Below are 126,231 nucleotides of genomic sequence, written 5' to 3' on the forward strand. Positions count from 1 at the left end.
CCTGAAGTTAATTAATTAACACGTAATATCATGATTGTTCAATCTGTGCAAATATCTAAGTCCAAAAATGACACGCTGTGGTTTTAAAGGGGGCTAAGTGCGGGACAATTTTTTGGCCAGGAACGGTAACTTCCTTGAGTCTTCAATGGCTGCCAGGCAACCTGTCCTGGCCAGGAAATTGCCTGGCCCAAAACTCCCTGTAAACCAACAAATCTTCATCATCATCTTCATATTTAGATACTGATAAAAGAGTGGTAACAATCTTCTCTTATCTAAATCTCGGCAAGGAAGCAAGTAAGCGGATTTCCCAAAGTGCTGAACTTTAATTTTTTTCTGAACTTGATGACATTTTCAGGGGAAAAGTTCATTCAAGTAGTTTGACAAAAAAAAAAAAATCTTAGTAACTAGCTTTTTCTGGAGCGTATAACTGCATCTCATCTCACTGTCTTAAATCCCATGAGGACCAGTTTAAAATCTCCCCAAAAACGATTGTAGGTGGATCTAGACTTTGTTTTCCATGGTAATATTTATAAATCAGTAAATAAGGCTATATTTGAGTAATGGTCAGTTGAAAAACACACATAATGCAGATTTCTCATCATTTATTATATACAAAATGTGGAAATACAGTTTCAATAGTCAAAAAACCTACACATTTGGTCGTGTTACACTGATTAAAAAGGAAAATAAAAATACTTTCAGCTTGTTCTATTACAGAATAACACACAAAACACTAAACATGCTGTCCTTGATGAATAATGCAATCCTCTTTTTCCAATTAGTTACAGTTACGTCACCTTTAGTTGACCTGTGACTGGTGGTTCCCCTGAGCCAATCAGTGTGATGTTACAAATACCAAAACACAGGGACGAGATGCAGCATCATTCCATCGTCTTCGTCTATATTTGTTGGCTGTCATCTGTGTTTGATGTTAGTCATACAGTATATTTTGTTTATGTTTATTTTATTTGCACAAACATATAAAGCAAGCTACATACAACAGATAAAAAAAGAAGAAGCAATTTTATCATTTATTATGAAGAAGCCTAAAAGGCTATATGGATCATTTTCCTGATTGCAGACTTTTTGAAATAATGCCAAGGACACAGCACCCAATGATAATTCAAATGTGTTGTTGTTGTTGTAGTGGTGGTGCAGTGCACTAATAGCAAGATCTAGGTTCAACATCCACCTGCTCTGCCTGTGTCTGTGTGGGCCTAAATCACCCATAGGTGTGAAATACTATAGGCTAAGTACAATAGGCCTACTTGAGTAAATACCTAGTTACATTCCACCACTTCTTGTATGTATGAAACGTGTTATACAAATAATAATAATAATAACTATAATAAAAGACTAAAATAAAATGGCAGACAATCAATGACAAAAAAACAATTTAAAAACAGTTTGAAGTAATATATTAAGCAAGGAGCTACTAAAGAGAATAAGTTAAATAAAAATACACTTTATTACTTAATAAATTATTATTATAATACTTACAATACTTAGACTCGTTATCGGTCCTATTGTTTCTAAAAGCTTGAATCAGAAGAAAGAAATCAACTTCACTCCATTCCTAATGGTGTCCCTTTCGCTTTCACCTCTCATGCCAGAGTCACAGTTCAGTCTCATGTCCTCTCCCGGCTTCCGTAGGCATTCCTTCACTGTCAGTTTTGTGCGGTGACAGACGACCATCGGTGAGCCAACAATCCAGCTCCAAGTGTAAACTATGGAAGAGATTAATAACATTGAAGTCACTCCGTGCACAGAGTCCGACTATCTGAAACCGCTCAGGGTGCACTATAACCAGGTGAGTTATTTCTGTCTGATAACGCTTGATACAGGATGCAGGATGCTGTAGGCTAGCCCAACCCCCCATTCATTTTGCAGCTAGCATGCTAGCATAACATGAAGGCTAAACTGACCTTAAACACAGACGTTGACCGGAACAATTGCCGTTACTTTGACCACAATGACTAAACAACCGTGTTCGCTTTGTTTTCACGTACGGTGTGTTTCTATGTTTGACATGACCCGGAGACAGCTAAGAGACAGCTATAAGTAGCATGCTAACGGTAGCCTGCTGAAGAGGTTTTTAGACTGAGCATCACGTTAACGTTAGTGAAACGGAGGCACATGCTTTACATTAGTGTAAGGAGGTGGTGTTCACACAGTTTACCAGTGTTACGTGACAAGGAAACATGTTTTCCGTCTAATTAGCAGGTCAGGTGAGACTTGTTGATCCCAGCAGTCAAATTGAGTGGTGTTCTCTGTGGGTCAGAGGTCAGTTCAGGTTTACACTGAGAGAAATTGCCCATTTATATGTGGAACATTGAAGAGGCTTGCCTGTTCAAATCTTATGGGAATTTAAATAGTTAAAAATACTCTAAATGTCTGTTTGCCTACACGAAAAGTACAGGTCCAGGATATAACATTAAACACTGCAGGGAAATATGCACACAGCTAACATTGTCATTGTATTTAAAGGTGTAGATCGCTTTGTCCTTTAGTTATTGCCAAACAGTCAATCAATCAATTATTATTTGTCACATGAAATCGTATGAGGTACAATTCCAGTGAAATTAATCAGCTCCTTCAACTTGTGCATGATTCATCATTAAGCAGAATGTGGCCGTCAGATCGGCACACAGAAAAAAAGAGTCACCCAATTGAATGGCACCAGCACTCCAGGAACCAGCCAAGTCTCTGTGAAAGGACACCGCAGCTCCCGAAATCGCCCTTGAAAGTGTCGCAAGGCACAGAGGCCGTCTAGCTCACCGTCTGACGCTTGAACACAGGCTACCAGGATGTCCAGCAGAGAAATCACAGTCGATGTTCAATTCCTCCACGTTTGCCTCGGTTGCCCCTCTGATGTAGAGATGGAGATGGACGCAGAGATGGTCTTGCTTGTCCACGTAGTCTGGATCATGGCCATTAGTAGTAGTATTGTAGTAGTATTTTTATTTAGTGATTGATCACTTAAGTTTTGCTTGGTTTTTCCACACCATTATGCTGATGAAAGTGTGAAAGGGTAAAAAGATAGATTCCTAAAGTCATGGTATCAGACAGTTAGAAACAGGAGTGGGAGATAAGGATCTTTACCACACAGACACATTTTTGCCTGGGTGAATCCTTAAACTACTGCCCTTTTTAAACAAGTGGGTGGTGTGTTTGTCTCTATTTTGGCAAGACTTGTTGATTTCTTTAAGGTGGTATTATTTAGACATAGCTCAGTGCTGATACTTACCATGTTACAGATCCACATTAAATACAGTTTCTTTGTTATTATAAAATGTAGTGTTTTTGCTATTATTTACATTAATTTATTTACGGTGATTCAGTTTTTATTGCCACAGAAATCACTAGCCTTATGTTACCTTATATACTGTAAATATGATTCAAAGGAGGTAGAAAGAAATTTGGGGAAACAAGAGCACTGGATTTAGAATCTGTACCGGGAGGGAAATATTTTTCTTCACGTGTGTTTATGAAAGTGTAGCCTATGTATTGTATGACAAATGTACAGTATATTGCCTTACAGTATGTCAGCTAATTAGAAAATGAATCACTTTCTGATATCAAACATCTCCTCTTAAATGCTTTTGTTGTTCTTCTCTTGTATATATTCAGTAGATCTGTAGACCGACTTTGGCACATTCATACTAGCATACTGTTCTATAGGGCTTCATGGGTGCACGTGTAGTCGCTCTTCATCTGTCTATACATTTTTAGCTGCCTATCCAGGTCATGATGGCAAACAGGGCGGGCAGAGTGGATTGCCTGTGACCGAAATCTCGTTAACTGTACATTTTTATCTCAGAAGATCAAAAGCTGTCAAATTTCACATTAGCTGCCTATGTGGTTTGCGGTAAATGCGTACTAGAAATTGAAAAGCATGAGATTGTGATCCTGAAGCATGACTCTTAAAAAGTCAGTAGTTAGCATAGGTTCATCATTAAAAATATTAGATTTGTTTTTTATATACTCCACATGCTAAACGGGGAATGTGATGTGATGACTGTGTGTCCTGATCTCCAGCAAAGTGAGAAATGCTTCCTCATCCAAGCATAGGCTGCCGTCCAGAATGAATTTATTTTTAGGTTTCAAAATATTTGTGCAGTTTCTCTGTTCCTGCGTTACAGACTTGGCTTCTGTCAGGAAAGTGACAGTGGTGCAGAAGATGTATTATAGTAATACTCACTGCTAAAATGCATTTCTTTACTGTGGATGATAGGAAGATTACATTTAACCTGGCCATTGATAAAGTACAGTTCATTTCTATGGTACATGCAAGATAAAGGCTCTTTTGTTCACTGAGGGCTGGTAACAACGCTCAATGTCCAAAGTGGAAAATACTTTTTAAACACAAAGAAACGGCAACTCTCTGTAATTTGAAGGTGCTCTTTTGTAGTGTTCCTCTCAATTGAATTAGAAAACTCAAGTACCAATGCACCCATGTTAAGGGGAGCTCAGTGAGGAGTTTTTTTTTCTTCTTCTTCACTGTGGGGTTTACACCTGTGACAGCAGTGTGGGGGGGTTAAGCTTGTCAAGAGAATGGCGGAACGGCTAAGACAGCAGATGGACAACAAAAGAGATGTTGGTGGACTCCCTCTCCGTCCTGTCCTCCCTTTCATCCTCGTCATCTCTCCTGTGCAGCTCGGGAGGGGCTGGTCAGGGACTCCCCACAAAGGCCTTTCAGTCAGGCTGAGGGAGCATCTCTTCCCCAAACCTTTTATGTTCATCGGTACATCTGCAGCTTAGCCACTGGCCACTAAAACCTACAAACACACACACACACAGAAACACGCTCTATAACTAGATAATGTCATGTGTGAGAGGCTCTCTTCATCATTAGTTTTTACTGGTGTTTTGTCTCTTCTCCCTCGCCTCTCTACAAAGCAGGTAATTGTCCCTCGTTGACTCTGGGAAACCCCTCTTATCTCTGTCGCCTCGTGCTTACGTTGAATCACAGGCTGCTACTTGGAGCAGGATAATTACCTTCCATTTATTCATTATAATGATTTGAATTATTCATCTGGAATTATTTATCTTGTACAGCTTACAGCCAGTGGCCCCGGTACTCCTTCAATGAATATGAGATCCATTATGATCTTAAAACACACATTTTCTCCCATGAATAGTTAAAATATTTATTTATAGGCTCCAGCTTGAATCATGGTAGTAAAATGAGCCTAATTTGTATGAGTGTGTCTGTAAGTGGAGAGGGGATTGTCTGCATGTTTTAAAAACTTTGATTTAGGGTAGGGTGATAATTCAGTATGATAATGTATTACCTGTGTGTGGAAATCTCACAAAAAGAGTTGAAGAGTCTGAAGTAATAGTATAAGAGTAGAATTCCCTCCCAATCAGCCTTAAGGCTCTGACACACCAATCCGATAATCAATGAGTGACGACAGCGTGCTCTCTGTTTACTAGGTCTAGAGAGATGTTCCGTCATTTCCGGTTTTCATTTTTTGGGCGACAATACAGTTTAGCGCCCCCTGCCGCCTGGAGACGTATTACGTCTCGTGCACGTGCAGAACGTACACTAAAGTCGGCGTCGCTTCGGTGTGTTCCGAGGCACTTTTTTGAGAGACGGGAGCCGACTGCCTTTTCTGCCGATGGTCAGCCGTCGGGTTGGTGTGTCTTTTGGTTGGTGTGTTTAGTGCTAATTAACAAATGTTAGCATGCTAAAACTAAGATGGTGATCATGGTAAACATTATACACATCAGCGTGTTGGCATGATGAGCATTTAGCTGAAAGTATGTCTAAGTACAGCCTCACAGAGATGCTAGCGTGGCTATAGGCCATTAGCGTTGTTCCTTGACTACTGACTTGTAGGCTTGGAGTGATTGATCTATTATCTAAATTGTTGTTGACAAATCAACTGCTTCAGTACTATACCAGCCCTAACATTAAAGCACGCATAGATTTGAAATAATGATCTCGCACGAATGCTACTGACTGAATTAAAAACATTTAACCCCCTGTATCCATTGAAGGAGGGGTTCACACCTGGACGACAAGCTAGAGTGGGCTAGAAAAACACAAAGGCCCTCCACAAAAAGGGCCAAAACCGGCTCTACTTTCTGCGAAAGGCTCAGACCACCAGTCTGTGGTGGCCAGCGCCAACTTTTATGCTGCTGTGTGCTGGAGACGGAGCATGCGGGCGAGATACGCTAACAAGCTAGTTAGAAAGGCCATCTCAGTGATTGGAGGGGAAGTTGAGTTGGACTCTGGAGGCGGTGACGGCGAAGAGGATGTCCAAGTTGGTCAGCATTCTCCCAGTCCCACCCCCTGTACGAGATGCTGGTTGAGTAGAGGAGCCAAAGACTCATACCCCCAAGGTGTTCCACCGGGCGGCACAGGAGGTCATTTTTATTCCTAATAGTGGCCATCAAACTTTTTCACTCAACCCCACTATGTTGCAGGCTGCTGAGGCAAAGTGCAATTTTTGCACACCCAGTGCACATCCACTTTGCACATTGTATGCATTCACATGTTTAAAGGGAATACTTTATTTTTAAACTTTTTTACTTTTAAATAAACTTATATTAGGCCTAGTAGTTGTGTTTTGAGTATCTATCTATCTATCTATCTATCTATCTATCTATCTATCTATCTTGAGCAAACAGAGCAAATCAGAAATGGGCTGTGGTCAATTCCTCCAAGTAGTATGTCAGTCAGTTTGCATTGGCGGTACTAACATGTAAACAGACTTGATGTGATTTGAGGTCTACGTGCTTTCTGTGGATTTCACTCGAGGACACAGTCACATGGGTGTGTACTTGAGGAGTGTGTCCTTGACACTCTCTTTGGCACTCGTGGATAGAAACCACTTACCATGTTGTTTTATTGCTGCAGATCTGTCATTTCGTCGTTACTGGTCGATCAGTTTGGGCAGGTGCAGATGCTTTTTGTCATTGTCATTTTTAAACTCTGCTGATTATTAGTTCACTGGTTGTAATGTGTGTATGATAGCCCAGCTGCCTTTGTTCAGGGTGGTGAGAAGACAGAGAATGGAGCTAAAACCAGAAAAAAAACTGGAGAGCACATGTTGAGATTCAAAGAGTGCTATTGTATTTGAGGACAGTAGTTGATTTTTTTTTTTTCTTTCTGCTGCAGCTGCCAGCTTGATTGTGTGTGTGTGTGTGTGTGTGTGTGTGTGTGTGTGAGAGAGAGAGATGGTTATTAGACTTTAAGCACATAAAAGACCATACATCCCTCCCTACAATAGGCATTCACACAGGAGCATGTCATTTCTGATGCCCAAAGCCAGAGGGACCACATTAATTTCAAGGTCCTGTGTAGCCTGTTTTTTTTTTTTTTTTTTTTTTTTTTTTTTTTTTTTTTTTTTTTTTTTTTTTTTTTTTTCTCTCTCTCTCTCTCTCTCTGTGTGTGTCTCTCTCTTCTCCGTCTCCCCATGGGCTAATCTCTCTGTCGTAATCCTTGTCGGCCATGATTCTCCTTCTCCCCTGGGCCATTCAAGCCGCTCCCGCCCCCCTTCTCTCAGCAAGTGGCCCGAGTAATGAGGGGAACCCCACCATCTGTGAGTGGTGACAGGATACTAGAGTGTGTGTGTGTTTGTGTGTGTTAAGAGTAGTTTTACCTTGTACAGTATGTGGTTGCAGGAAAATAAATCCTCTTTTTCGTATTTGATCAGTGTAATCACTCATTTCCAAATTAATTGTGAAATTTGATATGATTACTGCAAACAAACTAGACCATAATCAAGGTGGTTGTTAGACTTTCTCTTAGTCTCTAACTGATATTACTGGTATTATTTTTCTCTTTTGCTTTTCTGAATAGATAGATGGATCAGTTCTAGGAAGTGATTTTTACATCATCAGCTTTTCACACCTTCAACCATCTGCTGTTAGCGCCCATTTACACTGGAAGGACGTCACACTCTTCCTGTTTGTGCTGTAAAGCAATATCACACTACTTCTACTCAAAGAGGGCCAAATTTGATCTTTTTCTCTTCGTTTTGGGTTTCTATTCCCACTAAGCTTGGGTTTTTTCACTCTTAAAAAAAATAAAGCTTTTGGAAAAGAGTGGATAAATCTGAAAGTGAGTGTCATGTATTTGTGTGGATAAGGAAAACCGCTGGCACAGACGGTGGAAGTAAAGTTAAGACCAAAAAAAACTTTCTGTTTCAGCTAAACACTCATTTTACATGTCAATATACAAAATCACATAGCAGGTTACAGCCAGTATTGGGTAGGAACACATTACTGTAATGCGATTACTATTTTCAGTTACATTACAGTTACTAACCCCTGCAACACTTTGTTACTTTGACAATTTGGGGGTCTTCCTCACTGTCTTACCAGATGGAGGGTTTACATTGGTTTGGCCTCTCTGCATTCAATTGACCAGTCTGAGATGTGTTATCTTGGGGCTGGAGATTTGGGGACTGGGGAGGTGGTCAGCCTTTGCTAAAATGGTTGAAATGCAACTCCCAGGAACTTCAGAGGTGTCTTACTTACTTACATGTTGTGTCTTCCTAGCCTTCCTAGCTTGTTAACAGATGCTGGTAATTCAGAATCACCTAGTTATGTTTAGAGTAGTCTTGCTTTGCCAGACCTTCCTCCACGCGGCACTGCGGAGGAGGGTATGGCTATTCCGCACAGCATTCTGGGATGGGAGAAAAACGTGCTCTGGTTTATTGGCATTTCTTTAAACCAATCACAATCGTTTTGGGACGGGAAAAGCCGGGGTTCCGCTGCAAAATAGCCTCGGGAAGGAACTTGTTTTGGTGGAACATGTGTACGTTCAAAAGATGTTTTAGTCGTACAACAGAAAACATAGAGATTGGACAGATAGTCTAGCTAGCTGTCTGGATTTAACCTGCAGAGATCTGAGAAAAGGTTAACCATAGTCCTTGACCGGAGTTTAAAATGCCAACACAAAGGAAGCCCAAGGCAATGGATATCTGGCCTAAATGAGTGAAATCCGGTGGGAAATTCCGTTGGCAACGGAGCAATCCCGGAAGTGGAACGTCGAGGATATAGACTATGTTTAGAGTAGCTTTATTGTGGGTTGACAGCCGTTGAAGTGCTGCTGCTGCGGAGCCATTGGAGCTAAATTAGCTTTTATGGTGAGTAAATACCTCCAAACCCCAGGCTGTCTACATCATTGATTGTAGTCAGGCAAGACTCAATAGGCTTTTAAATTAGTTATGGTAATTGTCATCGGGTGCTTACCAATTTTTGCAGATGATTGTCTCTACCGTTTCAGAACCACAAACTATATATTGGTATGTAATAATGAAACAATGAGGTAATGGCTTGCGATATAATTTCCCATCCTTCTCAAATAGGGGTGCGAAACACCAGGGGCGTCGGACTGGGGAGGGAAAGGGGACTGAGTACCCAGGGCCCTCATGTGAGGAAGCCCCAAAAAGATGCTAGAATGAATAGCTGTGGATGTGGGGAGGGGCCCATAGAAAATGCCTTTCTACAGGGCCCAGAATTTTGTGCTACGCCCCTGGTTGGCACCGTAATGTGACACCAAAATCCGCGTTGCTATTCTCTCCGGTAGATACAAGGCACTAGTGCCATATTAGCACCGGATTTTAACATGCGGCGTTAACGTGAACAGAAAATTGCGTTGCCTGTATGTTTTCACGGCAAACGCACGTGTGTGTAAAATGTTGTGTTGCGCACAAAGGTAGTGTTTAAACTTTACGGAGACAACCAAATAAAACATTGACTTCTTTTGAATTAAGATTTTCCAGTTTTGTAAGTTTTGATTTGTTTTTATATTTAAAACACACACACACACACACACACACACACACATACATACATATTGAACAGGTGGTTGCCAAAGGGGGCAACAGAGGCCATGAAATGGTTGCCAAATGAATCAATCTTGTTGCCAACAGCAACCGTAACTGTCAAGTAAGGTAAGTAAGGTTCTGTTTTTTGTGTGTGCTGTACTCTCCACAATGCTCATTTTAGTTGCTAAACATTTCTTAAATCAATTATTTAAAGAATGTCAACAAACAATGGAATGAAATGTCCCTTTTATTCACAAGACTACATTAATATTATTATATTTTCTCCAAATGTTATGTTCCCAAAGTATCCTAGTTATTCTTGCTTTAATGCAAAGTATAATGCAATATATAGTAAGTCTATGCTTTGCAGTAACATAATGTTGGATAATATAAACTTCAGTTTTATAGGACAGCCCTAGTGTACAGCTATGTTTAGAACCTACCTGAAAATACCCCACAATTTACCTGTAAAAGGTTCATTGACAGGAGAAATGCTCTGTCTCATACATTATTCAATAAGCATGCTTTACTAAGCAACAAGCCACAAGAAGTGCATCTCTGCCTCAGTCACGACAAGTGATTTATCACACACACACACACACACACACACACACCTATACAGACTAGTTTTGCTTTCACCAAGTAAAAAGTGAGAGGGGTGTGGCTGGCTTGGCCTTAAGGAGGAATGATGGCGTATAAGACACTGGCACACTTGTTGACCTGAAAGGTTTTTGTGAGAGTAATTTCACTAGTAGACAGTCTACAGCGAGGACTTTTGATTATGTCAGTGCCTTACTAATAGCGGACAGCTAGAGAAAACATACCTGGTATCACTGCTGCGATCTTTCTGGCTTAATATGCAAATTCCTGCAGTATGAGCCTGCTCTGTTACTTTATGGACAATTTAAACATTATGAATAGAATATTTCTTAATATAAAAGACAGAGACAAGCAGAAGATAGTCAGATTAGAAAGGCTGAAATCAGTGAATATTTGATATCTTTGCTTGATGAGTGACTTAAATGTTTATTAGTTTTCTGTCCGTCTGCTTATAGTTTCAGCACTATCTAAGCTTGTTGGGGTTACACATTGATATGCATATCAATGTGGCATACCAACTGTAAGTGGTGGTCAATCATTAAATCATTTTTAAAGATTCAGAAGGTTAGACTTTTGCAAAGGTTTTGGACTAATATGTTTTATTCAATATCAATATAGATCTGTCACAGTACGTTTTTGCTATACATTGATAAATATGTACGCTAGAAATGGTGACAAACATTTATTTTTTATAGACCAAAGTTAGTCGTTTGATGTTGGAGAGTATCTTCTCAGCTCTGTATTTAAATGTGCATACAGTAAAGCTTTATCATTGACCTGACATAATAGCTGTTGAAAGGTAATACAATTGCAATACCATAACGAAACCTACACAAACTTTGGCTTCATGCTCTCATTTCACACCACAACATGATAGTTAATGATGCATGCGCGGCATTATGCTAGCTTGGCTTCACATTGAGGCCCTGTGGCTGTGACCTGTTAGGTCACGCACTGCTCGTTTGACCGTTTGTTGAGATGATTTGAGGACTGAAAGGAGGAGTAGCCTACTTTTTATGGATGATATATAAAAGTAAATGTTTTTGTGGTTGTTGATAAATTAGGCAAAACTGCATTGTGGTGTGTTCTTTACTATTATGCTATTAGCTTTGTAAATAGAGTATTCATTCTGATATCCACTTGAAATGCCACTTAATTAACTGTATGGAGTGCAGGTTAGCCTGTTGTTGATGGAAGGCGCTGGTCATAGGTCTGTCTTGGCAGATGTGTCTGAAGTTAACACAAGGCAGTAGTCCTGAAATAAACACTGTATAAAACAGTCCTTCCAGAAAAATGCGGAGTTTTTTTGTGATTGTTGCGGGCAAAAATCCTTGATTATGCGGCACGTTTTCTTAAAAAATGCAATGGAATATGCCGGATAATTAATGCAACTTTATGCGAACTTTGCGGTTTGATGAAAAAGAGAAAAAAACACCCTGCTTCTTTTTTTTTTTTTTTTTTACTTTATTTCAAAAAATTGTTTACAGATATTCAGTCATCGCAATATGTAAATAAATAACATACAAAACTATACACAAAAATATAATATGGAAGTAAAAATAAAAGTAATAGACTAAATAGAGGAAAATAAAAGATACAAAAGAGACAGACTTTCAAAAATCATTAATAATATAGACAGCAGGAGCACTTAAAGAAATTTCAGATAATATCAGATATTAAGATAGCTTTCTTATTGGATACCAACTTAAGAGACTCAAAGTACATGTCAAATTCAACCTCCAACACCCTGCTTTTCAATGAAGTTTACGTTGCATAATTACGTCACTTCATAACGTTCCCATGGCAACAGGGGGAAATGGCTGCTGTTGTGTGAAGTAAACGCAACATTTTTCAACTTTCTGCTAAGATATGAGTTTTTTGCAACAAAAATGCGGGGATTATGAAATCATGCAAGCCCTGCATATTTTGCGCGGAAATCGGCAATTTATGCGGCGAAAGTGCGGCGTATTTGAAAAAATGCTTAAATGCCTTTTTTTAGAAATAATTTTTTCAACTTCGGGAAGTTTTGAAGTTATAGTGAGCTGTATTGTTGTATTTTAGTGGCAAATTATTGTACAGGTGTTAATGATATTTAAATGAGAATTCATCAGAGAATATTTAGAAATCTGTTGGTTGCATTTCCAAGCTGTGTGGGAGTTTATTCCCTTTTAGACAGAAATCCTAAAGTCACACATTGCAAGCACATTGCAGCTCTGAGTACATCAGCAGCACAGTGGCACATCCTAACTCAGACCTGTTGCTACAACAGTAGCTTTATTATGTCTGATTCTATCAGTGCAATTAGCTTGCCATTTCACCTCCTCCCATTTATTGGGTGGTACCAAAACTGCATCACAATATTCGCACACAAGAAGGCACATCGATTGCAAAGTTGAAAATGAACCTTTTTGTCCCAAAATCTACCAGCTACTCAATAGATAACCATTGAGGTTGTTTTTTTTGCTGGTGAGTGAAGCAAATCTAGCAGCCACTTGCATACAGTATTTTACAGCATTTGGCTGGTGCTAATTTACAGCCCTGATCTATTGTAGCTGAAATAAGCCTGTTCTAGTAAAGTTGTCATCCCTGCGTCTGAACGAGCTTGTGGGTGAAGAGGAGGTGTTACCTAAAATTTAATCAAGGCCATATTTCCTCAGGCATAGAAAATGTAGGCCAACTTTACCATATTTATACAGGGTGAAATGTGGAGTGAGTTTCGGTTTTATTCACACATCTTTGCTGATTCGATGTGAATGATAAAAACTAAAAGTCAAATTATATTGAATGGGTTAATGGTACTGCTTGCCTTGATGACTTTGCCTTTGCAAAACTGAACCGCCAATATTTTCTTTCAGTCCTTTGTTCAGACTGAGCCACAGCTGCAGGCTTATACATCAGTGGATGAGAACTATTTCTTGACTTCACACTAAAAGTGAAATGAAGTGGTGAATTCCATATAATTAGAATTTTCCTTATTACAGTTGTGCACCCTGAACTGCATTAAAATCCAAACGATGCCCAACCCTACTGCCTCGGCGGTTTGATTGTAATTTTGCTGCTGGAAATTTACTGAAGGAGTGTTCAGCTGCACATCCTGTTGATGTGATGTAACCAAAGGGCATATAAAACCCTACAACAACTTCTGTTACTAAAGTTTAAAACTACAGGACATGTTTTAGAAGTTAGTCATCAAGAATCTCTCCCCTCAACTAAATCCAGCAGTGTGGACTCACTGTGGATCCTTTTCTGACTGAGGATGTAGAAACGATCACTGTAGATTCTCATAAAAAACACCCACAGTAGTCCGCGGGGGTCAGTAAATATAAATCAACAAATATTAGGACATTAACAAGACAAGTAATACATAATAAGTCATTTTCTTCTTGGTTCTAATCCACAAGATGTTCCTGACATTTTGCTCCATGCTTCTAATTTCCAACTGACTAAAACAGCATGTTATTGCCAGTGTTTGCTGTAAGTTGTATATTTAATTTGGCAGCCACATCAAGTGTTTATTTGGAAGCACATCAAACATACTGTAGCTATTTTACATGCCAAGTGTGCTACTGTTTTAAATGTTATTCAGGTAATTATAAGAACGTGTATAACGTTTTGCTGAACTACTTGATGAAGTTCAACGACGTCATGAATGGTGCATGCTCAATGCTTTTTGATTTGCATCTGCAGATGTTTTGGTTGAATGTGGTTTGTGATATTACTTCAACATGCCCAAGCAAGCACCAGTTGTTGCTGATTGCCTCTACAGTAATCATTAAATAAACCAGCGGTGATTTGACATCCTGCCATACAAGTCATACAACAAAAGGAGTCTAAAGTTGTGTTACATTGAATACACACTGTGTACACACATTTGTATACACCTGGAACACCACAGTGTTTGAGGATTATTAAAATAGTGTTGCTTTTGGGCACCCAGATAGCTCAGTTGGTAGAGCAGGCGCCCATATATAGAGGTTTACTACTCGACGCAGCAGTCCCGGGTTCGACTCCAACCTGCGGCTCTTTGCTGCATGTCATTCCCCCCTCTCTCTCCCCTTTCATTTCTTCATCTGTCCTCTCAAAAATAAAGGCCGAAAATGCCCAAAACATGATCTCTAAAAAAAAAAAAAAAAAATAGTGTTGCTTTTGCATTTAATTGTATTAACTTATGCTGTCTATTTTGTCTTATTCCCTCACAGAATGGCACAAAGAAATCCTGGGACTTCATGCGAACCCATGATAGGTAAAATCACATTTTATTCTCTTCTGTTGGATGGAAGCTGTGCTCCTATCTACTCATATGCACGCACACACACACACACATTTGACATGTACTTTGAGTCTCTTAAGTTGGTATCCAATAAGAAAGCTATCTTAATATCTGATGTCTACTCAAGTGCTCCTGCTGTGTATATTATTAACGATTTTTGAAAGTGTCTCTTTTGTATCTTTTATTTCCCTCTGTTTAGACTATTACTTTTATGTTTACTTTAATATTATATTATTTGTATATATTTTTGTATCTTATTTGTTTACTTAGGGTGTTTTCTTCTTTTTTGCAAGTTCCCGCATTTTTTGCAAGTTCCCGCAATTTCATCGCATAAAATTGCATAAATATCCCGCATATTCCATCGCATTTTTTAAGAAAACATTCCGCATAATCAAGGATTTTTGCCCTCAACAATCACAAAAAAACGTGTTTTTCTGGAAGGACTGACATACATGCAAAAGAAGATGTTACAGCTTGCTGGTGAGCTGTCAAAATCACAAATAAAAAAAGCTTACTCAGAACGGGTTAGAAATATTGATCTAGAAGTAAGTAGTCTAAAACAGAGTAAAGTTTGGTTTGCGTAGCCAAGACTCTATTCTTTGCCTTTTTACTTTCAAGATATTTTTTCAATTTAACTGTTATACAAATTTCAAGAGAAATGGTTTCTCTTCAAACAAACAGATGGAAACAGACACAAAACATACAGTAATTATTTTTTTTTAATTGACTTTCTGGCGCACCATGACATAAATAAATGTAATGATAAAGTTATACGCTCATGTGTTTTGTGCACGGTAAAAAAAAAATAAGTTGTGTGAGTTTTTGCTTGTTTCCTTTTACCTGTAGCCATTATCAACACCTCTCAACCATGGTACTTACCTTTTAGCCTTGAGCATCTCTAAAAGATGCCAAATACTTTCAGACAGTCAGACCAAAACAGACCTTGTTTTTCGGGAACTGGCGCCCTGTTATTCTACTTGGCAATGGCTATAAATGTCTTGAGCTTCACAGGGGGCACTGTAAGAGAAATATCACACATTTGTGTCAAAGCCCCAGTTCCTACTCCCCGTTCTGCCCAGGGTACCATAATGCCCTGAGGTAAGTCTCAGGTCATTTAAGCCCTCTTTCCTCTACTCCTGACCCCAAAAGAGAGGTCCCTGTGAAAAATAGTTCCACTGAGACAAAAGCAGTAAACCTCAAACCTGTACTTCCTAAAGAAAATAGCCCAGGGGAACATCCAGCTTTACCCCAGGTGGAAATTCTGCCAAAGTGTTATTCCCCCATTTGCCTGTATTGAAAGGATTGTTGTGCATTTTTGTTTAAGTGCGCATAACATTTTCGTCTTAGCAGGAATCTTCTTGTCACATTTCAGGAGCACTAGCAAAAAATCACACAAGACTGATTTGTGTGTAACATACTGTAAAATATCTAAACAAAGATAGTCCTTTGCTTGTTCCTGAAATGCTTCCAGCGATCAGTTTGTTGTGAGCTGCTTCTTCGTAGGTTTTGAAACCCCCTGGTAGTTAAATTTCATTTCATGTCATTTGGCTGTAAGTTTCACAAACATTCACCTGCACCATGACTTGTGATTACTCATTAGTTAGTAATTTGTAAGTGACAGGATAGTTAAATGTGGGTCTCTACGCTTTGGTAGTTCTTGAAGATGTTGGTCTCTCAGTGGCCATTCAGATTTTTTACACCATCCATTCATTCTCCACCACTTATCTGGTTGTGGGACCACTGACAACATTGCATAAGCAAAGTGGCCCAGGTGTCCTTCTCCCCAACCATGTCCTCCAGCTTCTCCTTTGGGTTCCAAGGTTTTTGCAGGCCAGAATACTTTCAAAGGGAGGTGTCTAGAGCCATCCTAATCATATACCCAAACCACTGAATTTTCCTCCTTCCAACATGAAGGAGCAATGGTTGTACTCCAATCCTCCTTCCGGGCTAACGACTCACCTTTTAAGGACAGGGTGAGGAGTGTGAAGGAAACTTCTCTTATTTTGGACACTTTTATTCGCAATCTAATTTATTCATTAACTACACAGAGCTTATGGTCATTAGTGAAGCCCTGGAGGGTAGATTGGTATCGCTGCACCTTCAAAAATAAATGTCACCATGATAATCTAGTACAACCCGGTTTTGACCACAGATGGAACACCAATCCGCTCATTGATCTCGCACCACATCTTATCCTCATCATGAAATACGTTTAACCCAAGGGACTGGAAATGGGTAAATCCACCATTTTCTTTTTAATCCCCGTCCCAGTCCCGTGGCCTCCAACTGGGAGTTCCTGACCCTCAATTGCCCTAGTGTGCACTGGAGGTCACAGCCTGATGAGGCCGAACAGCACCATTGGCAAAAAGCAGAGATACAATATTCAAGTCTCCACCCACCAAGAACTTCCTTCACTAACTGCCACGAATGCAGAGCCTCCAAGATGTCTCCAAATCTACAAAAACACATGAAGGCTGGATGGGCAAACTCCCATTGCTTTGTTTTTTTGACACCTATGTGTTTATGGGAGTGTTTGCATACTGGTGCTTTTTATAACTGGAAGCAACATTTAATGACAGCCAGTATTTTTAGTCAGCAAGACATTTAAGAGGCCATGGGCATGTCCATTTGCATGTGTGAGCTCTTGCTGTAGTCCTGCTCATTTGTCTTTGTTCGTTTCCATGCCTTTCACTTTAAAGAGTTTTTATTATGTGTATGTTTGAGTATTCATCTATCTCTAGCCAGCTAATACATGTTGATAGTACACATTATTTTGTTTCACATCTGGGATTAATTTGGAAACAGAGTAACAGAATCCGTTTCATTTCCCACTGGTAGGCTTCAAAAAAGTTTTAAAGGAATCTCAAAGATGATTTAAAGGACAATTCCGGTGCATAATGAACCTAGGGGTTAATAACGTGTACCGATTTGACCGTTCTCTGGGATATGATTTCATGCTAATCGAATGTGACCAGTTTTATCGCAAACCGCTAATTAGCTTATAACGCTAGTTGTCGGGGCAAGGGTAAAGTAAAAAGAAATGGTTATTTCTATACAGACGTTGTTTTAAAAAGATAGTTTATAAAGATTGTACCGTTCACGTATACAGGCAGGCGCCATCTTGGGAAAATATATTAATTAATTAATAAACTGTCTGTACACTTAGAGTTCTCAATGCTTCGGTTTACATGTAGGGACCCTCATTATGCTACCGTGGAAGTGTGGTGCTATTTTGAGCCTTTTTAGTGGTATAAAAATAGCGATTTCTTTTTACTTTACCCTTGCCCCGACGACTAGCATTATAAGCTAATTAGCGGTTTGTGATAAAACTGGTCACATTCGATTAGCTTGAAAACAAATTCCAGAGAACGGTTGACTCGGTACACATGTGTTATTAACCCCTAGGTTCGTTTTGAGCCAGATTTGTCCTTTAAAGGAAATAAGATACGCATCTACCCACAATTAAGTGTGTTCTACAAGGGGTGTTCTAAAAAGAGATTTCTTAAAATATATTTTGCATGTAATTATGGGGTGTTATGAGTAGAGAAAATTGAAAAACAGACATTAAAAACTTCAAATCTAACTATGTTTTCATGTGGTGAATAAAAAAAATATCTCAATAAGCAAAAGTTTAAAGAACTAAAAGAAAAGAAAAGAGAATAGAGTTGTTGGTCATGCCCAATGCCATTGCCTCAGTTCTGGTATGAGAAAATTTATTATTTAGCGCCCAATTATTTCCTTGTACAACAAGGACCTGATGATAGTGTCTTAATACCATAAGCTTTGCAGCACAACCCTAGTCCTGCTCCTCTTGTGTCTGGCATAACCCAGTTTTCCCGCTGTCCAGCCAGAAGCCCCACAGAGAAAGCTTAACGGTGCATGAAAAGTCCTGAGCGTCCGTTTAGCCTGCTTCTTGGTTTAACCATTAGGGCATTTTTCTTCAGCGGGAAGCTGTAGAACAGCTGTAATGGTGTGGAACAGCACAACAAGAGCCAGGCGGGCCTCAGGGGACAGCTTCCATGCCTCAGGCCTGTGTGTCCCACTTTTAGCCCAAATCTACCACATTATCTCATCCATCATCCATACTTCTACTCTACGGTGGCGATATCACCCCCGCATCACTATCTTTTACAGCTGTAGGCTGTTCACAAATATCAGCACTGTTTTTTTTATTGTTCAGATGTTTGGTGTACCTGCTGAAGGGTTTTTGGGGAAAGAAGTACTGTAATTTATGAAGTGAATCCCATCTTGAAATTTGTTGGCTACTCTCTTTGACATGATCAACATAGGGAAGAAGTGATGGAGGAGGGACGTGGATGAACAAGTGACAGAGGTTTCTGTAGCTGGCTGAGCCCAGATATGAGGCCCTTAAAATGGCCCAGAGGCTTTTTAATCAGCAGCCGAGAAATAATTTGTTTTCTTCCTACACATCGAGAAGCTATTGATAGCTATTGATCTAGCATTGTTAGGCATTTTTTGCCCAAATGTACACTTGTGTTTACATAGGCTTCAATCTCCAAAAGCATGATTGTAGTCCCAGTCTGTGTGTTAATGATCACCAGAGCCTTACAATGCTTGACGCCCACGTCAGCTGACATTCTTACATATTGTTAATAAAAATAGACATTGGAGTTTAAATATCTGTATTGTAAGCAGATATTAAATCCGTATCAGTCCAGGCGCTGTAGCTACATGTAGAAACAAGTTGTAGCAATGTCCCATAATGTCCTCTCACCATGGGAAAGACAGGGCAGGGCTTCCTGCCGCCTCAGACACATCCGCTTTCCCAACACCGACCCCAGGCCTCAAGTCTCCACTGGCAGCGCTCACGCAGTCACCGCAGTGAACCACCTGTGTGTAGACAATTTACTGGGTGCCAGTGGTGAAGCATATCACACTGATCTTCCTTCTTATTTATCTCCACATCCTGCGTGTTGACAGTCATTGTTTAAATCTGGAATTATGTATTAATTAGTGTTCAGGTTTTCAGGGATTTTAGTTTCAGTATCATTTTTTGTTTCATCTTGTTTCAGCATTTAGTCAGTCACATTTTTTAGATTTTCATCACATAGTGTAATGCATAACTTTTACATACAATTTAGTTGACAAACGCCAAAGAGTTTAAGTGTTTAGGGCAACACCGCATCATTTGATGCACATGGCGCATACCGGACGTGCCATACATAAAGTTGTTGTCAAGCTAAGACATTTGTCGGCCCTCTGCTTTGCGTCAGGCCGTACAACGCCCCTTATCTGTGATATAGTCACAATTATATTGTGCAGCGTCGCTGGGAAATAGGATAGTGGTGTATCTTGATACAGGATGCGGATGGAGTATTGGTTAGCATTAAAACAACAGGCATGGGTGTTTTGACATGTGTTATACGGCCTTTTTTTTTTTCAATGACTGTTCCTTTTTTGTTAGAATTTAGCCCCTTGTTCATGCTTTAATTTCTGGTAGTTTAGTCAGACTTTTAAGCCTCTATTTTGAGCCCAAATTATGCTGTCCACATATGCGTTGCCACAAGTGTCAGTGTGATGTAAATTTACTGCCAATGTCTAGTGGCTCAGTTTTTGGATGATATCTGCCCTTTTAGTTACTGTCCAATATGAATTGTCCAATAGAAAGATAAACTGGACGGGACATGGTATTCTGATTTAGAGTTAATGGTTAGCATGTCCATTCATCTTAATCATTTAGTTCCTTAGCATTTTTGTTAAAGGGGCTTGTCCTTGTTGTTTTTAGTATTTTCTTACTTTGTCAGGTTGATCCTAAAAAAGATTCAGATTCACATGCCTAGAGTACTTGTGGCCCCACCATGCCAAAATGCTGGATGTTCCTCGGACACTGGTTTTGACCCCTACTCATATCTTTTTTGATAACTTGGGGTTTTTAAAAAGCTGATCCAGCCATGACCGGCTGCTCTCCTTAGCACACATTCTCCTATATGCCGGAAGACATTACCATGATGTATCATGTATGAAAAGGGATTTACTATCAGAAAAAGTTGTATGCTTTTACTTAAACTTGACCTTTTTTCTCTCTTTTTTTCCTTCAGTGTATCAGTGCTGATCTTCAACACCAGCTCACACTGTTTTGTCCTTGTCAAGCAGTTCCGCCCAGGTACGTTTTAACCGCACAAAGCAGGAGACTTGTTCTCTATATTCTAGTTAATTCATTTTCTATTTGTCCCCCAGCTAGATCTAGATTGTTGGATATCCTGTGGGCACTTTCACTAAAAAGGCAGTACATTACACTCCCTGTTTATTCTACTGGATCTTAGTAACAATACAGACTCATAAATAGACCGCAAGAGGCCCTGTTACAAAGCAGCCTAACCTCCTTTGTTAGACGTCGCCAGGGACTGTTCCACACCGCAGTGTGCTAAATTCAAGGAAGTCTGGGCATTGATATTTCTTTTTCCTCTCCTCTCTCATTGCTGCTCTAAAAAAAATCCTTTATCTAAAAGAAATCAGTTTGTCTCCAATCTAGAATGACGTTTGTTTTTTAACAGGGAGTGTACGATCTGTTGGTCAGCTTATTGGTATCGAACTATAAAGGCTTAGCCTCCGCTATAAAAAAACGCTGCTGGAAACCCTGATGTTGTACTGATTTGATATCTGGATAATTATATCTTAATATTTCATTGAATTGATATTTTGTGAAAAATAAGACTGGACGAGCTCAACTCACATAGACATTGTATCAAGTACCACAATTCTTTTTCACTGCTTATTTATGTTTTGGTTTGTGTTTACTAACCCTTATCTGGATTGGTTGTGGCTCCCTCCGTTGCGATTGTTGTGCTAGTTGTGGATGATTAACGGTGTAATGGTGTAATTAAACCCACCTGTGCGTGTAGTATTGTTTGTAATAGTCTGCGCACACGCTGAGGAAGGGCGCCGCCCATATCGTCCGTTTCGTGGCAATACAAATCTTAAATCGGAGTGCTGTCCTAGTAACTTTATCTATTGAATTGCTATTTCCAATTGAATCAGCTTTGTTAAGGTGTTAAAGCATTGTACCTGTACAGGGAAGCTTTCATTAATTAGCATGCACCCTGTGGGGCTGCAACTGTTATAACAATTGTTAATATGTCAATTACTTTTCCATTTAAAGGTCCCATATTGTAAAAAGTGAGATTCCCATGTCTTTTTTGACAATTAAGCAGGTTCGAGGTGCAAATATTAAAGGTGAAAATATATATTTTTTTAAATCCTCAGAGAAATGCACACATCCCGTTTTCAGAAACTGTGCCTTTAAACGAGCTGTCAGGACTTTTGTAACGTTGCGATGTCACAACTATACTAAATACAGGTAGAAAGTGCCGCTACAGCGCTGTTACAGTCATTCCCCGGCTACAATGACGGTGTAGAGACTCCGAAACCGCTGATGCAGAAGACCCGAAAATGCTTACCAATCAGAGCAGACTGGGTTTTTTCAGGAGGGGGGCTTAAAGAGACAGGCGCTAAAATGGAGCATTTCAGGCAGAGGGTGAACACAGGTATATTCAAACAGACAGTATGAGAAAAATAATGTTTTTTTAACATCGAAGCAGGTAAACATGTTCTAGTAGAAACACAAAATACAAGTATGAACCTGATAAATGAGCATAATAGGTAACCTTTAATTAATTAATCATAGTTTATAAAATGTAAGAAAATAGCGGAAAATGGCTATCACAATTTTCTACAGCCCAAGGTTCAACATCTTCAAATAGCTTTTTTTTATCTGACCAACACAAAAAACTGCAAATCCAGTTGAGGAGCTGGTACTAATTCAATGTAAATTTCTGTAAAATTGTATATGCCCTCATCCTTAATTTTTATTTTTTTTCAGTAAAATGTTTTTGAATGGTGTGGCAAAATTGGTTAGATAATCCAAAAAATGGCAAATAAATATGTGTGCAAAAATGTAATGACAATAATTTCAGGGATAACAATATTTTCTGTCTTTTCCACCACCAGCTGTATACATGTGTGAGTGGGAAAGGACCCAGCCGCCTACTAGTCTGCTGCGAAAAAAATTAGAGGAGGGGCTCCGATAAAGCCCCTGATTATCCGGAGGGCAGTGGTCGGGCCCCCAGTGGCAGCTGCTCAGTGGGCCTCAGTGAGCCTCACCTCTGGCCTCTGTGCGGCTGTAGGACAAACCCGACCTATCTCTGGAGGAGATCGCCCGGCAGGAGGTGCTGGAGGAGTGTGGCTACGATGTGCCTGCCTCTAAACTGAAGAGGATTACTTCTTACAGGTTAGCTGATTTGCAGTAGGGAAATATCTTAGATGAAGTTAAAGTTAAGAAATACTATTTAAGTAAGTAAATAAACTTGACAGAGGCCTTTTTAGGACAAGGATTTTCATTGTCTTTTGAATATCTGCTTCAGTCACTCCCACTGGATTTCTTGTCCCTTAACAATTAATATCCTGTTGTCCTATTTCTATCATTTTCATTTATATTTCTGAACCTCCTTGAGTTCACTCAGCAATAACCCACATTTGCAGATTTGTTTTCATTTTTTTCAATTCAATACCAGGTTGCAATCAAAATGCCTTTTAAAAGAGTGATAGTCCATTCCAAACCTTTTATGCATCAAACACTCACCCCAGCAGAGTAGAAAAGATCTTCACGGATGAGTTCCTAAAGTTAGCGGTTTTCATGGCGGTAAGGTTTTTTTTTTTTTTTACAGTCTACAGAAACTTATTAAACCACTTCTCCACTGTCAACCACTATACTCAGGATGTAGGCTGGTTCCAGACCTCCTCCTCCTCCTCCTCCTCCTCTCTATCACTACCCACTCAATCGTCAGGATTTTTGAAGCAATTCAGCTGGGTTTGGTGTTGTGCTTACCAAAGTGCAGAAGTGGGCTAAACAGTGAGCCAGGTAGGATAGAAGCAGTCTGGAGTTTATGAGTTCAATTTTGGGTGGAGTATCGCTTTAAATGTAGCTTTCTGAACGTCCACATAATATGATGCACCCAAAAGTAAAGCATTCCTTTTAAATAAATCCAGTTTGAAAAAAATTACTTTGGTGGAAATATATTAAGATTCAAAAAAAGTAACCTTAAGTTGGTGAATTTTAGAGGAAGTCTCATGATGATCAGAGATTGGACTAAAGAAGAAAAACTACATGTGCTGAGGTTGTGCAAGTGAGCTGGAAAGCAGCATTCATCTTTGTCAACATATTATTAGCTCACTATATCTTGACACAGAAGTTTCAAGTTCCAGGAGATGAACAGTCTCACATTAAACAGCAGCAGCTGGACACCTTTGACTGACAGCTCTTAAAACTGTGCGCTTGTTTTGACCTCTTCTCCGAACATTGTTGGTGTTGTTTTGTTTTGTTTTGTTAGTGTTTAGGTTGCTTCCATTAGATAAATAGATAGGTACTCAGGTTATTCAGGCCCGCTGGTTTTTTTGACGACGCATGGTGTGGCGAAGTTCTGTGCTAATAGTAGGCAGCCTGAGGTCAGTTTAGTTTAAATGGCAAAGAAGTTCCTGCAAAATCCTGGTGTTTATGTATGTTGCTTAGCATTCAAAGATCGAGTTTTACATTCTTTCATTTGTTGAGATTACAAATGAATAACAGAAAGCCTACATCTGTGGGGCTAGGAATTTAAAAAAACGTGGGTGTTAACCAGGCAGGTCTTAAGAAAGACACTATCAAGTTGGATTATGGGAACTGTAGGGTCCATGGTTTTAGGAGCTTGAGCCATAATAGGGACTATTATTATTTCTGTCTCTGCCACACAAATTTTGTAATGTAATTTTATAATTAAAGTCTCCTAATTTATGGAATTGACAACTTGAAACACTGATTCATTTGGATATTTGTTGAGAGAAAAAAAAAAAAAGATATCCCGAAAGTTTTGGCATTGGTAGTTTTGGTTATGTTATTGGACCCAGTGTTTAAAGTATTCAAACGATATCCAGCCCTGTGTAAAAACGTGAGGAATAATTGCAAACATACTGTACCTAGATACCAGTTTTATTATTTCTTTCCCTTATCTCTCCCCCCTCTACAGGTCAGGCGTAGGTGTAACAGGCGCCAAGCAGACCATGTTTTACGCCGAGGTGTCTGATGACAACTGTGTGAGCGCAGGTGGAGGTGAGCCAAAGGAGGGAGAGCTTATCGAGGTGGTCAAAGTCCCGCTGCACGAGGCCATGACGTTCGCCTACGACGAGCGTATACCCAAAACCATGGGCGTCATATTTAGTTTCATCTGGTTCCATAATAACATGTCTCCCAAGTACAAGATCTCCACCAATGTGTAACTAGTATTAACCAACCCTCTTTATACTGTTTATTCCAAATTAGATCAAACACAGGCCCAGCACATCCACACTTCCCCACATGGCCCTTCATCCTGTATTGCCTTTGTGCTTATTGGTACATGATGAAAGGTGGGCCCCTTGTCTTGTTGCCAACAGGTATCTTTAAGTTTTGTCCCGTTTACCTTTTTGAGTTTCATGTGGTCTTAATATTTTGTCCTAAAAACATATTTGCCATAGCTGGTTGTCACTGGCACATTTATCTCTTCTTGATGTTTTTTTTAAGTCTGTTAATCATTTCATTTACTGTGCCATCTGTTATAAATGGCTGCATATCACTGATTTCATTTGCCTGCCCTTGATTAAAGGAATACTCCACTGCCTTCAGTGTAGGCTCTTGAATGTTACCTGTATTTGAAAAAAGCTAAATAGTATTTTAAATACACCTGATACTGGCTAAGAAAAAGCCATTTACCATTCTGCTTTCAGTCAAATTCCAACTTGTTTCAAGCATTCCTACAACACCCAGCATTCATTGCAAACTTTGTGATGCTGACCAGCCACATGCCCGTGGTTAGCCTCGGTTTGCTAACATTTTAGCATGTTAATATTTGCATTGGAGTTGATGCAAATAGTTGCTTAACAAAGTGTGCCAGAGGAAGTCTGCATCGAAAATGACAATACACATCATATGAAAAATGGCTACCTTTTTGTACTGGTCATTACTTGAACCATTAAGATATAGATATGGTTAAAAAAATAAAAGAAAAGCAAAACGGTGGAGTATTCCTTTAATCCATGATCCAGTAATGCAAAAACTATGCTAGTCAATGGTGGGGCCTTGCAACGATTGAGGTGTTCGGTGTGTTTTAACCACCACTTGTTCAAGCACGCCTCAGTTAATTTCTCTAATCCACAGCCTTTAAGCAATACTTATCATAGTACCCCGTGCTAAACAATCACTCAGTGTCAATGGTAGAAAATCTTTACAAAGTCAAGCCAGTGGACATATTGGCAGGCTTTTTCTTCTACAGGTGAAGTGGAAAATGTGAGTTAGGTAGTTTCACACATCACTGAAAAAGCATTCAGCTACCCATCCCTGCACCCAAGGCCCTAATCTCGGTTATAAATTTGTCATTGTTCTCAAGCACAATCCTGCATTGAGTTACCGATATTTGGCCTGCAACATGTCAGCGGACGGTATTGATTTAGTTTTTTGAGTTTTGAAGGAATTCTTTTTACTCTCTTTTGCGTATATTTTTTCTGCGATTAAAAACTGGAAATACAGTAGAGAAGACACTGTATGAAGGCTAAATCCTCCATTTGTTTTATCATTTTTGTTACAATCAATTTCTAGAGAGTTCATTTTGAACATATTAATGCAAGCGTAGGAGCATATTTTAAAAGGATTTAAACCATCTAAAAGATTGCCTTTGGTCATAATTCATTTCGGGGGGGGGTTCTGTGTCGTAAATCTCGGATGGTCATTAACACGCAAACCTGATCTCACAAAGTGAATCTCAACAGCAGTTTGCCAAAATCTCAGGTCCAAATAGTCAAAGTTTTGGTCATATTCAGGGTGGATCTCTGGATGCGATGATGACCAGCATGTTATTATATTATTCTATTTCAAAATCACTTGCAGTTTAAAGGCAACACAGTTCTTACTATATGTTAGTATTTTTCTTCATTCAAAAAGGGCTGGTACTTCATTTATTAATCAATATGTAAAAAAGAAGAAATTCCCCCTTGTAGTTTTCCTTAAAAATATGCAAGTTTTGAAAAAAGACAATACTGTTTTTAGAAAATGACTGCTCACTTAAAACACACCTCATTATTTATACATGATTACAGTTAGATAATAAGAAAAGTACTCTTCTTGGTGCACCTGCAAAGTTTTGAAGTATGTGAGAAAAAAATATAGTGAGTAAAAATGTAATGGTCATTTAAAAAAAGGAAACAAAAAAAGACTTGCCAGAATAACTTTGTTGACTTCAAGATAAAATGAAAAGGTGCTGTACGCTAGAGTTATTTGTAAGAGTTCAAAGGTAATAGCACTTTGAACATATTGGAGGTGAAATCTTAAAAATGTTCTATTGAACAAAAACAAAACCTAGTCCCCAATAAAACAACTTCCTGTTGATGGATTTGTCTGAACTCTGGTGTAAAAATGAAGGAAATACTCCAGATGAATATGAGCACCAGTTCAGCATTTATTTAGTTCTTCAGGGTTTTTTAAGCCGGAGGAACAGCTGACAATCAAGTGAACATTTGTCTTCTTTTACCCATAACCCCTTGTGTTTTGGTCATTTCCATTGGTGTGTTAGGTGTATGTACTTGTCCCTACTAGATCTCACCGAGGTTCTCTTAGAAGAGGACTGAGCATCAGTTTCAGGCGCATCAACGCATTTATCTGCTGCTGCTTGATGTCGAAATGCATTTTTATCTGCACAAAACAATTTTTGAATCAACCAAACTAAATATGTTTAACACACCGGGTCGACTATTTAGCTCCCAGGTTGTGTAGGAATATATGCAGAACCGTTAAGCCATATTTATCGCCCCCCCCCCTACGTTGCTATCATTGAGCTTCTTTGCCCTTCAGCCCATCGAAGATCATTCCTTGATGTAGGATTCTATATGTTTGCTGGAACTGCTTAAATCATTTTGATTTTGTTTATTTTCTTTGCAAGAGGAAAGATGACTCTCATTTGCGTAATTGATTTACATTCTTTCAAATTAGCACCGAAACCTGATGTCCAAACACTAAATCAGATTCTCTGTGTTGTTGATGTCATTCGTAAATGTGGATGCAAAATTTCAAACGTATACAAACTACAGGATGTATCTACTTTATCAAGTTTAGAAAAAAATTTGAAGCACCTTTTGGAATCCCATGAAATGACCACTGGACAACTTATGTGTAGAGTTATGTGTAGAGTAAATTATAAAATGACACATTGTAACACTATAAAGGGGCTTTTAAACAATATTCCCTTAACTACTTTTTACATTATGATAACAATCCACCATAATATCTTTTTTTTAGCTTTCACTAAGTTAGATTGTTGGCACCTTATACTCATTAGGTCCCCTACCTTCCTTATTTCCTCAATCTTCTTCTTCCATGTGATCTTTTCTTTAGTCTTAAGTTGAATAAAGTCTAAGTGAAGTTTAATGGAGAACCTTAATAAAATATTCCCAATGGTGCTCACAGTTTTCCATCCTATCTAGTATGAGATGAACCCATCGTGGAAAACAATAAACATGGTCACTTTTTGTCTTGAAATGACTCATTAGAAACGTATCTGTCGCCCACATTTGAAATAGGTTAGCCATAATCATAATCAAAAAAATCCTCTTGTGTATTTAAAAAGAAATCTGTTTGCTGAAATGAGGCCAACTGCTTCTGATTTGGCTTGATGTAAAATGTGACAAAGCCATTTCAACTTTTAAGGCCAGTCTGTAACTTCATGTGCCTGTCAAATGTGGAGAACTGCCATGTGACTTCTCTTTTGGCTGAAATAGTTTTTTTTTCTTTTTGAGGAAAGTTATTGCAAAAACACAAAGGCTTTTCTTTGCCTTTTCCTTTGGCTTGTCACTGTGGGCGGCATCAACCAGAAAAACCAACCCCGGTACATATTTCTCTACACTTTCCCTCCAGCTGTTAACTGAAAGTCGAGTGCATTTAGTGAACATCACAGAGGACGTACAGCAGCCTTAATCACTGACAAAACAAAAGTGGCATCCACAAAAATAGATAGCAGCTGCAAGTGGGAGGGATCGATTCTAACGTCTAAAGATGTTGTGATTTCAGCTTGATTGTTGCAGAGAATTCAGTTGCGAAAAGACACAACCAGCGTGGCAGCACTTCAGGTTCAGCTGGTTCAGCCAGCTTCTCTATATAGGCAGTGAAAGATATGATGGAAAATTAATTTACCTGAGGCCTGTATTTTATTTTTATTCCACCTGTGGAGTCAAAACTCACAAGTTGATCTGTTATCAGACCTCCAGTCTATTTTATACTCAAACATTTTTTTATTAGTTTTATAAGCTATTCAGATGTGACAGGCTATGTTTTTATAATCTCATTTAGTTTTAAACCTATGTGTGTTTTTCTGCGTACAATGCTAAAGTTTTAGTTTGAAGCCAAACTCTGAACTCTCATGGGGTTGACTTTATTCTAATAGAAGCCATGTAAAGGTCGGTAACACTGGTCATTGGCAGTGTTTTTGGAGGACTTAAAGATAAAAGTTCAACCTTTTAGAAAATCTCCTTATTCGTTTGTTTTTTTTTAGCTGAGAGTAACATGACAATATTCATACCACTCTCATGTCTGTACGGTGAATATGAATCTACAGCCAGTAGCTGGCTACTGTAGCTTAGCATACAGACTTGAAACAGGGGGAAACAGCTAGCCTGGCTCTGAGAAAAGGTTACAAAATCTGCCTACCCGCACCTCTAAAGCTCATTAATTAACACAAAAAAAGTGTACAAATTTCATTTTTTATATGGGATCAATACCAGACTTTTTCTTGGCTGGGACCAGTCACTGCTTTTGGTTGCCTGGCAGCTGGTCCTGGCAAAGAAAAAGTTTGACAAATAACCCCTCGTGAAGCGGAGAAGCATCTCTTTTACACTTCCTTTTTTGTATGGATTAAACCAGATTAGTGAGCTTTAGCTGTTAGCTACGATAACCGGTTGCTGGCTGTAGCATCATATGTACTGTACAGCCATGAGCGGTATCAGTCTTTTCTTATCCAACTCTCGGCAAGAAAGCGAATAAGTGTATTTCCCGAAATGTTGAATTAAACCTTTAAGTCTCCCATCGCGCGACAAGCCTTCCCCTCTACGACAAAAGTAAAAGCACTTTTGACAGTCCAGAGTGAGGTTGCAGACTGTGCCACTGGTAAGCCATATGCTACTTCTATTGAATAAAACACTAATATATGAGGTTATTAATGGTTGTATAATTCATTCTTTCCTATGCTGGAAATTAACCATTAGCCCAGCATTGGACGTTTCTACCTCCATCACTCAGGCACATAGCGAAAATATGTTGTGTCCGTTTGCGTGGTTCAAAGGCGCTGACATATCAAATTCTCAGCAACATGTCAGAAATGTCAGCTCTCAGTTGTTCTCTGTGACTGAATACTTAATTCATTGGTACCAGACTTTTATAGATGTACCCCCATGGCTATGCTGTAGTTGCTTCTTCAACTGTGATGGTTTTTTATTTATATTTTCTGTTAATGGTTTGTGCACTTGTTTGACAATTTCTTACTGTATATTCAATGATCATGAGCTGAGCAACAGTTAATCATGAACATGTTTTTTAAAGGTGCTATGTGTAGTATTCTCTAATTACTGTTAAATTATAACTTGGATCACGGATGTGGCAGTTTCAACATGACCTCTGGTGATCTACTCAATATTCCTTTGTTTGTTGGAGAAGGCACTTTTGATTTTGGATGAAGTCGGTCGCGTTTGCGTCTTTATTGGCAGACTGGTAGCTGAATATGAAACACGGGGAAGATAATCAGATTTGCTGCTATCATGCTGTTCATAGTGACTATAAAGTGTAGCACATGTTCTGTTAGGTAGTGTAATATTCAGTGAAAATTCTACACATAATACCTTTAAGTGAAAGAAGTATTATGATTTTTCTCATTGTAAAGATCTGAAGAAATTTGTCCAATTGTGATTTTTTAAATTTTTTTTCATTTCTGGTGTCTTTAACTGAATTTGTGTTTAAAAAAAAAATATTTTCTGGAGAAAAAAAAGTACAAACACGAACATTGCAGTTTTACAAATTTATCATGTATTTATGCTTTATTAAAAGTGTATACTCATTGTGGGCAGTGTTTTCTGTAATGTTTAAATTTTGTTAATTTATTACCTAAATGTTGAAATATTAAACACTTTTAAAACATGACACTTGGTACAAACATACAGTATATATTTAAATATGATACTTTGCATGTGCACTAACTGTGTTGGATTAAACTGCATTAAGTTTAAATAAAATGGGTTTGATGCCCAAAACGTAATGTTTTTGTCCTGTAATTATTTAATCACTTCAAGCTTATAGGAGAGTTTAGCATTAGAATGCCACAGTCACTACAGAATAAGGTTAGTGGTATAAAAGTGAGTAGTTGCAGAAGTATCATTGAGTTGAGTTAGAAACATCGTTATTTGGTCGCTAAAATGGAATTGCAAGTCATATTAGAAGGGTTTTAAAGTATTACATTTGGCTCTTGAGTCTTGCACATGTCCCTTCATTAATAAAGGAATATTCAAATTTGGCCACACTTGACTTTAACTCCCCCTATTTAGCATTTATAAACGGTATATACACTTTTAATAATTGCTGTACAACACACTGTAATGTAGCTGTAAGCCGATATAAGTTTATTAATGTGTCAACAGCTGTAACTCCTGTAAACAACAAGTGGAGGCTCGTGTATGAACAGAAAATGAATGATAATATAGTAAAGCACAGTTGTTATAACACAAAATATGTCTTCATAAGACATCAAGGAAGAAGCCAAGGCACTCGTCTTTTACGAAAAAAAATTATAAACTGCCTTTAATGCATCTGCCACATTCTTACTGTAACTTCCTGAAGAAGGCTGGACACCAAAACGCGTTAAAGTTGTTTTTATCTTATTCTATTAAGAATGTGCCAGATGCATTAAAGGCATTTTATATACATTTTTCGTAAAAGACAAGTGCCTTGGCTTCTTCCTCGATTCCAAAGAGAACTGCCTTTTTATCACTAATATAAGTTCCAAGAAGCACTCCAATCTCTTCCATTCTTCATGTTTTCATAAGTTGACAAATTTGCATGAAGTGGTGAAACAGTTGACTTCACTTCTATAGGAAACTGAAAGAACAGAGATCACCAAGTATTCTGTGATTGACTAAATATCCACAGCACTCTACCTGCTGCTTACATGAATCTGTCAGCAGCCCGTTGATACCCATCATCTCTCTTGAACAAACATCCTGATTAGAGATAACCCAGAGCAAATGTAAATTCTACAGACCATCTTGATGGGCATGTTGATTTATGGTTTCCTAGAAATGAAAGCAGGGTTCTCACATTTAGCCAGGGAGAAAATAAAAGCTGCTGTGCTGTGGAGATGATTTTATCTAGCAGAGGTGTGTATGTGCACAAGTGTAAGGAAACCTGAACAACATTTCCTTTCAAAGACAAAAATTACTCTTCAACTTTACTTTAATTATCAACAATCAACAGTCTAATATTTGCTTCAACTTTATCGCTAAAACTTGTCTCCCAAGCATGACTATTTCTATATCACTTTCACTTCATATAACATTTTTTTAAATTCCAACGCCACACATCTGTTGCGATCTTAAAAGCATGTTGCTTGGGAACAAAATGACAACAGGTCACACTTATATACTCCCTCCCAGTCTTCTCTGGTAATGTCACTCTTGCAAAAAAGCACACTATAGACAAACCTGATTAGATACTTGACAGGTTTTTATTTCATTTTCATGTATAGCTTTTGACCTTGATGACATTAAGAAAGAGAAGAAGAGAACCGTTTAACCCTCTGCTTCTTTGCTGGGTGGTTCTGAAACACGGGTCAGCTGGTGGTTTATTGCTGCAATCACGTTGTGAAGTTGAACGCAGGGTATCAGCTTAAAACATGTTCAGTTGTACATTTACATGAATATTAGGGGCTGTTTCCATTAGTAAACTGTCTTTTCAAGGTTCTAGATTTGGGGTTTGACAATCACTTCGCAGCATGAAATGTAGAGGGATCTGATTCTAGAGTAATGTTTTTTTTGACATTTTGGGACATACTCCTATACACTTTTAAGAGCTAGTTGTAATGATTGATGCTACTCTTGTTTGTTAAGTACAGTGCGAGAACCAAGAGGCAATTAGCCTAGCTTAGCAAAAAGACTGGAAGCAGGTAGAAGCAGCTAGACTGGCTCTGTCCAAAAACATATAAAAAAATACACCTATCAGGAACTCTAAAGCTCTCTAATTAACATGCTGTATAATGTTCATTTAATCTGTACACATACAGAAATGTAAAAACTGGTTGCCTAGCTACTTTGATGACAAAACTCCAGGAGTTTACTGCAATACATGTTCATTAGTAAGCAAATTTTGGAGAGAGACATGCTAGCTGCTTCCGGTTTTTATGCTAAGCTAAGCTAAGCTAATCGCCACCTGGCTCTCGCTCCATAACTTAATACACAACATTGAGAATAGTATTGACCTTCTCATCTTACTCTTTAAAAGAAAACAGATCAGCGTTTTTACCAAAATGTCAAACTAGTATTTCCAGCTCAGTTTTCTGTGTTCAAATCCCTAATCGAGCTTATTCCTACAGAGATTGTGTGGGGCCGGTGACCTCTAGCTCACCTGGTGTAGTGTGCACATCATGTAGGCTGAGTCCTTGGCAGTGGCCCGGGTTCAAATCCAACCTGTGGCCCTTTGCTACTATCACTATCTAAAAAAAATTATACAGAGACTGTGTGTATGGCAAAACAATTCTGTAAATACATCCTCCCCTCGTCATCCAACTTTAAAAAGGATGGATGGAAGGATGGGTGCTTAAAATTAAATTGTGTCCCTGTTACTTTGAAACTGGACACATGGAACGTCTCGCTTCTCCAGAGACCATCTGGATGTGTGTGTATGTGTGTGTGTTACCACAGCAGATGGATTACCACCCCTCTGTCTGAATGCAGTCCATTCACAGGTGGGAGCTAAAACCTGCCATTTGAATGAAAGACAAGATCCAGCACTGCAGTGAGAGGAGACACTGCTGTGCACAATACCAGAGTGATTCCAGCACACTCTGACACACTCTCCATCTGTATGCAAATGAGATCTTCCACATATGGGAAGGTGTGCTTTTTAACTTTTGTCAACCTCTGTATCTTAACAAATCTACTGTATGTCATCTGCAGACATGAGGCACAAATACAACTTGGTTAGAGTTAGTGAGACATTGTAGTTTGTGTTAAAAAGGCGACTTTGCTAACGTTAGGCGACCTTCGTCATGGTTTGAATAATAACCACATGGTTAAGGTGAGGGAACGATCTTGGTCGTGGCTAAAAGAATCCAGGGTTGACTGTCGGTATGAAACAAACAACAACCACAGATTTATTGACCAATCCATCCACATCGACCTTCTTCATATTTAGACTTTGTGGCACTATGATAACGTCATACGACATCGTCCTTTGTCCTTTGTTCATGATGGACAAGAGTTTTGGGGCATTTGCTGAAACAACTGATAACCTCATTTTTCTAGGACAGTCTCCTCTTAAGTGTAGCTATGTCTACTTGCAACCCCTTGGTCATACGTTGCATACAGTATGTCGATAAATTATGAAAACCAACCCAACCATGGTTAACCAAAGAGAAGTCTATATCTTTCGCAGTCCATTTTAGGGATTGTACCGGTGCTGCATGAAATTCCGCCGGATGCATGTATTTTCCGTTTTCTTCCGCTTTCTTTGTGTTGGAATTTTAAATTCGGTGGATTTATGAGGACTATGATTAACTGCTCCTCAGATCTCTGCAGGGTAAATTGAGACAGCTAGCTAGACTATCTGTCCAATCTGAGTTTTCTCTCGCACGACTATTTTGCAGCGGTTCTGTGCGGATTTTAGCACCGCCCACGACGATTCTGATTGATTTAAAGAAATGCCATTAAACCAGAGCACGTTTTCCTCCCATCCCCGAATGCTATGTGGAGTAGCCAGACCCTCCTTCAGACCCTCTTTTGGAAGAGGGTCTGGCAAAGCGAGACTAACCAAAGAGGGATGTTCAGTCATAATAAATAATCAAAGATCAAAAAATGTGTCAGAGCGGGTTTGTTTTCTTATTCCTAATCGTGCTAGGAAACTCACAACCCTTCATATTTATCATGCTGCTCCTTAAACAATAGCATATACAATTGAATTTCCTGATCGGATGAAGTAATCGATCGTTTCGTTTCTACTTTTTCAGCGAACCTTCACTTGAAATAACTACAAGATGTGCTGCTCTTCTCCCCCCATCTCCCGAGCAGTCAGGTCATAACCTTGGATTAACATGGCATTGTGCTTTGAGGAAGAGCAGAGGAGGGGACTGGTTCAGACTGATAAACAGTCCTTGACAGGAACCAGGTGAATACCCATAACCTGTTTCTGTTTTGAAGATCTAAAATGAAGCCGGCTGTAAAGGTTTTGCTGCTCTTTTTGTTTTTGCAACCTTGTGTGAGTACTTATCAGTGACGTATATTTACGAGGTCCTGGGCTGTGCATGCTGGGGTGGATTGGAGGATTTAGAGCAAATCTCCCCTTAGGTATCTCCATATGTGGAAAGAGTCTTATCTGCCATGTTAACACTGACAAGAACATAAATCTGAACAATGTCCTGCAAATCCTCTTTAATCAGTGATTCATAGTAGTAAAGATGGCAGGCAGCGTTTAGGTCATCTGAGCATCATATCTCGTCTCTTACAGTTTGGTGATAGTGGAGGAGAGGGAGAAAAAATAAGTAATAATTTAGGTTCAAAGGGCTTTAGGATCGCAGCTTTTTCCTGGACATGATCGGTTAGGTTTTAACAACAGAATATAAACAGTAAAGTATTAGGTGTTGCCATGCCATCACAGAAAATACACAAAAGGAAAGGGTGCCTTGAATAAGCAACCGTTCATTTTGTTGTCATGTGTCAAATATCTAAAAGGTTAAATGGGGACGGCCACTACTAAATCGGTTCCAAAGCATGAACAGGAAAAACAGGACATAAAGTATGTAAGTACCATTAAACTTGCCCAACTGGTTAACATTGTAACTGTGGTTTTTCATTCTCAAAAATGTGTGTATGTGTGTGAGAGTGTGTGTGTGTTTTGTGTGGGTTGACTGTTTCCGTGTTCGCCTACTGTTATTGAAACCCAACTGTGTATTTCCAGATAGTTTAGAAACGTCTGTCACTTTTCCTCTTCCCTGAACAGCAACAGACTGGCTTGTATGAAATCTGAGCTATCTGCATGAGAAAACACAATGCATACAGTACTATCAGCAGAGCAGAACGTGAGGGTATGATAGAGGTACACTTCGGTGTCAGTGGTGACCAACATGTCTCATCTTATCGCAGCGGAAATGCCCTTTCTACACACTTGATAGCTCAGTCAACCATGGGAACTGAAGGACAAAACTGGGTTAACTAAAGTCGCTGAAACACCAGGGCCTCATTAATAAAAAAAAACTTGATTACTTTACTCCTAAACCTGAAGGTTGTAATCAATATGTTACCCATTTGCGTACTGGTAGAAGGCAGGTGAAAAATAAATGATGAGAACTGGTTAACAATGCAAAAAATGTCTTCATAAGGAACTCGTGAGGTTGTATTTTCTATGTGGGAAGTCAAGTATGCAATATGCGTTATGTTCACGTGGTTTAGGTTATGAGAACACTGTTGCATTGTGGGCTAAATGCCTCGCTCAAGGGCACATTTACAGTAGTTTCCCTAGCTGGTGAGCTGTACCAATCACACTCCTGAGCCTGCTTTGCTCTTGTTTAGGGTGCTTCGACTATTTTTCAGTTGTAAACACTATACTTTTACTGTAGCATTGTTACAGTCGGAGCAAGCAAAAATATACTATGATAAATGTGTTTTTATGCATTCAAACATCACCCTAAAGAAAGACAAACAAGTGGACAACAAAAAAAGTAAGAAAATGAAATACTTCCTTGGCCATTTTTTTAACTGTCAGCATGTTTTAACTCCTGTGGCCAGTTATAGTCAGATTTCAGGACTAATTTGCTATGCATTCTAGGTTAAGAGTTTTTCAACTAAAAAACATGGTTGACTGCATAAAACTGCTCAGCTCCCTCCACTCCTACACAAAATATTTGCCTTCGACAGTTATGAGAACATTTTACTTGGAAAATTCAGCAAAGAGTGTAACAATACTGTACATAAAAAAACGTACATTGGCATAACATTTCATCACAGTGTAGTCATGTAGCAGATCTGGGATGCTTTTTTCAGACTTCAGTGTCTGATATTCTATCTGACATTTTAGTCACTCAGCTTTTTTGTTACTTTACAACATAACATAATAACATAATTTCTTTCCACATTAGAAGTTGCTAAAAGTACTTCCTATGGGGTTTGGTATTTTGATCATTTTAAGGCTGCACGCATGCACCAGCATTTGCATAACCGTCTTGCAACCGTCTGCTGGAACAGCTACATTCCTCTGCCAGCCTTGGCACAATGCATAGTGTAGTTTCTTCCATAAGTTTCCCCATTCTTTACACCAACGTTTAAACTATGGATGGGAATCTCTACAGCAGATAAACGCAACAAAATCTGTAGCTACAACACTTTTTTTCTCACCTGAACAGTAAGGGATATAGGGTATATATGCTTTTATATCTCCAATATCTAGATTTGTTAAAAGTGCAGAAAACAGATAAACGTGATGTTCTTCAATTCTGGTTATCGATTTCTCTTTTCTCGCCCCATGGTCCCTTTCACGGCAAAATCGCAGATAAAACAAACATGCCAAGGACAAGAGTAATGAAAAAGTAAAAAGATGTCACCAGGTGCCAGATTTGACAGGTCCGGCGACTTCTCTAATTAGTCACCTTTATACGATGGAACATAATAGGATTTCTGAGGTGGGAAACCTCATTGAGCTTTAAATTGACCTTTTTCAGCATGTCACATACGAAGACATATACTATATGGCCTATAAATGCTCTTTTATGATGACAGATGAGGATAGTTTTGGTTAGGTTGACTAATAAGTTCCTCTAACAGGACATGTTCCTGTAAAATAAAGTGCAAAGTGTGAAACAGGACTCACTCTGCATGGCATTTTGGTATGAAAACTTTCATCACGTATGCTATAGTAAAAAAGATAAACCACAAAATAAGTGATCAAGTGTCACACCTCTCCAACTCCACACAGATGATGACTTTAATGTTCAAATTTGTTGTCTGCCAATCCAAACAGGAATTAGAAGAATAGTATGTTGCATGGTGATCATGATGTGCTTCAAGGGGAAGGATGGAGGCCAGGAAATAAGTTCAGTCAATCATGATGAACCATAGAGGTCACAAAAAAGAAGTAATTAATTATTTAAAGCCCCTTTTAAAAGGCATACGTGTGAATTAATCCACAAGGGAAATAAACTGCTATTACATAGTACTGTTTATGTATGGTCCACTTGGACTGACCTCCTTAATTTTCCTACGAGATGATCCATTCATCTGTGTAGAAGACATACAGATTCACCACATCATCTTCACTACATATTTGAAAATGCAATCTTTCGCTTTATTCAAAGATTCTAAATTGATACCACATTTAAACCCCTGAATACATCAGCAAATGAGCAGCATCTTAGCAGCCAGTGTGGTGAGATAGTCATTAGAGCTTGATAAAAACAGCATGACTTAACCCTGACCCATCTCGCCACCAACACCCCCACCACCACCACCTCTGAACGCCACCAGACACACACACTGAGTCCCCAAAAGATGCTTAAAGATAAAAGAGAAGCCGTATGTACAGAGACCGGAGATCTGAAAGGAGAAAAGCCATGAAAAATGGATGAGAGAAGAAATCCACTTCACCTCCCCCCTGGAGGCTCACAAACCCCCCACAGCGCTCCCACTCATAATCCCTTCTCCTCCTGCACACACACACTCCTCTCTCTGTGCCCCACACACATGTATGCAAACAGGAGGACAAGGTAGGCACACACCACCCTAGGCCCTTTGTTAGTATTCGGGAGATACTATAGTTTGGTGCTGTGTCGGACTAATGTTAGTCTCTTAAATCTAAAATCTAAAATCATCAACTTTAGGTATTTTGCATATTTCCTTTTGATTTTCAGGTTTTTTGGAGATACATTTTTGACGTAAAGGCAAAATGTATGTAGGTTTTTTCTGGTGAATCACTATTAGTCACAATTCACAATTAATTAGTCACGGTTTCAATAGTGAGGCTCGTATTAGTGAATCATTGAGGTCTAAATGCATTCACGGAGGCATTTCCAGCATGACATGAAAACAGTTTTAGGATAAGCACAGAATGCTTTTAATTTTATGGGCATGAAAATGAAAAATATCTTTTTTTTTAAATACCGGTAGGTTCAGCACAAGATATTGGTTATATAGCAGCCTGTATTCAAGGCAGAGTCTACAGCCATGCTAGCATCTCTGTGAGGCTTTACTTAGAGCTAAATGCTAATATGTTCACAATGACAATGAAACATGCTGAAGTGAAAGTAATGTTTACATGTTCACCATCTTAAGGCTCTGACACACCAACCCTATGGCCGACTGTCGGTAGAAAAGGTGCCTCCCCTAGTTGGTCAAAAAAGTCCCTCAGAACACACCGAAGCGATGCCGACTTGAGCGTACGTTCTGCACGTGTGCGAAACGTAATACGTCTCCATAACAGCAGGCGGCGCTAATCTGTATTGTCGCCCCAAAAAATGAAAACCGGCAGCTGATTGGACAAACGCGTCACGTGGGTCTGGCCCACTGGCCGATTCAACAAGTCAAATCGGCCCAAATGAACGCCGGGTCCTCCGACTGAAGACGGCCTCGCCAGACTGTCCGGCGGCCGATAATGGGGTTGGTGTGTTTGCATGCTAACATTAGCTAATTAGCACAACAGATGGATAAATCGTTACAGGATCACCAAAGTTATTGCAATCCATCCTGAGGGGGGAAATGAATGCCTGTAATAAAATGTTGATTCAATCCATCCAATACTTTTTATTAAAATACAAAAATGTGAACTTCATGGGGATGCTAGAGGAAAAGTCAGGATCAACGGAATCCGTAGGCTTAAACCTCTGGGAACCATAAATGTCTAAAATTTCCCGGCAATTCATCCTAATGTTGCTAAGACATTTCACTCAAAATACAAAATCTGCTGATGGTGCTTAAGAAAGAGTGAAGAAGAGAGCATCGCCAAAATTATTAGGATTCATCCTCTGGGGAACACAAATGTCCATAGCCATCTATCCAGTAGTTGTTGAAATATTTTAGCGACAAACCGACATTGCCATCCTTAGGAGCTACACCACTAGCATGGCTAAAAACCCATACTGGTCAAACACTAAGATGCAAACACACATATACACACTGTTCCTTTGCCACCTGAGGCCCTTTACTAGGTGTGATCCAACTTAAGGCACTCACATGTACTTGTGACAGCGTGTGAAATGTTCCAGTCAAAGCGTCTGCAGTGGCTAAGGCTATCAACGGCCTCCTTTAAGGCCTATCTGATGGGCTGGCAGTTGCCTGATGAGAAGGAGACAGAGACATGGAGGGTTGGAGAGGGGGGTGCTGTCACATACACTTTGATTGGCAGCTTCTCTCTCTTGTTTTCCTTGTCAGAAACGGTAGCAGAAAGTGGTATCATGTTGCATGTCACATACGCCTGAGCAGCGATATTAGAAAAGACTTGGTCTTATTTTTACCAGCCACACTTTATTTGCATCTCATTCACCCATTCATCATTGTACTCAATTGATTGCATGATACAGCATCTTTTACTCACAGAGACAAAATGGACAAACAACTTACACAATCATATAGTTTAGTCTAAGTGATAAATAGATGGATACAGGTCACAGGAGTTTTTGATGTTGCTTCCTTTCTTCTTTTCATTAGGATGTGGAGAATGTTAATATAAGAATGCGGGCACAGTCAAGCAAACTTTATTCCATTAAGGACAACATATGTTGGAACTCTGGACGGGTCAGGCCTTTGCTGAGGAAACAGTAAAAATTTCTGCAAATTAACATTAGATACCAGGATAATGCACCGTCTAGTCTGAGTGCTTGTCCACCTATAAAATAAGCTATGTCACCCATAACTCATTCGACCCTTGCATGCCATTGAAGGTGTAAAATATAAAGACACAGAGAAAAATACAAAGTTTTTATGTTTGAAAGAAAAGAAAGATAAAACGCACTACAGCATGCTTTGGGAAATGTTTATCACTTACAGTAGAATGGGCTCTATGAGAATTACAACATGCAAAAACACTGGTATGTTCCTTTTGAATGGGTACAGCCACAGCAACCATTGGCCATCTGTCAACAACAATCAACCTGACAACGCTGCCAGGTGATGCAAATATCTTAAACTGAGACAGGATGCTTGTGCAAATGTTCACATCTGTCTTTGTGTATGTATGTATGTATGGATGGATGTATGGATGGATGGATGGATGGATGGATGGATAGATGTACAGGTGGGAGGTAAATGGCAGAAAGGCACTTGTTGCTGGGGTCACCAATCCAAACGAGGTGGACATTTTCAACATGTGTAATACGGAGATCAGCTGAAGGCAAACCAGCTGCAACTGCCAATGGCATGAGCAGTGGTTTCATATAAATATGCTGTAGTTCTGTATCGTTAACACTGTGGGACAAGACAAGATATTTGATTGATGCAGCAGCAACAGGATACTGCAGAGAAAAATGCAATTTCAATAAGAACACACAAGACCGGGAACTGGTGAAATTGAATATGTTTAGAAAATGTATAAAGGGATACATATTTTTGCACCAAGAGTAGAGAAAAAAAGTAACGTTTTTTTGCACATCAACTTACATTCAATATCTCACAAATGATGGGAAAAGCAGAATATGAACAACAGAAATGTGTGACATGACTGCATATCTAATTTTATGTATCTAATTTCTTCAAAATGCCGAGATGTAGAGAATCAGGTTAAATGGTGATTGATGCGCAGGCAGTAGAGGGCGCTCTAAACTGCTGCAATTTGTGGGGTTGAATTGAGGAGGGCTCCTTAATAATAAGTCTAGTCTCGTTACTGAAAAGGTGATGTGTTTTAGAGGCAGTTTTACTTTCAGCAGCCATTAATACTGCAGAAACAGAGGAGTGAAACCATGTTTGTGGCAAGAGGACCGAATGCATTGATATTAATCTCTATCATCAAAGCATTGTCATACATAGCCCAAAGTAAATGTAGTTTTTGCAGCATCATTATAATTCATCATTACATCATTATAATTAAAAGCAACAACATTGAGAAGGGAAATCCAATTGGCTGCGAAATGTAAGACACACAACATACTAGGAGGCATTCAGAACCAATGCTCCGTGTAAACTGTTAATTTAATCTAAGCTATAACCACATTATCATAATCAAATCCCATGTCAGTCACCAGCAATTAGTCCACGTTGACCTCAGGAATTCAGTCTGCTTGTGGGACTATTTTCTTTCAAGTTTTGTTGAGAAAATAGATTTTAATGATTTCAATGAAACGACGCCTGATATAAAAACAAAAAAACGTCCAAATATTTTCCAAATAAAGACTGCAATTAAATTCAAGACAGCACCTTTGAGCATCTTAATTTGAAATAACAGCCCTACTCATCATCATATCTTTGCGGGCGCGTTTAATTAAAGTCGACCCGTGCTTTGTTCGCATGCTGTAATGCGGTCTGTCCAAATGAAGCTCAATACAAAACCCCAGCATAGGCTAATTCAAGTTTTGGGAGGAGGAAGAGCAGGATGAGGAGGAGAAGGAGGGTTGGTGGGGGTATTACACTATTGTCCGCCCCTTAATCCGGTTGGCTCAGAGACTGCCCGCAGGCCAATTTGTAAGTGGTTTGCGGAGCTGCCAATCAAAGCAGACATCCTCTCCTCAGGCTGTGGCTACGAACATCTCAGTTGCTGCGTGGAGAGATTTGACGGAGGGACACTCCTGTGCATGGACCATCGCTGCGCTGCAATCCGCCGCCTGCTCAACGTGAAATCTGGACGTTCACGGTGGAGAAAACACGCATGTGAATATTTTCTTTTTGCATGTCAGGAGAGGAGGAACTAGTCGCCGGGTCCGCGGCTGTTTGTCTTTTCGTATCGCTTCTCCCCTCCGATGTCACTCTAATTAACCGGAGGCATGTGGAATCGCACCAGGATTAACGTCAGGAATTGCTTCCCAATATTGTGCCTCCTGTTAGCGTTATGGGCAGAGGTAAGAGGTTTTTGTTTTATTCCAAAAATATTTCATTCTGCTCCACGCAAATAAAATAAATGTTTGAAATTACAAATGTCAAAAGTTGGTGGGCGTGGGCAGATGTAGCCTATTTGCTCTCCGGCGCTGCATATTCGCATCACATTCATCGATAATTGAATTACGTAGCCGTCAGTTGTGGAGCATGTGATCATGTTACCATGACAAGATTGAAGTCTAAGGAATTGATACATGCTACTCTCCATTTTGATTACATTTCTGAGATCCTTGTACGTTTCTTTTTTTTTTTTTTTTTTTTTGAGAGAGAGAGAGAGAATTAGGCCTGAACCAAGAAGTTGTAGGTTAAGTTGCATTTGCTTTTTATATATATATTTTAGATATATGTGTTTGTTTGTTTTTTAAATTGCATTTCATCAATTGGCTGCTGCAGTGGTTAATTTGCTCCCGTCAGAGGGTAACCTGATTGGTTAAGACCCCAGCCTGCAAACCGTAGGCTGTTCACGTGCTCCATTCATGATGCACCAAATTATTTTGGAATTACCACCCAATCTGACTTAAGGTTTTATAATGACTTTAGTTGGGGTTGAGGCACTGTTTGGCCACTTGTCCATTTTTACGCACCAATTTAGGCGACCCAAACAATGCCGAGGTTGTAAATATAGGCCTATATTTAAATGTGGTCTTTTTTTAAAATGTTGTTTCTAGGTGTCCCAGTCAACCGGCTATTTCGAGCTGCAGCTGACCTCCGTGGAGAATCTAAATGGCGAGTTGGCGGACGGGGAGTGCTGCGACGGCACCAGGAACTCCCAGGACCTGCGCTGCACTCGAGACGAGTGCGACACTTACTTTAAAATCTGCCTGAAGGAGTACCAGATGGAGGTCACCACCAACGGCCCCTGCACGTTCGGAGCTGGATCTACTGAAGTTCTCGGTGGAAATATGTTTTCTGTTACAAGCGCAAAGATGAACCCGAATAAGATTTTGATCCCCTTCCAGTTCGCCTGGCCGGTGAGTTGTGATTTCTTGCCCCAATTAAGTCTACGATAGTGTGTTCTTGACACGTTCTTCCCTGGAGAGAGCATCAAACCGAACCCCCTTTTTTTTTTTTATTTAAAAATTTGCTCAATTTAATGTTTATTCTTTGTTGCATGTGTACACATGCCTGGGGAACACATCATTAATCATATATGAATGGCTTGGAGCCACTCTCCCCTTCTGCATACATCCGGTAGTATATTACACTGATCTGGATATGCGTTCACACTTTCAGAGTTGTTTTTATTTTTTTATTTTTTATTTTTTCTGTCATTGCAAACCAGTGCTGCAGGTAACAATTTCCCCTATAAGTGATTCTGCTCATTACACATTTGGTCTGTAGAACATCAGAAAACAGTAGACAATGCAGTGCACACATCACAATATAATCATCATCATCATCATCATCATCATCATCATCATCATCAAATGTCTTCTTTTGTCAGACCAACAGTCCAAAACCCACAAAGTAATTTCCTTAACCTTGCAAACTCTAACATTTGAGAAACTGGAACCATTTAAATGTTTTGCATTTGTGCTTGAAAAGTGACTTATTGATTCATTGACTAATCCTTGTAACTGTAGTTGCAACCATCTTCCGCTGCAGAAAACTCTACAGCTCTGCGGTGGAAGGCTCCCCAGAGAGAACCTGTTTGTGAAAGTAGAAATTTCATCCAAAGAAACTGCACTTTAATGGATCGCATTGATGCCAAATTAATCCAAAAATCCTTTTGATTTGGTTTTGCTTTTGGGTCAAGTGTATGTGCCTTTGCAGGGAAGGCAGACCTCATTAAATGGGGGTTCTTAGCAGCATCCTGTCCTTGTGAGAATGACACACATTACAGCTAAACGATGGCATGCTTCACAAGGATCCGATTGCAGTTACAGTGGTTCGCAGTGTCATCTGGGTCATCTTTTAAAGTTGCCCTGATATATGAGGGTTGGCTTTGTTCCAATCCACCAGCTTGCACCTGCCAAGGCCATGATAGGGTAATTAGACTGGGGGAGGGGGGGAAGAAATGCTTTGATATGTAGACCCTGGAGAGGGAACTCTGTTACTTCTCGTATGGAGAAGTGATTATGGCAAAGCTGTTACGTTCTGGAGAACATTTGCTGTTTCATAAGGGTTTTAAGAGCAATTTCATCATAATGCAATCCATCAAGTGGAATTTGGTTCATTAAGACTTTAGGATTGGTCCACATTGCTCGCTACTGTCAGTTTTGTTGGATGATTGTGGTAAATACCAGGCAAAGTGAAAGTTGATTTTTAATATAGAAAGAAGTGGTTTGTTTTTTGATTTCTACAGAATAGAAACAATTTGACTCAATGTCAATGAGATCCCTTAACTTTTACTTTTACGCAAGGCAATATTAAGCAACCAAATTATTAAAGGAGTCTGGTGTGATGTATGAGAATGGCATGTACTGTATGGAGGTGCAGCCTGGTTGGAGGTGTTGAACGGATGCTCCAACTAATTGCTCTGATATAATGGCGACTGAGTGAAATTACGCTGTGAGTGTGAAATATGTGTTCGATGCCTCCGGGCAGTAGTTCAGTGCGTACTACTGGCACACCTCTCTCCCCCCCCCCTCACAGCTTCCTCTCCTGCTGTGGGTGCCAGGTGGCCCCTAGTGGCCCCTCCAGGGCTATTAAGCTCCTGACTGCAGATGACTGATAGCTAATGGATTAGGCATACGGGAAAAAAAGGTGTGCTAAGTACCAGTGCTGTAGCACTGAACACAGTTTTATTTATTTATTTATTTTTTAAATGACCTTTACCTCCTGTTGCCATTGAGTTTGAGTGAATCTATTAAATTATTTTGGACAATGTAATGTTATAAAATAGTGTTGTTTTTTTATTTATTTTTTTTTTTTAGGAATTAAGCTATTGTCATGTTGTAGCTTGATTTTATTCAGATTTGTAATGTCGTGGTGGTCAAAGGGACTGCAATGGGAATGGTAGGCTATTGTGCAGACCAAATATGCACTTAGTATTTGGAAGTAGAGGTGATTAGTCTGATTAGTTGATGGACAGAAAAAGTAATCTGCAACTATTATGCTAATTGATTGTATTCTGTATTTTTCAAAGCCAAAATGGCCATTTTGTAGTTACAGCTTTTAAGTTGTTGCAGTTTTTTTTAGATTGTTGGTTGGACAAAACAAGACATCACTTTGGACTTTAGGGAATTTTGATTGTAAGAAATTTTACATTTCTTTCATCCTTTTCTAGCACTTTTATAGACCAATTATTAATCAATTAATCAAGAAAATAATCAGCAGAATAACTTATAAAGAAATAATTGTTGGTTGCAGCCCTAGATTAGATTTGTTTATTCAAAAACTGAATATCTCTGGGTATTTAATGACAGGTCAGACAAAACCAGTATACTACAAATAACCAAATGAATAATTGATTAAACGAAATAAAATGCATCAAGTTGCATACAGTCGTATTTTGAAGAAAGTTCAAGATTTCGGGGTGAATTAACAGCCACCCTTGCTAATGTTTTTAAGCTTCAGTGGGAAATGGCAAAGGTGCGATTTCAGAATAAAAGCCATATATTAAATGAGGGAGGCTATTGTTGAGACCATCAGGTGGGTTAGGGGTAACTGTTACCACCTGGGCTAACCAAGGTGCCACAGCTACAAGTATATAAAACGTCACACATGCATCACATAGAATATGAACCAGTGGTAGTCTCTTATGGGACTCATTGACTGACACCTCGAGGCAGAGGTGAAGAGGGCTATTCTGGTGTGTTGTCTTTCTGTTAAGTGGTCGGGCTGATAACTGTGCACTATTCCAGTGCCAGATGTCACAACAAGCCTGCGGGGTCACTTGCTGTGGCGTTGTCGCTTTCCTCACTGAAGAAACAAAGATGCAGTGTGCTATTGGCTGTGTCATCTGGACAACTGCCCATTTTAAGCCCCAATGAGGGCTGGACTCTTCTGTCATCCTGAGACCCAGCATCTGAGACAATCTGAAAAAAAAACTGATTTTCAAATGGACCTTGAAATCCTAATTTGTGATAATACCCTTTTGATGCCTTAATTGCCTGAATAGGCACTTCTTAAATTCTCATATAGCACTTTTCATCTTCCGGTCGAGTGTTGTGCAGTCGGGCTGCAATAGTGAAAGTCATCCTGCGTTTCTGGGAAAGGCTTCTTCTTCTGTGAAGACACAGACATCATAGCCTCCTCTCTTCTCGGCCCAGTTATCATCACAGCAGTGTGATGCAGTTGCTAATGGCTGATTATACTCCTATTGCATGATGCTTATCCATTCTTTGGAAGTCATCCAGTGATTCTCCTGCTCTGGCTTGTCTTGCCAGGAGAGAGACTGACTATTGATGCTGCTGCCGCCTCTGACTTCAGCCTACAGTCAGTGTTTCCCCACAGATTTGAATTTACAGTAAATGCATACTGCTTCTGCTTTTGACGCTGAGGGAATTGCACTTTCCTGGAGTTTGAAGAATGTAATTAAGTATTTAGTGTTGATGAAAGAAGCCAACTTTTGGCTAGCTAAAAACTAGTTTACTGTTTTTTTTTATTTTTTTTTTTAATCTTTCCTTCTGCATTGTCTACCTACTTACTTATTAAAGGAACATGCAGACTTATTGGGACTTTAGCTTATTCACCGTAACCCCCAGAGTTAGACAAGTTGATGCTTACCCTTGTCATCTCCGTGGCTGTTGTAACTCTGTCTGACGCACCCAGCGCTAGCTAAGCCTAGCACAGATCCTGGAGGTAACTGGTTCCAACTAGCCTACTGCTCTGAATACCTGACAAAATAACGCCAACATGTTCCTGTTTACATGTTGTGATTTGTATAGTCACAGGGTGTACAAAAATAACAAGGTCATATGCTTTTACTATCTAGTGTTTGTTGACTCTATTACTCCAACTCTGAGCGAACTCTCTGCTCCTCACCACAGGGCTTCAGGTGCTGCTAGCAAATCACTCCACCCAAGTAGCAGAAATAGCAGTACTTCACCTTTCTGAGAATATAGTTCCCAGTTTGTATATGGTTAGAAGATGGCTGTGTCTCATGTGACCTTGTTATTTGTACACCCTGTGACTATACAAATCACAACATGTAAATAGGAACATGTTGGCATTATGATATCACTTATTGGGAGCAGTAGGCTAGTTGGAACCGGTTACCTCCAGGATCTGTGCTAGGCTTAGCTAGTGCTGGGGGGCGTCAGACAGAGTTACGACACGCACGGAGATGAGAAGGGTATGTATCGACTTGTCTAACGCTGGGGGTTACTGTGAAGAAGCTAAAGTCCCAATAAGTGTGTTCCTTTTTTAATAGTGCTTATATTCTAAGGAATAGTTAGTTAGGTCTGTGAGGCTATACTTTGGCACAACGGTGCTCTTAGCTAAATGCTAGTCTGGCTCAACGTGTGTTCATTGCTGGGATAAAGCCTGACATCAGTCTGTCACACATCTATTCCAGAATAGATAAGCAGTGTAGCCAGACCATACTCCGGGAGTATGGACATTGGTCTTGCAATGCTAAATGCTAACATTAGGCATGCAAACAAATTCAAAGCTTCTAATGTGGTTTTCCAATGAAGCTTGTGAATGTCTGCCCCCCATAGTTTCAGCTGGGAGATGAGTTCAAGAAGCTCCTAATAAATAAACAAAATTCACAAAATGTGAAGAAAAATTATTACATCTATTTTCCTCATTAAACAGAAAAATAAAACCATACACCTTCTGAATTCAAGTTTTCTCTCTTTCAATGAACTAGCTTAATTGCCTTGTCAACTATTCGTCCAGTATGCCTAACCCTACTGCAGCATTCGAATGTTGATTTTAGAATTTGAGTGTCAACGTTACGAATAAATCTTCAAAGTATTCGCTACGATCAATTAATCAATCGATCGGACTTCCCTAAAGAAAGAGACAATAAGTGTATTTGTATTTCCCAAAATATTTCAACTATTTTCTTTTTTTTTTTTTTTTTTTTGAAAGTGTTCAGATTTAGGTTTATTTTTCAGTGTCAGTACTGTAGTATGTGGATCAAACTGTACCTTTTGTGGCCTGGCTGATCGAGTTTCCATTTTGTTGTTGGCCTATGCTGTGTAAGCACTTGGGCCAACAAAAGAGGGAGGGAGAGAGAGAGGGAGACACATCTTACCTCCATTTGATCACTAATGAAATTGCCGGTGGAATTTCTTTGCCTCTCTCTCCGCTCCCCAGCTACATTAACCGGACGTCCGTTTGATGTGATCCTGCCTGTAACTGGATCTGCTCTGAACTTGGATATGTCTAAGACCTCCCTCAGCTAGTAAATAGATGCATGTAGGCTAGCTGACCTGCAACAACCACCAACCTCATCAAGAAGCTTGAGCAGTTGAAGATTTTGAATTAGGATTAGTTGTGGGGATATTTTAGTAGACAGTCATGACAATTAAAATCTCTATATTCCTGTAAAAATAACCGGCCTATGCCGTGATCTGTGATCAAGGGATGAAGTGTGTTGGGTTTGTTGGTCGTGCACTCCCTTGTGTGGCGTGCTGTCAGGCTCACGAGGCTGATCATCTCAAAGTGCGAGGTGTGGACAATCTCATTCACGATTAAACGAGTTGATCTGCACCGACCTGCTGAAGATTGTTAATCTTGGAACAAACCCAAACTATTTAAATGTTTTTGGCTTGCTGCTCTGGCCATGTGTACGCCAAATGCACGCAGTGTGGCGGTCATACTTTTTATTTTTTTGTGCTACTGTCAACCACTGTTCTGCATGTCTTTTGTTTCTCGTAGTTGACGAACTTGTACAAGAAGTAAGTCAAGACTTGAGTCTTGACTCTCTGAGGCTTTTGGCTTATTGTCTTTCTGTGTACATATAGATAAATACAAAAGTGGTTGGTTTCTTTTTGAATTGTTCTAAAATACTGTATAAAGTGTACATCTTTCTGCCAGCACCATACTTAGTACGGAGTACAGTTTTTTTTTTTTTGGTTTGGGATTTAATTTTTATATATGCCAGCATTAAATCCTTATTCTTTGCCAACATTGAAAAACTTGCAAACAGTAACGCAAGACCATCATCAGTGTTTGTTTTTAAGTTTGTTTTCGTAGGTTTATGTAGCCTTTTTTTTTTTTTTTTTTTCTCTCAATTATGGAATCTCTCTTCTTTTCAGGGTTGTTTCTAATTGTCGATTGCAGTTCATGCAAATGAGAAAACAAGATCTGAGGGGAAACCTCAGGACTGGGACACTTACGGATGTAATGTAGTGCTTAATAGTTTTAAGAAGTAGGACCGAGGCTTTCACAGTAGCTCATTCAAAGACTCTGCACATGTACTGTAGGTCTCTCTGCCTGAGGCTAGTTGTAGTTTGGATGCACAAACACTTGCTGAACCTGAGGCTAACACAGGCTGCCATGGTTAGCCACACCTGATGCGGAGCTTGTCAGAGCTGTTGCTAGGAGATGGCTACATAGGCCTCTTGTAAACAATTATCTTTCCTTTCTGTGGCTCCCTCCCCCATCCGACCTCCTCTGGTCCCAGGGCTGCAGTGTGGAAAACCACTCACACGCCCGGTCTCACCTATGATTCCACTCAGCTCTGTATTGATTAGGCAATTAGTCAGGCTGAGCTCCCAAGGTGAAACAGCATTTTCAAAGAACTGTTTTCTTTAGCTTATTTTTAACTTGTTTAGCAGACAACAGTATAACAATTTGCAACATACATGTGCACTAAATGATTTCTATAACAGCTCTGTAAAATGTTAAACATCAGTTGAAACTTATTTTTCAGGTAAGCATTCATGTGTGTTACACGATCGTGGAGCTGCTTTATAGTAACAGCTTGGGTCTTTCTTTAGTTTTCAGTCTCTACAAGACATGCTCACCCTAACCTTAGACTCAACTAACCAGCAAACCTAATGGTCCCTTTTATGAAGTGTTTAGTGTGGGAATTTATATTCCTGCCTTATCGCTATCTGGATTATTAAAATGTCTAGCCCATTGCTAGAATAGTAAAAGCTGATACTTCGGTCACAAAGACTGCGGGGAATCTGTCTGTGCTTTTCCAATAGTACACTTTTGTTCAAGATCAGATCTTTATTTTGGTTTTAGTTTTTTCATTTATTTATTTATTTTTTTCATCAATAATGATGAATCATCAAGCATTTGGCATAAAACACACTTTAATTTTATTTCAAGGCCCACTGAAGGGTCAAAGTTCTTAATGTACTACTTATTGTATACGTTCATGTTGAAATGTAGTGTTTTATTTGTGGTGCTCTTGATGACATTTCGGCCCCTTAAGAAACCCACATGGGCTTTCTACACATGTGCTCGGTATTACTCACAACATCCTCATGATTGAATAGCATTTCATCCTTACAGACAGTTGCATTGTGTAAGACTTGGTCAGACAATCCGCTTCAGGGCTGGACGATATGATCATATATATCGTCAAAACTATATTAAAAAAAGTTTATATCTCAATGTTGAAAAACCAGCAGCCAAATTGCATTACAGCAATATTTACATAATTTGGCCAAGACTTTACATTTTGATCCTTGCACGTTGATGGGGCTTTCATTTTGCACTAAAGTTGCTTATTAAAATGAGAAAATGCTCACTTCATTGGTCAAGTATTTAATTCGCACAGATGTATAAAAAAATAGGCTTTACCATGTGGTTATTTCATGTAGTTGATTTATTTTTTGACTTATCAGAAACATGCTAGATAGTTATCAAGATATGAAATCGCCTATATCTGGATAGATTTCATATCGCCCAGCCCTAATCCGCATGCAAAGTCAGATATCTGCAAAGAGCAGGTCATTCATTCAAAATGTAATGCTCTTCCTTGCCACAGTCAATCATTAAAATGTAACTTGAAACTCTGAGCTGTATCACTGTAACCCCATGCCCAAATTTCTTCCCAGCAAGGCCTGGGAAGAAATCCCCACCAGACATGGCACGTTTTGTATCTTAGAAATCTGACGTACTGTTGCCTGTCGTCAGAGTTTACAAGGCTGATGGACATCTGTGTTGTTGCTTCGCTCATCAACAAAGATGCAGTGTAGTATTGACTGTGTGATCTGGACAGCTGTCCTGTGGAAACCCACGTGGACTGAACTCTTGTCATCGCCATCTGACTCTGACTACATTCTTGATCTAAAATGGATCTGTGTTACGGTGTCGCGAAGGAGGTGGAGGCAGCGGTTTCCTCTGAGAACACCTTGTTTTGTTCATGTGATTTCACATAAGGTACAGCATGTATGAGTGCGGAAATAACTGCTTTTAGGGTCCATTAATTAAAACCTCATCTTTTACCACTCAGTGCTTCAGAGATGAGGTTTTAACTTGTGCTCCGTTAATATTGTATACACCCAAGTTCGAACAAGGACCTTGCAAATTTGTTTGGAATTAATTAATTTGTTGAGGTAGTTTTCTTATTACTTGCCTGGAACATTTTCAGTGTCAACCATCATGAATGTTCAACCTAATTTAAATCCTTTTTTTAACTTTATTTTTATGATTTGGACTTCCTTTAATGCAGTTAGCTGTTTTAGTGACTTTCTACTAATTTTGGACATTTTCCACCTGTGCCAAAAATGCACCAGTTTCCCTCTGGTGCTGTCCTACTTACCTAGTTCATTTGCAAAGCTGCTAGTCCAAACTACATCCAGAAGTTTGTGCATATCAACAGTCTCGTTAGCTTTCAGCTAGTCTATATCCACGACCTTCCACTTCCGGGATTGCTCCATTGCCACCAAAAATTTCGCCTTATGTCCTTTCTTTTCGGCCAGATGTCCGTTACCTTCTGCTTTTTTTGTGTTGGAATTTTAAATTCTGGTCGGACTATGGTTAACTGATCCTAAGATCTCTGCAGGGTTAATCAAGACAGCTAGTTAGACTGTCTGTCAAATCTGAGTTTTCTCTTGCGTGACTAAAACAACTTTGGAGCATACACACCTAAACAAGTTCCTTCCCGAGGCTATTTTGCAGCGGCACAGGGCCTCCGCGTGACTCAGTGCCGCCCATGCCGATTGTGATTGGTTTAAAGACATGCCAATAAACCAGAGCACATTTTCGTATCCGTCCCAGAATGCTGTGTTGACTAGCCATACCCTCCTCCGCGGCCCTGTGGTGGACGGTCTGGAATTGCGAGCTTTCAGCTTACTGGTCTGTTACAATGATAGGTGGCTGAAAGGTAGTGATGATGGAGCTAAGTGTCTTATGTTTAATCTTTTGTTGTGGGGCCCTCTTGAATTGTTGGCATCCATCATGTCTGTTCCCTCTGTATACACGTTACCAACTAAGGTATACAAAAGCACAATGGATGAGTATCTTGTAACAACAGTGTATGAAAATACTCTCATTATTCTTGTTCAGGTTGGTGCCTCACTGTAAACCAAAGTTTAAGTAAACTACTGCACTGTGAAAAGCCAATTTGAATGTGTAAACCAACATTCAAATTAGTTATAGGCTGCTGTATAGAAATGCACTGAATGCACTTTCAACATTATGAGGACCTTGTCTAAAGAGGATGTCAGGTGGGCAGTCAAGATGCAGGTTTCTTGCTTCATTATAAATTTACAGCTAGAGGTGTGAGATGTGACGATAATTCTAGATCGAACACCCTCAGGCATTGCCACCGTTTAGTCTCTTATTGGTCATTTAAAGCTAATGTTTCACAGAGCATGGGACACAGGTGAAGTGAGAAGAACATTGTCGGTAGCCTGCCAGGTACAAACGGGCTCCGTCGTGAACGACACGCTGACTGATTTGGGTTTTTTAGCTGAGCTGGACCAGAGAATGTTCGGTTAAAAAAAGATCAGTGATGCTGTTTTGCTCTTACTTTTCACTGAAGTTTGCTGGAAGTTATGTGGAGTGAGCCCTAAAAAAATAGCCTTTTAAATGCTGTTCAGTAACTTCCAAAATAGTCTTAAAAACCAACATGAAAATGAATCTTGATCATAATCCTGCCTCGAGAAAATCATGATATATTTTTGCCATATCGCCCACCCCTATGTACAGTATGTCCTAATTATTTTACTATAGTACCACATCCTTTGTAGACATCAAGCCTACGATGTGACAACCAAATAAAAGAAGGGAACATGTTCTCGCTTTCAAACCTAATGAGACCTGAAGCTGCATGTAATGTTGATATTTGGAGGATGTTGTGCAGATCTTTTTAACTTGAAACGGGACCTTCTTTTTGTTATGATGTTGCAGGTATTCCTATGGGTGCTTTCATGAGCATATTTAAAAGTAAGTGTAGCTGTGAGTTGTGCGTATTATATCTCTGGATTGATTTGTGTGTTTGAAAACAACGTTCCTTGCGTGTTGCTGTGGACCACTGCGTCCCCTGCCTCTTGTTAAATGAATGGTGTGCAGGTGCTAGAGGCTCCTTGTGGGGGTAATTAAAGCATGTCATTACATAGCAAGTTAAATTGTCATTTTACTGTTGAACCTGTTTGAAATGATAATGGGGCTCGGCTGGAGACGGTGCTGTATTGCTCTCCAGTCAGGCTGGATCAGGAGTTAGCCTGTAAATGTTTCTGAAGCATGTCTATTGCTTTAGTAGCTTTTTCGACTTAATTTAACACTTGATGAAGTAAGTGACAAATATCCACTAGTCCCCAAGAAGTGAGCTTTTAAGGTCATTGATTGTTTGAAACCTTTTTTAAGTTGTTTTATTTCTTATAGAGCTGCAAAGATTAATCGATAAGTTGTCAACTATTAAATTAATCTCCAACTATTTTGATAATTGATTATCGGTTGGAGTCATTTTTAATGGAAAAAAGTAAAACAATTGTATGATTCCAGCTTCTTAATTGTGAATAGTTTCTAGAACTGAATATCTTTTTGAATTGTGGACAAAAGACATTTGAGGACGCCATCTTGGACTTTGGAAAACAAAGATTTTTCAGCATTTTCTGACATTTTACAGACCAAACAACTAATCGGTTAATCGAGAAAATAATTGACAGACTAATCGACAATGAAAATAATCATTAGTTGCAGACCTAGTTTCTTAGCACATGTGGTGATGATGAAGATAGCGCCTGAGTGTAAAAGGTATTGTTGTTCGATTGTGTTGCGATTGCCAGTCTTGTCATCATTTACAATTCACGAGTTAACCCTGTTTGTTTTTGAATGAGTGTGTAACAGTAAATCACTCAATGTCAATTTCGACATATCTATTGTTGGCATGTGAAATCTTTTAGCATTTTTATGCGTCGGTGTTTGTTTTACGTGTTGCATACTCTTGGATCATGCTGGTTAATTAGCACCAGGAGGTGAGGGGTTTGTTGTATTGGAAGTGCATGGGTAATGACCCTGTTGGCATAGCAGCATGCTCAATGGGCAGTGTGTGTGTGTGTGCACAGCCGGTGTTCACCAGTCAGCCAAATGCCTTGCCTTCAGTTCGACATCTCTTGGCACACGACTCTGGCAAGCAACTTGTGTGCAGGACTCGCAGCCCTCCACATCTTCACCCAGCAGAAATATGACTGCCATACAGACCTGCTTTTTCAACCACACATTGTAGTTGTAGAAATGAATAATGTCTTGAGGTCATTGGTCAGTGGTGCTTGTCTTGTCTGCAGGGTTCCATTCAAACTTAACACCAAAGAAATGGATATTAATTAGAGATGCACGGGCTGGTGACCGGAATTGGCCGATTTTCACGTGATCGGCCATGACCGGCCGGTCAGTCTGACATATGCCGGTTTTATGCTGGTTAAAAGCACTCCCGTTCCATCAGGCGCACCGCTGCTCCAGCTGTTTATGAAATGTCATGAAGTCGTAATTATACACTGCTCTGCAGAGCACTCTGCTCTACTGATCTCAGGCGAACGGCTCTGCGCTCTCTCCCCTCTGAGCAACAGCTGGAACATGAAAACCGCACTCACGTGGGTCCCATGAAATATGACCGCTACAGTTTATCGGGAAATGGCGTTGGGCACACTGAATTTGATACAGTTACGGTTTATCAGAACCTAGATGAGACAAGAAGCTAATGTTAGCGAACGCTGCGGTCCATCTGCCTCTGACGCCCTGCTGCAGGAGACGTTATATTCCCCCAACACGCTGTATTAACGTTACGGTTTAAAACGCTTTCCAGGTTAGTGGGGATGCATACTGCTCAAAACCAACATTAAAAACATGGTAATCTTCCCTCAGCGTTTAGTTTGTTGCTAAACTGTGTGTAAAATGAGCAGTGACATTAAATCACACTATGGTACCGTCTATTTGCTGGATTGTTCTGCGGTAACCGCCGGTAGCTAACGTTAGCAGATAAGCCCGTTGACAGCAACGGTAGTGTTCATATTTATGCACAGTGACAAATAAAGCAAACTTGCTAAAAAAAAAGGAACTACATGCTGTTTTCTGGTAACGTTAGTGTGTGTGTGTGTGTGTGTGTGTGTGTGTGTGTGTGTGTGTGTGTGTGTGTGTGAGACAAGGCTATATTTAATTTTTATTTATATATATTTTATTGCCATTACCTGTTTTCATACAGAAGTTTAGTTTGCTAAATATGTCGCTTTTTTTTTTTTGTTGGATGTGGAAAGTAGGAAATGGTTCTTCCATAACATTGCACTTTAGATGTGTGTGTGTGTGTGTATTTCCCACACCAGGAGTAGTTTTATATAGTTCTATTATATAGCGATCGATTATCTGTTCAAAAAATGTTCTATGTAAAATGTTCTGTTACAGAAAAGATAGAAAAATAAATATTTGTGTGTTGTAAAGTGGTTAGAAAAAAATGAAATCGGCAGGTTAAACTCAATGCAAAATCGGAATCAGCCTAGAAAATTGTAATCGATGCATCTCTAATATTAATACTGGTTTTGTCTACTTGCTCTCTCAGGTTGGCATTGTGTTTTGTATGAGTTTTGATGCTCTGGCACGTGGTGAAAACAATGGGGTTGGGTCAGTTGAGGACCTACTGTACAGTAATTGTAGACAGTCCCTGGTGTTTGTATGGGAAAAGCACACTGGTTGTAGTTCTAGAGCTAAAACGATCAGTGCCTAACCAATTAGTCACCCGACAAGAAGTTAATTGATCTCATTCGATCAAGCAAAAACTGCTAAACTTTTAGTAGTTCAAGCTTTTATAAATGTGAGGATTGGTTGCTTTCCTGTTTCATATTCTTAAAATGTACTGTGTATCAGGATATCATCATAAACTGAATACCTCTGGACTGTTTGTTTTGACAAAATAATTATTTGTTGATGTGATCTTGTGCTATGAGAAACTATGATCAACTGATTTCTGACTAAACGGTAGGGCTGGACGATTAATCGAAAATGTATCGACATCGAATTTCTGAAGCTGTTATCAACGTATTTTTCCCACGATGATCATTTGGATAATTTATTTCTGTTGATAGGCCTACTTTCTCCTTTAAAAACATTCTACCGCATGTGCAGGGTCCGAAATTAACACTCGCCAGTCGCAAAATGCAGGGGCAGGCTGACACACACACACCAGACACTACCTTCTGTTTACTGATAGCTAGCTAGGCTAATTAATTAGCAAGTAAGTGGCGATTTTTGGCAGCCAGGCTTTCAAAAGAAAGCACAATGAAATTAAATGTTAATCAATCTTTAACCATTCAACGACAAGCAGGAAACGGAGTCTCAGTAAACCTGTCCGGGAGGCTCTGACACACTTCCGCACTCCGTGTCTGCGGACAGCTGTAGGCTTGTACCGGTGTTCGTGTTTTGTGCATTGTCGGACATATGCAGCCACTTCCCTGAAACCGCTTGCACGACTGACACAAGTCCACAGTGGCCCGCGGCGTGTATGTCCGAGCCTGTCTCCGCCGCTGCTACCTGCAGGTTGTCAGCTGTGTGTCTGCCTGGTATACTCTCGGGCGGCTGATTTAACTTGCCGGTCCTCGTCATTATAGTTTCATGAGTCAAGAAGCTCTCTACAAGCAGAAAAAAGAGGAGCTTAAAATACAACTTGCTGGTTCAAAGTTAGGACTAACAAGTTAATTAGCAGTTAAGAAATAGATTGTATATCCTATTTACATTTTTATCATGCAAAAATCTTTTTAGCATTTTTTTTTTTTTACTTTATACAAAAACATTAAACGCAGTGTCCGTCGTTCAATCACAAGGTAAATATGCAATTAATCGTGATTTTGATTTTAGGTTATATCGTGCAGCCCTACTAAACGGTCAATAGAAAAATAATCAACAGTAATTGATTAAAAAAAAAAAATAATTACAAATGCAGGCATGTTTCACTACAAGGGCATCAAGGGTCACTGGCAAGGTGATGAGACAGGTGTAAATAATCATTATGTAGGATGCTAAGATGTCTTCCTTGTCTGTGTTTCAATGGTGGAACAAACTCAAGCCCAAGGATACAATATTATATAAGAGAAGTGGCAGTTTGTCATTATCATATTTATGAATGTCATTTTATGTTATACATTTTAATGGTTTGATTCTACATATGCAAGATTGTTGAGCACCAATTTCGTCTACCTGAAATCCTGGGACAGGCAAAGGACAAAAAATCTTTAGTACGGATATCAGAAAGGGTCAAAAACCTTCCAACTTGTACTTCTCTGCCTGCCAACATCATCGCCACATTTGCAAGGATTTTGCCACTGGAGGTCTTTGATCCTCGTCTCTGAACAGATTGAGGAGCTAGACTGAGAGAGATTGGCATTTGGGTCCACCCTCCAGGCAGAAGTGATGGGAAGCTGGTTCAGTGCAGCTCACATCTACCCCCATTAGACACCTCTATGGTTGTGCTCTGAGGGTATCTAGACTTTATGACATTCAACCTGTCTGGTGTCTAATGCTTTAATTACCCTCAGTGGTGTGGGAGTTAAGGATATCAAATTATTTCGCTTACAGTTTAACAGCTAATTAGAGTAAAAGAAGCAACTGGACATTGCAGAGTTGATTAATATAATTATATGGGATGTATTTCATCCTACTCATGGGACTATTATCCATTACTTCCCATTAAGAGTGATAGAGTACCGCTGTTATTCATTCATCATTTTACTAGTAATTCCAAAGATCAGTGTCAGAAGAAGGTAGAAGGTGCGTTGCGCCCACTGTCCTTCCTATTCAGCAGAGAATGCAGTTTGATTGCCCTGCTGAAATAGCGTTGTAGACTCTGCCAGAATAAAACCAAAAGCTGGGATTGACATCACAGATTAATGAAGATTACATGCAGCGATTACTGGCCACGGATGGAATCGCAATGACCTCATGTCCCATCAGAAGGCAATAAATCAGGAGATGTCAGGAGAACTTTTCGTGGAGGAGTCAAGAACAGGGAGGTGGACATTCAGGTCACCTAATCACGATATGGGAACATAAATAGCTCAAGGTTACAGAGTGTTTTTATAGGCAGTACACATCTGTGAATGTTCTAGTCATTGCATGAAAGGCATAAAAAACAGCTCCTAGGAATAATTCGAAGAGCTCAATCAACATTTGAGGTCTAAACTTTCCCCAAGATGCAGTAATGAGTCAATCCAACCTCAGATCCACAATGCGGATGCACCCTTCCATTGATACAGAATTCTTCGCAGACTGAGATCTCCCATGGGATTACACATCAGGCCTGGATATCACAGTCTTAGTATTCTTCGAATGCGAACGCGCACCGCCCCACATGCAGAGGGCTGACCCCTCTTTTGTAATAGAAGCGTGCAGATCCCATTATTAGTGACCCCAACCTGCCCCAGCTTCCACTTCCCACTGCCACCTCTCCCCATGCCCTGTCCCTTTCTTTTATTTCAATGGCCACCTTCCACTGACCCATCCACCCCTCATCTGGCGTGGGAACCTACACCTGTGGCTCTCCCCAGACATCACCACCACATACTCTGCCTTCACTAAAAATGGCATTTTTGTGTTCACTCAAAAAGCTGAATTCAATGAATTGATAAGGTTTGGTCCATTTGGTGCCATGTGATGCAAAGATGGCCCTTGTGTGTTGCATTATTTAAAGCAAACCCAGATTCACTGAGTAAATTGCACATAAACATCCAATTTCATTTTTCACCATGCCCCCCCCCTCTTGACTTGAAAACTAGGATTTCTGAGTAAATCCTCTAATCCATTAGGGGAAGGGTTTGGTTTTGGAGATTTGACTGACAGGATGATTCTTCTTGGTGTCGGATGAAGTATTTCACATTGTCAAATGTAGCTGATGTGTTTTTTTTAGTTGAGGAAAAAGGGCTGGTTAATGAAATTACGATATTTCCTGAGTTGGATATAAGACATACAAGAACCACTCGTACTGTAGCTTTTTTTTTTTACTTTGCCCAAGCAACTGTCCTGCCCAGGCTCAGCAGCACACATGCTGACACTAAATGTCCTCGTGCTGACTGTGTCTCTTTATGGACAATGGTTTTGATTGGGATGGGGGTGAGTTATGATGTTGGGACAAGGGTCTTTGTTCAGTAGCCTTTGCCTGTTCCCTCCCCCACATCTCCCCTTTATCCCCCTGCCCATCCATCTATCTTGTTCCAACCATTTGGGCAGCTGTCACTTAATCCACCTAATCACAGAGTGGGATGGTCTGTGGGAAACCAGACTAGTCCACAGCTTTGCTCAACCCCAACATGCACGGAGTCGGGAAACTATTTACCCAGACAATTACAACATGTTGGCATGCAAGCAAGCAATCAAGCCTGGATTTTAGGTAAACCCGAAAGGTGGAGGTCACAATATGGCCACCTGTTCTTTCTTTGATCTTTGATTCTGCCTCGTGACGAGGTTTGTCTGCCACATTTGCATAGTCTCACGATACAGGCAGGCGTCATCCCATGATCTCCTGCCACTAATTCATTCATTGCTACTCACAGTTCCTCTTGTATGCATTGGCATATGCACACACCCACCCACATGCTCAGACTGGGGCAGCTAGCCCCCCCTTTTGTGGTGGGGGGAGGGGGAATGGGTGGAAAGGTCAGAAGCCGAGCTACATGTCGTGGGATGATCCACGTTCATGTCAAATAATCCATTTTTGAGGCCGCATCTGTTGTGCGTCTGCGGTCGTACGGGTTGGCAGAGTTTCCGGAAACGGCAGCACGAGTGTCGACCCATCGCCGTGTCCAAACCCTGACTGAAGCCCTTTAGCTCACCCCTATCCTGTCCTCTTCTAGTCCCTTCTCTTGTCACATGTGGTCTTCCACAATAACACTCCCCTCCCCTTCCTCCCGCCACCACCCACAGCCAGACAAGCCTACTTAATCCCACAGCCCAGCAGCAACCAGCCTACCAGCTTGTTGGTCCCCCAGATCAACAACACAGACTGACACACACACACACACACACACACACACACACACACACACACACACACACACACACACACACACACACATTCTCCAATCCCCCTCCCTGTGATTTATCTTTCCCGCTTTCCCGCTGAAGTCCCTCAAATACATGCTTTTTTTTGTACTACCCCTCCCAGGCCAACATCATATCAATGACATTACAGTAGAGGTCACAGCAGTCACACTGTGGCTACTACAACTGTCACTGGTGGTGACGTAATGAGTGTTATTTAGGTCAGCTGGTTGCCTAGCAGTGTGCCCTGCAGCACACCACCTAGATTACTTACTGTGTTGATGGTTAGCTTGCTTCGTTTGAGTCATGTTTTTAAGAACAAAAAAAAAAAAATTATTAAATTGACAAAATGTAATTGTTTTAAATATATAAATAAAATGTGATCATTCAAATGCTTGTTATATTGTAAAATAAAGAATTGTTGTACTTGGAGGCACGGTGATGCTTAAATTAGAAGTGGGGTGCAACTAGTGATTATTCCCTTATCGACTAATCTATTTTTTATATTAATCAATTACTCCACATTAAGTGAGGTGTAAGTCAATAATTGCCATCCCATTTTGACAGAGCTCAAGGATTTGTTGTCAACAAACATTCCAAAACCAGATATATCCAATTAAAGATCATATAAAACAGGAAAAAAAACAGCAAATCCTTACATTTGAGAAATTGGAGAAATTATTTTTTTTTGCTTAACCTTGTTAATTCATTTTCTGTTGATCCATTAATTGATTAATTAACTAATAATTTCAGCACAGGGTAAAATGGATTTGTTAATGCACCACTACTGTTATTCTGGTAAACTGTTACTCATAATCCCCTTAGCTGCTGATTTACCTCACTGTCTGAGAACCAAGGACAAAGCCAGGCAGAGTTCATCTCACACAGCTAATATTGGCAAAGTGACCTTCTTAATGGACATTATACCTGCTGAGGCTTTTTTTTTTTTTTTTTCTCCTGAAAATGTGGTAAAGACCACATGCCTTTTAAAAGTTCTTGTTTTGTTTTATATATTGATTGTAGAAGAGGAAAGCTGAAGGCGACTTAAGAAAGAGAGACAGGAAAAAACGGTCCAAGCAGGTTCCAGTGGTGGGTTATCAGAAAACACAATGTCTAGTCAGTGGGGAGAACGTAAACCATCACATCTGGGTTTCAATTATACTGCTGCGTCGTTAAAGGGATAGTTGGGATTTTTTGAAGTGGGGTCGTATGAGGTTTATCCATAGTCAGTGTAGTAGATGGCGGTCAGCACGCCCCCAGTATGGAGAAGCAGGCAGAAGTACCGACACGGAAGCTAAGCAATGTACTGCTGTAGGGAGTGGCTAAACGTATTTTAGACACCTAAAACAAATTCATCAGTTTAAGTGAAAGCAATATATTCAATGCATCAGGTTGACTCAGTTGCTAACATTCACTGATTAGAAGATGTCAAAGGAATAGTTCAGTAGTTCATCTTGGAAATATGTTGTGCAGGTTAAACTAAATGTAATGTAATATGTCTATAAGTGAGCTTTTGAGGTGCTGTCAAGTAGATTTGTCTTTGTTACTATCTGTTTCTAGCCTGGATGCCAGCCGAACTTAGCCCCGCCCCCAACATTCGAGGTCGGGAAGTTTGGTCTGGACTTGCTCCATTGAGGAGCAATTATTGCCCGAACAGGATCTGTTCGGACCAATCAAATTGTCGGACAGATGATCAACAGTAACAGAATCAACCACGTCACCAAAGAACGCTTGGGTTGAATTTGTTTACAACAGGTGGCTGCCACTGGAGAATTGAGATGTGTAGATTCCACCATCGTGTCTGTTACAGACGATACGACATTTTAAAATCCTCAGCGGAGCAGCCTCAACAACTGCCCCAAAGCACGGTAGCGTTATATGGTAGAGAGAGAGAGAGAGAGAGCGCGCCCAGAGGCGCTATAACAAAGCCGTGAATCAGAGAAATAAAACGTGTTTTTGCCGATTCATCTCTAGAAATGCAACTGTAGCAAGCATATCATTATCGCTAACGTTATCCACATTCATATTTACACGCAACTAATGATATATCTAGCTTCAAAAAAGTCTAAAAGTCAGAAGTTAGAACAAATGCATTGTGCAAAGAGTGGTTGCTATGGAGACGATGCACAGTGTTGAGTTCTGTTGACAGTTGAGTTGAGTTCCGTTGCTCTGATTGGTTGTAGGTCTATCCAATGAATGCAGAGACATTTTTTTATTTCCTGGTTCGGTTGGAACACACCCCATAATCACCGCCCAATGGAGCGGTTTTAGACTCAAATTCTGACTAGAATCTGAGTATGACCACGTCAGGCTAATCGGTTTCTGCATGATGGGTAAAATTTCTGAATTGTAAATAGTTATTTCAACTTGCACCTTCACCATGATTATCTTTGTGTATCTGTGGCCTTTTCCTCAGTTGCCTGGATTTGTGTTTCAAAGCTTCACTGTTGAGTCATCAGAGTATGTGCAGGTTCAAACTACAACATTGCATACTGAGCCAAAGGAAAGTTGGTACAGCCTAGGCTGTCCCCTTGTGTCCTTCCCTCTCTCCACATCTCAGTCCTGCAGCGTCTCTTGGCTTCTTCCCACAGTTGTACTTACCGTATCCTGCTCTCTTATCTTTGAATCATTGGGTTTCATTGGCAACGTAACTCAAGCGCACCTCCGAGTAACGGGGCCAAGTTGCATACAAGACTTTGTAGTAGCAATGAAGTGTGGGTGTGTGAGAAGAGTTGCATGACTGGCTTAAACGATCATCCACATTATTCTCTCTTCATTATGAACACAACCCTTACTACTTCATAAATGTAGGAACAAAATAACAAAGGGCCTGTTGTTAAATGTTCCTTTTTTTTGTAGCAGAGAGTAAACAAGGCATTGTGTAGTCATTAGCAATGATGACTTGTCAAGTATTTTGTTCTTCATTTGGATTGGACTATTCTAATATTTACAAAGATATTAGATAAAAATACTAGCAGCATTAGGTTTAGTCCCGTGAAATGAAAATGTTGGACTCTAAGTGAGCTGTGACTAGTTCCAGTGCTTATTCAAAGTAAAAGCAGCAGGTGGTAAATTGTTGTAGTGTGGTGCATGCTTAATATTTGCAAATGTTATGTTTCTTTGTGCTAAATATTATAATTCCTACCATGCATTCACTCTATAGGCAACTGGAGACATTGTTACTCTAATGGACAGCAGTCTAATTGCTCAATCAGGCTTACCTGCACTGAAATGAGAAAACTACTACACGTTGTGTTGGATCTGAAGAGAGAGAGAGAGGGAGAGATGCTATTTTGTCCAAATTTCACCTGACCTTTTTTTTTTTTTTTTTTCCCTCCAGCGGACATTCACCTTGATTTTAGAGGCCTGGGACTGGGACAACGGCACACGGAACAGTAAGTCTAAACATCGCACACATCTTAGTGCCTTGGCTGCTATCAACTGATTCCTATGGAAATAAAAGTGGACATGGTTGCCAAAAAAAAATCTTCCAACATGTGTATGTGATATTTTTCTTAGTTTTATTTGATTGTAACTGAATATCTTTGTGTTTTTAATAGGGATGTTAATAATTAACCGTTAACCGACAATACGATTTTTATTGTAGCCTATTTACATTTTTATCATGCAAAAGACTTTTGAAAAAAACTTTATACAAAAAAAACCTGCAGTGTCCGTGGTAAAAATTAAATTATCGTCCATTTATCGTTATCGAGGTAAAATGTACAATTAGTTGCGATTTTTGATTTTAGGTCATGTCATGCAGCCCTAGAAAGTAGCCTATGTGTGCCTCCCGGACGGATGAACGGTCGCCTGCTGTTGGTTAATGATCAGCTAACAAGGGTCGGCTATGAGTCAGCAAAAGAAATCCAAATTAGCATCCCTAGTTTTTAACTGTGGGTCGGACATAACAAACAATTATAAATATGTCAGTTTGGTCTCTGGTGAATTCTGAGGGGCTTTTTTCATTTTTCTTTGAAGTTTCTTGGACCGAGGAATTAATCCAGTAAAAGAATCTGCAGTTTAATTGACAATAAACATAATTGTTGGCTACAACAACAAGTTGAAGTTAAACACGTGTGTAAGCCGTCCGGTTCACATCTTCAAATCAGTTTCATTGTGTTTTGTGTATTAAGGTTGTAAATGGAAACTTTCTGCTTTAACACTATAGGTTGGCAGGTTGAAAGTATGTTGTACTGTACACTGTAGGCCCCGAAGACGCTTCATATAGGAGACTTGTCTTGGTTCTTCTCAGCTATGTCGGATGTGGCGGTCAGGTCTGACCAGCTGTATCCTGTTTTCCTTTGGTTATGTCCGCTGGGTGGACTCCTGTATAACCCCCTTTTTCCCGTCTGAGCAGTAGCCCAGTCTGGGAGGAAGAGGACCCATTGAGGACTGTAATGTCTGTATGTGTTGATGTAGCTTTGATCTGTGGACACGCAGGCATTTTTCACGAGTCTCTAATACCTTTCCTATGCATTTAAGCGTGTACAGGAATTTATATTCAGGACCATACTGTCCTCTCCAGTCTAAACTTGCTCCTTCTTATTTATATGAGGTCATTACATCCTGTTTTGTCCATAACATCAAACGCACTTCCACTCGCGAATGCAGACAATGGAGAAGAAATAGATTTTGACATCAGAGCGCCTTGATTAGACTGTTGCATGCCTTGTGTAGTCGCCGTTTCTCCATGTGGGCCCCCAGTAATTGTGTACATTAACAGTAATTAGTTCTGATGTTTCTGATGGATGTAAGGCCTCAATGTTGCTTAAGAAACCGTCCAATTGATTTTCTGCCAGCTACTTGCACTGCCAAATTGCTCTAAAGTAGCAAAATAGATGCGTTTCGGATGTAAGGATACAAAACATAAGAAACACATTTTCAGCACTTCCAATTTGATTCATTTTCCTGGCATAAAATGAGAAAGGGAACAACTTTCTTGCTCTTATCTCAAAGTACAGTAAGAATGTGATAAAACGGACTTCGAAGCTCACGCAGGTTTGATTCATTCTGTGTTGGATGCTGTTTGAAAGCAGCAGCACTGAGCCAGCTGTTAGGTCACAGACATCAGCTGACTTCAACCTTAATGTCATGGGTTCAAGAAACACAAATGTCTGGAACAAATGCTTCTTTCAACCTCACTGGGAGATCACAAGGGAGTCTGCTTGCTTCTGTAAGGTCACAGTGAGTTGCAGTAATGATTGTAGCCTTTGCTTGGCAGGTGGGTCGGGCAGGTCACACTCATATTGTTGTTGTTTTTTTTTTTTATTTGATTTCACAGTTAATGTCTTGTCATGGCACATGTATCACTTCACAAACTGATTTGTAGAAGTCAGGGCTTGGTTTTTACAGTTTGTGATCAAAAACAAATTTGAGATATGTACAGGTATGTCCCTGCTAACAATTGTTATTTGACTGGAATGGCCAGTTTTGAAAATGCATTTCATTGTTTACTTTGATCATGTATCTGTTGTCTGTTTCGCCATCTCATCCCAAGTAAAAAACTTGGTACGTGAATTGACAACAAACACTCGAGGGGATCTGTTGTGCACGAAACGAGACATGAAAATGTTGACATGCATGACCCTGTGCATCTGTAAGAAGACACTGGAACCTGTTCTTTGGCCTGAGTCAGCACCAGCCTCATGTCTTGTCCTACATAGGAGCCTACCAGTGTGTTGGTCTGCCAGTGAGATTCCTCTCCTCCGGCGTCATGTCCTCCGGTGTGCCTCTCTTCCCTTCCCCCTTGTGTTCTCAGGAAAGGAAAGGCAGCCGGCTGTTTTCCTTGTGTTTATCGAGCAGGAAGTGGAGTGGACTGGGAGGCCGGGCTCGGTGTTTAGACACCGAGGTAGCGGAGCCCGGCTTGGGCCCGGAGCCCATTGTTCTCTATCTGGCAACTGCCGGGGGTTATTTCTGTTATTGTTGCTTAATTCTGTCTGACATTGTGTCAGTCCCCCTGCGCGTGTGCGTGTGCGTGTCATTGCAACCCAAAGCCACGGAGTAAAAAAGGAAATCGCAGACCCCCTATTTCAACAGAGATTGTTTGCCAGCTTCGATCCCACTGTGATAAAGATTGCATTCTTTCTGGAAGCCGGCGCTGCAGTGAGCCCCACCGAAGCAAACAATGTTCAATGCGAGGGTGCTAGAGGCTAAATGGTTGCAACCTCTCAACATGATGGTGCACATACAGACAGCTCAGAGGCGCCACTGATGTGGGCCATCACCAGAAAATAGATCAATTTGCAGACAATGAATTTCAATTGCACACTTAAAATTCAGTGGGTACTTTTCGCACACACACATAATGTGATATCAAAGCATCTGTCTGCTGAATAAGAATGCACTGCACTGGGAGTGGCTTTACATCAGAAAAAGGAGATTCCACATCTTTGTCCTGGGGCCTTCGGAGTTCCTTTTGAGTGTTTTTGTTTTCATCCTTTGGGGAAGATGGACTCGTTGCATTTAGCTAAATGTTAACTTGTGTTAACGTTTGATGTTCTGTGACGGATCGTGATTTTCTGCTGAATCCAGATCCTGATTCATGTCATCTTCTGTTCAATTCACTAAGTTGACGGCGGCCCAAGCAACTGTTTGTGCACCCTGCAACAACTGTTTTCTTTGGGCCACTTGGGGCCAGCAGAAACAAGTTGTTAGCACAGCGTTGACATATCCTCACCTTTTTAAGTTGATATGGCGAACTTGTCAGCAAACAGTTGCTTATTTACACATCCAGCCGTTCCAAAGCAACATTACCTTTCAATTGGAGTCATGTTTCTGGCAAACCAGGCCAGAAATATCATTTAATCACAATATCTATTACGCCAAAAAATAATGCCAAGGTAGGCTCGGTAGCCCTGTAAGACGGATTCTGTGTTTTTAGCTGAGCTGGACCAGAGAATATTAAAACAGATCAGGGGATGCTGTTCTCTGTGAAGTTTGCTGGAAGCGATGTAATGTAGTGTTTCATGTGGAGTAAGCACTGTGCAGGACTCTGTTTTAAATAAAAAATATTTTTGCTAATGGTTGTCAAATGCTACATTTCCTAAAAAGGAAATAACCTGTGTAACGGGCAAACCAGCTTTTAAAAGTGACGTATGACTGATTTGTCTTGATCTGTTTTTTGTTTCAGTTGATGAGGAGCTGCTAATCGAACGCAGCATTCGCACTGGAATGTTCAATCCAGGCGACCCCTGGCAGACCATCGTGTACGACGGGCCGGTGGCTCGCCTCGTCTATCGCATCAGAGTGCGGTGCGATGACAACTACTATGGCAACAAGTGCAATAAGCTGTGTGTACCGCGTGACGACTACTTTGGCCATTATCGCTGCGAGCCTTCAGGGGCCCAAGTGTGCCTGAATGGCTGGATGGGCTCAGACTGCAGGACAGGTGAGCTGCGACTGTCCCACAAAGTAATTGTAAAAGTTCATAAAGTTGATGATGTCATTTTCTTCATATTAACTCCGTCAAGCCAATCCCACAGTGCACCGAGCAGCCTCAAAGCGTCAGGAAAATACTGTGATCTTCTTTCTAGAGATGCAATGATTAATCGATTAGTCAATCGACAGAAATTCTTTTCCATCTTTCTGATTAATCGTGTCATTGAACAGAGATGCCAAACATTTCAGCTTCTCAAATGTGAGGTTTCGATGCTTTTCTTTGTCGTTTATGATAGTAAGCTGAATATGTTTGGGTTTTGGACTGTTGGTCAAAAGAAATTTAAACCGATAACCTTGGGCTGTTGGAAATTATTTACTTATTTTATAGAAAAAATTTGATAATTGGCAGATTAATCAATACTGAAAATAACAGTTAGTCGCAGCCATGCTTCTTTCTATCAAAAGTTGCAGCGTAGGCTAGCCTGCAACAGATTGCGTACATAAAAGAAATAAATAAATACTTTGAAATGAGGCAAGTAATTGAAACATCATTAGATTATCTAATGGCCATTATCAATAGTTTCAGCCCTATTTGTGAAAAGTGCTCAGATTATTTGCTGTAAGTCTAAAGTTGTTATTAACAATGAATGCATATTAAACACATCATCATGTAATCTGATGTGCACTTATTTGACCATCACATCCACTTAATTTCAATATTCTTTAGCAATGACGCAATGGATACATAAAAATTGAGAATGCACATTCAGCCAAAGTAATTGTCCAAATACCATTTAAAACAAACATGGTGGAAATGCAACGTGCGCTGCCTGCTTATATTAAAACAGAGCAGCGTTGTGCTTGTGGGTGGTGTTAGAGAGAGTGGGGGGGCTTCAATAAATCACCCAACTGACCTTAGAAGACGAAGGGTGAAAAGAGGAGGGGAGAGGAGAGGGGCTGGGTTGTTTTTAAGAGGGGGTAGTTGTACATGCAATAAAGTTGTCCCTTCCTTGCCCCCCAACCCTGGTCAGGGTGCCATGAATTCTCACGTCTTGTTGCACTTGTTAGAAAGATGGCAAACAAACGAGCTTCTCCTCCTCACACCTTTCCATATCGTTGCCTCCCTTCTTATCCCCCACTTCTCTGTGGCCCTTTTTTATTTTAAATGAAGTGTATGTTTTTAAGGGAAAGTCATTTAGTGATGCACGTCTCCTCGATGTAATTTAATTATCACATTTTAAATTGTTTCTCTCGTCTTGCTTTTTCTCAGCGATCTGCAAGCAAGGCTGCAACCTGTTACATGGCAGCTGCTCTGTCCCAGGGGAATGCAAGTAAGAAATGTGACTTCTCAAAACCCCTTTTTTTTTTTTTTTTATTTCTTTTTCTTCTTCCAGGATTTTTTTTTTTTTTTGCTGGTACATTGTGTTTAGATTAGTCATATTATACAAGTTCGATTATTTATTTTTTATATTTTTTTTGCTTTGGTCTGTTTGTAAGAGGTTTCTGTTACGACTTTAAAAGGCAACTGCCGTAGTGTTAGGCCTATTAAAATTAGACCAAAAGTCAACCTGAATGTGTGAACAACAAAAAGAATGATGGATATCCGATGCCAAACGGAGGTACCTTCACTTGTTATTTTTTTATTTATTTTTTTCTGTCAGCCTTTTTCTTCTCTCGTGGGCATCTCCACCTCGGTTCAGAAGAAAAGGGCAATGCCGCGCCTGCCTTCTTGTATTTTTAGCCACCTAAAATCCTCCACAGAATACCAAGCATCTCATCAGCTCTCTGCTGCTCGGACCGAAGAAAGGGAGTTGTCGGTGTGTGAATTTGAACACTGGTAAACGTGCTGGGAATTGTCATATCCCCTCCCCATCCGCATTGCAGTCCTCCTTGAAGGGCAGGGGGCAGGAAAATAAATGAATATCCCACTGTGTTATGTACATTTCCCAAAGTGGAAATGACAGTCTGATAAAGTGACGTAGAATGGCCCCATAGGTCCACATTTCCAGGATGTGGTGCATCCCGTCGTCATTTGTAAACCCCCTCCTCCCACCTGCCAGATGGAAAGAGACACTTCTTCCATTATTAGGAAACCGGGTTTGGCTCGGAGCCGAGGAATAATAAGGGGATGACCGGTTTTAGGAAACCGCTTCACATTTTTTCGTGTCTGCTTCGATCAGTGTCTTTATTTCAGTTAGCAGACAGACAACAGAGGGAAGCAGCTTATTCTTTCCGAAATGTCAAGTCCCAGTCAACAGGAAAAGTGACATGAATAGAAGAGCAGCAGTAAAGAATCTTCCTGCAGTGGCACGAATTTAATGAAGCCTCAGGTCACAGAAAGCTGGTATTAAATCCATTGCCGTCTCCTTTCATTGCCTTTTATTTCATCACAGTTTTATGGGCTTTGCCTCGTTTGCCACGGGCTTTTAAGAAACACAAAAGCTGGTACGTGCCTGTTGTTGCGCCGCTGAATTGAGGCTTTTCATTAGCACACATTAGGCTTGTTCTGACTTATCTGTCAGAGGCTTGCAGTGTCCCAAGAATCACTGTGGTAAGCAATTTAAAAAATGTCAATGTGCCAAGATGTTGGAATCCAACTCGGAAGAAACATCACGCCCACACAAGTAAGGGGCTGATGAGTATCATGATATGATTATGCCAAGAATTGAACCACAGAATACCTTTTTTATTTTTATTTTTTTTTTAAAAGGCAATGAGCAAGTCCCTCTGAAGCTAATCATCTACAGTGGAAGAAGCATGCCAAGTATTCCTCAACGTCCCTCCAAACACCCCCTGCCTGAGAATGGCAGAGATATCTGAAGGCCTCGTCTCTCATGGAGACAGCGGTGCCGTCTGCAGGAGACTCAAAATAGCAGTCAATTGACAAGACAGCTGGCGCGACGACACCACAGCCTTGGAATAGCGGAGCGCTGTCATGAAGCTGCAGGCGCGTGCACGTATACACTGTATACACACAGTTGTCTCCAGCCACTCGCTCTCAGAACCACCGCGCCACCCTCGTAGCCCATCAGCCAAAGACTCTAACCCGAGCATGGAAGTATTCTTAACCCCTCCTGCCCTGGAATGTCACCCTCAACTAAGATTAGTTGGCAGGACGCCGTTGGATAGGTTGGCACAAGAGCAGATACAGTATTAGGTACGTTTCCACTGTTGGGCAGGTTGCACCCTAGGGCTTGAATCAGCCACGAGTGGACTCTCTTGTCCCTTTTGCACATTTAGCAGCTCCATGGTTTGTATCCTGAATTAGTGCCTATCCAACAATCTGCATAATAAATGTTTCTTATTACTCATAATTGTGCATAAAACAACTTCAGTGATGTGTTTGGTTTTGAGTCTTATTGTGGCAGCTTCTCCATGGACTCACAGTCATTTAGTCCTTCAAAAATCAGGATAATCAACTAAGAAAACCCCACTGGATTATCAGACACTACTTTATGTTCCACCGATCTACTGACAGTCACAAATCATGTTTTTATTGACTTTGGATACAGCCCTGCCAGAAGTAGGAACTTGTGCAAAACAAAATCAATACAACCTTTTTTTTTTTTTTTTTTTTTTTTTTAAGAGAATAATCATTTAAGAGGAAGTGCAAAGAAGTATACTAACAGCCAATGAAAGAAAAAGAAGGGACTCCTCAGAGAGCAGGTAACTGGATTAGATGAGTGAAATGATTTATGTGTCTGTGTTTTGACAGGTGTAGCTATGGCTGGCAGGGACAGTTCTGTGATGAATGTGTTCTCTACCCCGGATGCGTCCACGGGACCTGCAACATCCAGTGGCAGTGCAACTGCGAGAGGAACTGGGGTGGACTGCTGTGTGATAAAGGTATTGAAAAGTTTTTGTTTTGTTTTGCTTCATCGCCTCCCACACAAGATGCTGGCTGAGTGCCTGCTCTGATCCTGTACGTCCCCTCAAGCTACAGTCACCTGGGTTTGATGAGTAACAAGTGAGCGAGCTCCTTTTTTAGAGCAGAGATGCAACAGAAAAGACTTTTGAAGAAGCAACATATCACCATGTAGAACACTGCAAAAGTAATGCTACTCTGCCGTTGGTAGGGTTGGGTATCGTTTGGATTGGTTTATCCCATACCGGTGCTAAAACAATACCTTTAAGCCGATACCTGAACTGATACTTTTAAAAAGCAACCAAAAGGATATTTTACACTTACTTTGAATGCACCACAAAGCTGGCAAGGCGACTTTAAAGTAAACATGCCATCTGTGTTATTTTTCCAACAGTGGGAGCTGCAAAATGTTGTACGTCCCGCTGTTAGAATCCTCTACAGTGAAATAACAGTCATAAATAAACTCAGACATATTTTGGTTACAATGACGGGGTTATCCGTTTGTAAAGTGTCTATATGTCAATAACGTTTTGAAATAAACACTTCGCCAGCAAGCAGTACTTTGTGGGCAGTTGTGCTAAAGTTTGCTTGCTAACATAACCTAAACTGGCTGGCAGACGCCTCGCAAATAATTTCAGATTTATCACCCCGTAGCGGTATGGCGGTGAAATGCACCGCAATGCAAAGCAGAACTCCGAAAGGATCACGACGCCGTAGGATCGATGGCGTATAGCTACGGCGTGGAGTTGACGCAGAAGCATAAAACCGCCTTTAGTCCCTGATCAGACGGAGCGCTTTTTAGCAGCCTGGGGCAGCTTTCTGTAATTGTTTTCAATAAAATTGAAGCTTTTTGCTCGCTGCTTTTGCATTGATGAGTGCCTTATGTTTTTCTGCTCTAGGCGCCTCACGTTTTTGCAGGAGTGACCTGAATACCTTGAATTAAAAAAAGGCAAGAGTATGGAGATTTATATAAAAAGCCTTTTATATTGGTTGAAACAGCAACTGGTTTCAAACTGTTATTCATTTGGGTGGAAATGGTAAAGGTAAATGTAGTATTTTTGTTTTGATGAAAAAACATTTTTTAGAAAATATCTTAGACATTATGTTTTGCACCTGAAAGTAGTAGTAGTAGAAGTATTTATAAGGTACGTTAATGTACCTTCATATGACTTCTAAATTCTCTCTCGGTTCTCTCTGACTGGAGAACAGCAGATGGATAGTTTTACTGCCTGTGTGATCCGAGCAGCAATGACACTCGATCCCCCCACATCCCTTCGTCACCGAGGGCTCTTCGGGGGATGAGAATGGGTCCTAAGATCCCCAGTGGAGACAGATCCCTGCTCTTTTATTTACCAGCCTTTAGGGTGACCTGAGCCTTTAGGGTGACCTGGCCTTTAGCCTAAGGGTGGTGCGCAGGGATCAAATAGGGTTTCGTTTTGTTCTTTCTGTCGATGGGAAAATAAAAAACATCCGCAATTGAAGAAGAAAAGGGACAGGAGTCTAACTGAATGATAACTGCAACTTAACCAATCATAATGAAGTGCAGCAGAGCGGTTGTGAAAACACTCTGTGCTTGCTGTCAAAGCTGACAGCTGGTGCTCTATGCTGAGTAAAGATCCCAACGAGCTTACTGGGAACTCCCGGCACCAACGGGATAAAATGGCGGAACAAGCAAAGAGTTATCTCCCGGGGTCGATACAATTAACAAAGTCTGAAGGTGTGGAGCGATGAGGAGGCTATAACATTCCTCAAATTGATAGGTAAAATAAACATAAATGCCATATTTTCATCACATTCCGCAATCTTCATCTGTAATAATTTAATGGCTCCCAACTGGAGAATTGGCATGACCAGCTGTTTATCTTGATGCTCCCAACTCTTAATAGTCACACAAGGGTAGTGGATGGGAACACACATTCATTTTGTATTTTTTCTTTTGCTGATTTTTTTTTTTCTGGAAATTTGGTCAAAATCTGCGCTTACATTTGGATGGAAACCTGACTAGTGTCTACAAATTTACCAGCCCCAACTCTAATTCAGTCAGACAACTCACATTTGAAATGATTATAACAGCCGAGCATTGTGTTTGGTAGTCCAGACTCCGACCTCATCGCTCCCTGCAGTTTGGGTTTACATGAGATATTGGGGAGTGATGATAAAGTAGCTTCCCCCTAAGCAGCCTGCAGGCAGCGATACAGGTGCAGGGCAGCAGCAGCGTTGGCAAGGCAACGATGGGGAAATGTGTAGATTAAATAGGCTGCCAAATTGAGGGGTTGTTTGGTAAATGATGCGGAGAGTGAGGCATGTCACCTGTGTGTGTACAGTGGTGCAGCTCGAGTTGACTGCCTGAACTTGCTCGCAGGCGTCGCCCCATTTCAACACTTGACCCCTTTTACGAGAGATTGTAGAATCATTTTTGCCGAAAATTCTGGCAAATTAGAGCTCTAATCTAATTTGGTCTAAAATGGGTGAAATACTAATCGCTGAATGAGTGTCTTAGTGTCTGTAAATGTTTGTCTCTTCCTCCAGATCTAAATTACTGCGGTCGCCACCAGCCCTGTGTCAACGGAGGGACTTGCATGAACACCGAACCAGATGAGTACTACTGTGCCTGTCCACAGGGATACTCTGGCAAGACCTGTCAGATAGGTGAGAGAGAACCCACGCCGGAACCTGCACCATTGTCTTTGAAAGTAAAACATTCACTGTAACTCTGTGCACACAAGTGTTTTTAGTTCCAGTAGAAGAACTATTGTCAGTTTAAACTATCACGGCCATCTCATCAACATTCTCGTATACTGGGCGTGCCAGGGTAAACAGGAGGCAGCATGTATACTCTGCCAGATGCTGGTAGTTGCCATGGTAACGTTAGTAGCTTAGTCTCAGACAACAAAACGTCATGACCGATAAGATCCAATCAGGCGGCAAAACGTTGGCACCAGTGTCGGTGTTGCCAAAGGTCTCTGTTTTTCAGCCGTTGAGACTGCAACACAACCCTGCAGATTCCGAACCAAAACGGGTCAGAAGTGTTTTCAAATGTCTCTGGTTTAGGGGCTCGGAAACATCGGCGCAGTATGAATGCGAGGTGTAAATGTAGCAAGAGATAGTCATTTTGAAACCAAAACGTAGCCTGTGTGGTACTCACTATTTATGTTCCGTCAAGATGGGCCTCCTGTCATGTACGAGATTTCCGTTTTCCGCTTCGTTTCCCTCGTTCTACCAAGTTCACTGTGAACATTTGCTGCATTTCTAAATAAAAGAAGCAATTTGAAGACGTCATCTGGGGCTCTGAGAAATTGTGATGGTTATTTTTTAAAAGCATTTTTATTTTAGGTTTTGTCCGTTTTAACGATCAATAATTAAGAATGAAAATAATAGTACAGTGTACAGTACAATAGTTACAGCCCTAGTAGTGTCTTAAGTACAGATTTATAAAGGTATTAAAAAAGCTAGGCTAGCATTCACACCAACTTTACAATGTATGTAGCATTGGAATTGAAATATAACAAACGTGTGTGTGTATATATATATATATATATATATATATATATATATATATATATAGATAGATAGATAGATAGATAGATAGATAGATAGATAGAACCACACATGATTTCTTTCCTACAGAAAGCCAAATCTATAATCTGAAGTACAAAGAGTAATGTCTTACTTTTTTTTCCTTCTTTGAACACCTCCCTCCCTCCCTCCATCAGCGGAACACGCCTGTGTTTCCAATCCTTGCGCCAACGATGGTACATGCCACGAGGTTCCCACAGGTTTTGAGTGCCTGTGTCCGCCGGGCTGGGAGGGTCTGACCTGTGCCAACAGTGAGTCGCTGCACTACTTTTAATCCTCTCCATTCCTTCCATGCTGATACTTGGTTACATCTTTTACTCTCAGCTAGGGCTCGGTACCGAATTCAATACTTTTTAGGCACCAACCGAATTGCCTGTAAAGTATCAAAAAAATGCCTTGTCATTCAATACCCAGTTTCAATATTTAAGGAGTATATCTCATCAGCGTAAGTGAGCCAATAAGCATGCAGCATGCTTCTACCCAGATCTAATAATCCATCTGTGATTGGCTGTCTAACGTAACACGTCGTAGAGCCAGGCAGGAAAAACTCTGACAGAGACGGGGCTCACGTAGTATAAGCTGAAAAATGAATAAAAAGATTTGTGCTGTAACGTGTAATGCTGCAATTTCTTTTTCTTTTATAAAATTGTCCTACTTGTCCTCTTTTACCAACTTCCCATTAATGTCCCAAAGTCTAACTCATGTCGAATACTTACTTTAAATGTGGTATGTTGTTAGAAATGGCCAGAGAGTGAGTTGAAGTGTGTTGTTCTCAGATTTGGACGAGTGTGCCTCCAGTCCATGTGCTCAGGGTGGAACATGCATCGACCTGGAGGACGGCTTCGAGTGTGTGTGCCCTCCACAGTGGGAGGGAAAGACATGCCAGATAGGTGAGATTCAGATTTTCAATATACACACGCCATTTCTTACTTTTTATTTGCACCTATCACCAGAGGCGGTTACAAAAAAAGGTAATTTTGGCGAACAATTAATTTCTTTAGAGAGACGTGTTTTTGCAGCAGTTTCATTCCTGTTTTTTCCGTTTCCAAAAACAAGTAAAAGTGGCCTCTGAGACACCGACACAGGGCTCATGATATGTTTGTGGATTAAAATTGGCAACCAGGCAACCTGAGCAACAGTGCAAGCTGTCAATATCCTGGATGGGCTGGCAGCTGCATGGCCCTTTTTATTTATTTATTTTTCTGAATGACTTTATGAGCTACTAGTGTGTCTATATCCGGCTGTTTGTTGTTATCGCTGGCGGTGGCATTCGTGTTTTTTTTTTTTTTGTTATACCGCTCCGGTCCCCACAAGTGGACGTGACCGGTGAAGCTAGGAAATGGATTACGACTGGTAAACAAAGTTGGGTGGGTGGGTGGGTGGGTGGGTGTGTGTGGGTGTGGAGGGGGGGGTGTGTGTGTGTGTGTGTGTGTGTGTGTGTGTGGTGGTGTGGTTGGAAAGAGATCCCAAGAGTTCAGTGTCATCTTACCAGCTCAGATCTCAGCTTACGGGCAGCCATGGGCCTCCTGTCTTACCTGCCGTGTGTGTGTGTGTGTGTGTGTGTGTGTGTGTGTGTGTGTGTGTGTGTGTGTGTGTGTGTGTGTGTGTGTGTGTGTGTGTGTGTGTGTGTGTGTGTGTGTGTGTGTGTGTGTGTGTGTGTGTGTGTGTGTGTGTGTGTGTGTGTGTGTGTGTGTGTGTGTGTGTGTGTGTGTGTGTGTGTGTGTGTTTCGGGTTTCAGAGAGAAGACAGGTGTGTGAGTGAGCACAGCAGGACTCCCTGCAGACTGCCCCCACCTTTCCCTTTTGAATATTTGAGCAGCGATGCTTTTCTTTGTTGTAACACTTTTGATGTCTTTGGCGGTGGTGAAGGTTTGGGAGTGAAAACGTACGGTTTGCGCTCGTTTCATCCATATCAAACGGATGAAAACCGTTGTGTTAGCTGTTGTTTCTCTGAGGCTTTTCTTGATGAGTTCTGTGAAACGACAGAACTCATCTGTTTGTGAAACGACAAAGAAAAATGTGGATAATATTGGGTCACTATGAAATTCAGTTCCAGTCTGAAGTGATACACAGCAGGGAATACTATTAATCTAAACTAATCACAAACCAATTGATAGATGTATTTATGGTGGAACTAATTATTTGTGAGCCTAAAAGTTATGAATTATTGATAAATTGAATCATTCTTTATTAACAAACCCTTAAATTAGTTAGAGTAGTCCAATGATTTTAGTATTGCAATGACAGAACGTCTTGGGGACTTGCAAGAAACGGATATTTAAAAAAAACTGACAAAATTGAAGCAACAAAGGCCAAGGTGTCCTGACTTTTACTGTGTAGCATTGGCTTCAAAAACACTGGATCCTACATTTTCCAATATGCAACCAATAGCATCTTTTCTCCAACACAGGCTTTATGTTTAAAATTTCTCCAAGCGCAAGCCGTGATAACTAACCAAATGACCCTGATGACATCATCAGGGTTTCAAAGTTGGGTTTTCTAGTCTCTTCTTTCTCTTTGTCTTTTCCTTGGTTTGTTTGAATTGATGGACTTGGTCTCCTTCTACTTCCTGCCTTTACAGATGCAAATGAGTGTGATGGCAAGCCCTGTGTGAACGCTTATTCTTGCAAAAATTTGATTGGCGGATATCACTGTGACTGTTTTCGGGGATGGTCCGGACAAAAGTGTGACATCAGTCAGTATTTTTCCTTTTTGTAAAAGTCACCTCTAAATTTCTGCCCTTCCACTGGCGTCCTCTTCCTCTGGCTACTTTCAAACGCCTCCTCTCACTTCCTGGGCTCACAACATAGGTATAGTTTAGCGTCACTTGCTTTCCCACATGTGGTAACCCGTTTCTTTCTCTCCTTGGCAAACTGAATTATCACGACTGACCTTGCATGCCCAGTTCCTCTCCTCTGGAACCAATGCATGCCCAGTTACAATCTATACAAGGTCTATCTGACACTCTCTCTGCTTCACTAGTTATTTCTTTTCCAAACTTTGACATGATCTGTGCACATTCCACATTGTAGATTAGATAAGGTGATAGGTATTTAATGTTGTTCATAATGTTTAATAATAAAACGTAATCTTCTTCCTCTTCAGACATCAATGGCTGCAACGGACAGTGCCTCAATGGCGCAACATGCAAGGTATGGATGTTTTCATTTTAATCTATATTAGTTTTTGCGCTTTTCACTTCGGCACAAACGTGAGCCAAATTAGCTTAGAGATGCACCACACAGTCCGTGCACCGAAGACCCACTCACATTGTGTTTGTCATTGCCATTGGACTCTCTTCATGTTTCTTTGTTTCTTCTGCAGGAGGGCCCGCGGGGTTACCACTGCCAGTGTCCTCCAGGTTTTGTGGGCACTCACTGTGAAATCCAGAGGAATAAGTGTGACAGCAGACCATGCCAGAACGGCGGCCGGTGCCACACGGTGTTGGACGGCTTTGTGTGTCAGTGCCCACCACAGTTTGCTGGACAGCTGTGTGAGGTGAGTCTCGTGTTCCACAGGTCACGTTGGATTGGATTATTTTGTGTATAGTGACAGGTTATAAAATGGTGGTAGCCTTTGTTTTTTTTTTTTTATAGCCTCTAGACTCTTTTTTTTTTTTTTTTGATAAAGGTCGACAAACCAATATTGAGTGACCAATAGTGTGTGGGTTTTCTGGTTTCTGTGCAAGAACAAGACACACAATGGGCCTCGTGCAAAAACATTTTCGTATTCTTATCCTAAACCTACGTTTTTCTGTGAGGTTTGCTTATATAAGGGTTCCATGTCAGATTCACCAAACTTAATTAGACACTACTTGCCGTAAATGACAATTGCCACCTGTTCATGACTAGGAGTGCTTTGGTGAGATTTGATCATTAGCCAAAGGGTTACTTGACCGACTCGATTTTTGAAAATATACACACAGTGACTTGTAATACTGTGCAAACTGCAGTAGTCATTACGGCACAGTGAACTAAGCCAACGGTCCATTGCCAAATTATGATCTGCTTAAATGTGTAATATGTTCCCAGTCCAATAAGCCAAGCCCAGGTTTCATTGCAAATGATCATTTTATTTATCGGAGCTCTGTAGTATGCGGGCAGAAATGTAGTGTCTATATTTCATAGACACTACATGTCGGTGTCCTTGCTGCAGCCTTTTCTACTGTATTTGAAGTGTGTGTTAGAAGATAATGTAGGTTAACAGGGAGAAACCGACACTCCACTGCATCTCTCGGGTCCTGAATGGAGGACATTGCTGGTCGGGAGCCAGTCCTGTTTTAGCATTTCCACTATAAATATGAGCCTCTCTGAATGAGGTGATGCTGGATTTCTGCCCGCATACTACAGAGCTCCGATGCCTGCTTTGGCACGGCACTGCTAAAACTACGATGCGTCCTGCATCATATTTCTCAAGTCCACAGAAGTTTGATTGTGTAATGGTGAAATATTTGTTTTGTAAAAGACGATTGACACCCTTTGAATGGTGCAAGCGATCATCAAAAGCGAGTTTTATTGCAGAATGTATTCATGTTTGACCACAAGTAAGTGGTAAGACATTGCCTCATGGTTTTCTGCTACAAATAAATTCTCAATTGGTCTGCTCCAATGAAAAATGTCTCTTGTGCTGTGAACATTTCAAACAGTTCAGTTAATGTGCTGAAGATTTATAGGCGCTCTTGCCCTCAGACACGCTCCCCTGACCACACACATGCAAATAGTTTAAAAAAAAGTATCTGGTCCTGACACTTGAGGTAAAATAAACGGTGTAACCACAGACTTCACCCACCCTGTTGCCCTAGTCTAACTCTGATGTTCAGCACCTTAAATGGCAAATGGGAGCACAGTAGGCTTCTGTTTACATAAACTGAAAGATTTTCACTCCAACCTCTGTATTGCTGCATGCAGAAATGGCTAAATATGTCACCGTGGCCTCCCGTTGGGTTCTTTCCGTGTCACGGTGGTATGACAGGTGATTTATCTTTATTATATTCACTGTGGCTCTGCACAATGTTGGACCAGAGTCAATATTTTCCCTCATAATGGGATATCTTTCTCTTGCCTGCTCAGTTTCTCACTCTCTCTCTGTCTCTCTTCTGCCAGGCTTCTGTCTCAGAATAATCTTGCAAGATTAAGCCGAGCACAGATGTAAAACCGAAAACGTGGATTCCCTTGATGAGCTTAGGGAAAGTTTCTGGAGGCTTACTTTGCTCGTCCACTTACCTTCGATTTGTTCTGAACGGCAGCAGTGGCTTGAGTCAAGCTAAGCCGCTCACCTGCACAGACTTAAGATCTGCTTTCTTCGTCGCTTTTTTTGGCTTCACTTGCATCTTCACTTGTTACAGTAATCCCCAAAGAACCATTTTAGTGAGGTGTTTGGTAAATTGAGTTAGTGGCATCAGCAGCCTCTCACTTAACACAACTACTGTCCAAGTGGCCTTTGGCGAGGCTGTCTAATCCCGTGGAGCGGTTCAATGGAAAAAGAGGGATGTAGTTGTGAGTAAGCATTTGTAGTGCGTTTGTGCTGGTTATCTCTAATACAGTATGTACATTTGTGAAACATTTTGAATGTCAAATTAGTGAGAACTAATTTCCCTGGGGAAATAAATGTAAAAAATAAGGCTTACTTTGTTAAACATACTGAATCACACCTAGGGCTGCACAATTAATAAAATTGTAATCATTATCACAATTTTGGCTTACCACGATCAAATTTGCGTGATCGAGCGATATTTAGTTGTTCCCTGTTGTTCCGCGCAGCTTAGTTTCTAGATGTAGATAGTCACAGAGTAACGTGAGGAAAATTCCACAACAGATAGCGGTCGGTCATAAGGCTATAAACTATCTTAACAAAGAAAACAAAAAAATGTCAATCGCATTCCAACGACACAACGTTACCAAACTTTTCTGTTGTCTCGACTTCGACCAAACTGTAGAAACTCACCAAACGACTGTGAATTTCCGGATTATTAATGACACTGATACTACGAGCGACTGAGTTCAGTAGGGAGCAGATTGGGTGAGTTGCTTATTCATTTTGCACGCAAACGCGTTTTTCTGGTGGTGGGACAGCTCACCTATTCAATTTGGATGTGAATCATATTTGTTCTACTTGGCGAGTCCTCACAGTGCAGCTGTTGAATTCTGACGATCTTTTCTGTGTTATTCGCAACCATGTGACTGCCCTTTGGATTTTTTGGGGCTGCCGTGCACATGCCCCATCTTCCCCTTGATCGTTGAAGAGAAGCGCGTGCACGGCAGCCCCAAAAAAAACCAAAGGGCAGTCACGTGTTCGCGAATAACACAGAAAAGGATCGTCAGAATTCAACAGCTGCACTGTGAGGACTCGCCTATAACTACGTAATAACAACGTCCCAACTACTTACCAGTTGCTTGAACAGGTATGACCGTCTTTGGCATTTTAATCACTGTCATGTGTATTTTAAATCCCCCATGACACTATATGCTGCGGTTTAATATGTTTTTCTAACTGTCTTTTTAGTCCACTGACTTTGGGCTAGCCTGTATGATACCACATCTAAATGCTACTTTAATCTATGTAAACTGTCACGGAGTTAAGTTTCTTATGCTGATAAGAGCCACAGGCTACACAACAACCCTGTTTCATATGGCAGTGCTACTGCATTCATTGAACCTACCTAAAGCAGTAGCCCTTCTTCTATGCTCTCACGTCATGCATCAACTACCATGTGGTGATGGGGTACCTCAAACTTTTCACAGGTACATCATCATGTAACATGATGTACATATTTGTACAATGGCAGGAATGTAGCACAATATGGATGTGAAAGCAGTTATAATTAGCCTATGTGACAAAATTTGTTTTTTGGTTAAAATCGACAAATAATCGTGATAATTAATCGTGATCTCAGTATTGATCACAATAATCGTGATTATCATTTTGGCCATAATCGTGTATCCACACCTACATGAGCACATTTCTGTCCACCTTTTCTAACGCAACATTTACATTATCACCTTTTTTATGAAGTTGTTATGGCTGTTATTTTAGCAGAAAATTGCTCATTTTCACAGCCATTAGACATGGAGTAACATTAGCATTCATTTGGAGTCATTTTTTTGGTTAATCGAAGTCCCAATATTCTCGATACAGCTCTGTTTTGGTCTCCAACAACTCATAAAGGAAATATCTGGCTCTTTAGCTATCTGGCTACGTTCAGCAGTTAGTTTCTAACTTTGTCTAGGGCTTTGACTCCAAACTTCGTTATTCGAATATCATTCGAATATTAAAAAAAATGATATTCGAACAAATATTAGCCAGCCCTTAATATTCGAACCTGTTATGGGCATTATTTTTTGTAAATGCGTTTGCTTGTAAACGTTGTTTTCAGTTCAGATTCCGAGGCTTTTTCACGCATTTCAAAATGTAACTACACGTCGCGGCGACGCACGTCTCTCGGCCGTGGCTCGTAGTTGGTGCATTCCCCCTAATTCTCAAAGAAGGCTGGCTGGCCCAGGGCCAGGCCAGCTCAGCGGGTCTTTCTCCCGCGTCTCCGCTGTCTCTCCTACCTACACCGGGCCCGCGCCCCTGTCCCTTCTCCCCTTTCTACCTGCCTGCTCAGTGCTGCTGCACAGGAGGAGAGAGCACAGAAGGGAGGGCGGGGCTGCTCCTCAGTCACACAAAAGAAGAGAAAGGTGACTGTTTCGGTGCCACAGGAGAGAAATACATTGCGTGGCTTGCTGGACAATACTGGCGCTCTTTTTTTTTTTTTTTACAGAAAGCTCGTCTTTTCTACAGAAAGTCGCCAGATTTGTCGCTAGTCGCTTTTGTGAAGAAAAAAAAAGTCGCTAAGTTGGCAACACCGCCCACACACACTGGCTCTACGCACACCAGCACACGAGTATAAACCATTGACATATGGTATAAACATCAGACCACTTATGTAGGCTACGGTGAAAGCTCCGAACTTCCTGTCGAAAGCACACTGTGTTTAATCCAGGGTCTGACTTCATTTTTTTTTTTTTAAACTGAAGGCATTTAATGGTCAAAATATTATTAATAAATATTCAAATATATTCGAATATTAATATACAAACGAACTTCGAATATGATTTTTGGGCAAAAGTCAAAGCCCTAACTTTGTCTGCCGTTTGGTGCTGGGCAGGAAGCATACGGTCGGTTTTGTGAGCTTGTTTCCTGCAGGCGGCTGCAGGGCCATACGACCCAAAATAATCAGCTGAGGGATGCTAAAATGCTCTGTTAAGAAGATGAGCTGCTGAGTTGAGCGGTTATTCTCTCTGTAATCCCCAACAGGGATTTAATCACTTTAGGGTTGGGTACCGTTCACTTTTTTTTTTATCGGTACCAATACAGTTATCTCAAATTTGGTTCTGGTACCCAACGGTACTTTTTTTTTTTTTTTTTGGTACTTTCCCTCTGTAATAACAAAAAATAATTTCAGTTGTAAAAATAATTCCTAACCTATTTATACTATTAACATTTTATTTGTTTAGAACATTTTGCACTCAAAACAAAATAAACCATAAAATAAAACCCCTTCCTCTCTCCTCCCAAATCATCCCTACAACCTATTAAATACAATACATTTCTTACACTGCACTGTAACTTTTATTCTTGTTTTTGTATATTCTATTATAGCCCGTTTTTATTTTCATGACCATTTTTAACTGCTCTTTAATGTTTTATTGAAAGATCTTTGAGTTGCCTTGTTCCTGAAATGTGCTGTAGGAATGAAGTTGCATTGCCTTACAACCTCAGCCTGTCAGCAGGTCATCAGGGCATAGAAACCACTGTTGTGCCTGCTTGTCTCAGAGGAAGTGTAACACCACGATCGCTTTCACCTCGCCATTAATCTCAAATCACAGCGAACGCTGTCTGCGTGAAGTTATGAATCGTTAAACACACTTGCAACCACTTCATCAGCGTTGTCGTGACTCTCTGTGACTTAAACAAAACTGCAGAGCCGACGTAGTTTGCTCGAGTTTGCTCCGTCCGCACCTCTGCGTGTGTCGGGGCTCTGCTCTCGGTCAACATGCAGAGAGGACAGATAAGCTTGCGCTTGCGCTTACTCGCTCTCAGGTACTGAAATTTGGCACCGTTTGAGTTGGCGTGAATCCGTCCCCGGTAGTACTGACGTAATTCGGTTGGTACCCAAAAAGTACAGAGTTCAGTACCCAAAATCTGGGTTGTGCAGCTTTTAAGTGGCATTTTGAAATTTCAGTTTTCCAGTATCACCTGCATATATATTGACTGATTGTAAATGCAAAATCTTTCTCTCCTCTTGATATCCTCAGATCTCTGGCTGGTCCCCCTCAGATGCTTGTGATCCAAACCCTTGTGAGAATGAGGCCAAGTGCCACAGCATGGACCAGGACTTCTACTGTGCCTGTGCCGAAGGCTACGAGGGAAAGACTTGTGAACTGCTTAAGGAGAACTGCCAAACCACCCCCTGTCAAGGTGACCAAAGTCATCGGCAATGATGGAACTGTATTGAACAAACTACGATGTCAAAGAAAATGATTACATTCAATTTTCGTCTTTATTTTGCAGCGATTGACAGCTGCATTGTTGCTGTAGCGACCAACGACTCAGTTGGAGTGCGGCACATCTCCTCCAACGTCTGTGGTCCACAAGGACGCTGCATCAGCCAGCCAGCGGGCAACTTCACCTGCATGTGTGATCTGGGTTTCAGTGGCATCTACTGTCATGAAAGTACGTAGAGACTCTAGCCTCGAGATTTTTTATGATTTTTACGATCATACCCACAACTTAAATTTAAAGAAAGTGGGGAAAAAAAAGGTTTGTCTTTTGCCTGAAAAATGAGTTTTTAAATGAAGTGTTTATTTTAAATTGATTGAAAAAATACTGAACACTTTTTTTTTTTTTTATCATTATATATTCCACAAAACACAGATAACCTCAAAACACTTTTTTCCATCTTTTTAACCCCCTACACTATTTAGCATTTAATAATAAATGGTTTATAACACATTATATTGTTATATATTATATTGTTAAGTAAGAATTTACTAGGGCTGCTCCCTCTTAGTCGATTATTCGACTAATCGGTCATTTTGGTCTTAGTCAACTTGGATTTCTTTAGTCGATTAGTCATGTTTTATGCTTTTTTTTCATGCTGAATGACTTATTTCCAAGAAATGTACGAGCGCATCTCTGGTAAACACAAACATTTAAGTAGTGCTTTTGCATGACTCTTTGCAGAGATACTCCGATTTACAGATCTGTCGATAAAATCAACTAATCGATTAGTCGATGCAATTGAATGAGTGTTAGTCGACTAAGAATTTCTTCAATCGAGCACAGTCCTAGAATTTACCATATTTTGTTAATGTGTTTAAGATATGAAACATATTTATCACATGTGGAAAACCTTTTCAAATATGAACATTTATAACATAGCTTTAATCATAACTAATGACATACAGTTATTGTCAACCAATATATTTATAAACTCTTAGTATTTCCTTATATTTGCTTACAACTTCATGATGGTGTGTTGAAGGACTTTATAAACATTAATGAAGTGATAGTAAATGCTAAATAGGGAGGGTTATTTAGTTTAGTCCTGCTGAAAGTGTTTTGTCTATCTAACCTTTTTTTCCCCCACTTAATCAGATATTAACGACTGCATCAACAACCCCTGTGGAAACGGAGGGACCTGCATTGACGGAGTGAACTCCTTTCAGTGCTTCTGCCCTGATGGCTGGGAGGGTCGACTCTGTGACCTCAGTGAGTCCCTCTCCTCCAACATAATTCACTGCAGTTATTCATTTTTTCAGCCAGTCTATGCAGCCTTTTAAATAAAGAAAATAAAAAAGTCATGCCCGGGGTAGAGCTTACTCTGTTGATGTATTTGCACTAAATAGAAGCAAGTTTGGTAAAGATCAAATCATGCAAGTCTTCTCCTTCCTCCAGATGTCAATGAGTGCACACACAACCCGTGTAAGAATGGCGGACGCTGCGTCGACCTGGTGAACGACTTCTACTGCGAGTGCGCCAACAACTGGAAGGGCAAGACCTGCCATTCACGTGAGTTATGTCGCCTCTGTGTTTTAATGTGTGCGTTTATGTTGTGGCCCCATGCTTACACTTATCTTTGCAGGTTATACTGATGCTATGAATAGTCTTACGAAGACCGTGTGCGAGTGTGTGACCTCAGTGTTTCTCTGTAATCCTGGCTAGGCGAGAGCCAGTGTGACGCAACCACCTGCAGTAACGGAGGCACTTGCTACGACCACGTGGATGCCTTCCGCTGTGCCTGTCCACCTGGTTGGGGAGGGAACACATGCAACACAGGTGAGGCCTCAGGATGGCGTCTATCACTGAACCTATTTGAGATCTGTGCTGTGTTTCAGACGTCTGGGACCAGGCTAATATAAGTTAATACCGTACATGCTAAAACTGCGTTAAAAGCCAGATTCATACAAATGGTTTTATTAAAGTATACTGTACAGTCAAAGTTGGGCTATAAATGCATTCCGATAAAGGGGTTTTCACCAGCATTCACTGTACAATATAGAGTAAATATATGTCAAACTATCCATCTTAGTCATAAATAGGTGACTACCTCGAAGAACAAATTTAGAGTATATCAGCATCTCCTTACAAGCCTAATATTACTGACAGCATATCACAATAGTATTGATTCAAACAGATTTCAAGGTCCTCAGACAACAATTTAAATCTCTTAATTAGAGTTATGGTGCAACATTTCAGGTTAGATAAGGTCAGGAAAATAGCAAAATTGTAGTTGCATGTTTTATTGCTAACGTACTGTCGTATTGTATTTATGGTGCCAGAATGCTGTTTAGACTATTTCTGTTTTTTGGATCTGTGATCTTTGACTAACGCTTTCTCTCTTCCCACAGCCAAGAACAGCACATGTGCCTCCAGTCCTTGTTCCAACGGTGGAACCTGTGTGGGAGGAGGAGACGCCTTCACCTGTATCTGCAAAGAGGGCTGGGAGGGCCCCACCTGTGGCAAAAGTTAGTTCCTATATGTACAGTAGCTTTGCATATAACTGACATAAAAGTCACCATGCTCACAGCTATAATTTACTCATTATGCCTGTTAAGGCCCTCATGCGCAGTTTTTTGATGTGATGTAACATTGTATTGTTGCTTTCTTAGAACGGATCTTCGGTGTGTATCAAATTATTTTGGTTTACAAAACTTTATGAAGTGATGTTTCGAAGTGTCCTTCTGTGAATCACAGCACCTGCAATATCCAAGAGCTTAAAATGTGACCGTATCCCAAGTAACATGTGTTATTTATCAAAGACTGCAAATTGGGACAATGGTATTCAGGCCCACAGTTGGGGAGGGCTTCTCAGTAATGTAACCATGAGTATATAAGTTACAAACCGACAATTACCATGATCTCCTGACACTCTAATACAGCCAAAACTGACCAGCTCACATGGTATGAGATATTCCAACATTAATGTACCATTTTATGAGCTTGCCAAGTATCAGTTGTAATAAAGTAGGAATGTGTGTTATTACAAGTAAACTTGAGTCACAGGATATGGTTTTTAGATCATAGCTGCCTATAACTCCTTATACATGTAGTATATGCTCTGATGTTAGAACAGCAGCAAACATTAAAAAGTGACAAAAAGTGAACTTTAAAAGTAAGCTGAATAGTAAATATTTTATCTTGAATATATGTACATTTTATAAAAGGCAATGAAAAATGACACACATGGCACTGTAACAACTAAACACTAAATGTCTCCTTTTTGTCATTCTCTTCAACAGATATAAATGACTGCAACCCTCATCCATGGTATGTAGTGTCCTGCCTCACACACTCCTGTGGCATAGCCAACACCCCCCCCCCTCCCCACCCCATCCCTGTCTCTCTCATCTCCACAATTCACACAGACCTTGCAGGCTGAAGGGGTGAAGGGCCGCTAAAAGCAGTGGAAGTTGTCGTTAAATCAAGCCTCAAAGGGGCATCTCTCAGAGGAGGGGGCTTGGATATTGAATAGGATAGAGAGGTGGGGAGAGAGGTTTTTTGGAGGTGGGGGAGACAAGAATCCCACCTACCCCATGGTGAATGCAGGTTGGGGGGTGGAAGGGGGGCATACGTGTCCATTCTTCCCGTGCGACCTGGGGGGGGAACTGGGCTTTGAGGAGGAAGGGAAGGAGAGGCATGATGAGAGTAGGGGAGAGGAGGGACTGGACACACCAATTAGCATCTGAAAGGTGGAGGCTTGTATTGATGAGTTGAATTGAGCCTTGTGACCACCACAAACACCACCACCACATATACACACCCACACACAAAAACAATGTGCTTTGTTGCAGCTGGAAAGGATGTGGCTCTTGTACAGCCTCATCTTATCATTTTATATTTATTCCCTCTCTTCAGTTACAATGGCGGGATCTGTGTCGATGGAGTCAACTGGTTTCGCTGCGAGTGCGCTCCTGGTTTCGCCGGACCAGACTGCCGAATCAGTGAGTAATGACATGTTAGTTTACGTGCTTTTTGATGCAGAGCAAACATGAAAACCCCCCAACTAAAACATTTATAATCAAGATCCTGATTCTTGCTTTACAAGACCCTAACACAGCAATAGCTACATAGTATGATTAAGAGGATGGATAGGTGGAGCGAGGAAAGACTAAAAGGAAAAGGGGGGACAAGGAAGAGATGGACACTTTGACACCTAAATGTAAGACCAGGACGCCGCCCTCTCCCTTTTTCTCGGTCCTTTAACGCCACAGGGGCCAGAGGTCATCCCTCCTTCATACTCACAGTCACACAAACGCACACGGAAGACAAATTACCCAGTGACCCTGAAATTCTTGTTTTCTGCTCTTTTGTTTCGGCCGGATAGCGTTCACCTTTTCTGTCAGGCTTGAATTTGAGACTTCTCATCCAGACTGTGTTCATGTGAAACTTGGGTGACAATGGCCAGCGTTCCCAGTGATTTTGGTGGGAAGGCACAATTCATATGTCCCTCAAAGAGCTGCTGAAATTGGTAGTCAAACGTGTGTACAATTTACTAAACGAAATGTGGTTTAGTGATTTAAAACATAGGCCTACAGTATTTGGTTCTATTAAATAATTAGGATGTACTATTTTGCACCAACTTTTACTTTTTGATCTTGACTGGCTGCTATTGACCCCAAGAAACCCCCAGAAAAACATTACTGCCATACAAAAAAAGTTTTTATTTTTCTAAAAATTGGGCATGTAATATCAGTAAATTGTATTGGCATTGCTGTGGTTAGTGGCATAGCTGGCAGGGGTAAATTTAATCAGTGCAAATTTTTCATGTCGAATTCAATTTTGGTAACCACAAGCTGTCTTGATAGTGCTGAGCTTTTAAAGGGAGTTGGACTGTCCAAAATGGAGGTTGGTCCATCCACTTTTAAGCTACTCTGTCGGACTGTAAACTGCTTCACAAAAGAGGAATGGTTTGCAGAAATTTCTGAAGCAGAATTAAATGGTACAAAATGTTGTTTTCATAAACTTTAACACATTATCCTGTTAGCAAACAAGCTAACTGTAAGTTAGCAAACTTGTACAAGTAAACAGCCCAGAACAGAAAATATAGAAAGAGGCACAGAGAGCTATTGACTGACCAGTGCTAGCATGTTCCAACTGGCTAGCATGTTAGCGGCTTGCTAGTCTCTCATTGCCAGACCTTCTTGCATGGTGCTGCGGAGGAGCAGCGTTTCGGGATGGGGGAAAAAAAAATGTGCTCTGGTTTATTGGCATTTCTTTAAACTAATTACAATCGTCACGGGCGGCGCTAAGCACCGAAAAGCTGTGGTGCCGCTGCAAAATCGGGAACTCGGGAAGGAACTTGTTTTGGTGGAACGTGTATGTTAAAAAATTTAGTTTTAGTCGTGCAACAGAAACTCCGATTGGAGAGAGAGTCTAGCTATCTGTCTCAATTTGCCCTGCAGAGATCTGAGGAGCAGTTAACCATTAGTCCTCATAAATCCACCGGAGTTTAAAATTCCAACACAAACGGAAGTTAACGGACATCAGGCTGAAAAGAGTGAAATCTGGTGGAATTTCCGACTGCAACGGAGCATTCCCGGAAGTGGAACGTCGTGGATATAGACTAGCGGTTTGCTAGCCAGCTATAATACCAACAAGCCCTATGAGTAGTTTCCACGTCACCAAGCTAATTATTTCACAAAGACATGAGGCAATTTTGCTGTGCCACTTTCTAGTGTGACCGAGCCTATACTTAGCAATAAAAGGGTAATTAGCTAAAAATGTTAAGATCCAGGGCCTTGTGTCCAACTTAAATGTGATGCTCCTCTTCCCTTCACAGACATAAACGAATGCCAGTCTTCACCATGTGCCTATGGCGCCACCTGTGTGGATGAGATCAATGGTTTCCGCTGCATCTGTCCGCTTGGTAGATCAGGAGCCCGATGCCAAGAGTGTAAATGCATCTCTTATGCTCATTCAAGTCATTTATTCATTTATCCACTCCATCCTGTAGTTTATGTAGTCAAAGTTTGTACTCAATGTGGAGAATGCACTCATTACTACATACTTCCTGCTACAGAAGTTTAACATGTCTCTGTCTGTATGTAGTTATAGGTATTGGAAAGATTTGCCACTATGCTGGGCTGCAGTTTCCCCATGGCAGCCGCTGGGAGGAAGAGTGCAACAGCTGCCATTGCATCAATGGCAAAGTGGACTGTACAAAGGTAACATGGCCTTTCTAATAAAGAGTGCCAGCAAATATCTACTACTCCTCACTTACAAACGACAAGGAAAAAAACAACCAGTAACAGAGCTGACTGAGGAGCTACAGTTCAAACACATAGACAAACTGGCTGAGATTGTGATAAACAGTTTGAAAGGTTGCATAGGTTAGTTGTTGGTGTAGTTCAATTCCTTTTGTTGTACTCATTTTGTATTATTTTACTACATGTACATACAAAACAGTTTTTTTTAAATATCAACTAACCACTCAACATCGCACACATTTTACTAGAAACATTTTCAATTATGCTGTGACCGTAAATGAGATCAAAGCTGAAACAATAACTTGATTGGCAGAAAATAGTAACTATTTTGATAATCGATTAATATAACATTTGATGGTCTTGCTGCTATTCTTTCACTTAAACAAAAGTGAACTAATTATTTGCCTCTTTGACTGTTGTTTGGATGAAACATTAGGTTTTGGTAAACTGTGATGGACTTTCTTCTCTATTTTCTGACATTTAATAGGCAAAATGATCAATTAATTAATCAGTAGTCTTAAGAGATTAATCAATAATGAAAATGTTATTTGCAGCCCTAAATATTTAGATGATGGCTAACATTTTCTGGTTGTCATAATAAGGCAACATGCAGGGTAATACCATTATAAAGGTTTTATGAGACTACATGTAGGTGAATATTTTGTTAACTCTGTGACACCAGGTGCTGTGTGGTCGTCGTCCCTGCCATCTCCAGTCTTCAGGCCATAACCAGAGACAGCAGTCCTGCCCGGCTGGACGAGAGTGTCTGGAGCACAGTTACCTCACCTGCTTCAACCCCCCTTGCCATCAGTGGGGGGTTTGTTCCATGGCTAGACCCTCACCTCCACAAGCAACCACCAAATGCCAGCCAAACACTGGGCATTTGGACAACAGCTGTGGCCGCATAACACTCGTTTTCAACAGAGACAAAGTACCATCTGTGAGTCATCTTTTCACAGAAACCCTCTCCCGTTGCAGTCGTGCTACCACATTTTCAAGCAGTGGTTTTTGTTTTGTTCCTGATCTGTGTGTGTGTGTGTGTGTGTGTGTGTGTGTGTGTGTGTGTGTGTGTGTGTGTGTGTGTGTGTGTGTGTGTGTGTGTGTGTGTGTGTGTGTGTGTGTGTGTGTGTGTGTGTGTGTGTGTGTGTGTGTGTGTGTGTGTGTGTGTGTGTGTGTGTGTGTGTGTGTGTGTGTGTGTATATACAGGGAACAACAGTGGAGAACATCTGCTATGAGCTGAGGTATCTTCCTGACACCCGAAGCTTGGCAAAAGAACATGCCCTTCTCCTGCTGTGTGACCTCTCTCATTCGAATCAGGATGCTGTAGAGGTGGCTATAGTAAGTCCAAGTTTGTATGTTGTCCTATTCTTGGCTTAGCACAATGTTCACTATACTCTGCACTATAGTTTGTACAGTGTTATTAAAATTACCCCATTTTGGCTGAGTAGCACATTGTTGGAGGCCATTAGGTCTTATACCCAGTTTGGCCCAGTTTCAGTTGGTTGGACCCAAATTCCCAAACAACTAGTTCTGCTCTTTGGCAATTTGTACAAGACAGTCAACCCTATGATTGTTCACAACCTTGCTGCACAACCTGTTTTCAATTAAAAATGGTCACCTAAAATAAGAGTCAAAGTGACATATGTTGTCATTAAAGGCTGCAGAATCCTAAATTAAGTTAAAGGAATAATTTAGACATTTTTGAAATGCACTTATTATCACTTGCATGCTCTTGTTTTAGGTGCATGAACCTTGATGCTTGTTTCAAGCTGTTTTGTCTCATTTCTTCACTGTTCTCTGATTTGGTTCTCAGTCTTTCCAGCCAGAGGATCTACCAGACCACAGTCTAATCCAGGAGGCAGCCAGCGCCATAGTGGGCAGCTTGTCCAAGCCGCACAACAGCACCATAATGCTGGCAGTCATTGAGGTCAAAGTGGAAACACAGGTCATGCCCCACTCAGTGGGTGAGTAATAATTAACAAAGGTGTACCACAAGGGTTTGTTGTGGGCCCCATTCAGTTCTTCATTGGTGACTTCTCACTACTTCTACTGATTACTATTCCTCCTTTTCATCCCTTGTAAATCTTGATGTCAACAGATTACCTGGTGCCTCTACTTTGTGTGGTCTTCTGCTTGCTCTGCCTCTTCTGCATCATCGTATGTGTTTGGTGGACACGCAAACGGAGAAAAGAGCGTGAGAGAAACTCAGCCGACGACGAAAACGTGAACAACCAGTGGCAGCCACTTCGGCCAGTCGTGGGACGTCAGCAGCAGCAGCAGCAGCAGCTGAAAGAAAGCAACAGGGACGCCGAGCAGGAGCGCAAAAAGCTCATGGGCCCATCCTATCGGACGTGTGATGAAGGGGAGGAGGAGGAGGAGGAGGAGGAGACGGAAGGAGAGCTTGAGCTCGAAGAGGAGTGTGGTGGAGCAGGGGCGGGAAAGCAGCCAGTATATACGTACTCTAAAACTGCAATGCAGTCCAGTGGGGGAGTGATCTGTACCATGCACAGCTCCAGTTCACCCCTCAAAGCACCCCACCGGACCCCAGGCTACAGCCCAAAAGACAACCGCTGGAAAAATGTCAGTGCTGTCTTGACTGGTCAAAAAGACCTCAGAGACCATTGTGTATAGGAAATTTAAACAAAGTACTCGCAATGTGGAAGTGATAGAAGCTGCAAGGCAGTTGACTATTCTTATTTTTGGACTACTTTTGAAAAGAAAAAAAGGCTTTGTGTTTTAATAAGCTGTTCTTTGTTTTCATGTTTTTGTCACTGTCACCTGAAATAATTTTTTTATTACGGAGGCTAAAGTACAGTGAACATCCTTTTTTGCTTCTGTTCACTTATTTTTCTTTAATTATGTACAGAAGGAGCTGAAATGTAACAATTTTTCAGGGGGCAAAAGAAGCTCTTTGCAATTTTTGTTTATGGAATTGTACCATTTAAAAAAAACAATGAATCATCGAGAGGAGAAAAAACAAAAACCTGTATAAAGATTTACTTGTTTACAGATGATTATGATTTTGTTAAATTGTCAGCGGGCTCCTGTTCAGTGTCTGTGGGGGGGGGGGCAGATACATATTAAAGGGACAGTAAAGGAAGGGTTTCGAGGGAAATGGCCTGTTGCAGCCACAGTTGCTCTGTCTCTTTCCGGTTTTGCCCACCGATCCACCTGTGGCCGTCATGCGCCAGCCTTACCAAAACACTTGGCCTGGAGGGGAGAGGGGACAGAAACCCCAGTGCCTACTATGTGGCCTTCCATTTTTTTCTCCTGTCTCAGTTGTCTTGGCTGAAAGCTCTGTTTGAGGATTTTTTGCAGTATTTGAGTTGGTAGCAAGTGCCTTTCTAAGAGCCGTGTCGAGGCTCCAAGTCGCGCTGCCCAGTTTGACCTCCGTGTTCTCAAATCTCAAAGGGATATAAGTGTACATCTAGAGAGTTCAATTTCACAGCAACACCATTCAAGGTATTTGATCAAAACAGAAATGAATACTCTGTATATATGTGTAAATACTAAAGGAGTCGCTGTGTATATTTGAGATAAGTAACTTAAAGACAAGTCACACATTTTTATTATTATTGTTATTATGATTAATTTTATTTTTTTTATTTTTTACGCCATTCCTTTTATTTATGCCAGTCGAAATGGGCACGTTTTATGACACTTCATATCCACAGTCCCACAGTTAAGAACTTTTACAATGAGGTACCATCTATGAAGGAATTTCTGAAGGGTTTATAAATTGTTAGTCATGAGGACGCATTTCTTTTTTTGTGACTAACTGTCACATCAACGGTTGTGGCTATGTCTTTACAGCAAATCAGTGATGCCTTTCAACTTTAACATTATACCGTTACCATAAAATAACTGGCCAAAAGATAGAAAGCTACTTTCATTTACAATTTTAATAATAAAACACTATTTTTTTTCTGGCTATATGTGGTACAACATTTACTAGATTTGGTCTCAATCTTCAGCTACCTTTGCACTGTAATTCTTCTACCAGCATGGCAATATTAATATTAGTCTAAGTCAACAGTTGTTTGACGGAAAGAATTATGGATAGTTTTTGGATGAAAATAAATCCAAATTCTATAGGACTTAATTTTCTCTATTGAAGAAAACCTGTATTAGTATTAGCTAGATGTATAAATGATTAATCCGTGTTCTTTCATGATTGCATCACAAAACAGATTTTTAATATGGTCATAAACAGGAAGTCAAAAACGTATCAAATGGGGCAGGAAAGTTCTGTCACACTGCTATTTAGAGACTGACAGTTGCCGTTATGGCCACTCCTCAATCCTTGATGTCACAGTAGGTGTTTTTCTTGATGACGAATGGCGAACGCATATTGTGACATCACAAATATGAGCGTGGCCAAATTTGCACCAACAAATCTCCTGCCAATTGGAATTATTTGATCCAGTTGTTTGCTCTTTAGACTCTAGTCAGTTTTTAATTACTCTCTATTAGAGGTATCACTGATTTGTTGTTTATTCAGGATTTGGTTAACAAGAAAATTCACCAGTAGCTTTTGGCAGGCAGTGTTGCAAAGCTGCCAACATTATAGCCTTAAAAAGTTCTCAAACCATTTCTAAACCCATCACAAACCCTTTTCTTTCAGGTGCCTTAATGTAATGAGTAATGCATTCTATTTGTATCATTGGTCATCTTTTTATGTTGTTGGTTTGTTTTCACTGTTAAGGAAAGTAACTCTTTAAAACATTGTGTGTTGTATAGTGGCGTGTTTTATTCGCCTGAGTAAAGTGCTCTCCTTGTCTCGCTCTGCTGTCATGGAGATTTCTGGAATAAAACACTTAATGGAGGATTTGAAAAAAAAAAGTCCACCACGACTCTTGAGTGTCATGAATGTGGATGTCAGTCGGTCAAATGTGGACATGCATTAGCTTCATGTTTGGTTTAAAGGCTTTAATGAAGGGAACAATATTTGCAGTTGCAGATGTTTTGCTACCATGCAGGTGTTTTTTTTTTTTAGTTACCAACTCAGTTCAAAATGACCCCTTTTTCATATCATGTCATTGTCTCAAAACGGCATTGTATTTTCTGTAAATGGGACACAGCAAAATATAGAAATTAAAGATCCATCACTGCTGGTGTTAAAAGCTGAATATGCATATTGTATACATTTTATTCTACGAGTGAAATTAGTTTATTTTATACAAAGTTTTCCATTCTTTTAGTGGATGTTTCATTGTTCGAAGTCATCATCATTATCCCAGTTATTTATTAAAGCAGTTTTGTTCAAGTTCTTGATTCTTATCGTGTCTGCAACAATTACAGAGAAGCCGTCGTTAGCAATGATGAAGCTTCGGGCACCCTGCAACAATGCTCATTAAATATCTATAAAAAATAAAATCGAGCATCGTAAAACATAGTACGCAAGTAAAAGCAAAACCTGAATCTAAGACAAAATAGTAAAAGATAAAATATAGGGCTATAATATGAAAAACGTAACAAATTTAAGTAGACCGTATTGCAAAAAATAAACTAAACAGGAATGTTATAAATATACATAAAGGTATAAAGAGTCTGTTAAACAGTAAGTACAGTATATAAAGGTAAAGTGACAGAATATATTTATATACTTGGTTTGCAGTACACAACATTGGAAACACTCGGCGTGCTGGATATCCATATACCAAAACGTGTCAACATTGTTGACATCTGAATTCAGTTGACAGCTTGAACTTTCAACCATATCCAATGGCCTTCATCAGCAGATGGAGTTTGCTCAGTTATCATGGTACTGTAGATGTTCAAACTTTTTAGGAGCTTTTATCCATGTTTAATAATCAAGCTTGACTGTTCATTCTTGATGTTGACCTTGGAAACAGCAGTTGACAAAACTTGCAAAACTAAGTTTATTCAATATGGACCGGGTGCTACATATGTACTGCTTAATCCATTATGTTCACTTAAAACTAGAGCTGTTCCGATACCAATACCAGTATCAGAAAAGCCTCCGATAATGCCTAAAATGCTGGTATCGGAAAGTACTGGAGTTTATGCACAGATCCGATACCACCATTTGGCCCCAAAGAAAATCTACTTTAAAGTAGTTTATGTTCTTTTTGTTATGACTGTCAAACTGGATAATGAAAGAAGGTTCTGTGGCATTCATTGTTTGTGTTTGTTCATGTTTCACAAAAAACCTGAGCCAGGTCGTACAACAAAGATAGAAAACAAACGACATACATACAGGGATAGTAGTATATAGCTGTTAAAACAATAAAATATATGACACACTGGTATTGGATGCAAGTTCATATATCGGAATCGGTACTGAGAAGCAAGAAATGATATTGGACCATCTCTACTTGAAACTATTAATAACATTTTAGTTTTGCTTCCTAAACCAATCTGATGTAGTAATTGCATTACCATGAGACATACTGAAAACATGCCATCATCAGATTACAGTTGGACCGTTAAATACAATGTCACCATGCCTTAAAGCTGCAGTTATCATTATTGTTATTATAATAATTGATCAGCTGCACCAAGTTGAGGTTTTCACAGTAAAGGCTCAGATAAACCCACTGTACACTACCTGTCAATCACAAAACAGCAGGCAGTATGCCAACTTTGATGCTAACTAAATTAGCACCTAAATTAGCACATAGAAGAGCCAGATTTTTCCCTCAGGAGTTGGTGGAGACCAAAAACAGAGCTAAAAGCAGACTGGATATTGGACTTAACAGCAATCAGAGGGACAGAAACAAATCTACAAATGAATGCCAATGTTGTTCCTTGCCTGCTGGATGTGTATAGGAAACATTTTGCAACATGTATCACTGCTGCTACTGAGATATTATTATATTTTACCTACTCTTCTTGTTCTGAGCACAATTTATTAACAGTATATGTATGTTTAATGCCTCAGTTCAATCAACTACATTTCGTTTTCATTACTGTTTAAATGGTAAAATTATAATAAAACGTAATCATAATAAGTAAGTGTTTGGCAAATGTTCTCCAATGCTTTAAAAGGTCACCAGACCCCAATCACAAAAAAGCTTGTTTTCTCACTTCATATGAATATTTCTTTAGCAGAAAGTATTTCCAGTGGAAGCAGTTCACAGTAATATTTTTGGATCATTCAGACCAAATGTGACGCTTCCATTAAGATATTAAAACTAAAATAAAATTACATTCATCTCCATAGTACTGGTGTAGAGGAAGAGATGTTGGAGACAAATTAGACGTCAATTCAGCTCTGCTCAGTTTAATAGCTCAATTGCAGATTTGTTAATATTGACTCTTAACTAAATAGTCTTGTGTGTATTTACACATCAAATCACATTAAGATTAACTCTCACCTCCATCTGTTGCCACTCGCGCAAGAATAACAATCTTCTGAAACCCTGCAGTCCTTGCCCTTGCCCTCATCTGTGAGGGCTGAGGGCGGCCTGGATCGATCGATCCAATAACATCACCAGCCTCCCCGCCATCCTGCCATCACTCTCCACTCTCGCTTCCATCACACCAATAGAACCTCATCTCCTGTTGTGGGCCGATCCGGTCTCCGCCAATGGGAGGCTGGCGTGATCATCCTGGCCACATAAAGATGTGAATGTTTCATGAGTAATGGTATAATGCCTTGTGGAGTGTTGGTGGGATGGGACACTTTTCCTCCCTGCTCCCATGGGTGCCCCTGGCTGGCGCTAATAGGACCTTCCCTTGTCGGAAAGGCCGGATCGACTTACACAGCTTTGTGGAAATGATGGAGTCGCAGGGGTAGAGAGGAAGAGAGGTGATCATTTTTATGGATATATTAAAATACAGATTACTGTAAAGTCACTTTAGGAAGGGTTTGGTTCTGTAGTCCAAGCATCATTTCATCCTATAAAGAGATTTTAACGACTTGGATATCAGAATATTGTGTGTTCTTTCTGCATGTGAATTGCTTTTTGGTGCTTATATCTGTATCTGTATAATACTGTATGTAGGTGACAACTCTTACTTAGGGTGGAGGCCCTGACTATTAGCAGTGAATGTCCAGCATTTATTGGTCTGTTCTCAATATGTGATTTAACTGGTCAGAACATCAAACCACCACCAACCCTTAAGTTATAGTACAGAGAAATCCAGATAAAATGCATTGTGGTTCTCCTCCTCATTCTCTTGATTTATTTATTCTGATATCAATGATTTGCCTCATTGGGCTTCGCAATCTATAACGCATATGAATTTAACCCATCAATATTGTTATGTCAAGTAAACATGTTTTTTTCCTCTTTTATGTCTTATAGTTAAGCATAAAACCCTTTATGTATTGCCATTGCTTGGTACAAGGTATATGTGTGATACCAAGTTGTCTTTGTGCCTGTCAGCATCAGTACCCCCCACTACTACACTGATCCCAGACTGCATCAGTAAACCAACACCAGATTCCAAAAGTGGCTCCTTACAACAAGCCAAGGACATCTCGGTACGCTGCATTTGTAAACACATAGTACTACTACACTGAGCTCAAAATGGCTGAAGGTTGCAGTCTCTTTTATAAACACATGCACCTACACACTGCAGACGGCAGAACACTGACTGACTGTGAGATGGTATTTTGTGTGTCTCTGTCACTGCTCTGTACATCTGTTGATGTGGGTCTTTGGGACCATCTGACAGTGGAAGCAGCTGGGTGACAGGATTTTAGGCTAAGCCCTCTGTCCTCACACACACACACACACACACACACACACACACAAGTTACAAACCAAACATGGCCCTCATGGGACATCAAGCCAGCACGTGTTGGTGGGCAGCGGGCTGCAGCTGGCACTGTGGGCTGACTGAGGCAGGGAAACAAGCCACAGTGTTCTGACTGTGTCTGTGTGTGTGTTGGCTGGCACTGCAGGTCTGCCTTGCCACTGCAGTAACCCTCACACATACCCTCCGCACCAGAAGGTGGGGGGGGCTACCAATTTGGCAGACGGGAGTGCAACTGTGATGAGTCTTACAGCGCTATCTGGGACAACTGTTCACTGTGTGTGTGTGTGTGTGTGTGTGTGTGTGTGTGTCTAAATAAACAAATGTGTTGAGAGGAAACTTAAATGGTTTGTGCGGGTAAACTCAGCAGTTATACTAAGAGAAATAACAGGATACAGAAAAGTATAGTTGAATTTGAATTGAAATATATGGGCAGGGGCAGGAAGCCCCTCATGATAATCAGTTATGATAATCACAAATTTGAACAAGAAATGTATATATTTTATTTATAGCTGCAGGTAACATGTGGACAATGTACAGGTGACATATTTATTGGAAAGATAAAATAGGGCTGCAACTAATACTTATTTCCCTTTTTGTTTAATCTGCAGATTCCTCAATTAAGCGATTAATCATTTGGTGTATAAAATGTCAGCAAATAGTGACATCCCATGGTGGTGTCTTTAAATATCTTGTCAACCATCGGTCCATACCCCAAACCCAAAGAAAACAGACAACACATTTAGAAGCTGGTGAATTCTTACCGTTTTTGCTTAAAAATCTATGTAAATGATTAATCGATTTTCAAAATGGTTGCCGATAAAGTTCCGGTTGATCAAATGGCTAATAGTTTTAGCTCTAAGTTCTGATGGGCAAAAGGTTGCCTATGCATAGGGTTGATTTAGAACCTATTATCAAAACAATGCTTAATTGATGTCTTTTGGGGCTTTGGGTTCCTTAACGATCAATCTTTAAATGTCAGTCTTTAAATTAATGAATGTAGTTCATTCTTCTACTGCTTGTACGAGACCTTAAAGTTTTAATATAAACACTAGTAACAATACTTCTGGTGTTTAGTAGAGACTATAAATCTTCTCAACCATGTTTTTTTTGTAATTATATCAAAGAATCACAATTAATCTGACAGTGACATATTGATGCAACAAATGTCAACCTTAAAGGACTGGCCTTTTTTGCCTCCCTGCTGTAACACAGGAAGATCACAGCCATGGAAGTCATTCAAAACACACATGTTGGAGTTTGTAGGGCAGAAGGAAAAGTCAAAGGTCAGAGGAGGGTAAAAAATTTGCATCAACTCCCTACATCAGCTACAGCACTTGTCCACACTTGCACACACTCTTGCACACATATTCATGCAGTGGCATGATGCCATGCATGTGTAGCTACTTATGCGTATTTGGATATCTCTGGTGAGAATCTGGCCTTTAGCGGCTGGTGGGGGAAAACAAAGCATGACCTCATATATCGTGAATATATATAATGCACACACGTATGGCCTATGTTTACATGGACAGATGGAAAGATGGTGTGCTCAACACTGTGCTTTTTTGAGATTTCATCATGTAGTTTTCCTTCCTATGTTTCCCTTCACATATTCCATGCATGTCTGTTTGTACTGTACACGCTCAAGTGACAGTGTGCAGTCTAACCCGACACCCTGTACAGTGATATGCAAGGTCAATTTGCACCTCTCCCAGCATGAGTGACATCAGGGGGTGCAATAACAGCCTCAGGAGTTACTCTGACGCAAGTTATAGTATGTACAGTACAAAGGAATCAAAAGCTACTAAATATGTGCAGAGTTAGAAAGCTACACTGACGTTATCTGTGTTTTCAGACAATTGTTAACCCAATATCTGAGAGCAGTATGGCACCAACATCTGTGTTTCTAGAAAAACACTTAAGCATAGTGGTGTACATGAGAGAATATAGCATTATTATTATTATGAATAATTTTCTGAGTAAAGAATAAATTGTGTCAATTTTAATATTTATATACCTTTATTTAACCAGGAAATTGCCCCAGAAGAAAGCAGAAAGCAGTAGGCCCTTACCACAAAACAGTATTGCAATGAATCAGATATATACAAAATAATGACCATCAAAGTACAGGAAATCAAAAAGATGAAATAAGATTGATAAGGTAACAACAAATGAGACTGCACATGGAAAGTAGTTATTTTTTACTAATTCTAGCATATTTACATGGTGTTTTTATACAACAATGTTCATAATATGCATGGTCCCTATCAAATAAACCAATAAAATAAAAAAATAAAAACAAATATAAAGAAATACATATATTACTAGTATTACTTGTTTTTAACATTCTAAAAATGTAGGCTAATATAAAATTAGGCCTAGGCTAACGTTATATCAGTTACAGGAGACATAGGCCTAGAGCTTTTTTTTCTGCAGTACCAGTACTTCTACTTTTGATACTTTTAAGGGTAATGGAGTACAATTTTGAGGTACATTTAGACACTAGGCCTACTTGTATATTTTTATTATATGCTACTTTAATTTAATAAACTTAAGCCAATGTTGTACCTTTTACTGCACTAGCCTACATTTTTTTTGTTCGTCTGTTTTGTAAAACTCTTTTTTCATCAGAAGTCAGTATTTTTCCATCTTTATTGCATGGATGTATTGCTTTATTGTCACTCAACTGGTCCGGACCAAGATGGCGGCAGAGAAGCCGGATGCGGAATGTAGTAGGCCTACGTAACGTAGCTAGGTTATCGGGTTATCCATGACCGCACATTTTAAATTATGGCGGGCTAATTTACCTGTCGGAGCCCACACTTCAGCTCCTCCTGCACTTAATCTAATAACGTTAGCATTTTAAAAGTCAAGCTAGCCTGCTTTAAAGTTTGATGATGTTGCTTCAACACGGCATTGTGGAAGAAATAGTCATGCTTATGCTACACTCGCTAACGTTACCTGATTTTAGTTTCCCGTTCTGCTGACCACACTTCCCAAAGGATTGACTTTCTGCTGAGATGTCGCGGATCACAGCTTCACTCCACCCACCCAGTGCATGCTGCTTGTGTTGACATGCATACGCCTGTTGTAAGTCTATGTTTTGGCTCTGTTTAGTCGTGTTAATGGGCTTGGTTAAATATCAGTAAGATGACTTATGTAAGGTAAGGCCTTAAGCTAACAATGCTGCTGACTCTTCTCTGGCGTCTCAAGGCACTCATTTTGTTGCTTGTGGCCAGTATTTGCATATGCATTGCTTGTTAAATAATCTTTTGTAGCAACATCAAAGAGACTTTTTTTTATCATTATTGTGGTTTGGCAGGTGCATTGTGATGTTTTCATACTGTTGATTTACAGTGTGTTGCAAAATATGATTACTAACTTACCTTACTATTGATTAACACAGTGGCGGGAGAAGTACCTTTTTACTAAAGTAGCTGACATAAAAGTAGCAATGCAATAGTGTCAAAATACTGTTACAAGTAAAGGTCATGCATTTTTAGTAAAAGTACAGTGAGTATTAGCATCAAAATATACTCCAAGTAGCCTACTCAATATGCAGAATGCACCATGGTAATAATGGTAATGGATGCATTATGTGCAATCTGGCAGCTGGTAAAGGTGCAACTAATTGTAACTACTCTGATAACATTACTGAGTAGCGTAATCTATAATACTAAATCACAATTTCTACTGTTCATTATATTTTATATTAATAATTTGAATCTGCAAAGTAACTGAAGATGAATGACAAAGTGGAGTTAAAAGTACAATATTTGCCTCCAAAATGTAAGCTTAAAGTAGAATAAAATGAAACTTGAAATGCTACATAAGTAAAGTTTTTTTTAAATTTTTATTTTACTTAAATACAGTAGGCCTACTTGGACAAAAGTACTTATTTTCCACCGTTGGTTATTGCAGCATATTTTTTCCCCTAGTTGTTGGTGAAGAGTTCCTATAGACCTCAACAGTGTGGTTCCGGAAGTTAAAATCCAATTGATTTTCTCCATAAGGATTTTGATCATCAGCCATAATGTCTAACCATCCAAATCCATTGAAGGTAGACTGACTGCGAGCTACGAGGTTGTGAAACGAAAGTTTCTGCTCCTGTAAAAGCTAGAAGTCTGTATGAAATCAACCTTGTTTTAAGAAAAACATGTTTTATTCAAGATCTTGGCTGAATCTCCTCCCCCCTCGGTCCCCCGCTGAACCGGATGTTGTTCGGTCCCTCCTAGGTGAAGGCCATCTCAAAACTCTTATTTCGTCCCCGAGGACCGAGGAGTGAGCATCGAGGGGGGATCATCAAGACGCTATAGCCGAGGATGCACGAGAGCAGCCTTCCCGGAAGCCGTATATAATACTGTATGTTTGCTTTGGGTATTGTAAGTCAATCAAAATGAAAACACATTGCACAACTCCTCTCCAGTACACCATGCTTTAGTCTTCATTCATTGAACATTCTAACTTGCCTTCATCAGAGTGCAGGATGCAAACATGACTGTTGTCTTGTATTACATACACAAATAATTATAAATCCTTGATGTGCAAAAATATATTATTTGTTGGATAATTTGGTATATCATTAAATCTTCATATCCTAATATCCCATTTCGAAACATACCTGTATGTTGTGTAAGATACACAAGTTATACTAACACTTTCATTATCATGGAAAAAAACCACAGCACATTGAAATTCAGTGTATTAGGTCTAGGGCGTTGAGAACTTGTTGCATCTTGTTTTGCGTTTGACAAAGGTGGACAGTTGGTAGTAGCAGCACCTAGATAATGAGAGGTTGCGATTTGATGTAGATAAACTGACACGGAATCCAGATGTTTAATGTTAAGGTTCTCTCCTCAAGGCTTAAAAGCTTAGGCTCATCTGCCACTAAAGATGATGTGATATGATCGAAAGCTCCACACAGACTGCAGCGTGTAGTTCAGTGTGGCGCTGACTTGCACAGATCGCTCTCTTTCTGTCTTTTTTTAAATGAGTCGGAAGCAGAAACATAACCTAATTTTTAATGATATTAAACAAAGAGAAATGTTCTCCCCTCATCTTAAAATGGTCATAAATCAATACAAGAGCAGCCTACTTCCTTGTTTACTGCTGCAATGAAACGCTTGGTTGAATTGTAACCTTGGTTGTCTGAGTAAAGACTATTTTTCCAGTCATATTTCTTAATTTAAATTTTCTTTAAAATAGTGTGGGCAAATCTCGTCTCGTCTAATTCTTGTGAACCAAATCTCATCACACCACTAGGAAAAAAAATAATTTTGAAAATGTATAATTCACAACATAGCAAACTGCCTAGAGCTGCTGATGAAGAACAAGCGAGTAAGTGGATCTTGAGTTGAGATGCTAGCATAGTAGTGTGAATGTTAGTGTGGATTAGGTTTTGGTAATGGGTTAAGCACAAATATTTCTTTTACTTTCTACTGTACATTTAAGCCTATATTTGCATATTGGAACCCATCCCATGTGACTCAGCCTTTAGGTTTGCCCACAGTGAGTACATAATGAATGTAATATCATACATTCCTTGGTTAGTTTGGGCATGTCACAGAAATATGTTGCCTTAAGCCATGTCAAGCGTAGGTGAGCCAATTTGTTTGAACAATAATGCTGAATAGAAAGTGATTGAGCACATTAAACATAGTGAAACTCTATCCTAGCTCTGAGTCACATCTCAAACTTTTTACATTTAATGAGCTTTTATTCCACAAAATAGACTGACTGACAATACATTTGTTTTTACTTTTTCTTCACATTTAAATAGTGTATTGGAGCAGTCATATATTTGCCTATGATTCTTATTTCATTAGATTAACTGCAGCATGTAGGTGCTTGATGTTTAGCAAAATTTTATAAGTTGAGACAATTATTGAACTTTAAACAGCCTTACAATGTTCAGCTAACCAGCACACTGACTGACCGTAGGGCTTCAACTAACGATTGTTTCTATTCTTATTTGCTCGTTAAATTTTCTTTGCTAACTAATGCCTGAATATATTTGGGTTTTGAACTGTTGGTTGAACAAAACAAGATATTTGAATGTTATTCGTTACGAATTATAACCAGCACTTTTAACAATTTTCTGGCTTTTGATAAACAAAACGTTTGGAAATAAGCCCTAAAATCGTAGAAATGTGTGGTATTTTTTATTTTAACAATGAATCAATTCTCAAACTGGTCAATCTGCTAGCCAATTAATATATTAATCCGTTCAGCTCTAAATCAAATGATTGTCTGTGATCATCACATTTAATGATGTATATCATGAATAAGGATTCAATATTGTATGATATCTGTCACAGTTGTGGAAATACACTTTATGTTATAAGATAGAAGACACAGTAAGTATTAAATATACTGGCAATACTCTTAGTTAATAATTAAAAATAAGAAGACAATTTTGGAAACTGTTCTGAACTGAAACCAAAAATATTTTAAGGTCCTGATCTCAAAAAGCAATGCAGTTACCACTGTGGAGGTCTGATTGTTTACATGTTTTTCTTCTCTTGTGTTGATGGAAAATGGGGAAAGTGACACTCCCAGAAGAAAAAAAAAATCTGAAACCCATTCGATACTTAAATCAATTATCTCAACTTGACACTTGGCAGACACAACCTTAGATGTCTGATCAGAGGTCAACTCCATCTGTACTCAATCAATTCAATTATAAAGCCTGAGTGAAAGGATAATTGAAAGTTACAGGGGGAATCCCACTTAAAGATAATTGATTGCATTCGTTAAGGCCTATAATCCCTTTCATCCATTAAAGGTCCCATGGCATGAAAATTTCACTTTATGAGGTTTTTAAACATTAATATGCATTCCCCCAACCTGCCTATGGTCCCCCAGTGGCTAGAAATGGCGATAGGTGTAAACCGAGCCCTGGGTATCCTGCTCTGCCTTTGAGAAAATGAAAGCTCAGATGGGCTGATCTGGAATCTCCTCCTTATGAGGTCATAAGGAGCAAGGTTACCTACCCTTTCTCTGCTTTGCCCGCCCAGAGAATTTGGCCCACCCATGAGAAAGAGAGAGACATCATGGCTTTCAAACGAGCAAAGTGGCAGTTGGTCATAGGGCTGGACCCGAATATTCGTTCGGTGGGTTGGTATTCGATTTGAAAATTTGACATTCGAATATTCGTTGTTTTTTTTGTTTTTTGCACAACCTGGCATCCCCCTCCAAACGGTTCTCATTCGCACTTGAATGTGTTCGAAATATAATACTCTCTTTTACAATTTTCTTATATAGCCTAGCCATTTTAATAGGGTGGACAACCCAACCTCGTTATACTTAATAAATATATTTGCTACTTCTTGGACTACTAAAGTGTTCCTGCAACGGGAGTATTCTCTGGCTAGAGCGCAGAACAGCGCAGTTTGCATGGACAGAAGTGCATGCCTGAGCTTGTATTTTGGGTTAAGCTGCGTTGCTTTGACATTGTGGAAAATAAAATAATAGAAACAAAATGTATTATCCTTTTTACCCGTTATTATCAATCTAAATGAATCTACTGCGAAATATAGGAGACTTTGAGATTTTACTGGGACGTCACGTCACATGCCCCAGTTAAAACGCCCATGAGTTGAACGTCATTACTGTCACGATTCAGCGAAAAGAAGACAAAAATGCCAAAGACTTCATCTGTGTGGGAGAACTTTAAAGTAAGTGAGGACAAGACAAAGGCAGAGTGTCAAATATGCAATTTGAAACTGGCCTACCACAACAGCACATCAAGCTTGAGAAATCACCTGAGTTCTGTAAGTAGAACAAGCTGCTTTTATCCGCCATTTACACGTGATAAAAATGTGCACTTAATTTTCATGGAAAATAACGTGACTTGCGAATAGGCTACGGCAGTTAATGATGAACAGTAAAAACGTAGCCTACTGTAGTAACGGGACTGTGTCCTGCAACAACAAAGCAGTTGCTTCATCTCGCTTGTCTCTTTTACCGTGAAAAAAAGCTGCCTTCAGGTGCGGTTTGGAAATGTTGGTTTCCCCCGCAGCTGCGGCCGCCACCGAAGCTTCGAATATTCGCTGTTGAAAAGCACCGAAGCTTCGAAGATCAAAAACTGGTATTCGGTACAGCCCTAGTTGGTCAAGGCCACACCCCCACCCTCCACCTTGCCCCCCCTCTCCTCCTCAGTAGCTACAGACACAGAAATGGCACATACTAAGGAAAGCGCATTGTGGGACTGGCTCTAGTGGCTGTAATTCTGCACCAAGGCTGAATTTCAGGAAAGAGACTTCAGATACAGTATTAAGGGACCACTAAGGTTTATATAAAAGCATCCAAAAAGCACCATGTCATGGGACCTTTAAAACTTATGGATCCAAGTTACATTTTGTTGCAACAGTCGTTCATTCGTGTAAGGACCCACCAGAGAAGATGCTTAATAATTAGACTTGTTTTAAAATGTATAAATCTAGATTTGGATTATTTGTGTTGGCAGGAATTTGGATTGCGGAGAAAATCCCTAATCGAGGTTGTGTGAGGTCATGCTAGGACTCTGCGTTGGCATTGAGTGATAAGGGCACAGCTGGGAATAGCTGGTGGATGGATGTGTTGCTTGGCAAGGTTCCCAATGTGACAGCTGACTTAATAAGGAAGACCTTTTATCCTGCAGACGAACATGTGGCCGATGCTTTTCTAACAGACAGACGGTTTCTCTGCTGCTGGGGACCAGAAGGGAGGGGAAATGTAACCCGTTGTGGACCCACCTTCCCTTAAAGATCATTAAAGCTGATATCTATAGTGCATAGAAGTCAGTTCTAACTGGTAAATCGTGCTCAGGGAGGTATGAGTAAAACCCACCATAACAATGTTTTTTATTTGCAGAATTCATCCACTTCTGTTGGCTAAATCAAACTTTCTGTTGATAATAATAGAAATAAAGCTGGGCAGACACTGTATGTTTTGTAAGTGATCTTGTATGTATACTAGTAGTACTATAGTATAAGTATAATAGCTGACTACAGTTTATAAAAAGGATCTTTTGACAGCAGCTATGTGAAAACTTTGAAATCGTGGAACGGCTCAAACTGATCGCCTGATAGTCAAATTGCTTATCGTTTAAGCACAACTATGTCAAAAATGTTGCCCGATTCTGAAACGAGATGAGGCCGACCAGTCCGTGGCTAAAAACTGGCTTAATCTGTACAGTACTGTCTGCCCGGCTTTGTGCAGCTTTAATTGTCAACTTTTTACTCAACCAATTAATAGGATAGTAGTGAAAAATACCGATCACTATTTCCCCTGAGCCAAAGGTGATTCCTTCCCAAAAAAATTTACATTGTGTAAAACATAAATAAAAACAGAATACAGTGATTTACAAATCCTTTTCAACCTATATTCAATTGAGTACACTACAAAGACAATATATTTATGTTCAAACTGATAAACTTTACTGGTTTTTTTTTGTGCAAATATTCACTCATTTTGAATGTGATGCCTGCAACACGTTCCAAAAAAGCTGGGACAGGGCCAACAAAAGACTGGTAAACTTTAGGAATGCTAAAAAAAAACATTCCACAGGTGAACACGTAGGGCTGGGCGATATGTCCTTAAAAAAAATCCTCTACTTAAAATCAATCTGCAGATGACAAAGAAATAGTAGTTATAATAGTACAGTATAATAATAGTTCGCTGAAGCACGGGAGGGGGAGGGGATGAGGAGGAGGGAGGGGCGAGCTAGTCTCGTTTTGTTTGAAAAAATACTTTTAAGCTATATATTCAACAACAACAAAACGGATGCGTGAGATAAAGCTGTTTTCACACATACAGGTAATTGACTTCTCGTTCCTCGCCTAAACGTCACGCAACCTTGCCCCTATTTTCACCTGTTGCTGAGTAATGTACATTAACATCCCATGGTCTCATGAATGTAGCATACCTGTAGCAAGTTCCTTTGTAGTAACTAGCGGTAAAAAAAAAAAACGTCGAAGAGGAGCTCCGTGCTACAAAGCGGCGATTTCTAGTTGTTTAAGCCGCTACAGACCTCCGTCACAGCTCGGTCGTATCAGCAGCATTTAGTAGATGTGTTGAGTCACAACAGAGTTCCTCAACACCGGCTCTGGTGCTCCGTCAGCTCAGCTGTAGCTGGTGGTTCAGTTATCTGAGAATAGGTGACTGTCAGCCGGGCATCGTGATGGCTGGCCCACATCCTGTCAAACACACTAATCCTAGTTGCCGTCGCTGGACGGGAAATTGACAAGTGCGTCGGTCTTAAACTAGCAAAGACACAAAGACAAGACATAGGGCTCCTTAAATGGAAGCTACTTTTTCCCCCTTTACGTGCAACCTATTTTTGAAAAAGACCATCGCTTTGAGCAGACTGCTGATTGGCTGCAGTGATACATTCTCTCTCTCTCTCTCTGTCAGTTGTAGCTTGCTCTACCTTCTAGTATAGTTGGACACAGCGGTCTCGAGTGAGCGAGAAAAAAGCGTTAACGTTGAACGCTATCACACTTTCCTTTCTCCCCTCATTGGACTAAGTTTGTCGACACTACTCTGTGCGTGCATCAATAAGTAAGTCTGAGGTCCTGTAGGTACGGGACGATGTTATGCAGGATTTATGAATGTACATTAGCAACAGTAGGCTAATTCACGAGGGTGCTATTTTATGTGTGAGCTAATATTGCGCTGTTCATGTGCGCTGCAAGAGTTATGTTCCTGTTTATTGAATGCGTTATTCAGTGCAAACATAACCGAGAATGTAGTTTAAACTCAGTAATGATGGTATATTAGGTTATTACTGTCGCTCTGTTGAAGGCAAACGTCGCACTGTACTGTCGTTACGCAGATCACGGACATCTGATTGACTTTACTGCACCGTACTTAAGTGAAAGTAGGTCATGTTGTAAAACCTACCAGCAGGGCACCATTTACAGAGGGCATTTACATGTATGTGTAATTGTTTCTAGGTTAACTGTTGGCCCATAGTAGTACAAAAAAATATTTATGTAAAGAGATATGAGCTCCCCCCGGCTCCGACGACGATATCATCGTCCATCACGATGTTTTACTGTAAACATCGTCAACTGCCAATTTAGGGGACATCGCCCAACCCTATTAAGTAAGTAATGAAACGACTAGTAAGTAAAGAACTAATGTTAGTCCCTGTCGCTGCCATGTTGTTTGTGTATCTCTATGGCAAATGCACGGGGGGAGGGCTGAGCCAGAGGGGAGCGTCGGCGAATGGAGAAAACCGATTTTCCTTTGAACAAATCGACGTTAACTACACTTTCGAGTTAATCGATTTATCGCCCAGCCCTATGAACAGGTTAATTGGAAATGGGTGAGTGTCATGATTAGGTAGCCAAGTGGCGTGTTATCTGTACGCATTTTGAGCTATGTCTACGTCGTATACTGCGGACGGGTTGGGTTTAGGAAAAGAACGGGAAATTGCTAGTGCTATTAAACAGTGAAAAGCAGCTATTCCTCATATTGGAGAAGCTGAAAACAGCATTTTTTTTTTTGCATTTTTTGCTTTAAAGGAGAACTCCGGGCAATTTTTACGTTAATCTTGATCGCTATATGTATATGAGTACTGTCGATAGCAAAAAAAACGAGCCGAATCGGTGCTAGCAACACGGAGCTGCTGCACCTAATGCCGAGAGCTCACACTCAGCTAAAATGGCAGTTATGGGGGCATAAGATAAAAGTGACTTTGTGTCTCTTAACAGACACAAAATGCAATTAAAATGTCTGTGCAACACGAACAGGGCCCTTACATGACAAGATGCGTTTAGCAACCTAGCCATTGTTTAAATTCACCTTCCCTCTTAGCTGCTAGCTGCCGTCTGGGATGATGTTAAGCCAGGCTCCGGTAATAATCATCACGCAGCAGTTCCATGTGTATTTGTAGCATATGTATCCATTTTGTGTGCTGTCGTTGGTGAATATGAGTCTCTGCAGTGGCGAATGTATTGGTGGTAGTTTCGCGACTCTAGCAGCCCTGACCGGCATGTTTTTTTCAAGAAAAAAAACCACTGGTCTGGTGGATGTCCTCCAGAGGACAGTTCATGCTTTCATGGCTAAGTTGCTAAACGCATCTTGTTGTCATGTAAGGGCCCTGTTCATGTTGCACAGACATTTTAATTGCATTTTGTGTCTGTTAAGAGGCACAAAGACACTCTTAATCTTATGCCTCCATAACTGCCGTTTTAGCTGAGTGGGAGCTCTCGGCATTAGCTGCAGCAGCTCCGTGTTGCTAGCACCGATTCGGCTCGTTTTTTTTGCTATCGACAGTACTCATATACATATAGCGATCAAGATTAACGTAAAATTTGCCCGGAGTTCTCCTTTAATTGTCAACTGAAATTCAAAATGTTGATTAATTTTCTGTCAGTTAACTAATGTATTAATCCATCAACTAATCATTTTAGTTTAACATGTCAGCTAGGTAGAAGCAAGAAAAACACCCCAGCCATTGGCAAGTTTGCCCAAAGCAAGTTAAGTGTTTTTTTCTCCTTTGACCCCTTGAGAACAGGCCTAAACCTCACCCTTAACCTAATTTGTTTCTAATTAACATCCTTATTATAACCATAACCTGAATCCTAATCCTAAACAACCTAATTGAACAGGTGAGGACTGACGAAATGTCGTAACTTAGGAGGATTTATTTTCTACATAATTTTATTATTATGAGGACTATACGCACAGACACCACCAGAGTCAAGTGAGTTATCCACTCACCCACTGCTCCCCCCTTCCTCCCCTCGTCTGTCTGTCTGACTGGGTTCCTGTTCCCACCTACCCAGAGAGCCCAGCCTTGGAGATGTTTTTTTTTACAACATTAAAGGCAGGCAGCATTGTCACAGCACGGCTGTGTGTGCTACCTTGTTTGATAGGGAAATTGGATCTAGACTTGAGAGGGGAGAGTAATGCGGTTAAAGGCATCATGAAAAGCCAGCTGTAACAGGATTTTATCCTCTGTGGAGCTCCAAGTGACTGCTGCCGTGAGGCAAGTCATTAGGGAAAATGTTTGTGTGTATGTTTGTCTGCCTCTGTGCTGATACTGTATGTATGTATGAGGTTATACATTCTTCAGAGCATCAGTTGGTGAATCTGTCACCACCTAGTACCTGGGGGAAGGGCAGACATGTCAGAACAAATATTTAGTTTTTAATTTAAAAATGTTTTCAGTTATACTCACTTTGTTGATTTGACACACTGTACTTCACGGTGACTGCATAATTAGAGTGACCCATACATTATGGACTTGCCTTTGGTATTCCTTCTCATCCAATTTCATCTGTAGGCCAACAGATATTTTCAGTTGGTTTTATTGTAGCATCTATGCAAATGTGTGTATAATTTGATTTGTATCAATAGCTACATACAGTTTTTATAAACCAAATATAAATGTGTGTACAAACTATGTAAATGTATGTCATGTGTATTTTATGTAATGAAATGCATATAGAAATGCATAAACTAGGTCTGTAAATCGATTAAAATATTTATTAATCGCAAATTAATCACACATTTTTTTATCTGTTCTAAGTGTACAAATTTAACACTTAAGTTATTTACTACTTTTAAGTCTATCCACAGCACTTAAAGAAAACTTAAGTTTGAAGCTATTAGAGAAAATGCTATGCAGATTAATCAAAATGATGAAAATAATTGTTAGTTGCAGCCCTAGAATATGATATGGCACCGTAGACCAAGGGTCGATAGATGGATACGTGACATGATATGGTCGACAGAGGGATACATGCTTTAGATTAGGATAGGGCATCGAGAACCGGTTCCAATTTGGAATCGTTTCAAATATTACAATTCCAATGGAATCGTTTCTTTATTGGGAAATGTGGTTTTGAATCCGATTTTATTGGTTCCAAATTTAACATGCGGTTGTTTTGGATTCCATAGCGGCCAGGTGGTTGTTGTGTTGCAGCCATGGAGCACAGTAAGTGGCGCTCTAAAGTGTGGCTGAAAAAGCCTGGTAAAACTGTAAATCACCCTTGAATAAAAATAAAAATGTCCTCTTATCTGTGTGTAATAAGCATGTGACCCGTTTTCAACTCCACCCTTCAAAGCATCAGAATCGAGCATCGATAAGAACTGGAATCAAAATGAAGAACTGGAATCCGAATTGTTAAAATCAAAACGATGCCCAACCCTACTTTAGATGGACGATAAATAGAAAATGTACCTCTGTCTTCATTGCAGTAATTTGTCTACCTACCCACCTCCCTTTTATTTTTAAGCTACAAGCTATTACTGAAACATGTTTTGCTGAATGCAAGAGTGTGTTTTTGTGTGCCAAGGTGACTGTTCATATGCGTGTTCGGTGCAGAACAATTTTAATAGCTTCTCGCCAAGGTCAGCTCCTTCACTGTGCTATGTGTGGAATGAGTGAAGGCCTTCGCTTGCAGTGCCTTCAGCCGACTCCAGAGAGTTGCACTCATTGTGTGGCAGCCCGGGGGGAACAAAGACATTTCCACTGGAGGAACTTTGGGTTCCTGTCGATAAGGAGGGTAGTGTTGTGAGTCTGGGCCGTGTTTATATGCTTGTGTACAGTGGGGATCGGCGGAGCAGCAAAGGCTTGCACTTTCCAGACAACAAGTGGTGGCTGTATAAATAGTCACCCTTGGAGAAACATCAAAGGGAGAAAATTCCACCCAATGATGACAATATTCCCAGCCGTGTGCGTGTGCGTGTGCGTGTGCGTGCGTGTGTGTGTGTGTGTGTGTGTGTGTGTGTGTGTGTAACTCAAACCTGACCTTTTGAAACCAGCCCATATTCAGAAATGTCAGTGTGCTTGACCAAATGTTGGTTACTTTTCAATTCACCTGGCAGAGGGCACGCTGAGCTGGGCGATATGAAGAAAACCAAATATCATGATATTTTGGACCAAACACCTCGATATCTATACTGTAGGGTTGACTATTGGTGCTTTCACACAATATTTACACAATGAGATTTTTGACAAATACTCATCAAATAACATGGATATAATGACTAAGTGAGTGAAAGGCAAATGATAAAACAGAACAGTCTGGTAAATTCAGGAAATGACATCACTTTATTGCAGCCTTTAAAAACAGGGAAAGACAACACTTATGCCACATTACGATATGATATCCAAAATCTAAGACGATATCTAATCTTGTATCACGATATCAATATATAATCGATATATTGCCCAGCCCTAGCGCACGCCCATATATAGAGGTTTACTCCTCGACACCGCAGCTGCACGTTCGACCCCGACCTGTGGCCCTTTCCTGCATGTCGTTCCCCCTCTCTCCTCCCTTTCAAGTCTTCAGCTGTCCTGTGTAATATAGACCTAAAATGCCCCAAAAAATGCCCATAGTTAAAAATAGCCCCAGCTTAGCGTGTGACACCATTAGCTCTTGATCCTTATTCTGTTGAGACCACTATGTTGTAGCCAAGCTCTCGGATGACATTAACACACTGTCTGCTGCCTTTCCTGCCCACTGATCACTAGCTAATTGCCAGTTATAGCTGAGGAGACAACGTTGCATCTAAACTGTTCATTCACTTATCCCGGTGTTGAGACACAAGCTTTCACGTCCCATATTCCCACGGTTGGCTTTGGGACTTTCCAAACTCTGCAGACAGCTCACTATGGAAAGTTTTCAGCTCAACTACATTAGCATTGGCTTCACAAGCAAAGCCTGAAAATCATAGCATTTGTTTAGTTCAGTGATGTGATTGCTGTCTTCACACATAGATCAATCCAACTTTGTATTGCTGCCTTGCCCCTCAGTTTTTCCATTCAGTTTTATTGTCATTGACCCAATGTGCAGGCACATACAGTATGTAACAAAATGTAGGAAATGTTTTACTGACACAAACCCACAGAAACGCACAGAATGAAGCTCTGCATTCACTTACAATCTGACAATGCCGCACCTTCTCGCGGAGGTGGGGTTGTGTTTATTTGGTGCTTCAGAACATAATCGCTGTGAAACCATATAAGAAGAGCCTTCCATTCCTCTGATTCACTGCTTTGTACGGCGCTCCCTGTCTTCATTCACTCTCTAGCTCGCTCGACAACCACTGGCCACGCTCTCTCTTTGAACGGTGTGTTTACAAACCGTAAAGCCATACTCACTACCTATTCTACCTTTTTAGAACAGTGATACAATTGTATCCATAGTGTGAACATTGCCTCAAACATAAACCACAAACATTTGCAACCAAACTTCAGACTGACAACTATTGACTGATATAGTTGGTCAGTATTCTATAGATAGATGTAATCATGTGGTAGACATGTTCATGAATTCTTAGAGAATAGAATTGGTCCTGCTCCAATATCATCCAAACAAATCTTAAAACTATTTTATCTTGTGGCCAGGTTGGAACAGAGCAGTGGGTAGAGCAGGCGCGCATATACTGAGAGGTTTATGCCTCGACGCAGAGGTCAAGGGTTCAAATCCGACCTGTGGCGATTTCCTGCATGTCTTCCCCCTCTCTCTCCCCTTTTTCACTTAGCTGTCCTATCAATTAAAGGTGGAAAAGCTTTTATGTTTAGCTTAGCTACGTATTGTTATTTTGTTTTTATTTGCACATTACAATTGGGCCTCCTCTGAACTTAAAAATACTAAACTAATGAATAAAAAATGTAAAGAAATGCTATAATCTGCATTTAAGAGTGATGAGTGCCATGCGTTAATCATTTTTAAATTTTTTTTGGTCAACGTATTAAAGCTTAAAAAGAAAGGTTTGAAGGGAAATGGACTGGGCGTCAGTGACACCAAACCCACATCTGACACCTGATAAGGAGGACACCAGCAGGCATGGAGCCAAAGATACTCTGTGGCGGCTCATTCGTGATGAGGGCTGAGAGTGCTGAGAGGTGAGAGGCATGTGTGGAAAGGGGAAAGGCTGATGTCTTCACATTAGGCCTATCAGAGGTTTCCCATGTGTGTCAAGCATCTGTTTGTGTGTGTGTGTGTGTGTGTGTGAGTTCTGTAGCATTCTTTCTCAATGTTTCATGCATTTTTTATGTTTGATATAGTGATCATCATTGTCATTTGGATGCTAATGAACGTATTTGAAAATAAGACCTTCTACAGTGTACATATAAACATAAAATCACACCAAGCCTAATACTTTGTGCTGAAACGACAGTTGCATCCTTAATAAATCCTGTGCTGTTTTTTTTTTTTTATCTGGGACCTGGATTATTTAAAAAGTAGATACTTGTCAGTGTTTTCCTAACAAAATACATTAACTTATCATAGTCCGTTTAGTTACTAATTCACTTTTACTTACCAGGGAAAAGGACTTCCACCCAGTGTTTTTGTTCCCATGTTGGGGGATTTGTGCCTTTATGTATAGTGTTAACAATACTCCTTCCTTCGGTGGCTGTTTTGATCCTTGCTTATTGATTTTCTCCACAGAAGGAGTCGATGCAGAGATGAGCACTACTGCTGCAGCAAGGAGGGTCAGTAAGTTTACAGTCCACGCACACACGCGCGCACACCTAAAGAGACAAGGAGGCAAGAAGGAAGGTTTCTGTGTCATGGGGAGCTGGTTTATTTTTAAACCGTGACCTGGGATAACAAAATGAATGTAATCTTATGTAGAGACTTACTGTAATCTATGAGTTTGCTTTGTTATCTCTCCGTTACAAATGCAGATATTTTAAGAGGCATCTTGGCTATTGGATTCTCTCGTGCAAATTGCAGACTTAACAATGGATTAGTTACTGGTATTCAAAACGACCATGTAAACTAAAAGAAGAGAAGTAGTAATCTTTAACATTGCCTGAGGCATCTGAGCCTGTTAGTACCCCTCCATTACCAGAAAATACAATGGCCCATGACACAAAACCAGCGCACTATACAGTCAACAAAGAAGAGTAGATATTAAAGAGATAACGGTGGATGGGAAGGACCTGATTAAGGTGTAATGACCAACATGTAATACAAAAGGTACAAATAATCAAATAGTTGGTGCGCAGATTGGTCTGTAATTCTATCGATTCTATCCACGTCTCACATCTCCTGCATGGATGACTTTCAGCCGCGGCCTGCCATCATTTAACCTGTTTAACCAGTTGTGTTTCATTTATGTTTAATTTCTTTGTTGCAAAGCTACCAGACTAAGTACCTTTTAAACATTAGAGTTACAACTTCAAATTTTAAAAACTACTCCAGCACTCTGAGGACCTGAGCGTCCAAACCAAGGTTCACGTTTTTGTTACATTGTATACATTTGATCCGGTTAGTTTTGGTTTCACATTGCAATGAGGACGCACGAGGCCCCTGGTCAGGGAGAGTGGTCGCACTAGGCTAGTTATGTCAAAATGTTTAAGTAGCTTATTGAATTTTCTTGGGAAAACGCATACTTCTGGTGGGGATCTTTTAAGTAAACTCACAGGCTTTGAAGTTTGTATTAACTTTAGGACTGGCAGATGGAGAAACAGCACAATAATGCAACTGTCAACACTCCCATGATATCCATCAGCATTACAGGCAGGCAATTTGTGTAAATGCTCCTAACACACAGTAATGCTTTAAATTGGAAGAGTAGGTGAATAAGATAATATTTTTATGATGTAATAATGGCTCAGGAAGTGGAGAGGGTTAGCGGTTTGATTCCTGGCTCCAATCCACAAGTCAGTGTCACAGAGCAAGACGATGAACCCCAAATCACTCCTGATGGATAGGCCAGTGCCTCTCATGGCTGCCATCAGTGTGTGCGTTTGTGTAACACACCGAAAAGCACGTCTAACTTTTTTAAATACAGTAGAAATGCCCACTGAGAAAAAGGCCAAGAAGATATTTGTCTGCAGTATCATGCAAAGTGTTTTTTTTTCTTTTTTTTAACCATAACTTTATGGTGAAACAGATGTTCTCATGCATTGGTTTTGTATACGTGCTCTCTATCAACAACACGTTTTGACCAGTGTAGCTCTTGCCTTGATTGTCCAAGACTAGGCAGATGAAGGCAGGGATGTCAGTACTACTACTAATCATCAGACAGAGGAGGAGAAGGATGTGCAGACATGACACTAATGTGAGGATGGATTGTACTGTCAACATGCAGCCATGGTACTAGCTACACATGCCTGTACCGACCCCTACTGTTGGAAAATGGTCTATACAAATTTCCGCCACATCTTTTTCATTGTCTTAAGGAAGCTAGAGTTGATTGTACACTTAAAATATTGGATCAGTTCATAAAATATGACATAATATCCAAAGCCAAAGATGATGTCCTCAAATGTCTTGTTTTCTCCACAACTCAAAGATATTAAGTGCACTGTCATAGAGGAGAGAGGAAACTATGAAATATTCACATCGAAGAAGCTGAAATCAATTCTTTTTTTTTTTTCATGAAATGATGAATCGATTATCAAAATAGTTGGCAACTAGTCGATGAATCGATACATCTTTGCAGCTCTGTTCAATTTAACTCAGTTTCAACATTAAAATGCTGTTTGCATTCTTATGCACCAGTAGTAATAATAATCCAGCAATATATTATTTTTAATGCATGGACTTTTACTTGTTATCACAGTTTTACCACACAGAGTTGCTTAATCATTACCAGTGTCCCAAACCAAAAGCACAACAAACTGCCTAATTAATGGAGCGTCCAACATTCCTGGCTTTTATACTGGGACACAAAGGAGGCCTTTTTGTGGCTCAGCAATAAATCAGTGACTGCAGTCAGTCAGCGACACTTCAACACAATGTAACAGTGATGTTTCTGTAGTGGCCACAGCCACGGTGACGACTCAACAATCACACATTTCTGACCTCCTTAGTGTACTGTTGCACTAACCATGAAATCAAGCCTGAAGGAAGGTTAACCGTTAACCAGCCGCAACGTTAGCCAATCAGCAAACACATAGTCCCTTCATCTAACATGTCAGGTAGATGGATTAACCAGTGTCAGCTAGAAAGTGTTTTTCACAGAAGCCATTTGTAGAGACTTTTTCATACTTGGTCTGAATTAAAAAGTAGACAAGACATGCAAGTCTCTCCTGAATTAGTTTATTTTTAATCTTGTTTACTCAGCCAAAGAACATTTTTAATAGGTTTTTCACTTAACCTGTACACCTGCAGTTTAAGTCTCAGAGTCATCCCATGGAGTGCAGGTTGTAATCGGAACAAGCAGATGGCAAAAGCAGCAAATCAAACAGATCGGAGCAGCTGGTCAGGTGCTGAAAGTGTAACCAAGAAAGAAATCCAAAGGATATACATGTATTTCAATAGATCCAAACCAGATGGGATGTTTGCAGTATTTAAATGAGTGATCTGGGATGTATGCACTGCAGCAAACATCAGACTTTAATATAATCAGAGGTCAATATGGTGTTATGGCTCACATCATTGTTTCATAGATTAATTGATTGGAGAGGTAAAACGATGAATTGGGAAAAATAATTGCCAACTGTTTTGATAAAACGTTTTTAACATTTTTCAAGCAAAAATGCCAAACATCCTGTGGTTTCAGCTTCTGAAATGTGATGTTTTGCTGCTTGTCTGTTTTTATATCATCGTAAACTGAATATATTTGGGGTTTGGAATGTCGGACACAACGAGACATTTGAAGTCAACTAGTCCGAAGTCAACGGAAACTATAACCCTAGCCCACATATATAATTTAAAAGGTTGCAAACAGACCAGTTATTAACGACACTGCCAAGAGCCATACTGACCTGACAATCAAATCCACCAGAAAGAGGATGCCGGTCCAGGTAGTCAAAATTAAATTGATCGATTTTCTATTTTTTGAATGCCTAATTGTGTGTTTTTAGAAACAAAACATTTTAAAGAATATGTCAGAATATGTGATAAAGTAATGAATCTCTATAAAAGGGGATTGTTGAGTGCAGCAGCAGATGTGAGGACAGAGAATCCAGAGAGGGGGAGGAAGTGTGGGTGTCTGGTGACAGAGAGCTGTCTTTTCCATCAGCCTCATTAGTTAATTATATTGTCAGGGATCCCATTAGTGTTTTTACAGTTCACTGAACTCCTCCCTTTGTATCAACATCTTGTGTGTGTGTGTGTGTGTGTGTGTGTGTGTGTGTGTGTGTGTGTGTGTGTGTGTGTGTGTGTGCCTTGTTAGACAATATAGATGTCCGTTTACCACATGGGCACGCAGAAAAAATACAGGCAGAGATTCAGAGGTCTAGAACCATACTAAACCACACTTCCCTTAAATTATGTTTATATGACAAAAGGTTCTTTATTATCGGGAGATATTCCACCACTTAGGTGACTTACTAGTAAAAGTTTATCATCTAAAAGGTGTTCGCAAACGAGATTGTGCAGGTGATGGGTAGGTTTTGCAGAGAGCGGATAAAGCAATTATCTGTCCTGCATGCTTCAGAATCAGCTTTATTTGCCAGATATGAGGACACATACGAGGAATTTTGCTTTGGATTATACATTGCTCACAATGTGCTGACTCATACTTCCGTGGTGAAATGAAATAAAAGTGTAGTGTGGTGAAGTGTAGGTCTTCTTAGCAAATTTGAACCACCACAATAAACTTCATAGCCTCCGTATCAAAGCTTGAAATTAGGTTATGTGGTTTGGTTAATTTCTGTTTATAAGGTACATAAAACGTAATGTTTTATGTTAAAGTCACCCTGCCTTAAAGAGTTGCTAATGCAGACAGAAATATAATTTACCATCAGTGTAAAAGCTGTCAAAGAAACTCTTCCAAGTTTTGGGCATGTAAATGTGCGTAGAGCCATGTCAAATCTTTCAAAAACGAGTAACGATCGACAGTATTCCTACTAAAGATGGTATCAAAATCAAACTTTAACCTGTTCTGAGTCGATCGGTGCAGTTTGTAACTCATGTTAATGGGTGTTTTGTAACAGTGGATGTGAATAATAGTGGCTGAATAATTATCAGACAATTTTAATTTAATTTATACTCTTTATGGATCCCCAATGGGGAAATAACAATTTACACTCCGTTGTTATTACACACTACACACAGGCCTGAAATACAGTATACACACACACACACACACACACACACACACACACACACACACACACACACACACGTACATGTTCAGGTCGTTTTACATGCTCTAATGGAGAGATATCAGGTGAGTGGGCTGCGACTGCTGAACAGTCCACTCACAACTCCCTACAGACTGAGCTACTGCCACCCCCCCCCAAGACTTGGAGATATGACCTCTCTTTGTTATTGTGGTCAGAATTTAGTGTGAGTGAGGAAACTGCCCACTAGGGCGCACTGTCATTCTACATGAAAACATTTAGGCTCAAGGACAAATATCCAAACAGTTTACAAGCTACGCAGGATACTTTTTTGCATGGGACTGGGCCAGTAAAAACCAAATATAAAGGAAGTGAAACAAAGCATGTTCAAAACAATAATGAGCATTATCTTTTCTATGACAAGACAGTCAGACCATGCACCAGGGCCATGATGCACATTTAAGGGTAAAAATAAATATTCTTTCAATAATATTTGACTTTTAAATAAATTTTTGAGAAGATAACCGAACAAAAGGGAACTGATAAGTGTCTTTTTTTAAAATTTATTTATTTTTATTATTTTTTTTATAAAGCATCAGCATAAAATTTTACATCCCAGTGTAAACAGAATTCTAAATATGTAGTCTTTTAAGTGTACAAATAATAAGTTGTCACACTTAAACTTTGATGCTTAATGCTAAAGAGATCCGCAGATTTTAAATCTGGCATTATGACATAATTGCATTAATGACCCTTTTTCATGAAGCGCCTACAAAAGCAGATACACAGAAATGTTGTCGACAAGAATAATCAGAAACGATTAACTTTTGTCCACGTGTAAAAATAAAATCAACACCAATAATTGGTAAAAGAACATAAAACTTATTTTGTCCTTTTTAATTCTGCTTTACTTAAAAGCTCAGGCACCAAGAGATAAATGCTTTTAGCTGTCCAGCCTGCATCTTAACAGTTTTGGTTGACTATCGCCGCTCTCGTAGTGTTGTTTTCAGCCGTTTTCTACGAGAAATCTCTAAAAACCAACTGTACCTGCTCAGCAACAAACAGAAGACTGATCCAATTAGACTAGCTGGTGGTGAGCATTTAGCAGCTAAATAGCCAAATATTTCCCTCAAGAGTTGGTAGAAACCAAAAACGGAGCTAAAATAAAGTGAATATGGGTGCCCGGATAGCTCAGTTGGTAGAGTGGGTGCCCATATATAGAGGTTTACTCCTCTGACCTGCGGCCCTTTGTCATTCCCCCCTCTCTCCTTCCTTTCATTTCTTCAGCTGTCCTGTCAATAAAGGCCTAAAAATGCCCAAAAAATAATCTTAAAACAAATAAAGTGAATATTTAACTTGCATTTGCCAGGTGGCCAGAAATACAATTCCAAATTAATGATGATGCTACTCCATATCTGAAAGGCTTGTTTCTGCTGCCCCCAAGTGGCCAGGCTATAATAATATAGTTAGTGCAACAATAGTGCAACTGGATGCAGGGGGGGCTTTTTCATCACTCCCTTATATCTGCAACTGTCCTTCTGTCTCCTTTTTATATTCTTTTCATGAGTATAATTAAACATTTTTTATTCATGTTTTTGACCCCTCTGAACCAGCAACCCCATTTTATTTGACAAAGATTTGTGCTTTAGGAGGAAGGCTGAGGGATTCAAACCTTCTCAGCCAACCTTAAGCGAATATGAATGCTTCACCCAAGAAATCACTAAAACTTACTATTTTACTATTTAGGGTGAATATATGATGGTGGGCATTTCCTGACATCCTCGTTGGTCTGGCAATAGGTATTCTTGGCGAGTCTTCAGTCCGAGTCTTGCTTATGTTCAGGGCCTTCATAGTACAAAGTGCACCAGTGACTACGCTGTACACTTTGTGTCTTCAGGACACAAACAGAATAGAATAAGCTAATAATGTAATATAATGCCTGTGTCTGAACATGCTGACTTGTCTCTTGTGTTGACCTGGGTATGAAACCGAATAAACTGTGGCCAATAGGCTTTTAATCTGTCGAGGAGCAACAACTCATGAAACAAAATAAAATCATCTCGAGTCTCACACTCACTCACAGGATTGTGTGATTCATGTGCAAAGTGAAACTAGGCCGAAGCGTTATATGGCTTTTAACTTTGCTGGGAGGAAACACAATATTGATTGAGTTGAATCTTATTTGAACCGAGCAGACATTGACATGATTTTGTAATGAGATTTAATAACTAACTCTTATTGAAGTCTTTCATTGGAAAAGGAATTAATATGTTGGACAGATGTGGCTTCACTGGAGAAGAAATGATGGGTTATGGTTTTATTTTGTGTGGTTATATATATTTTGAACATGCACCCAAAGAACGAAAGGCAGAAAAAAACAAACTCACAAACATTTTTATTCTCTGCTCATTTAACGTCAAGCTGGAATCATCTAAAAAATGTACCCAAGCTTATAAATATATATATATATATATATATATATATATATATATATATATATATATATATATATATATATATATATATATATATATAACCTACGGAATAAAACAGTATTTTTAAAAACTCAAAGTTGAATAATGGCGTGGGCTGTGTGGTTGCTAGCTTTTTTTTCTTCCATCCAGGATGGTTTTAATTAAATTTTTTTAGAAGAGCAGCATTACTCCCACATGATGTGTACCAGGAGAGAATGCCAGGCACGGTGCTCCCCCAATAAATAATATCTGCAGCCTGTTAAGGAAACCAGCCGCCAAAGAGCCAAGGGACTAAATGTTAGAGAAGCGAGCTTGTGACCAGAAGGTCATCGGTTCAATCCCCCGGACCGGCAGGATAAATATGAGCGTACGCATTGCTTGCACCTTCCTCATTAGCTCCACTGAAGTTTCCCTTGAGCAAGGCCCTTAACCCCAACTGCTTCAGTGGAGCTGCTCAGTGGCCGGCAGACCAGACTTTGCCTCTTATTTATAAGAAATATAAGCCACTTAGAATGTTTATCCTTTGACATCTGCGTTATTAATTCCACTCTTTTATCTCTCCTGAAAAATCGTTGTTGCTTACTTACGCTTAATAGCACATGGATGAGTACAATACAAATGATTGATAGATTGATCCACAAACTAGCTGTAAATCTGAAGACCTAAATCTCAGCGTCGTCTGACCTCGACTCCTCTGATCAAAGTAATTTTCCCTTTCTTTCTTTGTTTATTCTTTCTTTCCCCACTAATCACTTCATCCTTTACTGCTCTTTTCGTTTATAAAGTGTATTTAGTACCTCCACTACCAGCCTACAGCTGTAAGTAACTGTTTCCCTCTTGACTGGTTTCTATCCTTCACCAAAGTGCATAATTTTGGCCTGACAATCACCTGCTTCTCTACTGATGCTTTGCACTGTGCACATCTGGCTGTGGTCAACTCTGTCTCCTAACTACACACCATAATTCAATTGTAATAATATTTATCAAAATAAATGAAAACAATAAAATAATGGTTTTAAAAAATTCTTCTGGCCATTCGAATTAAACCCAGCTCAATAAATCACGGCCAAGACACAGAGAGTAAATGAATAACAGCCAAAGAACAAATACAATTTACATAATAAAACAGATTTAAAAGATGATACTGGCTAGATCCTCAAATGAAAAGCCTGATCATCTTCAG

At 40.1% G+C, this 126,231-nt stretch overlaps 2 protein-coding genes across 3 annotated transcripts; both read left to right on the top strand.

The window, feature by feature from the left end:
• Window positions 1-1,592: 1,592 nt before the first annotated feature.
• On the top strand, window positions 1,593-30,971 carry nudt14 (nudix (nucleoside diphosphate linked moiety X)-type motif 14). The gene is given in 5 exon segments (XM_039782326.1): window positions 1,593-1,810; window positions 14,585-14,628; window positions 20,715-20,779; window positions 22,624-22,903; window positions 24,675-30,971. Coding segments are annotated over 5 exon segments (720 nt in total). The 5' UTR covers window positions 1,593-1,729; the 3' UTR covers window positions 24,925-30,971.
• An 11,239-nt stretch (window positions 30,972-42,210) lies between these two features.
• jag2b (jagged canonical Notch ligand 2b) lies at window positions 42,211-97,137 on the top strand. 2 transcript variants are annotated; one of them, XM_039782074.1, is made up of 26 exons: window positions 42,213-42,947; window positions 43,653-43,955; window positions 64,643-64,697; window positions 68,435-68,692; window positions 69,953-70,013; window positions 72,398-72,528; window positions 75,077-75,196; window positions 76,261-76,374; window positions 76,900-77,013; window positions 78,704-78,817; window positions 79,228-79,274; window positions 79,447-79,620; window positions 85,419-85,581; window positions 85,675-85,836; window positions 86,761-86,874; window positions 87,061-87,174; window positions 87,328-87,441; window positions 88,014-88,130; window positions 88,905-88,932; window positions 89,521-89,606; window positions 91,445-91,558; window positions 91,714-91,829; window positions 92,554-92,811; window positions 93,078-93,209; window positions 93,685-93,835; window positions 93,970-97,137. In XM_039782074.1, exons 1-26 carry the CDS (start codon window positions 42,873-42,875, stop codon window positions 94,500-94,502), a joined length of 3,768 nt encoding a protein of 1,255 aa, XP_039638008.1. In that variant the 5' UTR covers window positions 42,213-42,872; the 3' UTR covers window positions 94,503-97,137. The 2 variants fall into 2 exon arrangements, with proteins under 2 accessions (XP_039638009.1, XP_039638008.1); XM_039782075.1 differs by lacking the exon at window positions 78,704-78,817 and having other exon boundaries at window positions 42,211-42,947.
• The last annotated feature ends 29,094 nt before the right edge of the window (window positions 97,138-126,231 follow it).

The sequence above is a fragment of the Perca fluviatilis genome, chromosome 18 (genome assembly GCF_010015445.1).
Source record: "Perca fluviatilis chromosome 18, GENO_Pfluv_1.0, whole genome shotgun sequence".
Classification (NCBI taxonomy): Eukaryota; Metazoa; Chordata; class Actinopteri; order Perciformes; family Percidae; genus Perca; species Perca fluviatilis.

Bases quoted from the DNA above. Each gene is read 5' to 3' on its own strand.
- jag2b (XM_039782074.1), top strand. From the start codon at position 42,873: ATGTGGAATCGCACCAGGATTAACGTCAGGAATTGCTTCCCAATATTG. The intron at 77,014-78,703 runs GTGAGATTCAGA...CTGCCTTTACAG, and splicing joins GGGAAAGACATGCCAGATAG to ATGCAAATGAGTGTGATGGC. The intron at 86,875-87,060 runs GTGAGTCCCTCT...TCCTTCCTCCAG, and splicing joins GGGTCGACTCTGTGACCTCA to ATGTCAATGAGTGCACACAC.